The 139,606-nt window shown below is 43.1% G+C and overlaps 7 protein-coding genes across 17 annotated transcripts in view; 3 read left to right on the top strand and 4 right to left on the bottom strand.

Moving 5' to 3' along the window:
* The window catches only part of steap2 (STEAP family member 2, metalloreductase), a 7,442-nt gene extending 2,302 nt beyond the window's left edge, over positions 1-5,140 (top strand). Inside the window, exons 4-8 of one of the 2 annotated variants that reach the window (XM_056433961.1) lie at positions 912-1,331; positions 1,444-1,610; positions 2,592-3,119; positions 3,664-3,828; positions 4,541-5,140. In XM_056433961.1, the coding sequence (XP_056289936.1) occupies positions 947-1,331; positions 1,444-1,610; positions 2,592-3,119; positions 3,664-3,828; positions 4,541-4,837 (1,542 nt within the window). In that variant the 5' untranslated portion in view covers positions 912-946 and the 3' untranslated portion in view covers positions 4,838-5,140. Of the gene's footprint in view, positions 1,332-1,443; positions 1,611-2,591; positions 3,120-3,663; positions 3,829-4,540 lie in introns of both variants that reach the window. The other variant, XM_056433962.1, reaches the window with a different exon arrangement.
* A 719-nt stretch (positions 5,141-5,859) lies between these two features.
* On the bottom strand, positions 5,860-7,317 carry mos (v-mos Moloney murine sarcoma viral oncogene homolog). The gene has a single exon (XM_056434119.1). It carries the CDS (start codon positions 7,271-7,273, stop codon positions 6,257-6,259), a length of 1,017 nt encoding a protein of 338 aa, XP_056290094.1. The 5' UTR covers positions 7,274-7,317; the 3' UTR covers positions 5,860-6,256.
* A 5,366-nt stretch (positions 7,318-12,683) lies between these two features.
* Positions 12,684-17,987, bottom strand: plag1 (pleiomorphic adenoma gene 1). The gene is made up of 2 exons (XM_056434629.1): positions 17,740-17,987; positions 12,684-16,891 (listed from the first exon to the last, which is right to left on the bottom strand). The coding sequence occupies exons 1-2, from the start codon at positions 17,985-17,987 to the stop codon at positions 15,724-15,726; spliced, it is 1,416 nt and encodes a 471-aa protein (XP_056290604.1). The 3' UTR covers positions 12,684-15,723.
* Positions 17,988-23,716: 5,729 nt separating this feature from the next.
* Positions 23,717-30,100, top strand: chchd7 (coiled-coil-helix-coiled-coil-helix domain containing 7). 2 transcript variants are annotated; one of them, XM_056434557.1, is made up of 5 exons: positions 23,717-23,922; positions 24,785-24,882; positions 26,827-26,886; positions 27,889-27,987; positions 29,628-30,100. In XM_056434557.1, exons 3-5 carry the CDS (start codon positions 26,833-26,835, stop codon positions 29,730-29,732), a joined length of 258 nt encoding a protein of 85 aa, XP_056290532.1. In that variant the 5' UTR covers positions 23,717-23,922; positions 24,785-24,882; positions 26,827-26,832; the 3' UTR covers positions 29,733-30,100. The 2 variants fall into 2 exon arrangements, with proteins under 2 accessions (XP_056290532.1, XP_056290531.1); XM_056434556.1 differs by having other exon boundaries at positions 23,718-23,922; positions 24,785-24,878.
* Positions 30,101-36,042: 5,942 nt separating this feature from the next.
* On the top strand, positions 36,043-71,308 carry arhgef4 (Rho guanine nucleotide exchange factor (GEF) 4). 6 transcript variants are annotated; one of them, XM_056434151.1, is made up of 14 exons: positions 36,043-36,653; positions 41,890-42,325; positions 47,006-47,260; positions 47,454-47,583; positions 58,562-58,713; positions 63,785-63,964; positions 65,339-65,527; positions 65,732-65,911; positions 66,548-66,780; positions 67,459-67,588; positions 67,717-67,848; positions 68,299-68,542; positions 69,311-69,388; positions 70,035-71,308. In XM_056434151.1, exons 3-14 carry the CDS (start codon positions 47,114-47,116, stop codon positions 70,190-70,192), a joined length of 1,953 nt encoding a protein of 650 aa, XP_056290126.1. In that variant the 5' UTR covers positions 36,043-36,653; positions 41,890-42,325; positions 47,006-47,113; the 3' UTR covers positions 70,193-71,308. The 6 variants fall into 6 exon arrangements, with proteins under 6 accessions (XP_056290126.1, XP_056290124.1, XP_056290123.1 ...); XM_056434149.1 differs by having other exon boundaries at positions 41,890-46,020; positions 70,038-71,308; XM_056434148.1 differs by having other exon boundaries at positions 41,890-46,020.
* Positions 71,309-72,223: 915 nt separating this feature from the next.
* Positions 72,224-79,740, bottom strand: LOC130206298 (CBY1-interacting BAR domain-containing protein 2-like). Its single transcript, XM_056434205.1, has 9 exons — positions 79,659-79,740; positions 79,251-79,485; positions 79,112-79,180; positions 77,335-77,436; positions 76,237-76,242; positions 76,011-76,115; positions 75,801-75,914; positions 74,487-74,678; positions 72,224-73,200 (listed from the first exon to the last, which is right to left on the bottom strand). The coding sequence occupies exons 1-9, from the start codon at positions 79,676-79,678 to the stop codon at positions 73,003-73,005; spliced, it is 1,041 nt and encodes a 346-aa protein (XP_056290180.1). The 5' UTR covers positions 79,679-79,740; the 3' UTR covers positions 72,224-73,002.
* A 4,785-nt stretch (positions 79,741-84,525) lies between these two features.
* palmdb (palmdelphin b) lies at positions 84,526-132,202 on the bottom strand. 4 transcript variants are annotated; one of them, XM_056434239.1, is made up of 8 exons: positions 132,090-132,202; positions 123,798-123,848; positions 121,590-121,670; positions 120,821-120,951; positions 116,395-116,509; positions 90,157-92,641; positions 89,989-90,080; positions 84,526-88,275 (listed from the first exon to the last, which is right to left on the bottom strand). In XM_056434239.1, exons 2-8 carry the CDS (start codon positions 123,840-123,842, stop codon positions 88,192-88,194), a joined length of 3,033 nt encoding a protein of 1,010 aa, XP_056290214.1. In that variant the 5' UTR covers positions 123,843-123,848; positions 132,090-132,202; the 3' UTR covers positions 84,526-88,191. The 4 variants fall into 4 exon arrangements, with proteins under 4 accessions (XP_056290214.1, XP_056290215.1, XP_056290216.1 ...); XM_056434240.1 differs by lacking the exon at positions 132,090-132,202 and adding an exon at positions 128,611-128,660; XM_056434241.1 differs by lacking the exons at positions 84,526-88,275; positions 89,989-90,080; positions 90,157-92,641 and adding exons at positions 109,179-111,563; positions 112,266-112,376; positions 113,286-113,310.
* Positions 132,203-139,606: the final 7,404 nt, after the last annotated feature.

Below are 139,606 nucleotides of genomic sequence, written 5' to 3'. Positions count from 1 at the left end.
CACTGTGATGGAGGACTCCAGGTCTAACTCTAGTCCATGTCTCAATGTGATAGAGGACTCCTGGTCTAACTTTAGTCCACATCTCACTGTGATGGAGGACTCCTGGTCTAACTTTAGTCCACATCTCACTGTGATGGAGGACTCCCGGTCTAACTTTAGTCCACGTCTTAATGTGATGGAGGACTTTAGTCCATGTCTCAATGTGACGGAGGACTCCTGGTCTAACTTTAGTCCACATCTCAATGTGATGGAGGACTCCTGGTCTAACTTTAGTCCATATCTCAATGTGATGGAGGACTCCTGGTCTAACTTTAGTCCACATCTCAATGTAACGGAGGACTCCCGGTCTAACTTTAGTCCACATCTCAATGTGACGGAGGACTTTAGTCCACGTCTTAATGTGACGGAGGACTCCCGGTCTAACTTTAGTCCACATCTCAATGTGATGGAGGACTCCTGGTCTAACTTTAGTCCACATCTTAATGTGATGGAGGACTTTAGTCCACGTCTTAATGTGACGGAGGACTCCCGGTCTAACTTTAGTCCATGTCTCAATGTGATAGAGGACTTCTAGTCTAACTTTAGTCCACGTCTCAATGTGATGGAGGACTCCTGGTCTAACTTTAGTCCATATCTCAATGTGATGGAGGACTCCTGGTCTAACTTTAGTCCACATCTGAATGTGATGGAGGACTCCTGGTCTAACTTTAGTCCATGTCTCAATGTGATGGAGGACTCCTGGTCTAACTTTAGTCCATGTCTCAATGTGATGGAGGACTCCTGGTCTAACTTTAGTCCACATCTCACTGTGATGGAGGACTCCTGGTCTAACTTTAGTCCACATCTCAATGTAACGGAGGACTCCAGGTCTAACTTTAGTCCACGTCTCAATTTCCCTTCACCTCCCTCAGACCCTCTCAGCTCTCCTAACTAGCCCAGAAGCAGCATGGACTCCATCTCGATGATGGCCGGCAGCAGGAGTCCTTTATTCCTCCCGTCCTCCCACCACCTGCGACCCGCCGCGGCCTGCTTCCTGCCCAACGGCGCCAAGGGCGGCGCCGGAGACCCGGAGACTTCCCGCCGGCCGCCCCGCTCCACGGTGGCCGTCCTGGGCTCGGGCGACTTCTCCAAGTGCCTCACCGTCCGCCTCCTGCGCTGCGGCTTCCACGTGGTGGTGGGCAGCCGCCACCCCGAAGCGGCGGCGCGGTCGTTTCCTCACGTGGTCGACGTGACGCACCACGAGGACGCCGTGGCGAAGGCCGGCGTCGTGTTCCTGGCGATCCGCCGGGAGTACTACTCGGTCCTGTGGGACCTGAAGCACCTCCTGGAGGGTAACGACAAGTCGAGAATGTTTTAGAGTCCAAATGTGAAAGAGGAGGACAACTGAGGACCTGTTTACGGCCTTAACTCCAGACATCGCGGCTCTGTGTTGGTGTCCCGCAGGTAAGATCCTGGTGGACGTGAGTAACAACCGGAGGGTGAACCAGTACCCAGAGTCCAACGCCGAGTACCTAGCCGCGCTGCTGCCGGACTCCGTTGCGGTCAAAGGCTTCAACGTCATCTCGGCCTGGGCGATGCAGCAGAGCTGCCCCAAAGACGCCAGCACACGGGTACGAGCACTCGGGTTCTAGTCCTAGTCTAGGTCCATCCGGAACCGAAAATTGTTCTTCAGAGTGATGCCATAGAAGAACCACTTCTGGTTCCTCAAAGAACCTTTTAAACCAGGGTTCTTTAAAGAACCATGTCCTGAAAGAGTTCTTCAAAGGACCTATAAAGGTGTCCCAAAGAACCTTTAAAAAATGGTTCTTCAAGGCACCATTTTTGGTTCCACAAGGAAGCTTTCAAACCAGGGTTCTTTAAAGAACCATTTCCTTAAAGAGTTCTACAAAGATCCTATTAAGGTGTCTCAAAGAACCTTCAAACATGGTTCTTTAAGGCAACATTTCTGGTTCCAAAAAGAACTTTCAAACCAGGGTTCTTTAAATAAACATTTCCTTAAAGAGTTCTACAAAGATCCTATAAAGGTGTCTCAAAGAACCTTCAAACATGGTTCTTTAAGGCACCATTTCTGGTTCCACAAAGAACCTTTCAAACCAGGGTTCTTTAAAGAACCATTTCGTTAAATAGTTCTTCAAATAACCTATATTGGTGTCTCAAGGAACCTTTCAAAATGGTTCTTTAAGGCACCCTTTTTGGTTCCACAAAGAACCTTCAAACATGGTTCTTTAAGGCACCATTTTTGGTTCCTCAAAGAACCTTTCAAACATGGTTCTTTAAGGCACCATTTTTGGTTCCTCAAAGAACCTTTCAAACATAGTTCTTTAAGGCACCATCTTTGGTTCCTCAAAGAACCTTTCAAACATGGTTCTTTAAGGCACCATCTTTGGTTCCACAAAGAACCTTCAAACGTGGTTCTTTAAGGCACCATCTGTGGTTCCACAAAGAACCTTTCAAACCAGGGTTCTTCAAAGAACCTATTATGGTGCCTCAAACAAAAGCGTGGTTCTTCAGCAGGTGATGGTTCTTCGTAGAAGGAGGACAGTGTATTTCCAGGTGCAGATGTCCTCACGGTTCTCCCTGGGTGTCTTCAGGTGTTCATCTGCAGCGACTCGGTGGAGGCTCGACATCAGATCATGGAGTTAGCCCGCCGGCTCCACTTCCTGCCGGTGGACATGGGCACGCTGTCCTCCTCGCGGGACATCGAGAACATTCCCATCCAGTTGTTTCCTGGCTGGAAGGGCCCCGTCCTCGCCGCCGTCGCCCTCTCCATCTTCTTCTTCGCCTACTCTTTCGTGCGCGATGTCGTCCACCCGTACGTGAAGCACAAGCAGAGCGACTTCTACAAGATCCCCATCGAGCTGGTGAACCGGACTCTGCCCACGGTCGCCATCACTCTCTTGGCCCTGGTGTACCTGGCGGGCCAGCTGGCCGCCGCCCACCAGCTCTACTACGGGACCAAATACAGACACTTCCCCCACTGGCTGGAGGGCTGGCTGCAGAGCCGCAAACAACTGGGCCTCCTCAGCTTCTTCCTGGCCGCTGTCCACGTGGTCTACAGCCTGTGTCTGCCCATGAGGAGGTCTGAGAGGTACCTGCTGCTCAACACGGCGTACCAGCAGGTCAGTGGGGCGTCACGTCCTCGGTTGACCTATGGCGTTACATCATCGGTTGACCTATGGCGTTACATCATCGGTTGACTGATGGCGTTACATCATCGGTCGACTGAGTGATGACGTTACATCATTGGTTGATTGATGACATTACATAATTGGTTGATTGATGACATCACATCATTGGTTGATTGATGACCACACATCATTGGTTGATTGATGACGTCACATCATTGGTTGACTCACATCACTCTCTGAAGGATATCCATTTGATGGCAAATAATACCTGAAAGATCAAAAATCTAAATAATGGGTCCATAATATCCACTCATGGATACATTCAAGGGAATTGAAATGCAAATACACGTTAGTGCCTGCAAATATATATATATATATATATAAATAATTTATCCATAATCAAATTCTGTACACACACACTCAATAGTCATAAGTTCTGCTCACGTCCACGAGGGTCCATCCACACGTCTGTGATCACTGCATTGACCCTGCAGTGAAAGATGGCGATAGTGTTGAATCCCTTTGTGTTTGTCAGGTTCAGGCCAACGTAGAGAACGCGTGGAACGAGGAGGAGGTGTGGAGGGTGGAGATGTACGTCTCCTTCGGGATCATGAGCCTGGGGCTGCTGTCGCTGCTGGCCATCACCTCCATCCCCTCTGTGCACAGCACGCTCAACTGGAGGGAGTTCAGCTTCATACAGGTACACACAGAGACACACATACACACACTCAGAGACACACACACACATACAGAGACCACTACATACTCAAAGAAACTTTAAAGAGTTCCAGGCTTGTAAAGAGAATTTTTTTCTTTGGTTTCTGTTCATATTTCTGGGATGGATTGGGATAATCCAAAGAGGGAAAGTCACAATGTACACTACCGTTCAAATGTTTGAGGTCACTTAGAAATGTCTTTATTTTTCAAAGTAAAGCTGTTTTTTTCAATGAAGCTAACATTAAATGAATCATAAATCCACTCTCTTCATAGTAGATGACTATTCTCTGGTATCTAATGAAGTCTCTACAGAGGTGTGTAGAGGCCCATCTCCAGTGTTCTAATGGAACATTGTGTTATCGCCTTAGAAGACTAGCGGAGGGGTAGAAAACCCTTAAAAAAACTTTTTATGCGAGCGCAGCTGAAAACAGTTATGCTGGTGAGAGAAGCTATAAAACTGGTCTTGAAGAACATTCATATTTACAATAAAAATCATTACTTATAACTTTCTCAATGTCTTGACTATATTTTATATTCATTTAGCAATTTATTTGATAAATAAAAGTGAGTTTTCATGGAAAACACCAAATTGTCTGTGTGACCCCAAACCTTTGAACGGTAGTGTACCTGTCGCTCTGTGTCGTCTCTTTGCCGTATGTCCCTTCCTGTCTGTCACTTCCTGTCTCCGCTCTCAGTCCACGCTGGGCTACATCGCGCTGCTCATCGCCACCGCCCACGGCCTGCTGTTCGGCTGGAAGCGGGCCTTCGAGGAGGGCGCCTACCGCTTCTACCTGCCGCCGGGCTTCGTGGTGGCGTTGGCGCTGCCCGTGTGCGTCATCCTGGGCAAGGTCCTGATGCTGCTGCCCTGCGTGGCCCGGAAGCTCCACGGGATCCGCCGCGGCCTGGACACCGGCCGGCGCCACCGCGGCCAGCGCCTGGAGCCCATGGGCTCGGCCGCCCACGTGTCCCCGGAGAGAGTGACCGTCATGTGAGCCGCGCCCCGATTGGATACTCACATGACGGATAAGCTCCCTGAGTGGATGAGCTCCTGTTACTGAACAGTTGTGGGTGAATTGTGTATTTATTAGCCGTTGACGTTCACTATAACTACACACTGTGTGCGACTATCGTGTCTTGTTTGTCCATTTAAAAATTGTAAGAATTAAATATTCCAAATGTTTGGAAGACAAATGTCAAAAATACTTCAGAACCTCTGAACTGTGTAATTTAATTGTAATTAAACATTTAATGCAATAGTGTTCTGTCCATTGAATTAAAGCTTCACTTTAATTACATGTTTAATGTGTCATTTCATTTGTGTAAAAAGAAGTCAAAATCTAAATAATTGTGGCCCTGACTAAGTTTTTTTATTTTATTAAACCTTTATTTAACCAGGTGAGATTAAAAATCTCTTTTTCAAGGCAGCAACATAAGAAACAAGACGAGTGAGAAGAAACTAAATGTTAAGACAGACAAGTTCATTTAAAGAAACAGTAACATTTTGGGAAACCTGCCTCCATTTCTTTGTGACCAGGGACTTCCACAGCGTGAGGAAGAGGAAGTGAAGAGTTCCCTTCTGAGGAGGAGGAACACCAACAGTGACCCGAGTGTGACCCTGAATTACAATATTTCTACAGATGGTCCATAGAACAGTGAGAATTATGCCGTGATAGGTTGCTCTCCATGATATCTAGGTATCGTATCAGTATTATGATAGTGACGGGAGATGTTTTAACAAACAAAGTTAGTCTAGAATAGTATTTGTTCACGCTGACCTAAAATCCCCTGAGCATTGAATCAGCAATGGAGTCTCACACACGAAGTAACATAAGTTACATGGATTCAAATGTTTTACACATTAGGTGCATTTATTAACAGAAATTAATCACATGACCATCGTGACGTAAGGAAGGTAGAGACACCTGTGGTGGTTTCCTCCTCCCAGTGAGGGTTCACACACCTGAGCCCTCAGACAAGGTGATGATGATGTGAGGAAGAGTCGAGAAGCACCACATAGTATATTAAAATAATTTTAATGAAACCCCATCACACATAAACATCTCACGATACATCAACTGATGCGCCAAGGCGCGTCATCAAGGACTACATCCACTTAAAAACATGAGTACGGAACAATAATATAAATAATGCAGCTCACGTTCACCAACATGGCATCTACAGAGTAGTTTTTCTTTTACATCGTTCAAGAGAACGGGGGACGCATTGGACCGGAACCAAGACGCACAGCAACGTGCGTAATGCTGGGTTTTTATCACCAGTTGGTTCTACAGCGTGGCCCAGCAGAACCTCACTCAGTCACTCAAGGTGAGGAAAGTGCAGAGCAGAACCTTCCCTAAAAAAAAAAAAAAAAACTTTTTAAAAGTCCATCCTTTAGTCCCGGAGCCGTGGAGTCACCGCGGCGCGCGCAGCGTCTCCAGGAGCGGCAGCAGCTCCTCGGCCGCGGGTCTGCAGCGGCCCTCCGCGCTCCAGCAGCGGCCAAGCGCGCTCCGGCACACCGGGCCCCGCTCCGACCGGAACACCGGGTGATCCAGAACGGACGGCCGCAGGTTGTGCGCCACCACCGCGTAGAGCACGTGCTGCCGGTCCCCGGTGTACGGCTGCTCTCTGGTCATCAGCTGCCACAGGGTGATGCCGAACGAGTACACGTCCGCCTTGGGGGACAGCGCCTCGCCCTTCAGCAGCTCCGGCGCGCGGTGCGTGTACGTGCCGCCCACGTGGCTCACGCGCGGGCTGATGGCGCTCACCTCGCAGCCGCGGTCCAGTTTCAGGGAACAGCCGAAATCCGCTATTTTGCACACGTCCCCGCTGGACAGCAGCACGTTGGCCGGCTTGATGTCCAGGTGCACGACGCAGTGCGCGTGGAGGAAGCGCAACCCGCGCGCGATGTCCGCGGCGTACCGGAGCCACCGGTCCTCCCCGAGCGGCTGCGCGCTGTCCGAAATTATCTGCTGCAGGTTCTCATCCCCCACGAACTCCATCAGGACGGTTCCGATGCTGCTCTCGTCCCCGAAGTCCGGCGGCACGCAGGTGGTCGCCGCGATGACGCGCACCACGTTCGGGTGGCGCAGGTGCGCCGCGTTCAGCTCGGCCCAGAAGCTCTGGCGCGACGCCAGCTTGTTCTTGGTGCACTTCTTGACCCGCTTCAGGGCCACGGTCTCCCCGAGGTACTGGGCCTTGTACACGGAGCCGAACCCTCCGGAGCCCACGGGCAGCAGCGCGCGTATCTCCTTCCAGTAGATCACGGTGGACCAGAGCCGGCTGGCGGTCTTGCCGTGGAGCCTCTGGACCGGGACCTGGAGCTGGGTCCCGAGGGAGTGCTTGGTGAGCGGGCTGCTGCAGGTCCCGATGTCCAGGCACGGGAACATGTCCTTGGGCAGCAGGCGGGTCGCGGGGATGGGAGACGGCATCGTGAGGGACCGGGAGGGAGCCGGTCTGCTGCGGACTGAGCCGGGACTCGGTCTGCTCCGAGCTTTTCAGCACTCAAACACACACACTGGCCACAGCGACCCCTGGTGGCGGGGAGTGCACACTGCGTCCTGTTTGGGTTCAACGGGTTCGCCCCGGTGGTTCAACTCAGTTTAGGGGGCGGGGCCACATGTATCCTGTGGTATTAAAGCACAATCATATTTGTGTGTTTCTCAACACACACAAAAAAGTAAACTACTGCACGTGTGCATTCCACGGGATGCATATTTATCAGCTCAGACGTCTCTGTGTTCAGTCAGCTGTTTTCTGTTGTTCTGTTTCCTTATTCAAGTCAGTTTATTTTATTATTTTATATATCACAAATTATAAACTCCCCTCAGAAGGATTTACAATGTGTGCACATTCGGCATCCCGGTCCCAGGACCTCACATCGGATCAGGAACAACTCCCAAGAAATACAAAAAACTCCCAAAAAAGTAGAAAAAAAACTTGCGGGGAGAGAAAAAAGGGAAGAAACCTTCAGGAGAGCTTGGAGAGCATCGACTTTACAGCGTTATTATGATCATATGGACCTCGTCCGATCATTAGAATGTCAAAATGGACTTGTTGGATCATCTGAGGGACAACAATCTGAACACATCAAGGCCCCGGACAACAGGAAGGAGGATTAGTTTGAGCTGGAATACCCAGAGCGTTGGTCACATGACCTGACCCACGTGTAACCCTTCATGTTGGGATAGCCCCGCCCCTCTGTACATGTGACCAGTGGAGTAGAGATGGTTGAAGTGGGTTTGTGAATGACTTCAACGCCTGAGCCCAGCAGCATCAGATGATCAGTCCGTCAGTCTGCCCCAGGGCAGCTGTGGCTACTGATGTAGCTCACCACCACCGGGATGACTGTGTGTGTGTATGACTACTGGACTCTGGACTCTGTAAGCGACTTCGGGTATTTAGAGAAGCGCTATATAAAATTGAAGGTTATTATTATCATTATTATTATTATGATGAGCAAGTCTTCCTCTTTTCACTCCACATCTCTATCTCTCATGTTCAGACAGGAAAAACCAAAGAGGACTAGCCTATAGGGACGAGGCTGAGAGCCGGATCGAAGACGAGCTGAGGACTAGCCTATAGGGACGAGGCTGAGAGCCGGATCGAAGACGAGCTGAGGACTAGCCTAAAGGGACGAGGCTAAGAGCCGGATCGAAGACGAGCTGAGCACTTCATGTCTAGAAGTGAAATAATGTCTTATCGTGGTTATGAGAGGAAACATGAAGTAAATGAACAGATTGTGTAGCCGGACACATGCTATGCCCCTTCTCCCTGTCCAGAGTTCTCCTGAAGCTCCCATATTTACCTCGGGATGTTTTTATATGAATTAGCACCAACTTTAATGGACATTTGTGTCCCATGTTTCAGACTCCTGTCATTTCAGATCCTTCCCCAGCATCAGGTCTCATCCCCCACACCTGCTGCCCCATGCCCATCTCACCTGCAGCACTTCCCCTCATCAGTGCCTCACTATTTAAGCTTTAAGCCGCCCCCCCCCCCCCCCCCACACACACACACACAGAGGAACACAGAGAGGAAAGAGCCTCAAAAGAAGACACAACTTTATGATTTCTGACACATTTTGATGAATGACCAAACAGAGCTGCAAGTTGGATCCTTCTCTTCCATTTATTGAGCTTTTCATGGTGTAGAAACACTGGAGTTGACGCCTGCAGTTCTTTTCTCTCATAGCAGCAAGGTATGTAAAATCAAAACAGGTTATAATAAATAATCTGCCTCTTTGGATGATGCCAATGTTTTTAAAAAACAACAGATAAATGCGGCAGCATTCATTTTTATTTTACAACCTGTAAAAACATATACATATATATTTACTTATATATATACATATGTTTGTGAATAACTTTGCCTATATTTATAATAAAAAATAAAAAAATACAACAGTAGTTTGTAAAATAGATCTTAAAAGTAAAATATTGAGAATTAGCAACGAGTCACAGGATGGCATTATGAATAAAAATGCAAACGTATAACAAATCCAACATGGCTGGAATGCTGTTCGTTTTCCGGACTTCCTCATTGGAGCGGCGTGGAGTCATCGGCGTCGGCGCTGACCTTCTTCTCATCTTCATCTTCAGAACAATCTCCCGCCGGGCCTCCAATATCCCCGATATCGCAGCGCACACGGGGGTGGGGGAAGGGTCAGGGGGGAGCATGTGATATTACAAAAAAGTCACAGTACAAATCAAATATATGTCGCTATATATAGTACAACCGTGCCGACTGTTCAGCTAAACTGGATACTTTTTTGTTTTGTACAAACGATACATTTAAGAACTAGAAAAAAAGAGGTCTGTTGCACCTTGAGGAGCTTTAGAAGTATGTTAGCAGCTTTTTCCCAATACCAAAACATAGATTGCAGTATTGCAGTGTTTCTTACATACACATTCAATAAAGTTCACCGGTACCACTGAAGCTTATAAAGAAGATTGACATTGAATTGCTGAAGGTCTGTGCCTCTCACTGAAGAGCGCCACGGCTCACATTGGAATTAGAACGATGGAAATGTGGTTCTACTTTTTCTACTGTGGAAATGTGTTTTTCTCCCTCGACTGTAATCCAGTTTATTGCTTTTATTCTCTCCATATTAAATGCTGGATTCTGTCGTATAAGTTATACATCAAGTTGATTATGTCTGCAGTTACAGGGTTCATACACACGGTGACCAATGGGTGTCCAGGACTTTAAACCAAATTTCCATGACCAGACATTTTGTTTATATCTCGGTGTATACACGAGTATAAACCTTAAATGACACAAATGAATGATAGTTTGATTAAAAGAATAAATATTGATATAAATGTTTACTCTTTTAACCAAACTGTGTGAATTAATATATGAATATAACACATTTCCATTACTTTTCCAAAACTTTTTATATTTAATTTTTTTCCAGGACTTTTCCAAGCCTGGAAATAACCATTTATAAATTCCATGACTTTTCCAGGTTTTCCATGACCGTACGAACCCTGAGTTATCTGATTGGACAATGTGTTGAATAGTCAAAGAAGGCCCTTTGAAAAACCGGTGTTTAAACAAAAGTGTTAAAAACAATGAACCTTAAGAGTGTTAAAGGTCCATTGTTTAATAAAAAGACCCCTCAATGAGAAACACAGAACACTTGTGCAAGTAAAGCAAAAATGACACTTTGATAGGAAAACACTGTCAAAATTGTACCTGTAAAAATAAAACATTTTATATTGTATTTACATGTTATTGTTCTCTAAAAGAGCTAAATATATCATCTATACATTTGTAATAAAGGTTTTTAAACAAAAAAAAGTATTAGAAGAAATAAAAGCATTACATTTACAAAAAAGTGCTATAATAACCACAAAAAAAGGCTTGCTAATAATATCTCTTGTAAAAACCACAAACTTTCGCGAGGTACAAAATAACAAACTTCTATAAATGCTTTTGAAATATCACACATTCAACGACATTTCACATAACCCAGAAACATATTGTGTCCTTTCATGTCTCGTGGAGGGAAACGGGGGAACTTAACACTTCTATTAATTTTTTTCAGAGCACAAACAACAATATGACTATGTGAGGTAAATGATAATACTATTGGGTTATATATATATATATATTTATATGCATCAGGGACGCACCATCTGACAACTGCTGTAGAGGAAAGGTGAAGGAGCAGGCGGTGCAGTTCACATTTCTGCCACAAGGGGTGCAATTCAATAACTCTTGAAAGTATAAAAGAGTCGGTGTCAAAAAATGGTGTCTGTTCTCCGGATGAAATGTGTCATCTTTCTTTTTAATAAAATAATAAAAAGTTATTTTTTACGTGTTCACTTAATCACAAGTTCAATCCACATGATTTATTTTAAAAGTCCAATGATACGCAGAATGCCAAATAAAAAATAAAATAAAATAACTAATAGGTGCGCGTTTGACCTCAGTTTTTAATCGTCATTTTTATTTTAAACCAGGAACTATTGAAACGTAAAGAATACGTCTGAGTGGATCTGATCCTGATGAGTTTGGTGTTTAGAGCGACTTAAACATTTAAATTGATATATTTAAAGTGATTGTCAGCACTATTATTTGTATTAATAATATATGTAATAATATAATAATTAATATTATTATTGAGAAAAAAGACTACAGTAAAAACTCATGACTAGCAACAGATGATGAACCAAAGACGGCCCAGCGTGTGTCCTCACTATTCTGTGTCCTCACTATCTCGTGTGTCCTCAGTATCCTCTGTGTCCTCACTAGCATGTGTCCTCACTATCCTGTGGGTCCTCACTATCCCATGTGTCCTCACTATCCTGCATATCCTCACTGTCCCATGTGTCCTCACTATCCCGTGTGTCCTCACTATCTACATGTCCTCACTATCCCATGTGTCCTCACTGTCCCATGTGTCCTCACTATCCCGTGTGTCCTCACTATCCCATGTGTCCTCACTATCTACGTGTCCTCACTATCCTGTGTGTCCTCACTATCCTATGTGTCCTCACTATCCTGAATATCCTCACGATCCCATGTGTCCTCACTGTCCCATGTGTCCTCACTATCTACGTGTCCTCACTATCCCATGTATCCTCACTATCCTATGTGTCCTCACTATCCTGAATATCCTCACTATCCTGAATATCCTCACTATCCTGTGCCCTCACTATCCTCTGTGTCCTCACTATCCTGTGTCCTCACTATCCTGTGTCTTCAATGTCCCATGTGTCCTCACTATCTACGTGTCCTCACTATCCTGTGTCCTCACTATCCTCTGTGTCCTCACTATCCTTTGTCCTCACTATCCCATGTGTCCTCAGTATCCTGTGTGTCCTCACTATCCTGTGTCCTCACTAGCATGTGTGCTCACTAGCATGTGTGCTCACTATCCTGTGTGTCCTCAGTATCCTGAATATCCTCACTATCCCATGTGTCCTCACTATCCTGTGTGTCCTCACTATCCTGAATATCCTCACTATCCCATGTGTCCTCACTGTCCCATGTGTCCTCACTATCTACGTGTCCTCACTATCCCGTGTGTCCTCACTATCCTGAATATCCTCACTATCCTGTGTCCTCACTATCCTGTGTCCTCACTATCCTCTGTGTCCTCACTATCCTGTGTCCTCACTATCCCATGTGTCCTCAGTATCCTGTGTGTCCTCACTATCCTGTGTCCTCACTAGCATGTGTGCTCACTATCCTGTGTGTCCTCAGTATCCCATGTGTCCTCAGTATCCTGTGTGTCCTCACTATCCTGTGTCCTCACTAGCATGTGTGCTCACTATCCTGTGTGTCCTCAGTATCCCATGTGTCCTCACTATCTACGTGTCCTGTGTCCTCACTATCTACGTGTCCCTGTGGCTCATTTAAGGTGGATAGTGTTGACTTTGTGTTTTTAATGGTCATTTAAATATCGGAGGAAATGCAGCAGACGTGTGAAATGCAGCGGACGTGTGAAATGCAGCAGACGTGTGAAATGCAGCGGACGTGTGAAATGCAGCAGACGTGTGAAATGCAGCAGACGTGTGAAATGCAGCGGACGTGTGAAATGCAGCAGACGTGTGAAATGCAGCAGACGTGTGAAATGCAGCGGACGTGTGAAATGCAGCGGACGTGTGAAATGCAGCGGACGTGTCCGACATGGACATGTTGACAAAATATGACGAGCATTTTGATTGCTGCCATTATTTGTGCCATTTCTTTTCATATTTGATGTGTATCCTGTTGAGCAGCCTGTGCTGACTGACTGTTGTCTTGTATGACTGCACCAGTACAATGGCAGACTGGCAGAAGAAAGCGTGCCTTCTGATTGGCCCAGGTTTGTTGCTCGCTATATTTCTATCAAGTATAGCAACAACAAAAAACAGAAAGACTTTTATCGAGGTAGGCATTTGTCCCTTTTTACCATTTTTCACATCTCAGTTAAAATGGTAAACCAATTGAACTATGTAGAGCGCTGTCCTCGAGCTAACGCTAACTAACGCTAGCTAACGCTAACTAACGCTAGCGTTGATAAACCTACATCAGCGGATTCTTTAAAGGGCAAAAAAGAGAAAAGCCATTTCAGCGTTGTGGTAAAGCAACACGTAAGAATGCCAGAGGTAGACGTCATGTCAGCTGTGACATAACGGTGGTTGTCTATGTTTTATAGTCGCCAAACTAATCCGTTTATTTACCAGCCCGTGTTTCATTCGGAGACACTATGGTTCTTGCGTTTAGCTGCTAGCAATCAACAAGGATACATAGCAAGGACAGGAAGACGGTGATGTGCAAGAGAGGAGAGGAAGTGGAGGTCGCAAAACTAAAAACCAAAGAGCAGCAGCTGAATGTCGTGTAGACAAACGTGTACTTCGGCGTTGGGTTTACTGCCTAGCTAACGCGTGTACTAGCTAACGCATTGTTCGGGAATTGATCGTAAAGTATTCTCCATCGAGTACAGATGGCTCGTTAAGGTAATCCTTTCACTTTTAAGAGTATTTTTTTTTAACATTATTTGAGCTATGTGCTAGCAAAGAAATGCACACTGTCCATAATAACTTAGCATGTATCTTAAATGTGAATCGAGTCCTGCTGCATCATTTATTTTAACAGTCTGAGTAGTTTCTCTCCTGATCGGTCGTCTGGAATAGACCCGAGAGGCGTATACAGAGAGCAGGTTTATAAACTGATTTAATTCCCTGGTAAATATCTATTTTTTATTATTTTTAGCTCCTTTTGATAGACTCAGTGCTGTATTCTGCAGTTTAATTATGATACACTTAAGATGCGTGTGTTATGAAATAAAGAACATGTGGATTTGGAAGCATTATACCGAGGTCTGAGTTTATATTCAATAAATACAGCAGCTATTTGTTATAGTCGCTGTTAATCTGACCGGAATCTATTTTCCCTTTTGAATGCACATATTGGTCGGGTGCCTTGTGAAACTTTAAATAAAATATTATGTTAAAATTGGAGTACATCGTCTTAGATTGTTTCTACTGGGCGAAGAGAGGTTTTTCAAAGTAAAAGAGGCGGTTCATTCAAACATAAATGAAACTATGCAGACTCAAGTTTCAATCCTCCTACCCTTCCCAGTCAGTTTTAAAGATCTCCATTTGCTTTTTTATGACCTGTTGTGATATACTAAACACAACGATGCAATGGGACTGAATATGAACACTTAAAGTCACATATCTTTCGGATGTAAAATCGTCTTTCTGCATTCAATCGACAACTTCTAAACTGATAGACGGATAATTCACAACGTAATCTACTCTAATCTAAGGAGTTAAAATAATCCACTGGGAGGTAGACGGGCTCGTCAGCATCGTCTCATCCAAATGCCTTGGTGGAGGGGATGCTGTGTGTCTGGAAGCTGTGGGTTGGGCAGTTTGGGAGTTTTTTTGTGTGTTATCCCCTGACACCAAACCAAAGACGTGAACCTTGAATGAAAAAGTCCCCACTGTTGCATAATTAAGCTCAAACTTGACCAACCAATGGAATGTTTCACCCTGATAATGTCGCTCAGTACCTCGTCTATAATCATGTGGATGAACTTCTGCTTTCGGGATCGATCAAAAGAAACCAGATCGATGTTTTTCACTACTTCCACTTTCTGAAAGAAATTCCGTAAAAGCCCATTTGACAAATTCCTATTGAATTTTCTTAATTTCCGGAAGCTGTTTGTCTCCTGCAATGTCACTGCGTATCGTAAAAGACCTTGACATGTGTAATCCAGCAGCGTGAACATGATAAATTGATTTCCATACAGATTAGAAATGAATGAAATGCAATAGCTGCCTGGAACATCGAATTAATCCAAAATCTGGTAGATTGTTATTTTGTTTGAAATGGATGTAAATGGGTGAAAAACATCCCCGAACTCCTGGTCCTACCACACAGAATAAAGACATCAAACAATATAGATAGATATATCCATTGAACTTCTGCTTCCTTGGGACTATCTACTCAAAGCCTGGGGGGTCGAGGAAAGAAAATAACGTCTCTGCAATCTAATGACTGAGTATTCATCTCTACGGAACTGCTCCACTAATTCCCGTTTAAAGCGACACAGCTCTCGCCGTTAAGCCACGTTCACATTATTGCGGAAAAACTGGTTTGATTAAAGGTGTTGAGAGAACTTTTGATCCTGCGTCTCTTTGAAAAGGAAAATTTCTCTTGATAATCGGAAACGCCGATGGCAAGAAATTGAGAAATTGGGCATATCCACAAAAGAGGATCGATTTTCTCTCATAAAGTGAACACGATGTGGAGAAGACGCCAACTCACCGATAAAAAGCTCACTCGGTGAAAAGAAACCATGCCAACCGCCGCAATGAGAAAGCCGATTGAGTGTGTGTGTGTGTGTGTGTGTGTGCCGGGCGGCGTACATACTGGGTCACTGAAAGGCTTGGTGGAAGCGGGGCAGTGTGGTGGGCGTGCTCAGGTTGGATATGAAGGAGGAGGGGAGCCTTTGAAGCGGACCCCCCCCCGCCGCCGCCGCCTCCGGGCCTTCCGGAGGACGGAGGGGCAGCTGGACCAGAGGCGCGGCGGGCTCCTCGCCGGGCGGATAGGCCGCGCCCTGCTGCGCCCCGCTGCCGCCGGCCGGGCTGTACGGCGGCCCGTTGAGGGGCAGGAAGTTGAAAAGCTGTGAGAAGTCCATCAGAGAGGAGGAAGATGCCAGGAAGTCGCCCGCGGCGGCGGCCGCAGTCGCCTGATTGGACATCTTGACCTCCTCCAAGCCCACTTGAGGCTCCAGCTCCAGTTTGGAGGCGGAGACTTGTGGCTCCTGGGCGGCGGAGGACGAGGGCATGGCGCTCTGCAGCTCCATCAGGTAGGACTCCAGCTCTCCCTTCAGGTTGTGCTCCCGCTCCTGCGCGGCGGCGGCGGCGGCGTATGAGGTAAAGGTGGAACCCAGCGGGTACTTGAAGGAGAACGGGTGCGTGGCCGCGGGGAAGGGCTCCGCCTCCAGGCCGGGGCCGGCGTACATGCCGAGCTGGTGCGGCGCCTCGCCTTTGACGCCCCCGGACGCCGAGTCGTAGCCGCCGCCGGGCTCCAGCGAATCGGCGGGCTCGGTCTTGACCCTCAGCAGCTCGCGGGCGTGGCTCTTCTTCACGTGCCGCGTCAGGTGGTCCTTCCTGCCGAAGCGCTGGGCGCAGTACTGGCACAGGAAGTCCTTGCGTCCCGTGTGCACCACCATGTGGCGCCGCACGTCCTTGCGGGTGTAGAAGCGGCGCTCGCAGTGCTCGCAGCGGTGCTTCTTCTCTTTGGTGCCGCCGGAGGACTTGCCGGCGTGCGTCTTCAGGTGCTCCAGGAGGACGCCGGTGCTGGGGAACGGCTGCAGGCACACCTGGCAGGTGAGGTCCCCGCTGTTGGCGGCGTGCAGGGCGAGGTGGCGCTTGAAGCCCAGCTTGGTGTTGTAGGTCTTGCCGCACTCCTGGCAGCCGAACGCCTCCTTGTAGGGGTCGTGCGTGTGCAGGTGGTTCTTCAGGTGGTCCTTGCGGTGGAACATCTTCTCGCAGTACGAACACTTGTGGTTTTTCTCCGGCGAGTGAGTCGCCATATGCCTTGGAACACAAGACACACGCCATGAGCTCAAGAACATCATACTTGTGGTTTTACTTGTGGTATTACTTGTGGTATTATTCATGGTATTACTTGTGGTATTACTCATGGTATTACTTGTGGTATTATTCATGGTATTACTTGTGGTATTACTCCTGGTATTACTTGTGGTTTTACTTGTGGTATTATTCATGGTATTACTTGTGGTTTTACTTGTGGTATTACTTGTGGTATTACTTGTGGTATTATTCATGGTATTACTTGTGGTATTACTTGTGGTATTATTCATGGTATTACTTGTGGTATTACTCATGGTATTACTTGTGGTATTATTCATGGTATTACTTGTGGTTTTACTCATGGTATTACTTGTGGTATTATTCATGGTATTACTTGTGGTATTACTCATGGTATTACTTGTGGTTTTACTTGTGGTATTACTTGTGGTATTATTCATGGTATTACTTGTGGTATTACTTGTGGTATTACTTGTGGTATTACTTGTGGTATTATTCATGGTATTACTCGTGGTATTACTTGTGGTATTACTGATGGTATTTTTGTAGTCTGACTTTCTGTATTCTTGTTGTTCTGACTTTGTTCTCTTGGTTGAATTCACTGATTGTCTCTTTTGGGGGAATCGATGACATAGAGAGTCATTTTTATTCTTAAATACTTATTAATGGAGAGAAAATGTGGCTCCAGCAGAAAGGGGCACTTTTCTCATCCAGGGCAAAAGGGGAGGAGCCTGCGCGCCACGAGGGGCCTACCTGCCAGTAGACACGCTTTACAACGACATGCACACAACACACACTCGTGGACGTGTGGAGGTCACTCCTCAGGCTCGTACCGTAGCAGCTTGTACTTGGAGACGAAGGCCTTGGTGCAGTCGGGCTGGGAGCAGCGGTACGGTCTCTCCCCCGAGTGCGAGTACGAGTGCACCTTCAGCTTCTCCAGGCTGTTGAACGCCTTCTGGCACTCCTGGCACGGGAAGTTCTTCTTGGGCTTCCCCTCCGCTCTCCTGCGCCTCCCCGCCGACGCGGCGAGCTTGGTTCTCTCCAGGACGTGGTCGCGGTGGCCCTGGGTTCCTGTGGCCATGGCACTCTAAGGACGACCCGCTACATGGACTGGGGCGCGGTGCCCGACTGGTACTGATGCAATCGTTCTATCCAGTTTCATGTGCTCAACACCGCCCGGAGTCAGGGGCCTGAGAGAGAGAGAGAGAGAGAGAGAGAGAGAGAGAACGTCACGTCCACGGTACAGGTTCAGTTTGACGGCGGTACAAAGGAGACTCAAAAGTCATAAATCAAAGGATATGCCCCTCCTCTCCAAACCAGTCGGACTTAACCCGACTCTCTTTGGGTTTCACCGAGCCGGAGAGAAGGCCGGTGATCCTGTCTGACTGGTAACATGAAGCTGGCTTGAGTCGACATGGTCATGTGACCGAAGAGCAAAAGAATCCGAAACAGCAGCCGGGATCAGAGCTCAGATCAAACCTACTGGGAATTTGATTGAAGCGAAAAAGTGATATTCAATGAGGTGAAATATGTCCAACATGGAGGTAAACTATGACATCATAGCATAGACTGTTATTCACTAGTGATGTAAACTATGACATCATAGCATAGACTGTTATTCACTAGAGATGTAAACTATGACATCATAGCATAGACTGTTATTCACTAGTGATGTAAACTATGACGTCATAGCATAGACTGTTATTCACTAGTGATGTAAACTATGACATCATAGCATAGACTGTTATTCACTAGAGATGTAAACTATGACATCATAGCATAGACTGTTATTCACTAGTGATGTAAACTATGACGTCATAGCATAGACTGTTATTCACTAGAGATGTAAACTATGACATCATAGCATAGACTGTTATTCACTAGTGATGTAAACTATGACGTCATAGCATAGACTGTTATTCACTAGAGATGTAAACTATGACGTCATAGCATAGACTGTTATTCACTAGTGATGTAAACTATGACATCATAGCATAGACTGTTATTCACTAGAGATGTAAACTATGACATCATAACATAGACTGTTATTCACTAGTGATGTAAACTATGACGTCATAGCATAGACTGTTATTCACTAGTGATGTAAACTATGACATCATAGCATAGACTGTTATTCACAAGAGATGTAAACTATGACATCATAGCATAGACTGTTATTCACTAGTGATGTAAACTATGACGTCATAGCATAGACTGTTATTCACTAGAGATGTAAACTATGACATCATAGCATAGACTGTTATTCACTAGAGATGTAAACTATGACATCATAGCATAGACTGTTATTCACTAGTGATGTAAACTATGACGTCATAGCATAGACTGTTATTCACTAGTGATGTCAACTATGACGTCATAGCATAGACTGTTATTCACTAGTGAGGTAAACTATGATGTCATAGCATTGACTGTTATTCACTGGTGATGTAAACTATGACGTCATACCATAGACTGTTATTCACTAGTGATGTAAACTATGACATCATAACATAGACTGTTATTCACTAGTGAGGTAAACTATGACGTCATAGCATAGACTGTTATTCACTAGTGATGTAAACTATGACATCATAGCATAGACTGTTATTCACTCGTGAGGTAAACTATGATGTCATAGCATTGACTGTTATTCACTAGTGATGTAAACTATGACATCATAGCATAGACTGTTATTCACTCGTGATGTAAACTATGACATCATCGCATAGACTGTTATTCACTAGTGAGGTAAACTATGACATCATAACATAGACTGTTATTCACTAGTGAGGTAAACTATGACATCATAACATAGACTGTTATTCACTAGTGAGGTAAACTATGACATCATAACATAGACTGTTATTCACTAGTGAGGTAAACTACAGGCATCAGCTAAATATGGTGTAATAGTGTGTGTGAAACTTAAAGAGATAAACTCTACATCCAGGAGTCTACAGGGGGAAAAAATAGTGAGTGAGACTTCTTCAGCAAACTGCAGATTACATTTCCTGAAGTCTCAAAATAAAGAAGTACTCCAGTAGATCTCGTGGAAGCTCTAAACGTTAGTGAGCAGCAGGCAGTGTGCGGCCATGTCTGCATAGCAACAGGGAGGCTGCGACATGCTATAGATGGACGTCAGTGGAATTAAAGGAAAGTACCGAGACTCCAAACTACAGAGAACAATGGTAGGAGATTTACATATTTTTTGGGGGGCCATTTTTTCCCCCACTGACTGAAATAAAGAGGCATTTAAAAAGAAATTGGAGGCACTTTTTAAACTTTGTTCAAACATAGTAAATATACTTATTTAGGCTTACAGGATATGAGAAATTGTCATAAAAATGTCAATAATAAGATTATCTGGCAGTAGTCTAATAGATTCTGGACCGAGTCAGAGGCTACGATGTTTTTGACAAGTTCATTAAATTATCAGAATTATTAGAGGAAGTTCTGGGGGAAAAGATATTAATATAACATGATTGTACACAGTAATATACTGTGTTGTTGAAGTATAGCTCATCCTGTATAAAAATGTTTTTTACCATTTGGTAAACTGCTGCATTGGAATTAATATAGATATGTACATTTAACATACAAGGAAGAAAGGCACATGCACATGCAGGTATTAATAACATATATATATGTATGTATGTATATATATATATAGAATAGGTCGCCGAACTGATATCTTGGATTTTTTGTGTATTTTTTATCTGTGATTCATACAAATAAAATAGCGTATTAAATTGAAGTTTCCAACAGAAAGGTTTATGGAATGTAGTTCTGGCCCTTTTAAAATGAAAATGCAAATAGATGAAATTGTGCTAACTAAACAACAACGAAACACAAATAGAAAACATCGCACATTCTCTTATTATATATTCTTGAAAATTACCATAAAACAAAAAATTACCACACGGAGAATTATCAGTCTGCAAAACTTGACAAGATCTGCTCTTATTCTTATTATTCTTATTATATATATATATATATATAAATATATATATATATATAATATATATATTTAAAAAAACATAGATATATTTTAAATATATGAATGTATCCACTGCCTCATTATGAGTGTGGACATTTTTATTTTTATTTAATTAAAAATGTTCTGAAACATGAAAGCATGACTGTTAGAATACTCAACCAAATGCTTTTGATTTAATTATGATTTAATTATGATTTATCAATAGAGATCAAAACATATCAAATATTTGTTCAGATTTCCAACAATACTATTGAGACTAAACTTCCTCGTGCTCAATACGACCAAGAGGAAGTTGCTTTTGCTGCTGATCTCAGGACAGGAAGTACAAGTGCTTCAGATACATTTATATGAAAATAACATGGGAGGAGGAGGAGGAGGAGGAGGAGGAGGAGGAACAGGAGGAGGAGGAGGAGAGCAGGCTTCATAACAACAGGTGCAACATATTTGAATGTGCCACTATCAACTCTTTAAATGTTATTGAACATATGGAATCACTTCATTTGTCATTATTCTTGTTAAGAATGTTCATTTTTTATGAAACATGGCCAGCATTTGTAAAAAAAAGAAGGTAGAAACGTTTCATTTCCTGGTTGATGAACATGTGAGCAGGACTCTCATCTCACATCCTTTTCCTGTCAACAGTATTACCTCCATCTGTTCTCACAACATTAAAGATATAGAACTAAAGACATATTGAGTCCAAATGTAAAGCAGCACTCAAGTCTCAGGTGAAGCTCACACGTCCTGCAGGATGGAGTCCAGCTGCCGCTCTGGGACCAGGTCTCTGGGACCAGGTCTCTGGGACCAGGTCTCTGGGGCCAGGTCTCTGGGACCAGGTCTCTGGGGCCAGGTCTCTGGGACCAGGTCTCTGGGACCAGGTCTCTGGGACCAGGTCTCTGGGGCCAGGTCTCTGGGGCCAGGTCTCTGGGACCAGGTCTCGTGTGTTCAGTCTCTGGGACCAGGTCTCTGGGACCAGGTCTCTGGGGCCAGGTCTCTGGGGCCAGGTCTCTGGGACCAGGTCTCTGGGGCCAGGTCTCTGGGACCAGGTCTCGTGTGTTCAGTCTCTGGGACCAGGTCTCTGGGACCAGGTCTCTGGGACCAGGTCTCTGGGGCCAGGTCTCTGGGACCAGGTCTCGTGTGTTCAGTCTCTGGGACCAGGTCTCTGGGACCAGGTCTCTGGGGCCAGGTCTCTGGGGCCAGGTCTCTGGGACCAGGTCTCGTGTGTTCAGTGCACCCTGCACAGCCTCCAAGTGAGCTTCACTTTTAGTCTTTAAAGATGCGCGCGACTCAACCAACCTGCACAATCAGTGTGCAGCACTTCTCCCTCCATGTCGCTACTTTATTGACAAGCAACAGCCGTTTCTTGTTGTGCAGGCACGCACCGGGTCCTATATCCGAGCTGCACCGGGATCACACATGCACCGGGTCCTATACCCGACCTGCACCGGGATCACCGGGTCCTACCCAACCTGCACCGGGATCACACATGCAACGGGTCCTATAGCAAACCTGCACCGGGATCACGCATGCACCGGGTCTTATACACGACCTGCACCGGGATCACCGGGTCCTATACCCAACTTGCACCGGGATCACACAGGCACCGGGTCTTATACACGACTTGCACCGGGATCACGCATTCAGCAGGTATCACGCATGCACCGGGTCCTATACCCGACCTGCACCGGGATCACGCATGCAGCGGGTGGACCGGGGGGAGACCCTGAAGCATGGCAGCACGTCATCAGCGTCTTCGCGGGTGCACATCGTGTTAGGAAAGGAGATGAGTGGATCGATAAGGACTTGTTGCCATGCTGATGAAGAAGCGTGTGTGTGCGGGGCAAAGTTACATGAACGCAAAGAGCAGGAAAAGTACTGCGGAATCCTAGTGCGCCTGTTCATCGCACTGCCGGCGTTATTATAATATATATATTATTATAATACATATATTATAATATATGTATTTATAAAGTTGTACAGATCCTCCTCACTTAGTTAGTCTACATAAATATATATATATACATACTAAGTGAGGAGGCTCTGTACAACTTTACTCAACTTTCCCTTTCTACTGGTTCCTGCAGTCTTTAAAGTTCGCGGACACGTACCGTGACACTAATATCACCAGTGACTGAATGTATTGTTATTTAAAGTAAAGCGTGTGCCTTCCGTTGTTTTCTCTGGGGTCCCAAACTGGGTACTGATTAACACAAACTTTTTTCCCCAGCTCACCCCTCTCTCATAATTTAAATAACCCCGATATTTTAATTCAAGAACTGAGTAACCGTTGACTTAATTTACACCAAACTTACCCCGGTCGCTTTAACATCCTTTCTGTTGGGTTTTTCTTGACTTTCAACTATTTTCCGAATTTTTAATAATTTTTTTCTCATATTTTTTGCTAGACGCGGCGGGCCTGAAAATTGTTTGCTTTCCTCTCTTTCGAGCAGCCATTGTGTGTATGCGCTGCGATGCAACCGCACTATGTTGTAGCCACGCCCACTCAAAGTCCCGCCCGCTCGGCGGTTTATTTTCAATCGTTAACGTCGCTGCCGCTTCCACTTCGTGTCACACACAGTGCCATTCTGTACAACTAAGTTGTATGACTTGCTACGCGGACTGTCAAGCGTTTACATTTCGTTTAGCACAACTTAAAACGATAGGGGGACAAACATCTCGGCTGAGTAATCCAATTGGCTCTCCACACTGTCACTCAACGGTGTTAGCTTTCAGACGATCCTATTGGCTGACGCTGCCGTCAGTCACGAGTGACGCGGTGGCTGATTTTCCTGGTGCGCTGTTGCAACAGGAGGGAGCGTGGAGCGGAGAGCCGCCCGACGGAGAGCCTTCTGCCGCAGCTCCATTAGCTCCACATGTACGCGGGACTATTGTTGTCCGGTAGCCGCCCGACGCCTCCCGGAGCAGCCAATGGGACATGGCGACCTTCTGAAGAGACGTTAGCAGCATTTCTGTCGCCATTCTCCCCCCCGGTGTGTGGATATTAGCCTGTTGGTGAAAGGTAGGTCCTCCACTGTGTCTCCATTCGGCAACACGAGTGAAGGTCAACGGGCTCCACATAGTGGAGGACACGGGCTCCGTTTAACCACTAAGCTGACTTTATTTTTGATATTAATTATATATATTTAATTTGTATTCGCATGGTACCCTTAAAACACAATTTGGTTAGTGTTAGTCAGAGCAAAGGCGTCAAAATAAACTTGTATTTTGAATGTGGCTGTGTGTGGCAGCTGGCTATAACTTCAAGTTATAGTCACTTTTATGTTGTAAGATGTTTCATTATATTACAAAATATTCATTTTTAATAGACTGGAATAATAACGTTGACAGATATAGTGGTTATTGCCCGATATTAGCTTCAGTATCCGCCTTTATGTTGATTGACAAGTGAGAAGAAACTGCGTTAAAGACAAAACCAAGATATGTTTGAGGTAATAAAAGAGTAATGTTAAATAAAGATACATGCATATATAAATATATTTTTAAACGTATATGTTACATGACATAATTCAGAAGTGTGTTACTATATATATATTACGAGTCTCACTTGAGGAGAAGTATTGTTCTCGGCTGGAAACACGAGTAGATTATTTTACATTTTTAAAAGGGCTGTGACTCATATTTACTCAAATAATTTCGCCAAAAAACAAAGAAGTCTCGTGTCGCTATTTTTATAAGAGACGGACTCGCAGGAAGATGCATTTTCTCTCTTCCGGTTGTCAACCGGAAGTAGCGCGGTTCAACATGTCAGTCTTTACACAAGTCTCCAAAAGATAAATACGATATGTTTTTGACATTGTAATAAAAAAGACTCATTTACGAGGACTTCTTTTGAATTGTCTCCCTGTTTTCAACGTCAACAGACAACATTCAGCGGAACGTTTCCTGTTTACGAGGCGGAGGAGTGTTGTCCGGTGCAGTGTTGGCCGGTGCTCTGGGCGCTGCTGCCCCCTAGTGGTAGGTGAGCGCTACTGCGGGGACACAGTGGGACAGACACATTGGCACTTGTAACTCAAGATTCAAGATGTGTGTGTGTGTGTGAGTTCACAATCCTGATGACTCTGTTCTTGCAGCGTGACTACTTGGGCTGACTTGGGCTGCAACTAACGATTATTTTGATTATCGATTAATCGGTTGATTATTTTATCGATTAATCGGATAAAAAAACTTTAATTTTCAACCCTTTATTCAAAACAGGGTCCATACGGTCATGGAAAACCTGGAAAAGTCATGGCATTTTTAAATGGCTATTAGCAGGCCTAGAAAGGTAATTGAAAAAAATAAAATCCCAAAATATTTGGAAAAGTAATGCAAATTTGTTTTATTCAAATTTTTATTTACACAGTATATATACGGTATGCTTTGGAATTCTCATTGTTAGTTTAAATACTACATCTTCTCACTTTGTCACGTATAGACAGTTTTCACAACATGTTTAATCATAGAAATGTGGTTTAAAGTCATGGAAAGGTCCTGGAGACCCACTGGTCACCATGGTGATGAACCTGTTCACTGGTCAGCATGGTGATGAACCTGTTCACTGGTCACCATGGTGATGAACCTGTTCACTGGTCACCATGGTGATGAACCGTCACAAACAGACTGACAGCTCTCCTCTCCTGAGCAGTGGTCCCCATGTGGCCCCGCCCCCTGAACAATATCAGAGACGCGTTACGATTTATTATTGTTTTCACCCGGCCCGCTGCCGTTGAGATTGCAGTGAGACGGGGAAAAAATGTGAAGTGGTGCTCTTCACAATAAAACATCTTTGATGAGACGTGTCGCGTCTCGGCCAATCAGCGTTCAGATGTCCACAGCGTTTGGGAAGTTAGGTTAGCTTGAATGTTAGCCCGCTACATCTGCTGCTGTCACGCTGCACGGTGCAGCGATACTAACAAAGTACCCGTACGTTAAAAACGATGTGATTTAGCATATTTTTAGTATCGATACTTCATTAAAAGAGCGATCAGAGCGCACGCGCTGCTCCGCTCCGTTAAATGGTGTCTGCACGCGCAGCGCTCACAGCGTCGTGGCTTATCTCTGTTGCCTTTCTCCGTGGAAAAATATTTTCCGCTGTCCGCCACGGAATAAATAACCACGTTTTCTACGTTATACTCTTGTGGAAATGCCACACACGTGGTGACATGTAGCGCCCTGGTGTCTGGGTTCATAACGTCACCCGGAGGCGCACTTAGCTCCGTGAATGTCTCCGACTACGTGAAGGACTTCCGCATCCAGCGCCACGTGAGCAGCAGCAGCCAATTAGATTCATCAACAGAGGAGCAGCTCAGCGCTGATTGGCTCTCACAACGCAGCGTTCAGTCTCTCCTCTCCTTCCGCTCCGCTCTGGTTTCTCCTGCGCCGCTCTGCGCTCAACTCAACTTTGTTTATACTCCGCGACTTATTGAGCGCCGTAATAATCGCGCGACACAACGAATCGATAATGAAATTCGTTGCCAACTATTTTAATAATCGATTTTATCGATTCGTTGTTGCAGCCCTACTTGTAACTTGTAAATATATTGAACTTGTTCTTCTCTTTTTATAAATAATTTAGAAAGGACGAGTGTACATTTCTGATAATTAATTTGAAAATTAATTAATCAATCCTAAATTAAATTAAATGCGTTCGTTCTCCTTATAATCAACAGTTATCAATTCACTGGCCTCAATAGTTTCTATGAATTGGTTTCAGTCTCAATCTTCCAAAAAAAATATATGACGTGTTTAGAATGCTAAACATTATAATATATGGTTCTGAGGGTTCACCTACTTTTAAAGTTTAATAAATGTAAAATTAGCTGAACTAATCATCACAGTATACTGTCGGTCATCACAGTTCCACGGGATAATGTACGTGTGAACCAAGACTGAGCCTGTTTTTATATGTCTTATCTTTACGCAGGTCCGGATGGATAAAAATGTTCGGAAATTTCGGAACCAGGACAGCAACCCATGCATCGAGGTGAGCTCACCGGTGCTCTGCAGCCCTCGTTGTGTTGAGTATGTGGCTTTGCTCATGTCGTCCCAATTATCCCCCGAAACTAAACTCCTTCTTACCCGGGTTCTTAACATCACCCGGAGGAGATCCGTGGGTTTCATTGAGCTGTATTCACTGGCAGGCCGTATGAACTCAAAGTAAACTGATTTTTCTGTGATATACACTACCGTTCAAAAGTTTGGGGTCACTTAGAAATGTCCGTATTTTTCAAACTAAAGCACTGTTTTTCAATGAAGAGAACATTAAATGAATCATAAATACTCTCTCTACATAGTTAATGTGTAAATGACTATTCTCTGGTGTCTAAGAAAGTCTCTCCAGAGGTGTGTAGAGGCCCATCTCCATGTTCTAATGGTACATTGTGTTATCGCCTTAGAAGACTAGCGGAGGGGTAGAAAACCTTGAAACCCTTTTTATGTGAGCGCAGCTGAAAACGGTTATGCTGCTGAGAGAAGCTCTAAAACTGGCCTTTGAGACATAAGAAGAACAACATTAATATTTACAATAACAATCATTATTTATAACCTCCTCAATGTCTTGACTAGATTTTCTATTCATTTGATGAATAAGTGAATTTTCATGGAAAACACCAACTTGTCTGGGTGACCCCAAACTATTAAACAGTTATGTATAATAATAAATGAATAAAAGGGATGCATAAATAACAACTCAATAATGCAGATTTGTAAAAAGTCTGACTATGTTTTGTTAGTTCTGTCCAAGCAAACAACAACGTGTTTTCTCGATGGAGCGATCGACGCTAGGCCGAGCTAACGATGTAGCATCTCCATCAAACCGTGTCATCGAGGCGTAAACACGGCAGCGTGGTTATTGTTTGTAGCGTATGGTTCATACACAAACATGTAGACACCGTAGAGCTCTGGGTGACGGCAGCGACCGGCTTTAAAGAGACGGCGCCACCAAACGTTTAATTCTGTCCTGTCGTTGTAAATTCTTCTCTTTCAGGAGAGCGACGGCTCCCAGAAGTGTTTGGGTGCCAACAACTACGACAACAGCATGTGCACGGCGTATTTCCTGAGATACAAGAAGTGTCGGAAGTACTGGGTGAGTGTGTGTGTGTGTGTGTGTGGGGGGGGGGGTGAGTGTGTGTGTGTGTGTGTGTGTGTGTGTCTTCTGTGTGGGGGATAACAAACATTTACGGCGTTTCTCAATCAGCGTACTTGTGCGTACTTCCCTCTCCTTGTGTCCTCGTGCCTCGTCATCAGTCGCAGCCCGAGTACATGTTCCAATTCAAAGTTCGCTTCTCGCAAAGCACGGTCAAAACGCCCGGATGTGACTTGATCCTCCCACTTTACCCAGGATGCATCAGAGGAGACTTGTGCGTACTCTGGCCAGCATATATCCCAGAATGCATTTCACCAGCAACCGGAAACAGTAGCGGAGGAGAAAATAAACAACTGACAGTTGACTTTTTATAAATACTGTTGTTGAGTCATGGAATGTAATTTTAGGATGTTTTGTTTATTTGACAGTAAAAAATAATTTACAGTGAATATTTAGAGTAAACCCAGGAGCAAGAACAGCTGATGTGGTGACGTCATCAAGTCAGCTGCTGTTCCAATCGCAGAAAGACCGTCATCCGGAGTCTGGACTCCCAAGACCAAACTCCAAAAGAACACAAGTCTGTACTCGTGTACTTTGAATTGAGAAACGCCATTAGTGTCCATCCTACTCTCTGTTTGGGAAGATGGGGCAGTACTGCCCCCTGCTGGTTGCACAGAGTAATACAGTTTAATAAAATGCGAAAAGAGTCAATTATTTGATGTCTTTCTGAATTCACCAAAAGGTTTAAAATATATATACAGGACTGTCTCAGAAAATTAGAATATTGTGATAAAGTTCTTTATTTTCAATAAAAAAAAAAAAAAAAATGTGCATTTCTGGATTCATTACAAATCAACTGGAAATATTGCAAGCCTTTTATTCTTTTAATATTGCTGATTATGAGCTTAAGAAAACTCAAATATCCTATCTCTAAATATTAGAATATCATGAAAAAGTATACTAGTAGGGTATTAAACAAATCACTTGAATCGTCTAATTAACTCGAAACACCTGGAAACACATTTTCAAATGTTTGATTTTGTTTTGCTGTTATAAATCTTTTTAAATATTCAAATTTTATGAGATAGGATTTTAGAGTTTTAAGCTGTAAGCCATTATCAGCAATATTAAAAGAATAAAACTTGCAATATTTCAGTTGATTTGTAATGAATCCAGAATGCATTTTTTTTTAATTTTACACAGAAAATAAAGAACTATATATATATAACCTGATTTGAAGCAACAGAATCAAGATATCTTGACTTTTAAACTACGTTAATAAGAACAACCAGTCGGCTTGTGACGAGGGCAGAGCTGCAACGTTCAAGAAGCTCGAGTCTGAACTGAACGCTGTCACATTAATGTGAAGGTCAGATTCAATATGCAGAGACATGACATTAAATGCACGTCTTGTAATCTATGAATTAACATTTGTTAGGGACACAGAAAATCAAATCAGTTTAATTCTGAGTTGTGGAGGAAATTCTGAGTCCATCAAATCTGTTTTTCTTTGGCTGCAGGTTTTCTTACATGCCAACTCGACGGAACACAACCACATCTCTTGATAGAGTGTCTACTAATAATGGATCATAAGAGTTGGTCGTACGCAGCTGAGCATTTTGTGTGTTTCCTCTTTGCAGCACAGCATCATGCTCCAGAGGAGGCGAGACGGCGTGACCCCCGACATGCCCGCCGCTGCAGAGAGGCAGGAGATCCTCGCTGCGGTGGGAGGGAAACCGTACTGAGAGGCAGCGGCAGGACGTTTAGGCCACGCCCCCACAGCCCGGTGACGCCAATGCAACGCTTAGGACACGCCCCCACACACACTGGTGATACCACTGGGACTCGAGGCCCCGACCTGTCCTCAGACTCGGGTCTCTGAGTGGTCCATTATGAAAAGAAAAGGATGTTATTATTGTTTATTGAGGTTTATGAACGCTACATAAAATGAGCTGAGAGCTTTTTGTTTTGAAGGAAAACGTCTAACAGCTGAGAATAGAATAGCCGGAGCAAGTGGAGCTCAGCTGTATGTTAACCACATCTGTGACCTCTACAGCGACCTGTGACCTCTGTCGTCCGTCTAGCCTTAATAAAATATCAGTATTGTATCGATGTCAATGTTTCCCTAATTGATTTTACTCAGTGTTTGTCTATATTTCTTGAAGGGTTGTGAGTCTAAATGTATTTCAGTATTCTTCTCCTCATCGGTGATGTGTGTGGTCCTAAATGTCTGAGATCTCGGAGGAGCCTCACCACAGGAACTCAATTAATCGCATCATTCACATTTTTTGAGATCCGATGATATGAAAACACCCGGGCTATGATGTCTGAAGTCGGATCAATAATCAGATGATTGATAATTCTTGATTCCATTTGCTGTTTTTTTAGGAATTCTCCATTCTGGTGCTTATGAGTTCATTAATGACCACACGTACTTTAAAGAGCATTATTTATGGTTTACTTTAAGGGATTTATTGGTAGAAATGTATTCTTTATAACATTTTATACAATAAATGTTATCAATTGTGTATAATCTTCAAACTATAGGAACCACCAGTAGCTCTGCAGTGAGTGAGTGCAGCTCTCTAGTGGGCAATATTCAATTTATTTTGTAGAGCCCAAAATGACAAACTCCCCTCCGATGGCTTTACAGTCTGTACACATATCCCTGACCTTTGACCTCACATCGGATCAGGAACAACTCTTTTCATGGGGAAAAAAGGTAAGAACCCTTCAGGAGAGCAACAGAGGAGGATCCCTCTCCAGGATGGACTGAAGAAGAGATGTCATGTGACCAGGAGGCACAAAGGAGGAGTCAGGGGTCAGGACCCTGGACTCAGGACCGGCTCCAGACACATCCAGGTCCAATGGACCCTACGAGACGGGAAGTCACAAAGACTCCGGGGAGGAAGTAGAGTTAGTAAAATGTGATGGAGAGAAGTAAATTCATCCATATATCTATAGTTTTAGTGAGAACACGAGCTGAAGCATTCTGGATCAACTGGAGGGACTAAAGAGACTTATAGAGCAGCCTGATAAAAAAGAGTTGACTTAAGAGACTTATAGAGCAGCCTGATAATAAAGAGTTGACTTAAGAGACTTATAGAGCAGCCTGATAATAAAGAGTTGACTTCAGAGACTTATAGAGCAGCCTGATAATAAGGAGTTGACTTCAGAGACTTATAGAGCAGCCTGATAATAAGGAGTTGACTTCAGAGACTTATAGAGCAGCCTGATAATAAAGAGTTGACTTAAGAGACTTATAGAGCAGCCTGATAATAAAGAGTTGACTTCAGAGACTTATAGAGCAGCCTGATAATAAGGAGTTGACTTCAGAGACTTATAGAGCGGCCTGATAATAAGGAGTTGACTTAATAGACTTATAGAGCAGCCTGAGAATAAGGAGTTGACTTCAGAGACTTATAGAGCAGCCTGATAATAAAGAGTTGACTTAAGAGACTTATAGAGCAGCCTGATAATAAGGAGTTGACTTAAGAGACTTATTAGAGCAGCCTGATAATAAAGAGTTGACTTAAGAGACTTATTAGAGCAGCCTGATAATAAGGAGTTGACTTAAGAGACTTATTAGAGCAGCCTGATAATAAGGAGTTGCAGTAATCTAGTCTAGAAGTAACAAACACATGAACCAGTTTTTCTGCATCTTTTTGAAACAAGATGTGCCTCATTTTTTAAATGGTATGTAGATGAAACAAGTTAAAGGACTAGTCCTGATCAAAGATGTGTTCAGAAACTATATAATTCGATAATTGTCTATCCTGAGGACACATTGACACGCCAACTAGGAATCAACTAGTTTTATCATCATGATGACTTTCAATTTTCCAAATTGCAATTTCAAAATAATAGTTTTCTGAAATTCTTGAAAAACACAGTTCACCAGACCTGGCTCCACCAATAAAAAGCTGCTTCTAAGCCTCTAAACCTTCACGAGTCTTTATTGATCAGCCCTACTAGAAAAAAAGGTTATAACACAAGTATGACTCATATTAATGAAGAAGAGGAAGAGCAATCAGTCCACTGTCTACTGGCTCTCTCTTCTGTGCGCGCTCCCGCGAAGGTGCACGTTTTCATGGGACAGGCAGAACTCGGGACACTTGCGCAGCCCCGCGACCACAGGAGGGAGACCATCACCCCACAGCCCCCACGCCACGAGGGAGACCCCCGCCTCCAGCAGGTACCCCGGGCCGCCAGGAACCGGGACACTCTCACCGGGACCGGAGCCCGCGGCCACGTGTTAATGACGCGCACGCGCACACGTTAAACCTGATCTATCCACCTGGTTAACGACTAGCAAGCATGTTACGAAAAATGATACTTTTAAGTTACTTGTAGCCTACTTATAGTTGTGCAGTTGGACAGATAGGTTAGTCGCAGATAAGACTTATGGATACTTATTGATTATCAAATGATTCCTCTTGAAGGTTCAGGAGCTGATCAAGTGTTTCTGTTAACTCCTAAATGTGTGTTTTTTCCTCTATTTATTTTAAATGGTGGTCATCTGTGCATGAGATGTGTGTGTGTTGCGGTCCACAGACCTGCTGACCCTCCACAACCTTCTCATGGATCCATATGTTGACCTCTGCTGTTCACTCGGGTAAGCTAACGGCTCCATTCATAAAGAAGAAGCTTAAAGATGATGCAATGGTTCAAAATAAACTCACTTAAATTAACCAACGGGTTCACAGCTGCTGATGATCATGCTCTCTCTCTCTTTTATCGACAAATCAAAACTGTCACTTCCCCAAAAAAAGAGCTTGTAAATGATTTGAGTAGAGTATCAGTTCTGACCACCAGCCCATCTCCTCCAATCATGATCATAAAATGAAGATTTTCCAACCAGCTGATCTAATAACCTTTCAGACGGCTCCACCATTTTATTTTTTACAATTTCAATTTCAACTCTGTTTATTTTGTAGAGCCTAAAATCGCAAATCACAAACTCCCCTCAGAGGGCTTTTACAGTCTGTACACATAAAAACACCCCTGACCTTTGACCTTTGACCCTCACATCGGATCAGGAACAACTCTTAAAATATAGAGAATGGGTCCACTTTGAAATACCGATCTTACACTGACTTACACTCCTTTACAAATTACTACCGCACATGTCTTTTTGAAAATAGTTCCCATCAAATTCAAATTAAACAAAACCAATATTCAACAAAACGAGTTGTACAAATAATAATATGCAACCAAACTTATTATAAATGACATAAATAATATTGATGGCAGTTAAAGGGACATTTTACTCAAGTACATTTTTCTTTCAACAAAAAATGAAAAGAAAACTATTTCAAGAAAAGATGGAAAACATTGCTAAAATTGCAAAAAATTGCTAAAATAATGAGTACAGTAGTCCTCCCATTCACATGTATTGCAACCTCCGAAATGACGAATGCGGCCCGCCACGTTATTTTATGTGGCCCCTGACGGCTTGAAAGAAACATGATCACCCTATTTTGAAAGAAATCTGAGAAAAATATCCTGTGCTTTTATTTTGAAGGTTTCAAATTATATGGATGTATGTTATAATATTAGAGACATTTTCTGATGTAGAATGTTTCTACACTCAAATAAACAATAATCAAATGCAAAGAGAGTTATTTAACAGCATGTTCGACAGTAGTTTATACAACCGGCCCTTTAAGAGGGCGGCCATGATGCTGATGTGGCCCACGGGGGAAATGAGTTTGACGTCCCTGCTGTCGACCAATCCCTCTGGTTGATTTCAGATTCATAAACGGCTCATAAAAGAACCGCCTGGATACATCTCTAACGTCTGACTCCTCCCCTTCCCTCAGACTTCCTGCGTGGATAGCGTCCGTGCTCCACGCGGCCAAGCGCCTGAAGAGCGACCGCGCCCGGCGCAGGAAGGCCTACCGGCTCCTGCAGAGGAAGCTGGTCAGTGCTCCATGTAGCAACGTGTCACATGACGCTGAAGGTCATGTGACATGTTGTTGTGTCCTTGTCGGGTCTGACATGAGAAAAGACCATCTCCTGCCCTTATGATGGGTGTGAGGTAACATGGACACACAACCAGCTGGGGGATTACATTTATGGCTAAATTGTCCATATTTTAGACTTAATTAAATAACTATTTCACAATAAGGGCCAGTACAAAGCAGGATTAAAAACTAGAGCTCAGGGTGGATTGATACCGACTCTTTGTGACCCATCTTCAACCTTTTAATGGTTTTATTATTTTATTGTTTGCCTATTTGTGTTGCACAACATGTTCGAATGCTAATGTGCTAATAAATATGCTCATGTCCTTATGTGCTAATGTCCTAATAAGATGCTAATGTACGAATGTGTTAATGTGCTAAAGTGCTAATGTGCTAATAATATGCTTATGTACTAAAGTGCTAATGTAATAATAATATGCTTATGTACTAAAGTGCTAATATGCTAATAATATGATAATGTACTAATGTGTAATTTGAGTTCACACACTGCATCCATGTTGGATACGTGATACTAAATCATTGAGACTGAGTGAACATTGAGATAATTTAAAGTCTTGCTATTGGTGGAAGGCTTGAAGGCTGTCTGCTCATTGGCCGGTATGTGTGTATTGCTGCTGTAATGTGTGTGTGTTTGCTGCCCTCTGCTGGCATATTTGCCAGAAGCGGTGAAGGGGATTTTTGTTTTATCCAACTGGGAGACTGTGTGTCAGTGCAGGTCCGTCTTTAAATCCGGGGGGTTGTCGGTTCAATCCCCGCCCTAGTCGATGGGTCCTTGAGCAAGACTCTTGACCCTGAGTTGCTCCCTGTAGCTGTGAGCACGGTGTATGAATGTAACGTGACTGTACGTCGATAGATAAATAGATAATAAGCGTCAGCTAAATGAGATGTGATGTAATGGCTCTGCCCTAGCTGCAGTGCACGTCAACCACCACAAGGTGGCACACGACTCACTGGTCAAATCACCAAGGCGGGAGGAAAGAGATTCTGGCGTCTTCCATGCATGTTGTGGTTTCCTCCAAAGCCCAAACCTTTGAGTCCTGGATCCCAGGACCGTGAGAGAGAAGTAGAACAATGAACTAGAAGTCTGAACAAGTCTTCTGACTCGCGGTAGACGAGATTTATAGTTGGTCCAAAGCAATCACTCCAAAGTCATGAAGGCAGGATCGCTTTCGATGCTTCTCGTCAACACCGCCAACGGCCATTGGAGGAGCTGGTTCACCTTCAGGAGAGGGATTGATTCTGGTAAACCCAGAACCCTCTGGGGGGGGATTAGATCCCATCTGGAGGACTCGGCTGGGGAAGTCCATACTACCTTTACCTGGATAGAAAACGATCAAAGCCTTCAGGATTAGTGTTACACTTACAGCCACAAGCACACTAACACTCACGTGACATCCATACACCGTGGACACGGCTACAGGGAGCAGCTCAGGGTTGAGTGTCTTGCTCAAGGACACATCGCCTGGGGCGGGGATCGACCCGCCGACTCCCTGATTGAAAGACGGACCTTCTCACCACTGACCCACCGTCTTCCTCCTCCTCTCTTCATCTCCTCTCACTTCCCGTCTAGGTGTTCCACGGGGTCGGCGTGAAGGAGGGGGATCGGGTCCGGCCCACGTACGTGTACCCCGTGGAGGTGAAGATGTTGGTGCGCTCCGTGTTCCCGGAGGACGTCTGCGACTACCCCGACCCGAGCCACGACCAGGCCGGTACCAGCACGTCTCGCGACCCGTCGGGGCTCGGCAGCAAACCCCCGCGGTTGATCGCGCGGTGCCGGTGTAACCGTGCCGGTGTCGTTGCAGGTGGTGCGCCTCACCGTGGAGGATCTGCACGTGAGATGACCCGGGGCGTCGGTGACCGTGTGATCGGCGTTGGGGTCTCCTCTCGTTCTGAGGCCGTCCTCTTGGTTCTTGGTTCTAGTTCAGAACCATCCGCAGAGATCCGTCTCCATTAAACACGGTTGCAGCGACATGCAGTGTGGAGTGTTTGTAACCGGGCTGGTGTGTGTGCACTAGCGAGGGCGACTGTGGCGCCGTGGTCGTCCTTCACTCGGAGGGTCGGTGGTTCGATCCCCGGCTCCGCTAGTTCATGTCGATGTGCCCTTGGGCAAGGCATTAAAATCACACACACAAAAATCTAAAAAATTCCTCACAAATCCCACTCCACTTAATTCTGTGATTTATAAAAAATATAAAAATAAATGTAATCATTTGCTAAGGATACCTGAGAAAATGCACCTTTCCAATAAATTCAAACTCATCAGACTCTAGCTCCACCTGGAACATTTCAATCAACTTCTTAACTAAAAGTCTAGTGCACCACTTCCACCTCAGTTCAAGGATGGTAAACAGATGTGTAATGACTCTGATGTGATTGTAAATTAACTTTAAATAACTGAGAGGAAAGAACAAAATGTGCTTCTGTTTCCCCGTGTGAGATCAGAGGGATTATAATCTGCCTCGAGTCAAGTGGCAGAATAAATAACACCAACTAGGATTGCTGGACAGCCTCTCCGTCCCTCCTCCTCCTCCTCCTCCTCCTCCTCCTCCTCTCTCATGCAGGCTTCCTTTATGTGGTTGGATGCATACATCCGTTCTGTTGTGGAGGAACTGAACAGTTTTTTGTTGTTTTCCTGCGTCTCCAACACCGGAAACCACCAGAAGTGTCTTCAGCTTCGAGGTGAGATCGTTTCTCTCGATGCTAAATGCTCGTGGCTGCAGGAGATAATACTTTAAAAGCTGTTTTTAAGAAATCTGATGTATAAATTCATGAAATAATCCTGGTTTTATCAAACATAAAGTTTATATCTCCCAGTGCCAGCATCGATACAGCTCTATATATGTATAAAGCCTTCGTAGCTCTGTGTATTTTACTTATTTTATTCTATTTAATGTTCTGTACTATCCGGACCTGGAGTCGGATGTTTAGGTTTGATTGATTGATTTTGAGGCAGCAGGACTAATCCAGGTCCAGAGTCTTTAGTATGGGAGCTTGTTGCGTAACAACCTCCCTCATTAGTTCCACTTTGTCTTTGTTCAACTGTAATTTAATTTAATCCCTAAAGACGTGTGTTCTGCTCTTCTTCACGCCACAGTCTCAGAGAAAAGGAATAGCTGTTGGGCTCTGAAGCCTTCTTAGTCCTCTTTGGGTTGCTGAGTTCTACACTCAGACCCATCGTGTACCGCCCGGGGTTAGGGAGGGGAAAGTAGTAGTTCTGCTTGTACTTGAAGTATTTTTTTCAACCCTGTACATTTCCATTTGAAAGGCTTCTTTTTATATGTTAACTGTTTTTTGTTCTTCTAAATTGACTCTAAAGAGGAAACCTTAGTCTCGGATGGAGAAGAGTGATTTCTGTTGTGGCAATCAGAGCTGCAGAGAAGTGAGAATGCTTCGTGACTGGATGGAGACATATCATTAATAAACACTCGTTTGTGATACAACTGAAAAAAGGCAAAGGAAGAGTTTATGTTTATGTTCATTTTAAGTTTATGTTTATTAAGGATCCCCATTAGTCTACACTAGTCCAATCAATCGCTTAGTCTGAGGTCGGGTGGCGGTGGCAGCAGACCCAGCAGGCTGACCCAGACTCTGACCCGCAACCCTGTCCAGCTCACTGTGGGGGGTCCAGAGTTCTTTGAATCAGTGTGTGACAGGACCACCGACCCAAAGCCAAGATGCTCCAAGAGTTCTGAATCTCTCCTGAACCCCCGTGGTGGCGTTCTCCCTCCTTGACTTCTATACTATATAGAGGAAGTCTAGCTCCCTATAGTCGCCCCCTATATAGATGAAGTCTAGCTCCCTATAGTCGCCCCTATAGAGATGAAGTCTAGCTCCCTATAGTCGCCCCCTATATAGATGAAGTCTAGCTCCCTATAGTCACCCCCTATATAGATGAAGTCTAGCTCCCTATAGTCACCCCCTATATAGATGAAGTCTAGCTCCCTATAGTCACCCACTATATAGATGGCACTTAGATAGCACTTAGATAGCACTTACTTATGGTACTTTTGTAGTTCGACTATGTTGAGGAAATGTTACTTCCTGTATTCTTGTTGTTCTTAGTTTGTACTCTAGGTTGAAATGCACTTATTGTAAGTCGCTTTGGATAAAAGCGTCTGCTAAATGACATGTAATGTAATGTAATGTAATGAAGTCTAGCTCCCTATAGTTGCCCCCTATATCGATGAAGTCTAGCTCCCTATAGTCGCCCCCTATATAGATGAAGTCTAGCTCCCTATAGTTGCCCCCTATATCGATGAAGTCTAGCTCCCTATAGTTGCCCCCTATATCGATGAAGTCTAGCTCCCTATAGTCGCCCCCTATATAGATGAAGTCTAGCTCCCTATAGTCACCCCCTATATAGATGAAGTCTAGCTCCCTATAGTCGCCCCCTATATAGATGAAGTCTAGCTCCCTATAGTCACCCCCTATATAGATGAAGTCTAGCTCCCTATATAGATGAAGTCTAGCCCCCTATAGTCACCCCCTATATAGATGAAGTCTAGCTCCCTATAGTCACCCCCTATATAGATGAAGTCTAGCTCCCTATAGTTCCCCCCTATATAGATGAAGTCTAGCTCCCTATAGTCGCCCCCTATATAGATGAAGTCTAGCTACCTATAGTTCCCCCCTATATAGATGAAGTCTAGCTCCCTATAGTCGCCCCCTATATAGATGAAGTCTAGCTCCCTATAGTCACCCCCTATATAGATGAAATCTAGCTCCCTATAGTCGCCCCCTATATAGATGAAGTCTAGCTCCCTATAGTCACCCCCTATATAGATGAAATCTAGCTCCCTATAGTCGCCCCCTATATAGATGAAGTCTAGCTCCCTATAGTCACCCCCTATATAGATGAAGTCTAGCTCCCTATAGTTCCCCCCTATATAGATGAAGTCTAGCTCCCTATAGTTGCCCCCTATATAGATGAAGTCTAGCTCCTCATCTTCAGGAAGCTGCTGGCTTGAGGAGGTCACGGTTCATTTCACACAATACGTCAGTGTGTACTTGTATTAAATGTCTATACAGTAAATATAGCGTGATGCTAGTAACCTCATGGACTTGTGGTAGAATGTGTGTTTGTTGTGTCCGTGGTGGAGGAGGAGAAGCTGCCACAGTCATGAAGTGATGGGCTCCTTCTCTCCCACACTTTGCTATTGGTATTCTAACCGAGACCTCTGAGGCCCGCTCTCACTCCCTTTGTGTCATGTTTCCATGGTTTCCTCTGGAGGGAAGACGGGCTGGGGTGCCTGAAAAGAGTGTGTGTGTGTGTGTGTGTGTGTGCTTCTTCGATGTGTTTACACATTCACCAACAGGAAACGTTTGAGGTGACATTTGATGCTTTGAATGCACAAATAATGTCCAATATTTTAAGAAGAAAAAGAAATAAAGGCTCATCTTCAGTCGTTTCCTGATGGTTTCAAGACACATTTTTGATTTTGAGGCTGTACAAAATAAACTGAATTGAGCTGAACATCAGTGGAGTTGTGAGAGTTGTGCTTGTCATCGGGTGGAGTAGAGGTCGGGTTGAGAAGCAGGTGTTGCGAGGTCACATCACGAGGTGGGCGTGGCCTCGGTGGCGTGCATGTGTGCATCCACACGGTGGATGTGTGAGTGTCACTGCAGGCACAATGGCCGGCTGTCCTCCGTCACATCGGTGTGGCTGCAGCGCCCACGTCCACATTCCCTCCACATGGTGTGGGTGGCGTCGTCGGGAGGAAACTCTGACTCCACGGGCGAGAGAAAAGAGAGAGACGAGGGAGAGGAGGAGGAGAAGCTAGAGCAGAGACGCGACCACAGACAGGTATCGTGTGTTTTCCAAAGTTTCTGATTTCAATCTGAATTTGTTGTGCGAGTCAGCGGTGAGTGGGTCTCCTGTCTGATGGGGACTCGCATTATTTTTTTAATTTCTTCAAATTTGTCATGAATGTCCACGTGAACTGGTGATAACGGGGTCGTCACAGGTCACTGAACCCTCACACGACGTCTGTTCATAACTCAACAATATACATGCTTTAAGAGCGTATAAGGCTCGCAGTCACTTCTCATAAATCACTTCTTAAAAATAATTTTTATAGAAGTGCTTTTCAGTGATGTCGTCCTTTTATGCCATTCTTTGGTTCCCCGAATTTAGTTTGCTGTTGTTGTTTATTTTATATTTGTATTTTACCATTCCATTTGGTTTGCCTTGATTTTCTGTAGAGCACTTTGTAAACTGTTTTTAAAAGGTGCTCTATAAATAAAGTTATTATTATAATATTATTATTATTTATTTTTTATTAGTATTATTATATTTAAGTTGCGTAACAGTGAAGTTGCCAGATATGGTACAATTGTGGTATCATAACAACAGTACAGAAGTGGTTGGTGGATGGATGAACTTTAAGAAATAATGAAGATGAAGTCAAAACAATCTTCTTCTGATGATGTCAAGAATAATCCAAACGATATGTTTATGTTTGTCTCCTGTTGAGCTCATTATATTTAAAGATGTTTTATACATCTCGGTTTGTAAATGAGTTGTTGAGGTAAGACATCTAATACTGTCTTTACTCACTATTTTAGATGTTAGGAGACATCGGAATTTTACCGTAATACAACGTACCATCATAACAATGCTTGGTAGTCAATATTTAGTCAAGTTGAATCCCAGTGGGATATTTCCAGACCCTTCGTTGGCCGAGGCTTCTGGGACTTTGAGTCCTGAAGGTCGTTGTCGGGTCGTTGGTGACGTGGGACGAGGTTCACAGTCTTTGCTCTGTGGAAAAATGCTTTTGCTAAAAAGTTGTGCCGAAGCTGCGAGGCTCCATCTTACTAACGGCGATATGTTTGTATTTTCTAAATGTCCTTCTTCTGTTTCCTGGCTGAGCAGCAGTCGACGGAAAGTACCACAACGCGTGGATGTTTAATGGCTTTTAAAGAGAAACCCCATGAAACGCCTCTATCAGTGACTCTTAACCACAGAGGGCCGCAAACAGCCATCAGTTTGACCCCCGAGGGCCGAGAGACTGCACCGGGTCTCAATGGAAGACACCAGAGTAGTCCTGTTGTCCAGTTGCAATACAGCTTCCCACCACTTGGTGGCAGTAATGCGTCAGTCAGTTTGTTTCACAAGCTCCAATAGCCAGAAAAAAGACACTCAAGATAAAGTGAGGTATGAAGAGCAACTTCCGGTTCTGCCAAGCAAACATGAACATTTTTTTAATCAACATTTTGATTTCTCCATTTTTTTGAGTCCCTCCTTTTTTCTCTCTCGTAAAATATATGTATTAGTTATTTTTGTGTCAATAAGCCTTTAAATGTGTTCTTGTATTAGCTTGATTTGTTCCATCAATTGTTCCCCTGTTGGGCGTCTCGTTGTTGTTGTTGTTGTTGTGCAGGTTTGAATACACATGATGGACACATGTCTTTGTGATGATCACATTGCGTCATGTTGTTGCTTGTTGGACTGTAAGTGGATTTAATTTACAGTTTAATTTATGCTTATATATATATACATATATATATATGTTTATATATATGTATATATATATATATATATACATATATACACAGATATATATATATATATATATATATATATATACACACACATATATATATTTTAAAAACTGCATTCATTTAAAACTACAAATGGTCATTAAAATAGCCAATTTGCATTTGTCTAAATGGAGGTAAAAACAATTCATAAAAAAAAAAAAAGCAACTATATATATATATATATTATATATACATATATATACATTGTAACATTTAAATATTGTACATCTTTGAACTTGATTTGGTTGACTAACTGAGGGTTAAATCCAATACATATTGCCTTGTAAATGATGCTGTTAGTAGCTTTGAGAGTCTTACTAGCATTGTGTTCAACCCCCTGTTGATCTCACAGTCTTCTTCTTCACTTCTTCCACAGCCCCAGGAAGCCCTTCAACACTCCCCACCTCTGACGGCTCAGAGGAAGGGGGTTTGGGATCTTTCCCACTGGAATGGCAGAAGAGAGGAAAAGGAGAGGGTGAAACATGTGCTAAATATTTTGACTCTCAACTCTTGGCACAGCGACACTCCATCAGATTTGAGTCTGGAGGACTCTCCGGATGCCTTGCTATAGGTCTTGAGAGGACATGCAGCACCTTCCACACTGGGCAGAGAAGAAACAGATGGAGAGAGTCAGTGACAGTCAAGGACAACCTCAGAGAAGCCAATGAGACACTTGTTGGACGAAAAAGCCCAGAGAAGCATGTAGACCCTAAGATTCCCTCAAAGTCGGTCCAACTACGAAGGAACTTCAACGAGACTCGCCCCATGAGTTGTCCAGTGTGCAGGCTGTTTCCAAAGACACTCAAGTCAAGGTTAGCACACATCCAAACAGTTTACATGCACAAAGCCAACCCAACACAGACACCTTTGACAATAAATTAAATGATCCATCGGACACTCAGGAAGTGAAATTGCGTGCACAAGCTGAAAAAAAATCAATCCCATCAGAATGAATGAATCGACAGACTCAGAATCTCACACAATACGTCTAAATACCACCGAGGTCGAGATAGAGAAGACAGACGTAGAAATATGTAACGTTCAGGACCCAGAGAATCTTGAATTACTCATAACTTACTCTGTAAAAGAAAACACAAGCTTGCATGGATGCGATAGCGACCGTAATGATCGGAAAGACCACAGGCGTATAATCAATGAAGACAAAGTCATACAGGCGAAGGACAAAAGGGACTTGTACCCAAGTGTGAGGACACATTGTAATGAAAATCATCACAAAGTAGTGAGTACCTGGAAAGACAACACATTCATAGCTGATACACATTTAATTGACCTATTAAATGCACAAATACCTGCCAGTATTGGAATGAGAGAACATTTGAAATCGGAGTCAAATTGCACAGACCCGAAGTTAAAGACAGATATCGTTGTAGGAAGTCCAAACATCACAAAGGCACATCATGCAAATAGAAACAGAGACGCACTAGATGCAGTCGGTATACTGTCACACAAGTTGGATATTAGCTGTTCACAAACTCTGAGTCAAGACGGCTCCAACCAAGGCCTGACGGAGACTCTCCCTCAGGTTTCTACTATAGATAGAAAGCCCGAGGGTGAGGAACGGGTGTCGGGTGTCTTCTTCCAGGAGGAGCAGTTTGGGCGTGTTTGTACTTCCTCCATTACATTTTCCACAAAGACCACAGACTCTTTTCCATTGGGTCCCTGCTGTACCGGGCTGACTGTGAGTCCAAAGGGGTCTACACTATCCTCACCGGTCCGGTTGTCTGACTCAGACAGGGAGGAGCTCACCGACGGGCAACCGGATCAAAAACGACCTCAGGTAGCAAGGTCACAATCCTGGCAAGTTGCAGCTCTGACCCATGATATAACACCTACTCACTTAGATCAGGGGGGTGCTGTGATTAGAACACCACTCAATTCTATGGATATGCTTTTGGAGGGGGCCCAGTCAGGTTCTGTAGAACGAGGAACTGATTCAACTCAAATCCAGTCTGACTCTGGTGATGATTCTGAGGAACGTCTGCTTCATCACCTCAAATGCTCAAATAATCTGCTTGTTTTTTCTGGCAAACAAAAAGCAGAGGATACATCCACTCTATTGTCAGAGAGCTGTATAGAAGAGAGGAGGAGGGAAGGGTCCCCCTGCTGCTCTCTTTTTTGGCAAAACAAGCAGCAGGGGGTGGAGAGTAGTCGTGTTCATCATGACCAGAAGTCCATTCAGGACAGTAGCAGAGAAAACCCAGACATAGCTCAAAAAGCCATTTCCCAGAAAAACAAAAAAACTGATGTCAGCAAAATTTCTAGTCATTGTAAGCAAGTTCAGCTCGTACTAAAAATCCCTGAACTGCCTTGTGGCCTGAACGCCTCTTTGTCAAATGGGACCAGTGACCCCTCGGAAGATATAGATAAGTCCCAGGAAAATTCGGAGGGGATCCCGTCTACACTGAATCAACAACCCAACTGGATTAGTGAGGACGCTGAATCCGTTCCTGGGAAAAACCTTGATAGCTACAGCCATTTAAGCCTGGCTCATTCCCATGAGCTCGAAAAACTCCAGCGAAAAAACAATAATGAGGATAACAACGTCGTGATTCTAAAGTTCAAGTGCTCTAATTCAGAAAGAAATGAGGGCCTTCAACCCTTCGTGTTATGTTCAGAGAGCAGAGGGCTATTAATGAACAGTACCTTCAGAAAAGGACTCTATTGTAGCCAACTAGGGGCTCACAGCTTACTGAACAGAAGAAGACGCAGCCTATACAAATCACTTGAGGAATATATGGCTGAGGAGTGTAGAGTTCACACACAGGTCCGATTGCCAGCTCCACAGCACGAGGTGAGGGTAGTAAGGTACTCAGACCCCGATGTCAGCCTCAACCTGCTTGCTGTCAGTAGTTTAGAGCCAATTTTGGAGGCTGAGCGTTCACCAGAAAAGCATGGCACAACAGAGGATGTTTTCAAAATAGAAAAACAGAAAGAATATGATGTTATAAGGCCCCCTGAGAGAGTTGTGGATCTTGCTTTCCTTTCAGGGGACACGTCCAGTCCCAAGAGACCACACCACCTGCCTGAGCAGGAAGAAGCGTCTTTTGAGTTAGAACCCGAGGCGAACCCTTCAACACCTGTTCTATGTGGTAGTGGAAAAGAGTACTGTAGTCCTATGAGTGTTACCTATGGTGCTGTGCCACACACCTCAGCTATCAGCAACTGCAATGAGTTACAGAATCCTCACTTTGCTATTCCAGCCAGAAATGCCGACCTTGAAAATATGACCAAGAGATGCAAAACAAAAAGCAACCAGACAGGAATTAAAGACTCTAAGATGTCTGTCTTTGCTAAAATGCCTTATTTTAGGAAAGCAAAGAGCTCAAAGGATTCCAAAGGTGAGGAGGTACCCCAGGAGTCATCCGATGGGGGAGGTGAGGGCCTTCTGTCTGAGCAAGTGGCAAAGAAGGACAACTCAGATGTTGAGTCTTTTCTCAAAAAGGACATCCTCAACCAAACAGTCCACCAAACATTTTCCTCATTGGATTACAAAATAGAAGAAGAAGACTACGACTTATCCTCCTCTACTCATGTCCGTCAGCTCGTCGGCCAAAGGAGTAGTGGGGAGGATAACGAAGGGCAATGCCCAGGGAACCCCTTCCTCAAGGAAGTCAAGTCACCTGATGAACAAACCGACAAGAGGAGCAAGAGCATTGACAGTTTAAACATCTGCATGCGCTTTGCACAAGCACACAAGTCCCTTTCCAGCCTGTTTGAGTCCCGTTTCATGTACAAGGATAACGAGGAGCGGGCCACCAAACAATCCTGGAGGAAGACAAAAAAGGCTCCGGAGGCTGAGCCGCTGAAAAGAACTCTTTCAGCTGGGGAATATACAAACTCAGCTTCTGGGCGTGGCTGTCGAGAGATACCGTCTTCTCCACGCCTGGGCAGTTCAGGGTTACCGTCCTCCCTCAGAGCTCTTCCCCACACTGATCCCATCGCCAAGCGGGGAGTTCCACAGGGGAGTAGCAAGGAAAACCCCCATGGGTGTAAATCTGAGGGCCAGAGAAGAAAATGTTCCCCAAGTCAATCTACCCCACTCTGTGCGTCTGGCCTACCTCCCTTTCTAGATGACACCGCAGTCCCACAGCCCAATCACACCAGCCCTGTTTCACCTTTAAGATGCCACTCACTATCCACCCTTTCTTATCCGTTTTCGCCAACCTGGGTCAAGGCACACCCAGCGGCCAGGGAGGGCTTGACGAAGAGCCCCCTACGACCAATGAGCCCTAAACCTAACAGTCCGATGCCAGCCGGTCAGCGTACACATTTTTACTACCCTCTCTCACCAAAGGCCTGTTCAGTCTGTCCTATTGTTCTGGGCCAGTCGATCAGCATGGAGGGATTAACAGAACCCCCCGAGAGACCCAGGACCCTAAAACCCTCAACTAGCCCTCTAGGCCTCAGCCCTCTGGAAGCAACCGAAGGCAGTATCAGCTACTCACACATCAGCCTGTATGCCATTGGCTCTATCAACACATTAGAGGTAAGAAGAAAAACTCAGAGCATATGTTTTTGTAATATTTAAAAATAAATGTGTAACATTTGTTACGTCAATTACAATCTTAATCATGAGTAACCATCTTTTCATGGGGTGATAGCCAACACCAGTGCATCTCTTGCTCTGCAGACGAGGCTGTTGAGCGTCTGGCTGTCAGAGTGGTTCAGTGACTGGATTGTGACAGAGAACAAGTCCCTCTTTCATTGTGGCTCTCTATAAACTGGATGAAGAGGAGGAGGAGAAAAAGAGTCAACTCTTTCTCACTTTCAGCCCCCAGACGTTTGGTAGATTTCCATTTTCTGAGTTAGCTGGTTACCAAAGTCCCACTTCACTGGCAGGGCCTCTGATGGTTTTGTAAAACATCACCAGAGTAGGATCATTTGAGGATCCTGACATGTTATATTAAATCTCTCTTTCAGGGTTGACCAAGAGGGGCCTCGGTCAATAATGACCCTAAAGAAGACTGTTTCTGAATGTTTCAACCATATCTTTATTCTCTGCTGCCTATCTATCTATCTACCTATCTACATATCTAACTACCTACTTACATACCTACCTACCTATCTACCTACCTATCTACTTATCTACTTATCTACCTACCTATCTATCTACCTACCTATCTACTTATCTACCTATTTCCTTACCTACCTACCTACCTACCTATCAACCTATCTACCTACCTATCTACTTATCTACTTATCTACCTACCTATCTATCTACCTACCTATCTACTTATCTACCTATTTCCTTACCTACCTATCTACCTATCTACCTACCTATCTACCTACCTATCTACCTATCTACCAACCTACCTGTCTACCTACCTACCTATCTACTTGTCTACCTACCTACCTATCTACTTATCTATCTACCTACCTACCTATCATGCCTACACGTCTCACTATATGAATCAATAGCTTCTGTCTGTCCGGGGAGAGGTACCCTAACCAGTAAACTGTGTACTCCAAAGGGTCCACAGCAGCGTGGTCGGACTGTCAGCCTGCCCGGATCAAGAAGGCCGTTGGAGGATGAGGGGGCGGCCTCCGAGGGTCTCGGCGGGCCGAGGACCGCCTGCTGGATGGATGTGGCCTTCGATGGCATCGGTCAGCAGCGAAGACGATGTTTCTCAGATGACGTCTGGTTTGAAGAGCAAAAGAAAAACAAACGCAAACTGTCCAGAGCCATCAGGGGGAGCGTGGGACAACTCAGCACACTGACACCTGAGGTGAGACGTGGCCCCAGCATCTTCTACACCTCCATTGATTCATTGCCATTCTTCTAATATTCACTTATTTGTGTTCTACTAAGTTAAATTGATTGAGTGTTGTTTGTCTTCGGGTTCATGTTGAGTTCATCATAAGCACACAGTCTGTGATAATATTCGTGACTTGAAAGAATGATCTTTTAACCCTATCCAGACTGATGCAGGAGTCATCTTGGGGCCCGTTGAGGCGTTCCAGGGGAGGCCCCTCAAAGCCCACTGCTTCTCTCAGAGCACCCCCATTGGTCTTGACTGCCCGGGCTGGAGAAGACGCGTCTCCTACTCCTGTAAGTACCCACTCTGGTTTAATCTTTTTAGACATTTTTGAAACTTCAGATTCACCGCATTTGAATCTGTGACTAGAGATTCAAAATCCTGTTTTTATGTCGATGCACTCACAACAGCCGTTGTGATTTTGGGTTGTTTGCTCGTCCGTTGCCTTCTTGTGTGTGTTTCAACGTCTAATAGGATACAATGAGCATGTGGACAGACGTGGAGGGAGGCATTCAACTGCGAGGCAGCAGTTCTTGTTTAATTCCACTGACACTAATGCTATGTTCACGGTACGAGCAACAAAGCTGGAAACGGGCAAACTAAAACATGATTGGGTGAAGTTCCATTGGAGTGCTCAACCTCAACTCAGGTAGTTATGGTTTATTTGGTGTTGGAGCTTTTATTTTGTGGGCGGAGCTATCCAGCAGTGTAATTGGCCGACAGTAGACCAATCCAACGCCTTCTTTAACCCACCGACCTCTCCTCTCCCACCGGCTCTCACAGTGTCTATAAGGAACAACAATGGATTTACATTGTTAGTTAAAATCCTGGTGAGTCTCATACAGATTAACTGTCCACTGAGAGCTCGTTCCTGTGTCTGCATGGTATTAAAAACAAAAGAGAATCGAGATGTACCTGTCCCAGTTAGTCTACTCCTCGACTTTTATGATTGGAGCTTTATGTCCCCACAGGGAGCAGCTGTTTAAATGCTTTCAATATTCATTGAATATCATATTGTTCATGATGAGAATAAGTCATTTTTTACATCACGATGCTCTAATTTTGTCTCCTACTCTCCCAAATGAAGTGCCATCACGCTGCTGTGAACATCATGACGTTTATTTAAATGAGTTTAAAGTGTAATTACAATACAGAGATGCAAATATGTTCCAAACGATGCTTAAATGTGGCGCGGCGGTGATTCTGTGTTTCAACACAACATTTAAAAACTATTTTGACAGTTAGTGGTTCGGATGAAAATATTCCAGCCTCTCAAATGTGAGCGTTAGCTGATGGTCTGAGTGTGACAGTAAACTTATATCTTCACGAGTTGCCACCAGTTTGAGGAAATGTGGTTTCTTGCTTTGGAGAAATCTGTAAATCTGCAGATTAGTAAATACTTGGAAGAGAATTTATAATAAAATATTCATCCGTTGCAGGTGTGTATTGAACTTGTCTCTCAGTGTTTGGTGACGTCACTGTTCACTGTGGCCTGCAGTACACCATTCTCAACCATAGAGGGCAGCAAACAGCCTCTTGTAAAAAATATATGTATACATATATGTTTTGATTTTTATAATCCTTTATTAGTCTCACAGTGGGGAAATTTACAAACATCATATTACATATTTTTATTTATATTTATCTTGTGGTTTTGCATTTGAACCCAGCCTTCTGTAATTTGTGATTTTGGGCGACACAAAAGGAAATTAATTGAATTGAATTGAGAAAAAAAAGAGTAATTAAGGAGCTGTGATGCGCCCAGGGAGCAACTGTGGGTTCAGTGTGTTGCTCAAGGACACTTCAACAGGAAAACTATTATTCCACTAATACACGCTTTATCTATTTATGGTATACTCTGGTATTATTAAAATGTGGATTGTACTCTACTGGGTTAGTATCCATTACATATAAGAATCAATCACTGATTCCATGAATAGAAAACATTGATTGCTGAAACCAAAATATAGTGTATTACATGTGGAACATTATCCACAGAGACAATATGGCAGAACATGTAGAAGCCTTATGTAAATATCTGCTCTTGTAGCTCGATGTGGATCTGACACACACACAGTGGGCAGTGTGTGTGTGTGTGTGTGTGTTTGTTGTTGTCATGAGGAAGGTGGAGGGAGGGGGGCTGTTCAAATCCTCTGGATGAGCAGGCTACTGCACCATTAGGGAGCCAAGAGAGAGAGAGAGAGAGAGAGAGAGAGAGAGGGAGAGAGAGAGAGAGAGAGAGAGAGAGAGAGAAAGAGAGAGGGAGGGAGAGAGGGAGAGAGAGAGAGAGAGAGAGAGAGGCTGTCTCTGCATGCGATCCACAGCAGGGAGGTGAAGGAAGTGAGAGCTGCTCCAGCTCTGCTGTGCTGTGAATGGAAGAAGGAAGCAGCGAGTTGACAGCTGGAGCTACCTCAGCGAATAGTGCCGCAGATATCACCGAGGAGACTTCCTCCTCCTCCTCCTCCTCCTTCCTCTACTCCTCCATCTCGGCGCTCTTACCCTGGGAATAAGCACCTGCTCGAGCCGTCTCTCTTCCCCTCTTCCATTTCCACCACTTACTTCCAACACTCTCCACTTCCATTTCGCCTTCTCCTCTCGGCTGTGGGTGTTGCATCCGCATCCGGATGCGGACCCAGCAGGGCTCGTCGGTGGTGGTGGGGGGGGGCGTGCCCCTGCCCGGGGGCAGCTGTGGCAGCGGCGGCAGCAGCTCGGGGCTGTCGCCCGAGTCCGACTCGGACGGAGGGAGTCCCACGGTCGGAAGGGTGGACGTCATGGTGGACGGAGAGCTCCTCGGGGTGGGCGGACGTACGGGTGGAGGAGGCAGAGGAGGAGGTGGAGGTAGTTTGGGGGGAACTCTGAGGGGAGTCCTGTCTCGCTATTGGAGCTTGGAGAGTCTGTATTCGATCACAGGTGAGTGCCTTCCACATGCGATGCATGATCGGAAGTCTCTTTCTCATGCACATGGATATGCTGTACGAGTGTTGTGCAGGGTTGGTTATGATGTACACAGTGTGTGTGTGTGTGTGTGTGTGTGTGTGTGTGCACGCCACAGGGTTGATGTGTTTGGGTGGGTTCGGCTCTCTCGCTTTCTAGTCAAGCACAAAAGAGACAGAAGAAAATGACATTCTTACAGCCCGCTTTCTTTCAGTGTGTATGTGCTACACTCATCACTGTGTGTGGTGCATTCAAGGTCCTCAGGTAGCGTGAAGCATCAGGAGTCAGGACTTGGTATCATTTGAAGTTTTTTCAAAGTCATTGCTGACATTGAGTGCATGATTTTGGGGCATTTCTGTCAGGTTATTTATAACAACACATAAATAACGAGAGCAAGAGAGACATAGAGAGAGAGAGAGAGAGAGAGAGAAAAGACAAACGTTGTTGGACCGGTGGTCTTTTATTGTGTCCCAAGAAACACAACTGTACTTTCTCATTGTACTGTAATATTATTGTCCATATGACTTGTATATTTGTTGTCTAGCACAACATAGCACAATATAGCACAATATAGCACAACATAGCACAATATAGCACATTATAGTATAATATAGCACAATATAGCACAATATAGCACAACATAGCACAATATAGCACATTATAGCACAACATAGCACAACATAGCACACTATAGTATAATAAAGCACAGTATAGCACATGTCCTTGGAGTCCGTAGCCTGCAGCTCCACATTACATTTGTACATTACATGTCATTTAGCAGACGCTTTTATCCAAAGCGACTTACAATAAGTGCATTTCAACCTAGAGTACAAACTAAGAACAACAAGAATACAGGAAGTAACATTTCCTCAGCATAGTCGAACTACAAAAGTACCATAAGTAAGAGCTATTTAAGAGCCACTGAAGTGCTAATCTGTGTTTTAATCCAGATATAGTCGGAAAAGGTGTGTTTTCAGTCTCAGGCGGAAGATGTAGAGACTTTCCGCTGTCCTGATGTCAGTGGGGAGCTGGTTCCACCAATCAGGAGCCAGGACAGCAAACAGTCTGGATGTAGAGTGATTAGCTCGAGGTGCAGGAGGCACAAGTCGATTGGCTGTTGCCGAGCGGAGCGAACGTGCCGGGGTGTACGGTGTGACCACATCCCGGATGTAGACGGGGCCCGATCCGTTCAGAGCACGGTACGCCAGAACCAGTGTTTTGAAGCGGATGCTGCTCCACCGGTAACCATGGAGAGAGCGGAGGAGCGGAGTGGTGTGGGTGAATTTCGGGAGGCTGAAGACCAGTCGAGCTGCTGCATTCTGGACGAGCTGCAGAGGTCGGATGGCCTTAGCAGGTAGACCAGCCAGGAGGGAGCTGCAGTAGTCAAGGCGTGAAATGACCAGAGCCTGGACCAGAACCTGGACCAGAACCTGGACCAGAGCCTGGACCAGAACCTGGACCAGAACCTGTGCCGCCTTCTGAGTAAGAAGAGGACGTATTCTCCTGATGTTGTGTAAAGTTGTCCACCTTGGAGACTGCATTGTTCCTTTGTAGCGAAGGACTCAGGTCAGATTTTAAGTATTGGTGGACAGGTGACCCCCAGAGAGCAGCTCCAGCACCTTTCAACACCACCTTAGAATACTCATGGTGTAGAGCAACAACACCTGGAGCGGATGTCTCATCAGAACAACAACACATAGGTTCATCGTTTAGGAAGCAGCTTCTTGTTGCCATGCCAATAGTAAATGTGGCCTGTGAGGTAAAACTGCCTCCATCAGCTCTGATTGGCCACGATCCAAAGACTTTGCTCGATGACTCAGTCCCCATGTCAAGACTGGAGGACCTGATGGTCGTGATGAATGTATCTACGGCTGTCTGCGGTGTGTCGCTCTGCCTCTGACCGGTGGGAAGAGCTGTGTGGGGGGGAGACTTCGACTGATGGAGATCAGAAGAGAAGTTGAATGTGATTTGGTTGAAGGAGGTTCCATCTTTTAGAGGAGCGAGTTCATTAAAAGACCTGTCAGTGAGAGCTGCAGAGTGAGGGCGGAGAAGGCTTGTGTAGAAACACAAGGTGGATAACTCCTTCTGTCAAAGGTGTGTCACAGGTACAGTGGACACGGTCTACGGTTTCATTTGGACACCCTCACCCCTGCAGTTGGTTCCCCCCTCGACCCCCCAGGTTCTGTCTGGCTTTGTCCAGGCCACTGGGCGTCTCCTCCCCGACCTGAGCTCGGGGGTCCACCCCGACCTGAGCCCGGGGGTCCACCCCGACCTGAGCCCGGGGGTCCACCCTGTGCTGGGTGTGTTCAGCCCGACCTCTGTTGTGTGTCTCATCGATCCTTTTATATAATAGAGATCTCGCTGCTATCGGGTGATGTAATAACGTACAAGATTACGCCCGCCATCTTTCTTTTTCATTCTTTTATCCACCTTATACACACACACACACACACACCCTCATCACGTGTTTGTTTGTTGAGTTTAGGTTAATATGCTATAGTATGTGTGTGTTGGTTTATAATACTGTTGACTTTGGTTGGTATTGTTAGAAATAAATGAACTTGGTTGAACTTTGAAGAACAGTTTTCTGTGATTACTGTGTGTGTGTGTGTGTGTGTGTGTGTGTTGCGTGATGTATTGTGGTCGTTATAGTCGCTGCTCGTATTTTTACCTCTTTGATCTAATTGTTAAATATAATACTTTGACCATTGACATTTTAAGTGAACACCAGTTTTGAGACTTAATTTATAATTTGGTTATTGGTTCCAGGGTGGTGCCCCGTTATTATTAATAAATGTTAATAATTGTTTTGATATTAATAATTATATTAATGCCAATGATTTAGTTTTAAAACATGCTCCTGCCAGATCCCAACACTTTGTTGTTAGATTCTGAACCCTGAGGAAATAGACTCAGGGTTCAGAATTTCCTCAGCACTATTTTATTTGTTTTATTTATTTCATTTATTGTATCTATTTTATTTATTTAATTTTATTATTCATTCATCTCATTTATTTGATTTACTTCTTTTTTTATTTTTATGTGTGTTTATTTATTCATTTATTAATTATTTTAATTGTATTTATTGTATTTTATTTATTTATTTCATTTATTTCTTTTATTTATTTTAATTTAATTTCAATTTATTTAACTAGGAAAAGCCTATATGAGATTTTAAAAATCTCCTTTAGAAGAGATTTCTCTGGCCAAGATCAGCAGGAGACACATAAAACAGACAAGAACAACAGAAAGAAGAGAAACTCTTCCTCAGAATGACTCCTCCTCTCTTGGCCGTCACCGCCGCGCTTCTCCTTCCCGGCGTCGCCGCATCACGGCTCACCGCTCCGGGCCCCAGACCGCCATCGCTCACGTCTCCTCCCGGCACTCACAATATAATGATGCTTCATGTGTGAGCTCATGTGTGTGAATATGTGACCGGCCCATGCTCGTGTTAACTCCTTCCTCACACACACACACACACACACACACACACACACACACACACACACACACACACACACACACTGACATCCTCATCTGTGGAGGAAGAAAGAGAGGGTGGGGGTGTCTGAAAGCATCCATCACACGGCGTCCCAGCGCTGTGTGGCACTGCCGCTCAGCTCGAGGCGTCTTGGTTTCCACCTCTCCAGCTGAGATGATGCAACCGGGGAAGTTTTCTCTCTTCAACTGTTTCTCATCCGATCCATCAAAGTGTGTTTCCTGGTCTCCACGGAGACGCCAAGAGACTTTATATGCCGGCACGCCAATGAAAGTCACCGATACGTGTAAAACTGACGAAACGTTGGGACGGTGATGATCAGACCAAATCATTTGGTTTATACTTTTCAAATATCAGCAAATTTTGGGTCCGTTTGGCCAATTAATGTGTTTGATGAAAAGAAGGCGTAGTGTTGTCCTTGTGCACGCAATGCATTCTGGGAGACTCTTCTCCTGGAGGACTTGTGTTGCCGTGGAAACCTTCATTCATGGTTCTCGTGAGTCACTCAGACGTTTCAGATCAATGTTTCATTTCATGTTTGGAAAGTGAATCATGACGCTTGTCTCATGAGTAGAAGAATGGAGAACGTCTGAGTGTCATCTATTCATCCATTCATTCATCCATTCAGTCACTCATCCATTCATTCATCTATTCATCCATTCATTCATCTGTTCATTCACTCATCCATTCATTCATCTATTCATCCATTCATTCATCTATTCATCCATTCATTCATCTATTCATTCACTCATCCATTCATTCATCTATTCATTCACTCATCCATTCATTCATCCATTCATTCATCTATTCATCCATTCATTCATCTAGTCATTCACTCATCCATTCATCCATTCATTCACTCATCCATTCATTCATCTATTCATCCATTCATTCATCTATTCATCCATTCATTCATTCATCTATTCATTCACTCATCCATTCATCTATTCATCCATTCATTCATCTATTCATTCACTCATCCATTCATCTATTCATCCATTCATTCATCTATTCATTCACTCATCCATTCATTCATCCATTCATTCATCTATTCATCCATTCATTCATCTATTCATTCACTCATCCATTCATCCATTCATTCACTCATCCATTCATTAATCTATTCACTCATTCATTCACTCATTCATTCACTCATTCATTTATCCATTCACTCATTCATTCATTTAATCGTCTATTCATTCACTCATTCATTCATCTATTCATCCATTCATTCACTCATCCATTCATTCATCTATTCACTCATTCATTTATCCATTCATCTATTCATTCACCCATCTATTCATTCATTCATCCATTCATTCACTCATCCATTCATTCACTCATTCACTCATTCCTTCATCTGTTCATTCATTTATCCATTCACTCATTCATTCATATATTCATCTATTCATTCACTCATCCATTCATTCATCTATTCACTCATTCATTCACTCATTAATTTATCCATTCATCTATTCATTCACCCATTCATTCATCTATTCATTCACTCATTCATCCACTCATTCACTCATTCATTCATCCATTCATTCACTCATTCCTTCATCTATTCATTCACCCATTCATTCATCTATTCATCCACTCATTCACTCATTCATTCATCCATTCATTCACTCATTCCTTCATCTGTTCATTCATTCATCCATTCACTCATTCATTCTTCTATTCATTCTTCTATTCATTCACTCATTCAGGCTCCATCAGCAACACAAGTTAAACATTCATCATTGTGGGGACTGATAATACTCTTCTTCTTCTTTTTCCTTCTCCTCCCTTTTCCTCCTTCTTCTTCCTTCCCTTTATTTTTCCTCCTTCTTCTTCTTCTTCTTCTTCTTCTTCTTCTTCTTCTTCTTCTTCTTCTTCTTCTTCTTCTTCTTGTTAGACATCACAGCAATGTCTACCTTTCCCACTTCCCTCCTCTTTTCCATTCCGGCCTCCCCCATGGAGGTGTTTGTGTGTGTGTGTGTGTGTGTGTGTGTGTGTCAAATTCCATGTAGTGGCAGTAGTGTGTGTGTGTGTGTGTGAGAGTCCTTGTCCTGTCTGGATTTCAAAAGCTGCCCATGTAAGGCAGTGAGCTGGAGGAACAACTCCTCTCAGCCGGGCACTTCATGGCACTTTAACCCCCCCCCCCCCCCCTATCATCCCCCCGCTCCACTAGCTCAGGGTCCTCTCTCCTCTGGGCTGTAAACTTCCCCTCATCGTCTTGGATGTGCGGCTTTGAGAGACAGTATTTTAGATTTGTGTACGAGGGGCCTTTTCTATTCTTCTTTTTTTATTAAGCGACTGTTAGGTCGTAATAGTTTATTCTGATGTTGCACATGTACAGAGGGAGTCTTATGCAATACATATAGAAAGATATTGTATTAGGAAATATTAGGGAGAATATTGATATTGTTGTTAATGTGTTATAAAGCATAGGGGTAATGTTTACTCTATGTAAATGTCTCGTCTAGCGACTTTACCAGAAGTGATGTTTTGACCCGGGGGTCGTGACCTTTGACCTCTCCATTTTGATAGCGGGACTTTGAGCCAACAGGAAGGTGTTAGAGGCTGAACTACCTTTTGAGAGGAGCTGATTGGCTGATTCTGGGACTAAGACTCTGAACTGGGGAAAGATCGTTCTCTTTGGTGTTGACCCGGGTCCTTCAGGCTGGTTCCTGTTGAGCCCGGATCACCACGGGAACCACGATCCTGAGCCTTGATTGTTTGTTTGGGTCGATAGGAGCAAAACACGTTATATTTGGTGAGATACTATAGTTCTGGTCCTAACTGTGGAGTCATGTTGTCGTACAGAGTGATGTCATCGTGTGAGTCCTGTGCCGGTGGCGTCGCTCCACAGCTCAGACTCTGCTCCTGAATTAAGGCCAATCGATACCTGGAGCGCCTCCATCTTCACAGCATCGCCTCTGGCCAGAGGGTCCTGCACTGCCCCCTAGAGGCCGGAGCCCGAAGCCTCCACAGACCCGACCATGTCCTCACGTCATGTGATACGGCGTGTGGGACGCCGTTCGAGGTCACCGTGCCTCCCAAACGGCCTCTTATTGGGCCGCTGAGGCTGGAGATCCTGGTGATCTGTTACCACGGATAGGTCGCCATGGCAACGCTTATGACGAGGTGTGACAGCAGGTTTTATTTTTAGCTCCTGGTCCAGGTAGAGGATGCGTCTGTGATGGGAGGGAAGACAAAGCCTCCTTTGTTCTTTGAATGCTTCAGGATGATGTGACTATAAATGTCTTATGAACACATGAAAGCTCAACGCTTTTATGTTGAAGATGTTTTTTAATAATTTGGATAGGAAAAACAATGCGTCACACTGGTTGAGAGGAATTAAAATGGCATGTGTTGGTCATCCGTGAGGATAATTTGTAATTTTGGGCTGTGCAAAATATATTTTAATGTATTTAAAGAAACTTAAGAAGCTTAAATTGTTCATGCCAATGTAGAAATGACACTGTAGTGACCTTGTTGCTTATGAACTCAAGGTCCTGTGGTTGCTTGGAGGTTTAGTTTCGGCGTGTGCAATAAGACAGAAGCAAAGTCCAGTGAGTCATGTAAAAGACTATTTATTTATAAAAAAACTAAAACATACGTGCCTCGCCCAAATCCCATTTGTTTGTTCCCAAAAAAATGAAAGAAATCCAAACACAATGCCCCTTAGTGCTCCTCCTGGTTATATTGGCCTCTGTGTTAATTGACAGTGGCCCTGCGCCCCCTAGTGGTGGGAGGTCCACACAACTAAAACAAACAAAATGGCTCTGACAACGCTGAGCTCCACAGGGTGGAACACACCGGAACATCCCAAATATGTGAGATCAGGAGGCAAGAGGAGCCGAGAAGAAGCTTTATCGGACACGTGTGGCACGTACATGGAATTTGGTTTCATGTAGCTCTCTTCGTATGTACATATAATATACAAATATACAACAAATACAAGACAACAGAGTAGAACACATTTAACTCATTTATATAGAATATTATATATATATATAAATGCCTCTGCCTCTCTGTATTCATTTATATAGAATACTCTATATATATATATATATATTTATAGAATATTATATATAGAATTTTCTATATATATATAGAATATTCTATATATAGAATATATATATATGCCTCTGCCTATCTGTATTCATTTATTTATATATATATATATATATCGAATATTATATATATATATATGCCTCTGCCTCTTTATTCATTTATTTATATATATATATATAGAATATTATATATAGAATATTCTATATATATATAGAATATTCTATATATAGAATATATATATATGCCTCTGCCTCTCTGTATTCATTTATATAGAATACTCTATATATATATATATATTTATAGAATATTATATATAGAATATTCTATATATATATAGAATATTCTATATATAGAATATATATATATGCCTCTGCCTCTCTGTATTCATTTATATATATATATATATATATATATATATATATATATATATATATATATGACTGCATTGCACTAACAACTCATTGACTGGTTCGTAATGGTGTTGGCCATGAGGTACAAACTATGTTTATTAGGGTTTTTCTGGGTGATGCAACATTCAGCGGGTCACAGTGAACATCATCGCTGTAAGAAACAAACTTCATGGAGGGTCAAGGTCAAGGTCGCAGCCTGATAGCTCTGAGGTCATATAGAACGATGATGATGTAATACTTCTTATTTAATGGTAAGGAGCTAAAATGTCTTCGCAGCACTAATTATATATAATCACCACACTGTCTGATGTGTTTCCCCCTCCCCCGTCACTTCCTGTCCCTTCCCGTCACTTCCTGTCTCAGCGCTGGTCGTCCCCGACGGGGCGTCAGAGAAGGCGGGGCTTGCGGGCGAGCTGGGCAGCGAGGAGGATCTGCTCTACGAAGAGTTTCGCGGTTCCGTGCATCACTTCGGGAACCCGGGAGGAGGCGGAGGAGAGCAGCTGGCCATCAACGAGGTAGGCGGCGTGGAGGCGGGGCCTAATGTCACCGTGGTGATGTGAGCACCGTGACGGGCAAAACTAAATTTTAAAAAATGGTTAAGACGTCGTTACGCCAATTTCTACTCCAGTAGCAGTTGGCACGATAGGCGTGGAAGTGTAGCACCCTAGGGCGTTGCACCCTAGGGCGTTGCACTCTAGGGCGTAGCACATTGGATAAAGAACTACAGGCAAAAAATATAAATGTAAAGTTATAAATAAATATATTTGTAGGAACAAATGAGCCCAGAGCTCAGACACACAGAGGGGGCGTGTCACGGCGTATTAAGTGGTAGTTGTGGTCTGTTAATGGGATTTTATGGAGAAATAAACCCTAAATTAATAATAAAAATTTCGTCTTTACGTCTGCACAGGCGAAGCCGTCCTGGATATCAGGATGTAAAGATCGTGTTAAATCATAGATGATATGAGTCCATCATGCATCAACGCCATGAAGGACACGCCCCCCAGAAAGACCCACACTTTATATTATTCATATTATTCATGGATAAAACAACACGAGTGGAACCTCATCATGAGACATGTCGGGGTTACGTCTCTTTCCCAAGGACACGTCGACATTTATTCATATATTTATATCAACGTAACAGCATCTATACCTGTTTGTTTGTTTTATTCAGACTTATTTGTTCATTTATTTGATATTCTACTATCACATTTTTTATGCATCCTTTATTTGAAAGATGAAATAAAATCTACGGTGTGTGTGAATGCAGCAAACGGCACTCAACCTTAATTAAACCTGCACGGCAACACACACACACACACACATTATTTCCCTTGAGACCCACCCATTATTCTGCATGGCCTCCACCGAACCCCCCCCCCCTCTCCCCCTCCTCCTCCTCCTCCCGGGTTGCTATGGTCCCTGCCTCAACTATTCCGGTATCCAGGATACACGTCTGACACACTCTCCATCCTGATTGGCTGCCAGCATATGCAAGGGTGGGCACACACGGAGAAAGAAAAAAAAAGGAAGGAAGGGAGGGAGGGAGAGAAGAAGAAGAAGAAGAAGAAAAAAAGAGAAGAGGGCAGAATCCTGCTTGCTATACAGATGGATGGTTGAGGCCGCACAGCTCCGGTGCAGAGCAACCCTGAAACGGGAGGAATAAAAGAGGACAACGGATGAACAGATGGACAGATGGATTGAGAGGTAGAGACATCTGAGAGAGAAAGAGAGAGAAGCCGGAATAATAAGACGGAGGAGAAGACGAAGAGGCACGAGAGATGCAGCATCCCATCCACCTTTCATCCTGACAGCCGAGGGGAAGAAAGGAACGAGAGGCTGAAACCGGCGGAGGAGAGAAGGAAGAAAAGAGAGGGGGAAGAGCTTGAGAGGAAAGGAGTGAAGGAGGTGTGTCGGAGGTTGCTAGCACACGAGCATAGCTTCACCACGCTGACGCGGATCGGTACCCAGCCTCGACTCTGCGGGCCGGTGGGTGGGGCGGGGGTGGGGGGGTGACGCCAGGCATCGGCACGGTGGCAGGGGAAGCGGAGGAGGAGGCGGCCGAGCGGAGGAGGAGAGCGGCGGCGCCGGAGGAGGACGACGACGGAGGAGACGGTCGAGGACCAGGGGGAGGTGGGGGAGGAAGAGGAGGAGGAAGAGGAGGAGGAGGAGGGGGCGACGCGGTGTGGTATGGAGGCTCGGCGCTGAGGAAGAGGAGGCGACGCCGGGGGAGGGGCAGCGGCGCTGAGGAGGAGGAGGAGGAGGAGGAGGCGGCGGCGGCCAGCAGGCGGCTGACGGCGCGCGGCTCCGGCTTCTTCACCACCGTGCTGCGCTGCAACCTGCCGCCGGAGACGCAGAAAGGTGGTGGTGTTCCTCATCATGATGCTGCTCATCGTCATCAACGTGGTGCTGATGTTCCTGCTGGCCTTCCAGTAGAACACACACACACACACACACACAGAGACCGACACACACACACACACACACACTTGAGGGGCCGAGGACCAGAGGACTGATGGGGGTCCAACGTGGGAGAAACAGAACTCAGGTACCAGACAAGGAGAATGTTGTGTGTGTGAGAATGGATGATTTTTGTATACTTATTGTCTTAATGAAACTTTTTACTTTTGATGTTTACTGTGTGAGAGAGACGGAGCGAGTTCACCCGAGTGAGAGAAGAGTCATCACCTCGGACCTCCAGGAATAAGTGTTCCTGCAGATGGTTTTGATTCGGCCTCTCTCTGTTTTTCTATTCTGTAATTTGACCGTTTCTCGACTAATTCTATGACAACAACAATTCTGTCTGACTTCCCCACCGTCTGTGGCTCTCAGCGAGAAAGATGTCAATATTTAAGAAGATAGAGTTACATTAAAGACTAAAGCTCAGCTGGACTATGTAGTTTTGAACTAACATCACTCAAAATCTAGGAAATAGTTAATTTTTCAGGACTATTTTGAGCAGCAGGAAGAAGTTTTATACACACCGTACTTTCATTAATACATTGTTATTATTATTAGTATCTCTATTTAAAAGGGATTATTATTATTATCTTTATTTAAAAGGGATTATTATTATTATCTTTATTTAAAAGGGATTATTATTATCTTTATTGAAATGGACCATGTACAGTTAAAACAAATGTCACCATTTGATGCTCTGGACCAGATTGTAGCTACACAGCTAATTAGCATATGTAGTCCCTTGACAGACCATAATAAACATAAACAATAACAGACAGTTGTGGGTTCTGCAGATAGAATGTGTTAACTAACAGAAATACAGAATATTGCCGTCATAACCATGAACATACGTACGACTCGTTTCAACATCAATGAATAGACCCTATCAATAATTGAATGCCATATAAAACATTAATATGATATTAATGTTTTACATCGAGTACCACGCCCTCAAATATTTTATTACCAACTATCATTTGATTGTTTCGTGTCCCGTCTTTCCTCTGGAGGTTTACTTGATCTGATTGACCGCCCAGTGTTCTGTATCTCTCTTGAAACATTCACTAAAACCTTTGACACAGGAATTTAAAGACATCTTGTTTCCCGAAGCATCTATAAAAGAAAGAAATGGCCTCTTTGGTTTAATTAATCCCATGGCATGTGAACAGTGTTTTCATCACGGGCCGTAATTACGACTCAATTAACCAATAATCACTTGGTGCTGATCACGATACCGCATGACCAGTAGTGAGGGTGATAAACAAGTCAACGTCCACTTATAGTTTGGTACGTGACGCCGACAGCGGACCCCTCGACTATCGTCCCGCTTCAGTCACTTCACACAACATCGTTTTCTCTGAGCGTGTAAGATGGACGCATGTATTTGTAGAAAGTCTAAAAAGGTCTAAAAAGAGCGTCTGTTGAGAGTGACTAAGATCAGAACTAAGCCCAACCTCTTTGGTGTGGCCCTTAAAAAAGAAGTAATATCACATATATGTATATAACAATATCCAGTTGGGACCTCTCATAATCAGTTAAGTCTGCAGCATCCAGCAGGTCTGTGTGTGTCTGTGTGTGTGCGTGCGTGTGTGTGTGTGCGTGCGTTTGTGTTTGTGTATCAGCTATTACTGTTCACTATCACAACATTGATGAGTAGTTTGTGTTCTTCGTGTCGTGAAGAGACGTTTCTCGAGAGAAGGGCAAGCTGGTGTCGGTGTGTTGCCTAGCAACAGCCGTATCGTCATGATTTATCACTCGAAGACGTTTAGCAGATGGAAAAACAACACTATGGAGGTTGTGTGAAAAACGTCCAGACTTTTCCTACTACTCAGAGAAGGGGGGGGGGGGGGGCACCATCTTGGATGTTCTCTATTGGCCATAGAAGGTCTTCTAGGTACCTTACCTAGAGGGTGTGAAGTTCTTCTAGGTACCTTACCTAGAAGATGGGAAGGTCTTCTAGGTACCTTACTTAGAGGGTGTGAAGGTCTTCTAGGTACCTTACCTAGAAGATGGTAAGGTCTTCTAGGTACCTTACCTACACAATGGGAAGGTCTTCTAGGTACCTGACATAGAAGATGGTAAGGTCTTCTAGGTACCTTACCTACACAATGGGAAGGTCTTCTAGGTACCTTACCTAGAAGATGTGAAGGTCTTCTAGGTACCTTACCTAGAAGGTGTGAAGGTCTTCTAGGAACCTTACATAGAAGATGGTAAGGTCTTCTATGTACCTTACCTACAAGATGGGAAGGTCTTCTAGGTACCTTACCTAGAGGGTGTGAAGGTCTTCTAGGTACCTTACCTAGAGGGTGTGAAGGTCTTCTAGGAACCTTACATAGAAGATGGGAAGGTCTTCTATGTACCTTACCTACAAGATGGGAAGGTCTTCTAGGTACCTTACCTAGAGGGTGTGAAGGTCTACTAGGTACCTTACCTAGAGGGTGTGAAGGTCTTCTAAGTACCTTATGTACAAGATGGGAAGGTCTTCTAGGTACCTTACCTATAGGGTGTGAAGGTCTTCTAGGTACCTTACCTAGAGGGTGTGAAGGTCTTCTAAGAACCTTACATAGAAGATGGTAAGGTCTTCTAGGTACCTTACCTACAAGATGGGAAGGTCTTCTAGGTACCTTACCTAGAGGGTGTGAAGGTCTTCTAGGTACCTTACCTAGAGGGTGTGAAGGTCTTCTAGGAACCTTACATAGAAGATGGTAAGGTCTTCTAGGTACCTTACCTACAAGATGGGAAGGTCTTCTAGGTACCTTACCTTGAGGGTGTGAAGGTCTACTAGGTACCTTACCTAGAGGGTGTGAAGGTCTTCTAAGTACCTTATGTACAAGATGGGAAGGTCTTCTAGGTACCTTACCTATAGGGTGTGAAGGTCTCCTCGGTACTTGCCAATGGACATCTATTCTGTCTCACCTACCTTCACAGACTTGGTCAACCTGTGGGAAACAATGGCTGAAGAAGATAACTGGTTAACCTCAGCGATGTGAACGCTGCACTGAACTTGTTGAATGTTACCTACTCGTCACTTTCGTGGCTGGTTGTCGACCCCTCGATATTCACGGCTTGACTCAAAGGGCCGCGTGTTGCAGCCGTGACCCTTCTGTGCTGGTTCCTTTGCAGCTGATCAGCGACGGCAGCGTGGTGTACGCCGAGGCCCTCTGGGACCACGTCACCATGGACGACCAGGAGCTGGGCTTCAAGGCCGGTGACGTCATCGAAGTAGTGGACGCCACCAACAAGGAGTGGTGGTGGGGTCGCTTCATGGACAGCGAGGGCTGGTTCCCCGCCAGCTTTGTACGGGTGAGACAAATTATTTACATATATATTTATATTAGGGCTGTGAAACGATTAACATTTTTAATCGAGTTAATCACAGGTTTTTGTGGATTAATCATGATTAATCACATATTACCGATATTCTCGGTATATTTTGTGAGAACATAGAGATTTATGACAAAAGACGGATATATACATTTATACATTCTTCTATACAATGGTGCTGCAACTCAGCAGTTATTTAGCAGTTTTCTTCCATATGGAACATTAATACATCTTCATCCTAAACAGAATGTTTCACCCTCCTGTTACCTTTCGGGTCAATTTGACCCAATTCAATGTTTAATGTCGGTGTTCTTTGGGGTCAATTTGACCCCAGGCTGTTTTTCACTGTGTCAAACATATCAGAAATATCAACTTTTTTATTTATTTAAAGGGCTATTTAGGTAGTCAACAAACAAACATAAAGTACCTCACACTTAAACTTGGGAAGCAATATTAATTCTAATAATTTTCTGGAGGTTTTAATTGCTGGGGTCAAATTGACCCCGAGGGTAAAATATGTTAGTAAATATAAAGGTAACAGGAGGGTTAAACAGAACATTTTCATCTTGTTTGTCAACCATTAACTCCACCATGATACAATCTAAAGGCCTCTAGTCTTCCTCTAGCAGCTGCTGAGGCAAACTGACTGTGTGGGTTTTCTTCATGAACTGGGCCGTGATGAAAGGGACGGCGGGGACACCGCTGCAAAGCTGAAACCTCACCGGCCCGGACAGGTGGACAGATTGACAAGTGACTTTTTTTTGCTCGGTCCCGATGCGCGCACGGAGCTCTGTGGCGCGCGAGACGGAGATCGATAAGTGTTAACGCAACGCGAAGAGACAGAAATGACATGCTGCTGTGGAGATACGATCAACAACAGACGTTTAGTTTAATAAAAGAACAAAGACGTGCTCTAGAGAACATGTCAGGGGCGGGCCAATCTTTTAATGTCATGCGATCTACCGACACTACGCCGCGATCGACTGGCAGGTCGCGATCGACGTGTTGAGACCCTGATCTACAGGAAGTAAAAGTCGTCACAAGGTTTCCGGAGGTGAACCTGCGGAAGGATCATTACCGATGAACAGACCGTCTGCATGAGAGCGGACAGAGTTCAGATTGAAGTGGTGTATTGGAAGCTCATTTTGCAAGTGACTTTTTTTTCGTCCCGACGACCAACAACAGACGGATTGGAAGCTCATTCTGCGCATGCGTTAAATGCGTTAAAAAAAAAAAACTAGTTAAACCTGTAATTGAATTAACTGAGTTAACGCGTTATTTTTCACAGCACTAATTTATATAAACCCCAAAAGTCTTCCTGAGGGGTTTAATGGTCACCTGTGTGCTCCTCAGTTGCGGGTGAACCAGTATGAGCCCATGGAGGAGTATCTGGCCCATCTGGAGGAGGCTGAGGCTGGAAGGGAGAACCGGGCCGGTCTGGGACCTGGTCTACCCTGCAAAGAACAGATGAGGACCAACGTCATCAACGAGATCATGAGCACGGAGAGGGACTACATCAAGCACCTGAAGGACATCTGCGAGGTCAGGAGTAGATCAAGTTTAATGTAATGCTTACAATAAACCCAACTCTTTACCATAACCCTAGAACATTCTCTCTTCTGATTGGATGTCCTGTCTCAGGGTCTTGGTAAGGGCTTACTAGCAGCGTATGCTTATATGGGTTATTGTGTATGTATGTATTCACATGTTCAGCATGATCTGATAGTTCTTCTCCGTTCCCTTTAGGGTTACATCAAACAGTGCCGCAAGAGGACCGACATGTTCACCGAAGAGCAGCTTCACACCATCTTTGGCAATATTGAAGAGATCTACCGATTCCAGAGGAAGTTACTGAAAGGCCTGGAGAAGAAATTCAACCGAGAGCAGCCTTACCTCAGCGAGATCGGCTGCTGCTTCCTCGAACACGTAAGCTCAGTCAGAGCCAGGTATAGCGTAGGTATAGGCCCGGGGTCGGCAGCGGCTCTTCATCCCCGAAGCTTCATAGACAAGCATTTAGCCATTTGAACAACTTTTAGTTCGATCCTGAGTCCTTTTTTTAAAGCCTGTATAACCTCCAGCAGGATAAAATTCTTTGTTGCTTTAATTCTGTTAAGGATTGTCTTCAACCCCAAGTGCACGACAACAGAAAGTGTTAATGTTTAGCCAAAAAACAGGGCGTAGTTTATTTGAAAAAACCAAGGGAGCGGAAAGTTGATGTTACTAACACACTATTACATAGTAGTTACCACTGAAGCAGAGTGCTACTATCATCAAGTCTTTTCAGTGTGATCTGCGTAGCTTGATCTCAAAGACATAACGCTAAGGAGTTTCTGTCTAAGTGCATAAACTCTATGATTGGTGGTGCAATTGGGTACAAAGCTCACGGCACTAAATTGGTCAGAAAATGTTGCTTCGTTTTCCAAGACCATCAAACTCATAGTTGAATAGTTTGTGAACAAGCTTCTTACAGGAATGTGAGTGCATACCTTTTTTTTTTGCCGTGTACCCAAGTATTCTACCTTTCCTCTGACCCATTATTATCTCGCTGTTCTTTATGTTCAGCAAACAGATTTCCAGATTTATTCCGAGTATTGCAACAACCACCCCAACGCTTGCGTCCAGCTCTCTAAACTGGTGAAGGTCAACAAGTACGTGTTCTTCTTCGAAGCCTGCCGACTCCTCCAGAAGATGATCGACATCTCCTTGGACGGCTTCCTGCTGACTCCAGTTCAGAAGATCTGCAAGTACCCGCTGCAGCTAGCCGAGCTGCTGAAATACACCAACCCACAGCACAGGTGACATGGACTTTAGAGATGCATATGAATATGACAGATGCATGCATACCATTGGTCGATAACCATCATTTTCTTACATTGGAAACCGTAGTTTAACACCAAAATCATAAGTCAAGCTCAGCGGGCTCACTATATTTGACTTTTTAGTATCTTGTCCCATCCCAGTACATGTTTCCCAAATTACGGCCTCATTAAAGCAAATACCTTTAGTTATTTGATCTTTCCTTAGTGTCCAAAAATTCCATGAAAACACTAAAAGTCTCTGAATACTTTCAGATTTCGATACTCTACCGGTGACTTTCTTCCCCCCGAGAAAAATATATAGTTTCATTTTAATTTCAATGCTCAGTACTATACTAAGACAGCTGCAAACTGTGGTCTTTAGTCTCTTTACTTAAAAAGGAAGACATGGTCCATTTGTTGGGGACTATTTTCCGTGACGGATTAATCCGCATTTGGTGCTTTAGTGTTATCAGATAGTTTTTGGTAGATACAAATAAACTAGTGTGTGTTTGTGTTCATGCTGATGAAGGATTAAGAGCGTGACTCGTTGATGTGTTTTTAATGATCATATGGCATATGAAATAAGATACACATAATACACATTAGTAGGATACGTTCATGGTTGGCTTTCGGTCTTTTCATTATAAAACTTCACCATGTCACTCTGTACATTAGGGACTACAAAGACGTGGAGGCGGCCTTAAATGCCATGAAGAATGTGGCGAAGCTGATCAATGAGAGGAAACGGCGTCTTGAGAACATTGACAAGATTGCCCAATGGCAGAGCTCCATCGAGGACTGGGAGGTGTGGCCAGAAGCATATTTGTTCTGAAATATTCCCTCTACTTCATTCTGTTCAATGCAACCGCAACAGGGCTGGGTAGCAAGTAACATCTGTGTGTGTGTGTGTGTGTGTGTGTTGGGCCCATGCAGGGAGAAGACGTCCTTAGCAGAAGCTCTGATCTGATCTTTTCGGGAGAGTTGAGCAAGCTGTCCCAGCCTCAGGCCAAGAGCCAACAGAGAATGTTTTTCCTCTTCGATCACCAGATGGTTTACTGCAAAAAGGTGCCTCGGAATTTTGTCCGACTTTACGCTGATGACTCAAGACAGAAGTTGGGGACACGTGGACTTGTGGTATCTCTCTGATATAGGATTGTAAGCTGACTAGAGAGACGCACTCTGACATCTCAGGCTTCTCAGCTTGTGGTTGGGGAACTCCAAGGGGTCACACGATTGATGGGATAGGGAATTATGAATACTTGTACTGTATTCTCTGTTTGCCATCTTCCATTTGTTTTACACCATTTCCCCTTTGAATAGCTGTGTTGGTGTCACGAGTGGGTATAGCTGTCTTTACGTTAAATGAGCGACAAATAAACATGATATTAACGATATCCATTGTAGTGCACTTAAAACCCCTGCATGTGGGCTCTTGTTGGTTCTGTGGATTGCTTGGGTATTGGACTTTTTAATTGGATTCTTCTCAGGCTTACTGTGCCATCGTTCTCATTGCAGGACCTCCTGCGGCGGGACATGCTGTACTACAAGGGTCGCATGGACATGGATTACATGGAGGTGATAGACGTGGAGGATGGCAAAGAGAAGGACTTCAACATCAGCGCGAAAAACGCTCTGAAGCTTCGGGCGCCGGCCGGTGACGGAGTCCACCTCCTGTTTGCCAAGAAGCCGGAGCAGAAACAACGCTGGCTGAGAGCCTTCGCCGACGAGAGGATCCAGGTCCAGCATGACCTGGAGACAGGTCGGATATATAATAATACACACACATGTGATCTTCTAGCCAACCTCTCAGCCAATGCCTCATGTTCTGCCACAGACTTGTGATATATTTACTTTCCGTTTATTTGTATAGCCCATTTTCACAAATCACAAATGTGTCTCAGAGGTCTTTACAATCTGAACACATAGACATCCCTGACCTTTGACCTCACATCGGATCAGGAACAACTCCCAAACAACCCTTCTGGTGAAACAAGTGAAGAACCCTTGAGGAGAGAACAGAGGAGGATCCCTCTCCAGGATGGACAGGTGTCATAGATGTCATGTGACCAGAAGGAATCATTACACACATTAAAACACAGTAACAACACAATGAAGATGACAGAGTGGATGAAGAGTTGGTAGTCGGCATATTCCACGATCCATCAGGCAGACGGAGGTAGAGAGGAGGAGTGGGCGGAGTCTCAACAGGGCCATGGCGTAGTTGGTAGTCAGCATATTATAGCATACTTGACCTTAACCTTCTCACTCTGTGGCGCCTCAGGAAGTGTTGGGCTGTCAGCAGGAAATGGATTTTATCTGATGCTGACCCAAAAAATAGAACGGAATGTGAGGCTGGTGTCCTCAGTTGTTGAATTATGACGACTGATGTTGATGTTTTATGTCCATTATGTCCTATTTAGAAAGCGTCATAGGTCAAAAGATGTTGTATGCTCTACATATTCTGATGATACTGGGCTAAATAAATAAACCTGACTTCTTAGTGATACTCTTGTTGTTCTCCTTTCAGGATTCTCTCTTACAGAGCTCCAAAAGAAACAGGCGATGCTAAATGCCTGCAAAAGCCATCCGGCTGGGAAACCCAAAGGTATGCAACACGTGTTCTTCCTCTCCGCCGCGGCTCGCATATGGGTCACCTCACTATGAACAACATATCAGCACTGATCCATCACGCCGACAGCAGCACGTTCTACCTGTAGCCTTCACGCCTTTCAAAATCACTTCAGGACTCACAGCAAAGGGTTGAGAAGGTCCGCACCGGGGAGGGGGCGAGCTAACGGATGTAGCTAACGGATGTAGCTAACGGATGTAGCTAACGTCAGAGCCGTGCATTCAACCCACTGAGAACTGCCTCCAACCTCGCAAATGAACTACGCTTGTTGTATTTACCGTTATCATTCAGGGAGGGAGAGGAATAGCCAAACATGAGACGGAGAGAAGGAAGCCGTCGCTAGCTGCTAAGCTAAAGTATGGTGGCTAAACTTAGCAGAAGTAAACAATGTGAAAATAAGACTGTTGGATTTTAGAGATAAGTCGCTAAAAGAAGTGTTTAAATACTCGGATCTAGAGAATATCACACAATCAGCTTGGTTTATCCGGAGCTTAGAAAAATACGCGATCAGAAGACGTGAGGCGCTACGCTCACCGGAAGAGAGATGATGCGTTCAATGTAAATATAAAAACACGCTCCCCTCTCTTTCTGTGACGCCATGTCCTCTTCACCTCCTCCTCAGCAGTGACCCGACCGTACTGCGACTTCCTCCTGCGCCAGAAGCACCCGGCCCTCCCCGCCGCTCCGCCCCGGCAGCAGGTCTTCATGCTGGCCGAGCCCAAGCGCAAGACGTCCACCTTCTGGCACAACATCGGCCGATTGACACCCTTCAAGAAGTGAAGAGAACGGAAGACGTGGAGCAACCAGAGGAGAAGAAAGAGAGGAGCTCTCGGCTCGTGCCTGATCGACCCTTTTTAGTCATCTCGTTTCTTTCCTACGTGTAACATTGCCCTAATTGACACATACTGATTTATTGTATAGATGACGATGATTATCACGAGGAGGTCGTTTCGTGAAAGCACTTTATCGGTTGGTTAACAATCACACTTCAGAATGGAAAGGTCCTGGAGACGCCGAGTCAAACAGGAAGTGGATTCTTGCTTGACGACTAGTACTACTACTCAAACTACTCCTACTACCACCACTACTACACCCTCAAGCAAGCGCAGTTGGTATTAATCCTTCTGCTGTCAAAGAGCGCAGGACTCCTGATCATGCTGCTTCCGTGAAGACGTTGGCCGTCTTACACAATTGTGTCATTTATTTCCACCGTTGAAAAAAATGTTTTATGATTTCACAGATGCCAAGGGATCACCGTGTCGGCCACTTTGTTTTATTTAGTTTGTTTTCATGTATGTTTATGAGGGGAAAAAAGGGACAAACGGGGGGGGGGGGGGGGGTAGTATACTGATCTTTTCTCTGTGCAAATATATAATCGGGATTCTTTCCTGTTTTGTGAAATGCACATGTCAGGATTTTGGTTTTCTGTACGTCTCTGGCGCCTCTGTGTGTAAAACACTCGACACACGTCATCAAACGCAAGAAGAAAAATTCAACCGGCGACACATTCCTCGAGTCCGATCCTCGACTCCTTCTACCATGTCAATGAAATTAAACAACCTGTTCTTTCTTTTTTCTTCTTTTTTAAAGTGCCATTTGAAGTGGGCCGTGAATGACTTACAACGGCGTGCATGGATGTGATGAAGAAAATGACTGTGAAAATGTTTTCTTTTTTTAATCTCTTGAAGAACCCATAGCTATATTTAACCAAATTCAGGATCTGAGGTTTCATGACAGCATCACACACCAATGTTATGTGATCTCTCCGTGCTCCCGGTCTCCAGTATCATCTGATCTCAGATCAGTGACATCCACCCTGTAAGTGCTCGTTTCCCCTGTTATCTTCAAATGATTTGAGCCTCTGACTACATGGAATATTAAACATTCCTAAGCTTACCAATGTGACCGTCAGTTGCAGTGATTATTATCAAATTCCTCCACAAGTATTGGTCTGTATCGTGACAACAGGAGGTTTAACTTGCAGGTTAAACACGACTTCTTATGACATTAGAATAAGGTCTTAAATGTAGGCCCCAAAACTTCTAAAAACTTGTATTCTTAATGTTTTTTGGGGTATTTTTTCCTTTACAGAAAACCATATCCTCTATTTTTTTCATGTATTCGTAGTCAACTGGTGGACTGTTGAAACTTCCTTAAATGTATTAATTAATCACTCCCAGCCTGTCTTTTGTTGATTATACAGACATTCTTTAACATCTATGGCTCTTTCTATTCACAGTAAAATAATTACTTTGTACAATATCTGCACATGGTTAAGTGTGTGTGTGTGTGTGGGGGGGGGGGGGGTGGCATTGTGCTGCTGATGATTGCTGCTGATTGCAGTCTGTGATGAAGATGCAAACTTGATGTTCAAGCATCAAACAGAGAGACCCGGAGTCCCCCGGCCCTCGAGGTACGTATCCTCTGTCCGTGGATTACTTCAGTCGTTGGAGTTTGAAGAAATAGTTTGATAACTTTCACTTTCAGATCAGTTCCCCTGTGAGAGGGGAAACTATTGTAAATATAATGCTCTCTTACACTAAAAACATGTTTGATTTTATTTAGACTGTAGCTCAAAGACTTGAAATAGACTTACCTCATCAAACTTGAGATTGGCTGTAACTTTATTAATATTATTAATAGCAATACATGTTATTTGTATAGCACCTTAAAGGGTACTGAAGGCATTTTACATGGTGAAGACCAACAATAGAACCAACAGGAAAACAAGAAAGATCACAAGAGAGTGAAATTAAATAAAAAAACTAGTATCACAGGCTAAATGCAGATTTAAATAAATGGGATTTAAGTTATATTTTGAAAGGGGCGAGCGATGGAGGATGTCTGAGGTGATGGGGGAGAGAGAGTTTCCTCATCAGAATCCTGCATACCAACTTATTGACTGTAATACGGCTGTTTCCTGGTTCCTGGAGTTTTTCAAATTACTCTTTTTTTTAAAAGTAGGATACCCAAAAAGCCTTTTCCTCAACATGCATGACGTCTTTTCAGGGTTAAGGAAGGAGATGCCACTCAATCATAAATCTGATGCAAGCGTTTTATTTTAAGTTTGAAAAGGAACATTTTACCATCTGCATCATAAAAGTCATACATTATTGGGCTGATATCAATAGTGGCTAAGACACGCGGCTCAAATGAGTTCCTAAAATGCATCACGAGTCATGTTGGATGAGGCTGTCGTACACATTTTATGTACAGATTTAATGCAGAAAGTAATATTTCCGATATTCTACTGCCTTATCACGACTAAAGCAGTTCATCCTCTTCTCAAGGTCTCCAGGGACCCATATTCCAAATATATATATATATATATATAGATCATATACATGACAATATATGAATGGATTCCCATCAGTATCAGTTTTATATGCAAACATATCCATCGATGAATTGCATACTAATGAGTGTTAAATGTTGGAACAATGCTTATGAATGATGAATTAAATGTTTACGCATACTCATTAGTGCTAAATAGCATGTAGTTATCATGAAGTGCTCCCAGACGTTCTGATTGGACGTCGACTTTACAGTTTATAGTAAATATGACATGACGACACGGCTACACGCCGTGTTCACTTCTGCCGTCGGCGCATGTCGGCATATTGAGCCGCGTAGGACTGCCTGCTGGAGTGATGACCTTCTTCTGTCTCTGATTCAGAAATATCCTCTTCTTCCTCTTCTTCTTCTTCCTCCTCTTCTTTCTCCTCCAGCTCCTCCTCCTCCTCCTCTTCCTCCTCCATCCCTTTCTGGTGTTGTAAGGTGGTGCGAGACTGCAAAAAATGGACGGAGCAGGACTGAAGTTTCGTATCCACAACCTGACGTCGGTGACGATGCTTTGGCTAACATCTAGAATACACTGAGCTCCTCTCTCCTCTATGATACACTGAGCTCCTCTCTCCTCTAGGATACACTGAGCTCCTCTCTCCTCTAGGATACACTGAGCTCCTCTCTCCTCTAGGATACACTGAGCTCCTCTCTCCTCTAGGATACACTGAGCACCTCTCTCCTCTAGGATACACTGAGCTCCTCTCCTCTAGGATACACTGAGCTCCTCTCTCCTCTAGGATACACTGAGCACCTCTCTCTAGGATACACTGAGCTCCTCTCTCCTCTAGGATACACTGAGCTCCTCTCCTCTAGGATACACTGAGCTCCTATCTCCTCTAGGATACACTGAGCACCTATCTCCTCTAGAATACACTGAGCTCCTATCTCCTCTAGGATACACTGAGCTCCTCTCTCCTCTAGGATACACTGAGCACTTATCTCCTCTAGAATACACTGAGCTCCTCTCTCCTCTAGGATACACTGAGCTCCTCTCTCCTCTAGGATACACTGAGCACCTCTCTCCTCTAGGATACACTGAGCTCCTATCTCCTCTAGGATACACTGAGCACCTATCTCCTCTAGAATACACTGAGCTCCTCTCTCCTCTAGGATACACTGAGCACCTCTCTAGGATACACTGAGCACCTCTCTCTAGGATACACTGAGCACCTCTCTCCTCTAGGATACACTGAGCACCTCTCTCCTCTAGGATACACTGAGCTCCTCTCTCCTCTAGGATACACTGAGCTCCTCTCTCCTCTAGGATACACTGAGCACCTCTCTCCTCTAGGATACACTGAGCTCCTCTCTCCTCTAGGATACACTGAGCTCCTCTCTCCTCTAGGATACACTGAGCACCTCTCTCTAGGATACACTGAGCTCCTCTCTCCTCTAGGATACACTGAGCACCTCTCTCCTCTAGGATACACTGAGCACCTCTCTCCTCTAGGATACACTGAGCTCCTCTCTCCTCTAGGATACACTGAGCACCTCTCTCCTCTAGGATACACTGAGCTCCTCTCTCCTCTAGGATACACTGAGCACCTCTCTCCTCTAGGATACACTGAGCACCTCTCTCCTCTAGGATACACTGAGCTCTTATCTCTTCTAGGATACACTGAGCACCTGTCTCCTCTAGGATACACTGAGCTCCTATCTCCTCTTCCCTCTCTCCTTATGGATGTTTTAGGATACACTTTCCCTATGGTAACAGCGACGTAAGGCTCACCCTCCGGACCGTGTCAGGATACTGGCTGTGATGTTTCCTGTGGATTTGACCGGTGGTCGAGAGGCTTTGGCTTTTGGGGGAGGCCAGAGAAGTACTCGGGTAGCGGCTCATGAGGGGAGAAGAGTAGCCGGTCAGAGGGGGGTCCAGAAGCCCAGCCAGAGAATCAGACATCTTGATCCGTCCACTGAACAGCTGTGGAGTCATAAAGACAGGACGTGGTAAATGGAAAGTACTCGTATCACTCTTTCCATTCCCTTTCAGACTTCACAGGAAACAGCCCAGGATTAAGGGTCTGGCCTCAGGACACGTCGACGTGGACTAGCGGATCGCCACTGAGCCACAGTCGCTTTAGGAAAGAGGTGTTTCACGGCATTTAACCCTAAACAGGGAAGAGGTGTTTAATAATATTTAATCCTTAACAGGAAATAGGTGTTTAATAATATTTAATCCTTAACAGGAAATAAGTGTTTAATAATATTTCATCGTAAACAGGAAATAGGTGTTTAATAATATTTAATCCTGAACAGGAAATAGGTGTTTAATCCTAAACAGGAGAGGTGTTTAATAGATTCAAGCTACATTTTTGCTAAATTAAGTAATTATAATTAATCTGATATTCTACTACATTGGCCTGAAATAGCTACATTAGTTAATAGTGTTGGTTTATTTATTGAAATATTTGCTTGACCATTCAAATCCTGGTTGGAAATATTCAGTAAATCTTTTGGTAAAAAGTCAACGAGACCTCAGCAAAGTATTTAGTGCATATGTTGATCACATCTCTACATTGGCCAGGAGGATCAATAAGTGATATTTGTCATGTGGTTTGTACAGATCGAGGTCAAACTAACCACTAACTACAATTTCAGATCAAGAAAATCCGACGTTGAGGACATTTGTTGAGGGGTCACGAACTATCTTCTTGTTTAAAGAAATTTAATGAATATCCATTATCAGGACACATTTTATGGCTGAATTCTGCATAAATATAAAATATCTAGAACAAGTCAAAGGAGCTAGCGTAAATGAATATGAATGCAAGGTGCAGTTAGGGTATGGGTGTGCTAGACTACTCTCTTAAAAATAATGTTGAATTATTTGAATATATTATATATAAATATTGATTGAACATTAAGAATTATTGCTTGTACAGTACTTAAACTGATACGCTGCACACTTCATGTGTACACCTCATAACCATTACCACATCAGTACCACATTGTAGTCTCATGTGTTACCCGCGGAAGCTAACGCAAGCTAGCTAGTCGTCTGAGCTAACGAAATAACGTTTTTTTTCGAGGCGTGGCGCTATACCTCCAGATCCTTGTGCGTGTCCATGGCCTCCAGGTTGTGGTACGTGTGGGCGAAGATCTCCAGGGCTTTGGCGTGGAAGAGCATCTCCACTGTGATGAAGTCGGTGAAAATCCTCTGCAAGAAACAGACAACGCAGTGGTTGTTGTCAGCGGGACATTTTATTGGTTGACCGGCTGGAGGACGTTTGTGAAGAGGAAGCGTGAGACGGACTTTGATGTCCTCCAGTTTCTGTCTCTGGAAGTCTCTCATGGTCTCTTCCAGTTGTCTGATGCTGCGCTGGGCGTTGCTGGAAGCCTTCTGAGCGTTTACTTCTGCCTGGACGTTAACACACAGCGCAGAACACAGAGCTTCATTCCACAGTCACACCTGCTTGAAGGATCGTTGACGTGACGACATTCATGAGATGATCGTAAAATCATAAAAACATGTACGTTACCTGAGACTGAAGGATATGGTCAAGAAAATGTAAAACTGTATGATGATGGAAAGACGTGGCAGTGAATGTAATAAGATATTTTATTCTATATTCTATATTACATATTTGAGTTGCTTGCTTCTGATCCACCTCCTGATCTATGTGTGATAAAAAACCTTAAATATATTATATTTAAAAATATAATAAAATATTTTTCTAATAAACAAACAAATATTGTAAAAATAAATAAAATATTTGCTAGTAAACTGAACAATTTATTATTTTGCTAATAAACTGAAAAATGCATACGACGCCTCAATATCTTAATATTTCAATGTTACAATGTATTTTTTACAAACTTATTCAGTAATATATCAACATATTTACTAATAGTTATATAGTATATTTAAAAAACAACCTATTTTTTAGGTTTTTGCTTGAAATAACATACCCCAACTATAAAGGGTTATATCTCTGTATCCCCAAATTGTCATTTTGTCTTTATGTGTTTGAACTCATTAAACTACCTGTATACCTACATACATGAGGATTGATGATGTAATAAATGCCCTTCACAGAGTCAAATCAATCTGTATTGCTGTTTTTCTATTCATTGGCTTCTCTTATGCGGTTAATGAAGGTGTTTTATTCCCAAGATAAGTGGATATTTCTGTCCTGAACCTGAAGTTCCTCTCCAAATGGTCTCAAAAGGACAAAAGAATAATTTCCACCTCCTTTAATCTGGATATGGGAGCAGTGTGTGATGAACTGGAAGACACTAACAACAACAGAGGAAACACCTGCTGAGTTTCGGAAGTCTTTAGAATAGGACAGCACTGTAGGGATGTATTCAGATGGTTTCTTGCACGTTAGATCCCTTATCTCTTATATTACATGAGATATTCAGATATAAGACAGGATTTCTGTTCAAGATGCTTCAAGTATCACATGTATCTCTGGAAACGTAGGTCTCCTGTAGATATTTACCCAACCTTCTGCGTACCTTGCTATGTTTGTCCTGCTTGACCATGTGGTTGGTCTACGAGGTTTAATGAGTCATTCAACAAGTTCCCACTGAATGTGTGTGGGGTGAGAAGAGTCACACGTCGTGAAGGATACAATGCTCTGTCGGTCTGCCGGGTTCCTCAGTCGGATTTTTTCCAGTTTCCGCAACTCCTTCAGCTCTCTGTTGACGTCCGTGCTGAACTTCTTAAGATCTGCCTGAATATGTAGACACACTGTCAGCTCATAGAACACACAACGCTCTCAATAAACAGCAATGGTTTGATCAAATGTATGGACTGACCTACGACCTTATAGCCTACCATTGCCGAGAGGTACCTACCTCTGAGAGCTCCTGGCAGAGTCACTAAGGACTGGTTTCGAGTCACGAAGTTAAGACCAAGAACCATTCCAGAAACTTTACTGAGTGACAACTTTGAAGCCAAGCTGGCTCACCCAAGACTATAGGCCCTCTCCTCAAGCCAGGCCTGGAGGATGTGGGATCAAGTGCCTCCCCAAAGCAAAGACGTGGACATTGTTGTCCTCTCCCCCCAAACTACGACACTATTTATCTACCAAGGGGAATGTAGAGAGAGATTGTACCACTGCATAACCTCCGGGGTGGCGGTGGATGCTTGGGGTCAACATGGCGTGTGACTGACATTAGACACCACTGTTTGGTTCTCTTTCCTACTGACGGTTTTCATTGCTCTCTGCATCACTTTTAAACTTCCTACGGTTCCTAAACCTAGAAACATGGCTCCAGTATCCTCTTGTAACGGATGATGAAGACGTGGCGCTGTTGTGCTGATTTGAGCCGGACTGATAAACCGACCAGGACCCTGTAGGTCTAGACCAGGGGTGTCAAACTCATTTTCACCATAACTGAAACACTCTATAAACTACTCCCGAACATGTTGTTAAATAACTCCCTTTGCATTTAATTCCTGTTTATTTGAGTACATAAGAAAATGTCTCTAATATTATAACATCAATCCATTTAATTTGAAACCTTCAAAATAAAAGCACAGGATATTTCTTTTGAAATGTCTTTAAGAAAGGGTGATCCTATGTCGTTCAAGTCGTCAGGGGTCACATAAAATGATGTGGTGGGCCGAATTCGGCCAGCGGGCCTTGTGTTTGACAGTTCTTCTGGAAATTGCCTTTAACAAGATTTAATAATATTTAAGGACTCAATAATTGGGTATTTTCTACATCAATTATTATTTTATAGAGTGTAACAATCCAACACTCTTCATTCCTCTAGACTACACATGAGTCGTCAGAACCTCTTGTAGGGTAACGCAAGCTGACAACCCATCATGCAACACTCTGGGAATGAGTTGCAGAGACGGAGAGGAGCTCAAAAATTAACTGTCAGAGAATCATTTCAACTGCTTTGCAAGAGTCGTACAGCATATGAGCATGTGATGGGTGGACGAGATCATCTGGTGTTTTATGCTCTGCTGAAGTATTTCCGGTCTCACGTAAGAGAAAAAATGCTTCAAGGAATTCTTGTTAGACTATTGAATGTTCAAGACCGATTCCCATCCAGGTAGAAGTCTCTGATGTTCATGTCCCTGCCTGTCTGTGCACTGTATCTCAACTTATATTTATATTTGTTATTATCACGCCGTGTTCATTGTCGTTAATGTCATTGTCTATTGTTGCACCACCAGCCATGACACATTCCTTGTATGTGTAAATATACAAGGCAATAAAAAGGTTCTGATTCTGATTCCATCAAGAGTCTAAACGTGTTGAAACTTTAACAATGTGTCCCCAAAGAACAAGTGTTGAAAACAGGGAGACACCTTAAAATCAGAGTTGTCGATTCGGGTCAATATTGTTGCCGATATTAGTTTCTTGCAGGTACATCAATGTTGGAACTCACCCTTTTGCTTTTCACGATGTCTCCGTAGGTTTTCAGTGGAGCAACCACTCTCGTCTCCAGTCGTTCGACCTGCAATGACAAGGCGTCCACAAACGAATAGAGACCATTGACGTCCATCACTTCAGGGTCCCTTACTGACCTGAGCCTGCCTGTAGTCCTGCACCATGGCCAGGTCTTCAGCCATGTTCTTCAGGCCGATCTGGAGCTCTGGGTCCTCTCTGCTGGAGAAGTCGAAGAGCTGAGCCACCAGCTGGTCCGCCTTGTCTCTGAGCTTGGCCGTCTTCCTGGTGTAGGAGGCCAGCAGGGAGCAGATCTCCCCCAGGTACTGCTCGGCGTGTTTCACCGTCTGCTCCATGCTTTTCACCTGGACATCCCTGCTACGACGAAATCAAGAGACGTCAATGTATCTTTCGCTGTTTCACATTGGGAATAAAGTCGCTTGGTACCATTCCAGCCGAAGCCCCTCGGCGTGGATGGAGCCGTTGGAACCGTCTTCATCGTATTGTCTCTTTTCATCATGTGAAACATAAAATCCGGGGACGCCTACCTGGAGAAGAGGTTGTTCATGTTTGTCCTGGCGTCCTCCCCGGCGACCCCTCTGCTCTGTTGTTTGCCTTGGCCGATTCCCACCTGCACCAGGTAACAGAAGACTGTTCCCATGGAAACCACTACAACAGAGGGCGTGTGACCGCTGTGTGTTGGGGCTGTAAGTGAAGCTCTCCGCCACATGATGGGAGCAGAGGGCTATCATGGACATTTACTGGACCTTAGAATTAATAAGAAGTCTCTCCGTCTTGCCCTACAAAGGATTATGTGGTTCATATTACAAAGGAGAAGAAAAATCACCATGTCATTTCATTCTCTGTATACGGTACACAAGAAGATGGACTGTGGTTCACTAACCCTAACCCTCCAATCAGAGCATCGGAGGTTCGATCCCCGGCTCCACTAGCCCTAGTCGATGACCCTTGACCCCACATGGCTCCCGTAGCTGTGCCTCAGTGTGTGAACGTTAGTGAGTCCTGATGGGCAGGTGACATCTTGCTTGGTAGCTCCTCCCATTAGTGTATGAATACGTGTGATGATGACAAGTAGTGTTAAGAGCTTTGAGTATATAAGTATAGAACATTTACCACTACCATTTACAAGAGTCTGCAACACAGTTTGGTTTCATACTCTTAGCTGTACTGCCAGTGTATTGGGAGCACGTTGCTTCTTTAATAAGATAAGATAATACTTTATGTGTTAACCCTAACCCTAAAATCTGAGGGTTGTGTGGTTATCAAGGACTCTGGAGAAGTATAGACTTGACGGTATTGATAGAGCATAAGAAGTCACGGTTTATGGGGACAAATGTTTGAATTTCTGGTTTGTTTGTTTTGTTTTTGTTTGTTTTATATATATATTTATATATAAGTAAGTAAGTAAGTAATTTTTTTTCCATAAGTACATACATAACGTGTACATACTGACAGACATTAACAACAGAAAAAATTTACGATCTTTGGAACAAGTTTTCAAGTAATCATAGGTCAGGGCCAATGTTCCCTCTAATTTTTCATGTGTCTGGGCATACACACAAGCTCCCTGAGCACACTGAGGACCACTGTGAGCAACATCAGATGTGCACGCTGTGGCCACACACCAGTATCACACCTGTTCAAAACCTTGGATCATAGCAAGTTACATGGCTTATTAAAAGAATCAAATTACAGCAGCAATTTTCATTAGTTTACTTTTAATATAAGCGATTTGGCCCACTTAAAATGAAAAAGACAAAAATCTTGTTGTTCATGAGATGTATAGTATGTTATATATGCGAGAGTCCTGCTTTGGCCTGGCTATGGTCCAGTTATGGCCTGGCTGGGTGTTCTGTTCTGGAAGAAATGAGACATATACACCTTTCAGACATAACATTTTGTTCACATTAAAACATTCACATTTTGCTCAATGACATGTGCTGTCGCTCTTTGTCTGTAAAATATCTAATTACAGTTTTTTTATGAGCATTTCTACTCCTCATAAATTATCTAGTAGTAACAGCATTTAATGATAAATATCCATAAATAAAAAATCTTAATAAATGTCACTAGAATATGCACACATTTTGACTTAAATGTTATCTTATTTTTCACGTCTGTCCTTCTCACTTCTCCAATGGTTGTACACTTTGTCCAGGTTGATGCTTCGTCTGCTTCTTGCTTTGACTTTATGCGCATCAGCTGGTCCAAATGTGCCACTTCAAGGACTCACATATTGATGCATTCATTTTGATGGCAAGTAAAATATTGTCAATGAGAACTTTAACTTGCTTGGGGTCAGATTTTGTTTTGTGTGACAGCTCGTTGCTTTTCTCTCGGTCTTCTGCGCCAACCCCCTGTCCCACCTTGAGTCTTCGTACAATTCCAACAGCTTTCAAATGACTTTTCTGCTGAATGTGACGCTTGAGGTAGTCCAACTCCCATTCAGTCCACAACGTTACCGCTGAAAGCTCATTTGCTACTTTGGCTTCGCTGCATGTTTTGCAGAGTAGACCTTTCTCACTCGAAAAAGAAAAAATCTCCCCCAGTTTCACCGCTTGTTCTTCTATTTGCACATACTCCGACAGCCATTCCATCCTAAAAGAACCGCATTTCTTTTTTACTTTGGCTTGGTGAGTGGATGTGTCGCTGGCGCTGCCCGTTCGTTTCGCCATGATAAGGGGTTGCATCTCATAACCCCGCCGTATTGTTGTTAGCTAGCTAACCTGCATGGTGCGTATGGGCAGGGCACTATCAATGCTATGATTGGCTGCGTAGCGTAAGTAAACCGTATCGTATCATTGGCTGGACACCTGTCACTCACTGTGTTACATTGAAAAATGGTACACAAAACACATTATTGATCAAATTAATTAGATTAGATTAGGTCTAATATTAGATATGAATTAATACGTTTATGGTGAATTTTATTTTATGCGCTGCATAGATTTTCTTGTGCGCTGAGAATGTGCGAGCAGTGCGCGATTGCACAGGCGCGCAGCTTAGAGGGAACATTCAGGGCACTTATAAGATAGATAGTTCAGCCTTAACCCTTTCGGTCAGCCACATGTATCTTTCTTCTTTTTTAAATTCCTGTTGGTTGTATAGGTCGGACAACTAAAAAGTTCTTGTTACACAAAAATATTAAATCATCTATCAAACTGTTATTTAAATAAAACTAGCTTGTATAATTTCTACTTACGTGTTGTTTACACCTCTTATTTAAATGTATCTTATTTTCTCCTCTTGCATCTCTATTTATTTGTACTTATTTCTGTCTTTCGGCTGCTGTAACACCTGAATTTCAATTAAGTATAATTGTTTTTTTAATGTCACTCCGCCCACATACAACATGTAGAAGCCACATAGAAGACATTTAATTAATTCAAAACATGTAACTGTATCTAACTGGGACTATTTGGGTGAAGAAAAAAGCATCCATGAGTTAAAAACATGTGAAAAATAACAGGTTACATACCTAAATCTAACTATTACATAATGTTGATGTTTCCCTAATTGCTTCCAAGCTGTTTTTTTGTTGCCAGATGAGCAAAGTGGAGCTGGTCCTGTTTTTTGGATCCGCAGGCGTTCTAATGTTCAACGGAAATTGCAGCAGTCGCTTGTATCAACAATGTTTTTTACGTTTGAAAACCATAAAACCGTTAAATATTTAATGAAATTCCACTTTACTAGACACAGGAGACGATGTCAGCGTCACACGACATTCGGCTGATACTGTAGGAGATGTTCAGGTCGCTGCAACTCGGAATAAAAGCAACACAGTGATGAAGAGCCTTCAAACAACAGGATGGGAATATGACAGAACAGCTCTATTTTAAATAGATAACATGGATAACATTGAGATGCAACTTATTAGACAATATAAGTTGATTTTCAAATTCACAGCAGAAATACACATTTTATTCCTTTTTATTTAAAAGAAAAGATTAATAAGAAAAAATGATGTCTTAAAATCGTCTAACTATTTTATTTGGTAGACTTTCTATCCATCCACCTTTAACTCCTTAAAAAACAAATCTATTTTTAGGCCTCTGCTAGAAAAATGCCTATAGCCATACTAAAAAGGGTATATATCTGCAATGTTAATGTTATAATAATACTAAAGGGAACACTTGTGAGATTTGTCCAGATGTGTAGACATCAGTATATATTAAACTAGAACGGGCACTCGGTAGAGCGCATACCTTCGCATATCACAAGATTGGGCATTGAATTATGAACATTTTGGCATTAGTTGCATGCCAATTGGACAAAAATGTATCGTGCTATGGTAAAAAAAAGATTTTGACGTTTCCATGACCTTGACCTTGACCTTTGACCCGATTGATCCCAAAATCTAATCAAATGGTCCCCGGATAATAACCAATCATCCCACCAAATTCCATGTGATTCAAGAAGATTTGACCTGTTCATGACCTTTGACCTTGACCTTTGACCCGATCGATCCCAAAATCTAATCAACTGGTCCCCGGATAATAAACAATCATCCCACCAAATTGCATGCGATTCGGTTGAATACTTTTTGAATTCTGCGAAAGATTTTGACCTGTTCATGACCTTTGACCTTGACCTTTGACCCGATCGATCCCAAAATCTAATCAACTGGTCCCCGGATAATAAACAATCATCCCACCAAATTTCATGCGATTCGGTTCAATACTTTTTGAGTTCTGCGAATGATTTTGACCTGTTCATGACCTTTGACCTTGACCTTTGACCCGATCGATCCCAAAATCTAATCAACTGGTCCCCGGATAATAAACAATCATCCCACCAAATTGCATGCGATTCGGTTCAATACTTTTTGAGTTTTGCGAATAACACGCATACAAATAAATAAATAAATAAATACACGGCGATCAAAACATAACCTTCCGGCATTTTCAATGCGAAGGTAATGAAGATGCCACACAGCAAAAATGAAATTATTTCAGGTTCACCTCAATGAAAAAGCACTTTCCGGATGATTATCTCTGGAAAGATGCCGCTGCAGGTTTAAACTCTCCCTAAAGCACACTATGTGCACAGCCTCCCTGCGAAGTTTGACTTATATAGGCCAACATAATTAATCACAATTTTACCTGACAGCTTTTGCATGTAAGCAAAGCTGCCAGGCTCGACGCGACTCACTGGCCTGGTGGTTATCTCGTCTCTTTATTGCACAACTCTACTTCTTCCCCGGAGTCTTCGTGCCTTCTCGCCTCACAGGGTCCATTGGACCTGGACCTGGACCTGGACCTGGACCTGGCTGGGTCTGAAGACGGTCCTGGCTCCTGACTCCTTGCAACTGCCAAATGTGTTATCTTTGAAGACGAGTAATCTCTTCACCGGCCGAGCACGCTCACGTACCCAAACAAATAAAGAGAGCCAACGTTCTTCTTATAGATCTTTTATTGTTGCACTAATCTCTTCAATACTTGCACAAGGAATACAAAGTTAAAAGCCTCTGCATATTAAGTCACACAGAGCCTATAGCAGCGACTTTTCACGGAATGTTTAAACACGTGAGACTTGTAAGTTATAATTAAACAATGAAGCGTACAAACGTGACACGGAAAACAATGTTGTTTAAGGTCAGTTGTCTCTAAAGTCAAGAAAGTAAAGCGCTCTAGAAGCTGCTTGTCAGAGGAGCTGGAAATATCAAGGCAAAATCCCTTTTGAAAATATCTCGTATGTGGTCTTTTTTACAATAAGGGAGAGCCACAAAGCAAGCACGAAAGATCCATTCCACCCTTTTACCTCCAGATAAAAAAAATTAAGTCAGAATTTAATTTAACATGAACAAGAGGTTCCCGTACAGTAAAGTTACTGCAGCTTCAACATTCATTTTATTCATTTCTATTGTATAAAGAGTAAATAATTGAATACTTACATTTATGAAAAACCCATTATCATTTGGAATTTCAAAAGCACTGAACAAATGGACTTCTACTTTCCACATCCATGTATGCAGTGCCATTGGTTCTCTAGTTGTGAGCACTGTTACAGCACTGCTCTCACACACCTGTCCTCACAGGCCATACGGAATAATGTAGTTCAGGCTAAACTCCTGAAGTAACTACAACAACATGTGTATCTATATTTAATCCTCATTCTCACTACTACATCTAGACATTCCATTTCTTCAATTTGCGAATGAATATATATTTTTTCCAGAAAAAAGGTATCATAATAATATGTTCTGTATATTGTGCTGATGTACGCCTGTCCGGCTCATCTTTAAATATTACTTTGCAGAAAAAAAGCACAGTACGGAAACACAATTCATATACACTGAGCAACGTAGCAGTTTTGCTTCATCAAGACCGACAATAACATCAACGTGTCTTTTCATATCTGAAAGCTTTAGCAAACTCAACAATACAATTGTTTAACATTCAGAACTCTGAGCAAAAAAAACAACTTTATTTCTGTCAGTAAATGTTCATCTTTTATAGAAAGGACAAAGTGCAGTTTCTTTTGAGTTTATGCAAACACAACACTCCCGTGATATGTATTTAATGTACTTAATACCATAACGATGCTTTGTAATGTTCCGTTGAAGCTAAATTGAGGTGAGTCTCTATCGGTCTGTTTCCTCAGGAATACTTGGGTTGTAAAGTATATCCTCCATCACATTGTGGTTTATCTTACCTTATGGCTGTACTAATCATTATTAATATTTCCAATGGCTCCAATGACGATGATGAGTATGAAATGTATTGCTCGTAGTGGTAAATCCTCAGATAATTACCACCAAGTCTTTAGTGTCCCTCAGCTCATTGTTTTACCTCGCTGCTCTTTAACTCTTCAGTTTCTGCCTGGTTTCCAACACCAGGCGACTGTTTCCAATGAAAACACATGGATGAACCCATTGTACACTACCTGCCCAGCAGCAGACAGAATAAGATATACATATTTAGATACTAGCTAACAGAAGACAAATATATTTATAATGAGTTGATGGAGACCAGACAAGTGGTAGAAGTACTCCATGCTGATGCTCTTGCTGCTGGATGTGTAAATAGGTCATTTTTAACACATCCACGTGATTATTTGGCAATATTGTATTTATACCTTGTTTCTGTTTGGCCAAAGCACAAAAGAAATTAATTCATGCGATTCTATTATCAACCTAATCTTAGCCAAGTCATCTTTGTGGCATCAAATCATCGTGTTAAACGAAAACCCGTCTACAACCTTCGAGGGCACCGCAACAGAAAACACTACTCCAAGGAAATAACTGAATTCAACTCGATATACAGCAATACAGGCAGCATTAAATTAGCAACCAGAAAAGGTGCATTTAGAAGAGTGAAGATCTCCTCCCGGTGTGTCGGTAACAGCCATCGCTGTATCTAGACACCAATGATGGCGATGGTAAAACAAAACTTTGGGCAATGAACGCAGGTAATCGGCTCAACGTCGTAGACCCTCGGCAACGCTGTGAGCCTGAGTAGCCTGGTGGTTACGTTAGTTGTTAGCAGTTAGCCAAATACACCAAAAAAGTGAACCCACTAACAAGAAATGCTGTGACTCTACATAGCCAATGGTAAAACTAGGGTGACCAGACGTCCTCTTTCCCCCGGACATGTCCTCTTTTTGAGACCTAAAAAATGCGTCTGGTAGGGATTCCAAAAACGTCCGAGATTTTGCTTCGTCGGATATTTGTGTTTCTCTGGGTCTTTCACAAACTAGTTTTTACCCCTTACAAGTTTTGGAAATGGTATCTCCCTTACGTTCCACCTTCTTGCGCGAGCTCTGACTGTAGAGACGAAGTGTTCTCTTTTTCACAAACTCAAATCTGGTCACCCTAGGTAAAACCCACTTCATGCGGCGATGTATGCAAGCAAACAGCCTTCATGGTGCCTTCACGCCACAAGCGTTGACAACTTTTTGCGAGTGCATATGGCACGAAAGATTCACCTCATTGAAATATGTAAATTTTCGTGAAGCTATGGAGCGAAAGCCAATCGGCATTAAGATGCTCCATCCGTCAACACCGACGTCCAAATGTTGTTGAATCAGACTACCGGTCATGCTGTGGTGGTGCTGGAAGCGGCAGTCATTCAGACTCACGGAGGAGTCGGTGAAATCCACCGAGCTGTTTACGGCTAACGGGTAATGTTCGAAACACAGACACGAGAGCTTCTAATGGTGCGTTGTTTTATAAAAGTGAGAGGTATGGTAGTTACGCAGTAAAAAGGGGTCTTGCGCAACCATGAGAGGTCCTTCAGCATGCAGCCCAAAATATTATTCAGTCTGGTGAAGCAGAATATGTGATGAGCTCACGCTCATTCACGGATGACTTATTATTTATCGCATGATTAAGGAGATGATAAACCTACACTTGATAGCCTTCTGATTAGTCTGGCTCATACTGTCAACACCTCCAATTAGTTCCAGCTGAACTTGACCAATAACTCTTTTAATGTACATATGGCATGTGAGTACTATCTCTAGTAAATAAGGCCAATTCTTCCTTTGCAGTTGTTGTACTTCTGGATTGGACCTTCTTCTTTTTCTTTTTTTTAAGTTCTTCAATAGGCAAGTTAATATCCACAAGAAGGCATGCATCTTTCAACACGTTAGCGCTCCACTTGCCACATTTCTGAATATTGTCATTGTTTATTCATAATTTGTTCTAAATGGAAACTATGGCACTGTTCTTGTCAATATTTTAATAAACATTGTTTTACTACGCCAACGAGCTGCAGCCAAGTAAGAGCTGAAACCAGCAGCCTTCCAGCTGTAAGATTCAAAAGTAATGAGTCAGAACTGTCGTGATATTTGAGAATATTGCACAGCCTCTGGCCAGAATCAAGTGTTATTTATGTCCATGGTACTGCATGAAATAGTTGTTTTATGGGTTCTCTTTGCCCTTTGTCAAAAGTAATGTGGCCACAAACATTGTCATTGTCTTTTCTCGATTTGACCAAAGCATCACAGAAGCATTTATGTCACAAGATGAAACAAAACAATTGCAACACTGCATTTAACTTGAATGATAATAACATTGAATTGATGTCTTTATCTGGCAAACCGTTCCCGTGGTCCTCTTCAGTCATTCTTTGTGAACTCGCCCGCCTCCCAGCGCACAGCCATGGCACTCTTGCGTCTTTCTCCCACGTAGACCTCTGGAAACTGAGAAAGAGAGCTGATTTTGTACCTGCTTTCAAAGCACATCCTCCACCTCCTCCACCTCCTTCACATCCACCTCCTCTCACAGGTCATTATACTGAAGGTGGGATAAGTAAATCAGTGTCATTGTTATGTTAAAGGCATGGTAACGTTGCTGGTAATAGTTAGTTAAAAATGCAATACAATTATACAATTTGACAAAATTCCGTCTTGTATAATAACTCAATAGACGGAAACCATTTTAAATGATAAAGACTCAACCCAGTCACCAGAAAAGGTTTTGGCATTGTACGATTTTGCAAACAGCAGAATCCTGTACCACGTCACGTGTTTTACAAAGTACGAATTGTACCACGTCACTTATCGTACCGCGTCACTTATCGTACCGCGTCTCTTATCGTACCACGTCACTTATCGTACCAGGTCACTTATCGTATCACGTCACTTATCGTACCGCGTCTCTTATCGTACCACATCAATTATTGTACCACGTCACTTGTTTTACTAAATCACTTATCGTACAACGTCACTTATCGTACCGCATCTCTTATCGTACCACATCAATTATTGTACCACGTCACTTGTTTTACTACGTCACTTGTTTTACTAAATCACTTATCGTACAACGTCACTTATCGTACCGCGTCACTTATCGTACCGCGTCACTTATCGTACCGCATCACTTATCGTACCGCGTCACTTATCGTACCGCGTCTCTTATCGTACCACATCAATTATTGTACCACGTCACTTGTTTTACTACGTCACTTGTTTTACTAAATCACTTATCGTACCACATGACTTATTGTACCACGTCACTTGTTGTACCACGTCACTTGTTTTACTACGTCACTTGTTTTCCTACGTCACTTATCGTACCGCGTCACTTATCGTACCACGTCACTTATCGTACCACGTCACTTATTGTACCACGTCACTTCTTGTACCACGTCACTTCTTGTACCACTTCACTTATTGTATCACATCACTTGTTTTACTACGTCACTTATCGTACCACATGACTTATCGTACCACATGACTTATCGTACCGCGTCACTTATCGTACCACGTCACTTATCGTACCATGTCACTTATCGTACCACGTCACTTATTGTACCACGTCACTTATTGTACCACGTCACTTCTTGTACCACGTCACTTATTGTATCACATCACTTGTTTTACCACGTCACTTATCGTACCACATGACTTATCGTACCGCGTCACTTATCGTACGTCACTTGTTTTCCTATGTCACTTATCGTACCACATGACTTATCGTACCACGTCACTTGTTTTACTACGTCACTTATCGTACCGCGTCACTTATCGTACCACGTCACTTGTTTTACTACGTCACTTATCGTACCGCGTCACTTATCGTACCACGTCACTTGTTTTCCTATGTCACTTATCGTACCACATGACTTATCGTACCACACCAATTATTGTACCACGTCACTTGTTGTACCACATGACTTATTGTACCACGTCACTTGTTTTCCTACGTCACTTATTATACTACGTCACTTATCGGACTACGTCACTTATCGTACCGCGTCACTTATTATGCCAAAAACATCTGCATTCAAGGCTACTGTGGTTTGCAGATTTTTCATTGGGTCAAACCATAAAGCATATTTAAATTGCACATTGAAAATTGCATTTGTAAAACGAGATTTCCTAAAAAGTAAACGTTTGAGAGCGAGAGCTTACTCTGTGGTCGCAGGATAAAGCCGAGCGGTCCATCCTGAAGGCCATTTTCATTGGTGAGGATGGAGAGGACTTGCACTTCTCTGGTACATCAGCTAACGACAAAGAACAAGAGGATCGTTAGCTTAAATGTATATGCACAAAGAGGAAAACAGAAAATATTTTTCACACCTGAATTGTCAAACGACAATGTGTCCATGTGATTTGACGATATCCTTTCATCATTGAACCTATCTTTGACGTGCAGATTGGCCCTCTCTTTCCTCAGCTCATCCTCCCTCTTCTTCACCATCTTAATCTCTTCATCCACCAGTGACACTGTACTTCTTGAACGCAGCTTGAAAAAGGGATTCTTCAGGAACATCTTTTCCTGGGGCTGCTCGCAGGGTTTGTTCAGCGAGAACTCGGAGGCACTGCGAATAATCAGATTGGACGTCTCCAGGATGATGAGGTTGGGGCTGCTGTCCTCGGAGCACCACTCGCCACACTGACCTACCACATTATCTTTTCCACGTCTCGGGCTAGAGGTGAAATCATTGCCGGGGTCGAGAATGATAACGTTGTGTGCCGATACTTCACATATTAGCGGTTGTTTAGTGGGTGAAGAGGTGATGATGAATGATGGTGTCAGTGGACTGCTTATTGATCGAGGCATACTTCGCGATGGAGCACAATCCGTTGATTTGCCCATCCTGGAGAGGCCCCTCTCCCTCTTGAAGTTTTCCTCTCTCGCCATTGATATGCGAATCTCCCGTTCTACTGGGGTTTCGGGGTCATCGTAAGGTGATCTGTAACTGGAATCATCCAAGCCAGAATCTTCTGAGCAAGGGCTGAATTGGGTGTGAGGATAATTGCCAACCAGAGTCAAATTCTCCAGCTCGTGTGCTTTCTTTTGAGTTCTTTCGATGTTGCGCACCGGTGTGTACATGAAGCTGTGGCTGCCGTGGAAGCTTGGCTGCTTGGCTGTAGGTAAGACCATTTTGTTCATGGTTTGCTCCTCCATTTCCCGCCACTGTTTACGAGCCAGCTGGAAGTCTACATGTTCTGTGCTCACATTCTTGCTCTTGGTCTCTTGTATCACACAGAAGTCTTTAGGTAGCTTCTTGATCAAATCTTCATGTATTTGCTTTTGGAGGTTGGACTCCCTGCCATTTTCACTCTCATCTTCAGAGATTTTGGACAAACCTTGTAGACCTAAAGGGTTATATTTAACCTCTTGAGGAGGGATAGGGAAGGCAATTATGTCTTCAGGTTGTTCAAGAACTTCTTCCGCTTGGGGAACATCGAAACTGACCTCTTCAAACTTGTTATTGTCTTCTTCTTCAAAGTCTGTCACCTCAACTTTCTGCACAAAGAGTTCCTGGGCACTCAGCTGAAGACTGTCCAAATAAGAGTCATCATCTTCTCTATTTATAGAAGAAGAGAATATTGATCTCCATTTTTCATCTGTCTCACTGTCTGAGGAAGCTGCTCCAATCTCAACTTCCAGGCATTCGTCCAGTTCTTCAGGCTCAAGGTCATGGCAGGATTCATTGGAAACATCTGACATTGCCTCTTCTTTAACATACTGATCTAATATTGACTTATCTGTAATGGGTGGGTCAAAAAGAATTGCATGGTTCTCGGGGTCTTCCTCTGTATCTATTGCCACATTTTGATAACTATCATCTTCAAGACAAAGCTCATTATCCTGAGGGTCTTGGTATAACTCTTCTTCTGGGTATTCCTCAGGGTAAGGGTACTGGGGTGGTTCGGGGTCTTGTTCTGACTCAGGGTATTCCTCAGGGTAAGGGTACTGGGGTGGTTCGGGGTCTTGTTCTGACTCAGGGTATTGGTCAGGGGAAGGGTACTGGGGTGGTTCGGGGTCTTGTTCTGACTCAGGGTATTGGTCAGGGGAAGGGTACTGGAGTGGTTCGGGGTCTTGTTCTGACTCAGGGTATTGGTCAGGGGAAGGGTACTGGAGTGGTTCGGGGTCTTGTTCTGACTCAGGGTATTGCCCCAGCTCAAGATATTCCTCTTCCTCCTGGTCTTGCTCATGGTATTGCTTTGGTTCAGAGTCTTGCTCGGGTTCAGGGTCTTGTTCTGGCTCAGAGTATTGATCTGGTTCAGGATCTTGTTCCGGATCTGGTTCAGGGTACTGCTTTGGCTCAGGGAATTCTTCTCGCTCAGAATCTTCTTCTGATATCTTCTGCTTCTTACGATGTTCTTCATTCTCACAAACACTGTCTGCACTAGAGAGAGTGTCTGACACAGATGAGGCGATGGACTCATTCCTGTTGAGCTCTTCACGCCCCGATTCTAATATCAAAGCTTCCTTTGGATCCTGACAAGGCATTTCAGGGCAAACACTGGTCTCAGAGCAGTCAGGCATGTCAATCTCCATTGTGCCGCTTGGCATTTCAGGTAATATTTCGCCGAGCGTCACTGTTTTCCCTTGGGAATTTGATGAATCTGTCTCTAAACAAATGTGCTCGTCGTCTTCACCGGAATTCTCCCCCTGCACAGGTGAATCACCCGCAGTGACCTCCGCTTCACAGTCCATCGCAAGCTCTTCAGTGGTTTCCATGGTGACGGAGAAAGAGCTGTGATTCTCAGCTGCGCTGCAACCTCCGTTCGAATCTCTTCCATCCGCCTCACAATCCACCATGGTTGCTTTCTGAGAAGAGAGAGAGAGAGAATAAGTAAAATAGAGACTTTCATTCTAGCATAGCTCAGTTGCTAATATAGAGCATGTTCACAGGAGTGATACTTCACCCTGTTATTATTTGCAGTATCCTTAACCTTGTTTTCCTCTACTGTCTTTCTGTATTTAATTTTAGAATGTGCCTGTGTAGCATTCTCCCAAATAATAAGCAAATACATTATAATTTAAGAGCTAGAAGCTGATGAAATGCATCTAGCCACTAAATGGCAAGCCAGGACTAATATTTTTGACATTTGTTCAATATTGCACTTCATGTAAACTCAGCACATTGGAGCAATCCATCCACCATTACTGGATTATATATGAATCTATTGTGAAGCAAATACAGAAGAAACAATACTGTGAGGCAAACAATTAAGACCCTGAATTGTCAGACTGGTCCGATAATAATTTAAGCCAAACAGAAGTCATCAGAATGATCATAATCCGCAACATAGATACGAACACTGGACCAGCTCAATAACACTCCAATAAGACTTTGGCAAATCATACTGAACAATTTCTAAAGTGCACTAAGCACAGTTGTCCATGGATGACACTGAGATGTGTTGTGCCCATGTCAGAAAAACACTGATGTATTTGGGGACGGATGGCAGGGATAACATGTGTTGTAAAAGAGGGTGGGGGTGGGTGGGGTGGGGGGGTATCTGTTCTTTCTGCTTGCCGTTGCCGTGCTGAGTGAATGTTTCCTGAAGGGGAGAACGAGAGGAAGCACATCGATAGCAGCTGAATCAGCTGGCAATAAATCTGTTCTTATGCAAGACTGCAGGGTTGAGTCTTCCTCCCACACACTGCTGGATGTCCCTGCAAGATGATTGGCTGAGCCCCACACTCTGTGTTCACAATTGCACACACATACTCAGAGACATTTACAATGACTATTGTTGTCACTGTGAGAACCATCACTTTCTACATTTATACTATATTGTATTTATTTATGACTTTACAGCTATTGCTTACATCGCAAGACGACATGTTACATGTGTACATTGTATTTCTCTACGTCCGGACTTGTGATGGTTGAGGCTAAAATGACAGTCCTGACCCTCACCACGCCTGCAGATTATGTCAACGGACGCTCCCCAGATGTGTGCTCAGCGTGGCACAAACACATCTGTGTCGCGTCATGTAGCATTTTATATTTACACGTTCTTTACATCTTCTCCTAAACGCTTAGTCCGATTCAAACAAAACCTTCTGTGCTTCATTATTGGTTAAATTTCATCAATATTCATAAAAAGAGTGTTGATGTCTCCTTGGGTTTCGAAGATATGGACCAATGAACTTCTAAGGGGTGTGGCCTAATATGTAAAGAAATATAACTTCCAAATCACTTGGCATATCGTCACCAAATTTCTATCCTATGTCCACATGGAATCCCTAAATGTACCCTAGTTCTTTCATAATATTTAAACATTAGAGGACATTGCAATTAATCCATCAATATCTGCATTGTTTTTCCTTTTTTTAAAATTTGTTTGGAGAGTTGTAAAATAAATAATTCCTCCTAGAGATTAAACCCGATTCATTCCAAAAGTCGGGAAGTATGATCTTGAGACATTAGCAGTCAAATCCTATCAACTGATTTTTTAAATAAAATGTGCGACCGAGGAAGTCGGCGTCCAGCCAGTAACCCCGATGTTCCGGGAGGAACGAGGACCCGCATATCGCTGCTTTTATATTCTATATACAGTATATGTGTATATAATTTACATATATATATAATTATATATAATATGTATGTAATATATATATATAATATAAAAGCATATATATAAAGCATATATATAATATTAAAGCATACATATTCATATATATATGCTTTAATATTATATATATAAAGCATATAATATTAAAGCATTTATATATATATATATATATATATGGTATATATGATGAAACATGACTCAGCATCTCAATATATTTTCATCCCAAATGTATTCAGAAATACATTTGGGTTGATTCATAAACTTGTTTTCCTGCTCAAGAGACCAGAAAAACTATTTTTTTCCCAATTCTTTCCATTCGCAGCTGCTCAGTCACACTTCACGAAGACAATAACACGTGCGTGCGACTGACTCAGCGCCATGGTAACCATCAACAGGCCTGACACTTAGTGCACTGCTCAGCTGTCGCCGCTTCCACCGCCCCCTCACTAACGGCAGACCGCTCAGTGTGAGGGGGAGCGCAGCCGCGTTCTGTTTTCTGTGTGGGGAAAAGTGGGAAATACAAAAGTTCTGAGTCCACCTCATTTAACTGGAACATCTCGTCCATACTTTCACCTCCCTGGATGAAAACATGGCGCTCGTGTTCTGTTTTCATCAGAAGGTGGAAGCCTATTAACCTTTCAGAGTGAAAATATGTCTCTCGACGACATGATCAATAAACCTCCAGCGCTCCAACACAACGTTACGCAACACTACTTCATGTGGTTCACTCCAACTGTCGAGGGCAGGGCTATTTAATTAAAATTCAGCCACAGTAGGTATTAATTGTTTGTTTCAATTTAGCGTTGAATGCTGCTGCCTCCAACGAGGGAACCGATTACGATTAAAACCAGACATGATAATGTGTGTGTTGGTCTGTTAGGGTTGTGTGTGTCCACGTCTGTGAATGTGGATACTGAAATAGTTTGTGAATGTCAACGCTCTGTTCTCAAAGTGATGTACAGGTGTTCTGCATTGTTCCTGAGGTATGATATTCTGAACTAATGTCATATACTCAGAGAAATGCAAATATAGATGCAGGGTGTGTATACAAAGTTACAAGTAAAAGATAATTAAGGGGGTGCCAGGGTTGCTTTTGGGGGGGGGGGGGGGGGCGGTATATGTATTTATGTTTATATGTGTATGTATGGGTGTATATGTGTATGTGCATCTGTATATATGTGTAAATATATAATTGTGTCCTGTTTTATATGTGTATATATATATATGTATATATATATGTATATATATATGTATATATATTTATATATATACATACATATATATATATACATACACATATATGCATATATACAGGACTGTCTCAGAAAATTAGAATATTGTGATAAAGTTCTTTATTTTCTGTAATGCAATTAAAAAAACAAAAATGTCATGCATTCTGGATTCATTACAAATCAACTGAAATATTGCAAGCCTTTTATTCTTTTAATATTGCTGATTATGGCTTACAGCTTAAGAAAACTCTAAAATCCTATCTCATAAAATTTTAATATTTCCTCAGACCAAGTAAAAAAAAAGATTTATAACAGCTGAGTGTTTGTCAAGGCTCAGGAAACCCTTGCAGGTGTTTCGAGTTAATTAGACAATTCAAGTGATTTGTTTAATACCCTACTAGTATACTTTTTCATGATATTCTAATATTTAGAGATAGGATATTTGAGTTTTCTTAAGCTGTAAGCCATAATCAGCAATAAATCAGAATAAAAGGCTTGCAATATTTCAGTTGATTTGTAATGAATCCAGAATGCATGACATTTTTGTTTTTTTAATTGCATTACAGAAAATAAAGAACTTCATCACAATATTCTAATTTTCTGAGACAGTCCTGTATATATATGTGTATATACTGTATATGTATATATATTTATATATATACATATATACACATATATAAATATATATACATATATATATGCATATATATATATAAATATATGTATATATATATTTTTATGTTTATGTCTAACATTTTTGTATTTGTTTTATGTTAGTATGTCTAAAAGAATAACATAATTAAGTGACAAAAAATAAAATAATGATTTCATATGTGCTGTTTGTTTCACTTCTCATTAAACATGTCTGACTAACTATTACACTGTGTCTGCAGGAGATATCCACAGTGACGACAAATCGATGTTGTTATCTCAGCTGGAGAGACGCGCAGCACTGAATATGTCTGCTGCTTCATTCTTCGCTCTTTTTGTTTTTAAGTATCATAACTTCATTCATTATTTTAGAAAAAAAACCTTTCACAGGGAAAAAAGTGAAGAGGCAACAGAGGAGGATCCCTCTCCATGAAAGACAGAAGCAATGGATGTCATGTGACCAGATGAACAGAGTTACAGAGTTATGACACATTCAATGAATATGACAGAAATTATGAATAATTGGTCGTAGACATGGACCACCATCCAGACCTCCACGATCCATGAAACAGGAGGAAGAAGGGAGGAGGGGCATCAGCGGGGCCGTGGAGGCATCGCGAAAGAGGCCGGACCAATGAGGCCAGGCCTTTGAGGCAGGAGGCACGGACAAGGAGGCAGGGCCCTTGGGAAGGAGGCCAGGGGCTGGATGCAGGAAACAGGGGCAAGGAGGCAGGACGCAGGACTGGTAACATGCCATGGAGCAAAGGCTCACCGTCACCATGGAGCGGGTCATCCATACAGAACTAATATCCAAGGAACAACTTCCAATAACAGACGGATTGAAACAAACTTCTCACTGTTCTCACATGGTGCGGCTTTGTTAGAGTGGAAACAACGTATGTGTTTCATGGTGTGCCTTTCATACTTTATAAATGATGTACTCCCCATTTGTAAGTGAAGTAATATATATTACAAACCAATTATTAAGGACGTATAGATGATTAATGAAATCATGTATAAAGTTGTGAGTAAATGATCAACCAGTCAATGTAAATTACTCACTCACTAATGGTTAGAGGCTATGTTAACATGTGCTTTATACTTTATATTAATAGTGCAATTCATGATTAATTCTGGTAGTTATTAGTGGTTAGTATAATCTCAGGATTAAGAGGTTCTAAGGCTAGGGATGCAGATGATCTAGACATCAACTTTTTAAAAACAAATATTGACGGTCTAATAAAACCAATTACTATGCTTGTAAATCAATCAATCAGCATGAGGGAAGTCCCATCATCCTGGAAAATGGCCACGGTAATACCGATTTTTAAATCTGGGGATAAGGAAATAATGTCCAACTACAGACCTATCTGCATCCTCCCCTGTGTCTCTAAGGTAGCTGAGAAATGGGTGTCAAAACTAATCACCAAACATTTAGACAAAGGTTTTGTTCCTCTCCACCCAATGCAGTTTGGTTTTTGTGCTCAACACTCCACTGAGACAGCTAACTGTGTCTTTGTGGAAAAGGTTAAATGCATGTTGGACACAAGCCCGTATGTGGGTGCTGTATTCCTAGACCTCAGGAAAGCTTTTGACACTGTTGACCACCAAGTGCTCCTGACAAAGCTGACTTATTTCAACTTTTCAGCAGACTCAATACAGTGGCTTGAGTCATATTTATCAAACAGAAAACAGAGTGTTTTGGTCAACGGTGCCAAATCCCCATACCTTGTCAACCCTGTAGGGGTTCCACAAGGTTCCATTCTTGGACCATTACTGTTTTCACTGTACATAAATGACTTACCTAATGTATGTCCTGAGTTAAATGTACAAATGTATGCCGATGATGCGGTCATCTTTGTACAGGGAAAAAATACTGAAATGATCTCATTGTGTCTCTCAAATGCTTTGGACAAGGTCCAACACTGGCTGAACAACATTTGCTTACAGTTAAATGCAAAAAAAACTGTATGCATGATGTTCAGTAAACAACCAGTCGTAATCGAAGGATCAAATGTGTTTTTAAACGGAGCAGAACTACAATTAGTCCCCCACTTCAAGTATCTTGGGGTCATACTAGACTCAAACTTGAATTTAAAAAAACATATTTAAAAAATCTCCAACACCATAAAATTCAATCTGAAAAATTTTAAACAAATTATACCCTTCTTAACCATCAATGCTGCAAAGTCATACCTCCACTGTATGATCTTTTCCCACATTGAATACTGTTTTACAAATTGGTCGTTTGCCTGTGCCACAAACCTGAAACCAATACAACAGCTGTACAAGAGGGCTATCAAGGTGTTTGACAGAAAGCCTAATTCATACCACCACTGTATTATCCTTGAGAAACACCATTTCCTGAGTTTTGACAATTTAAAGTCTTTTAAAAGTATGGGTTTTATTTATAAATGTTTACATGGACTGGCTCCCCTCCCTTAGGGAGTTCATCCACAGAAAAAACACTGGACGCTCCACCAGGTCAGAAACCAGAGGAGACTGTGAAGTCCCCCATAGACGGACCACTTTTGGCCAAAATGTCCTCTCCGTTAAAGGAAGCTCATTGTGGAATAGCCTCCCAACTCAGATACGGGATTGTGCCACCCTCAACAGCTTTAAAGGTCAACTAAAAGAATGGTTGAGAAACACACAGACGTGCAATCACCGCTAAATGCACTTTAGCATAGGGGTATTCTCCTCTTGCACTTTATGTAGCACTTTTATCTTATCTTGTATTGCACTTTACATGTCACTGCTGCTATATTGTACTGCCATGTGGTAAATACTCATGTATGCTGCTCTTGCTCTTTTTGCATATCATGTATTTAATATTTTTACAAATGTCATGTTATTATATATTGTACGTCAGGGACTACGGATGGAAATTAGCTCAAAGCTATAATCTGGCATATTTACACTGAAAACATAACCTGTCTAAAGTGTTCATTAATGTGCATTGTCCCTCTTCAAATAAAACGATTAACATAACATAACATAACATATAGTTAGACTTAGAACGGCCGGCAGCGCCTTGTTCCATCGAGAGTCACATGGGGCGACATCAGGATGCTAAATTGTATTTAAAGACTGATAATAATGAATAATTTGGTGCGTTCAGCCTCCATCGTTACACGGCCGGCTTTCCTCTGAATGGATTTCATAACCGTGGAAAAGATCACAGACACATTTGCAAAAGCTTAAATCTAACGGATCAGACCAATGAGCCAAGTTCAGTAAGATGGATACAGATGCTTTGAGAGTGTGTGTGTTTCTGTAAAAGCCTTGAACACACCACCCCTCTCCACACTGAGAGTTCTCGTGAATCATCGCAGCCGACTGCAGCTCACTGCAAACAGACACCGTCGCTTTCTATCAGAGTCTGTGTTTAAGACGAGAGCATTTCTGAAACGTTAAATTAGTCATGAATTAAATATTAAACAATAAGGCCGTCTTCAATTTGTTTCTTCCGCAGTGTGACGAGCTCCGTCATCCACAAACACACGGCCGCTTATTGAGACTCTGTCCTTTAGTCTGAAATACACATCGCAATAATGGAAAATGCACAAAGAGATTCACAAATGCAAACACAAAGATGCATAACTGCAAACACAAAGATTCATAAATGCAAACACACAGATTCACAAATGCAAACACACAGATTCACAAATGCAAACACACAGATTCACAAATGCAAATACACTGATTCATGAATGCAAAGATTCACAAATGCAAAGATTCACAAATGCAAACACACAGATTCACAAATGCAAAGATTCACAAATGCAAACACACAGATTCACAAATGCAAACACACTGATTCATCAATGCAAAGATTCACAAATGCAAAGATTCACAAATGCAAAGATTCACAAATGCAAACACAAAGATTCACAAATGCAAAGATTCACAAACGCAAACACACAGATTCACAAACACAACTATTCAAATATGCAAAGATTCAGAAATGCAAACACAAAGACTCACAAATGCACGCAGAACAATTCACAGACACATTCCAATGCACACATGAATAAATGACTGTGTGTTTGTGTGTGGATACACACGTGTGTGTTCGTGGGTTTTGAGACTCCTCGGTCGTGGCTCAATTCACAAATGCGTTTGTTTTTCAACATGGACCAACCTGTAGCCAATCAGATGCCTCCCTCTCATATATTTGTGAATCTGTGTCTTTGCATTTGTGAGTCTCTCTGTGTGCGTTTGTATTCATTGAGCCTGATCTGACCTCGTACTGGACCACCACATGTGACTAAAGCTGAGACGAAACAAAAAAGTTAAAACAAATGCAATATCTCCTGCATGAGTCATGCATGTTAAAAAACTACAGCGACGAGTTATTTGAGAAGATTTGACTCTGAGAGACGAGAGAGGAATTCACAAAGTCTTGAGTTGAATCCTCACATCGATACAGAAATATGGAATAACTAACGTCTGACTACCCGGATACAAGTGATCGGTTCTGATGCTCAACTGTCATCTCTTCTCTCGAAGCTCTTTATGTCGTCATCCAACCGCTCAGTGCCACCTGCCCGTCAGAATATATTCAATCATTCATACGGTGATGTCACAGCTCAGCCTTTGGGGTGAAGCGTATTGCCCAATGACTCATGGGCATGGGAGCAGAGGAGCCGGGGATCGAACCTCCGACCTGACGCTCCAGCAGTGACAAGACGTTGGGACACTTTTCTAAATCAGCATCAAAGATCACAAAGGTTGTGGTGGTTACATAATACCTGCAACAATATAACAAACCTGTAGAAATGATCTGCACACCTGCACACATCTCACCAAAACTACCTGGATACCACGACTGAGATGACATAACACGTCCAGCAGAACGTGTGTCCACTCAGGACACGCGCAGTCCAACATCGCTGCTTATTCTCACCCCCGACACACACACACACACACACACAGAAAGAGAGAGCCACTGCAGCGAGTCGATTTATGGAATATTATCACACCGATAACTCGGCTCTGCGTGGAGGCTTCAGCATCCCTCCATCCACACATCAATCACATTCAGCAGATCTATGCTCTGACACACAGCGACATCTTTGCAAACTTGTGTGTGTGTGTGTGTGTGTGTGTGTGTGTGTGATTCATATACCTACCTGAGACAGTGTGGTGGGCTTACGGAGAGGGCTCTGTTCTGTTTCTGAGTGCAGCCTCACTCTGGCAACTCTGCCTAGCTGCTCCCGCCTCTGATTGGACGGCTGGCGGAAGGGGGGAGTGTACCGAGAGCCAATGAGTGAGCTTCTTTCCTGATGAACCCACACTCAGAAACAGAGGAGCTCAACTTGTGTGGGTACACACACACACACACACACACACACACAAACACACACTCACACACACATACACACTATCCCGGAGCAGGATTGTTAACTGGTGATGACAATATGTCGTCTCCACAATCTCTTTCCACCGTCCAGCGGGAGAGAAATATAAATGTTAGTGCAGGTTTTAGTTTTTTTTTAATGCAACCGAAGCCAATAAAAACATTCAAAGCAACAATATAATAAAATAAAGCACATTAAATATCATGTTTTAACCTTTTCAGTATGGAGGACTCAAAATGACTTAAGTATAAATAAATAAATAAATAAATGCATGAATAAATACAAGAATAAATGAATAAATGCTTAAATAAATGTATAAATAAATAAATAAATACAAGAATAAATGTATAAATACAGAAATAAATACAGCAATTCATATATATAAGTTATAACTCAACAGGACATCATTAAATAAATGTATTTCTACATTTCTGTATTTCTTCATTTATTTATATCTCTATTTATGTGTCCACACGTATTTCTTCATTTATTTATGTGTGACATTTACGTGTCCGTATATTCAAATGAGCTGGGCGGTCCGAACCTCATTGTTGAACAGGATTGGTCAAGTCGGAGAGCAAGACAGAAGCAATCGATCCCTAGCACTTGGATCTGTAGACGAACAGCGTTTATTATGCATTCTTGTCTGTACATTCTAAATACTACTGTTGTTGAGTCACGGAATGTAATTTAAGGATGTTTTCAGCCGAGAAGTTAGTTGTTTAAGCATCAAATCTGTGGTCGGTTTATCGAGATTCAGCCTAATAAGGATATACGACGGAGATTTGAGGTCCTGCTCGCGGGACCAGTGAGCTCCGGGCGGTCAGCGCGCTGTGTGGCCGCCGAGAGCAGCCTGATCTCAGCAGGACTTTTTGAAATGCTCCGCTGGCTCTGACGTCTCCGTAGCGGCTAACCATGAGATATAATTAGGTTTTTGAGGATCTAAAGAGCACAACGAGTTTATTATTTACTAAAAGATAACGTTACGTCAATTTGACTGAGGGTTAAGATTCATAACTTCATATTGTAGCGACCCTGGGTCAGGAAAGCTACGAGACGTTGTATATTTATTATCGTTTATTCGTAGCCTACGCCAAACAACAGTGAACACCGCAACACATTCTACTCCACTGTAAAGTATTTTACAGTGAATAATTTGAGTAAATTCATGCGCAAGAACAGTTGATGTGGTGACGTCACAAGACCAGAAAGACCGTCCTGCGTCCTCGAGAGTCTGGACTCCCAAAACCAGACCCCAAAGACCAGACTCCAAAAGAACACGAGTCTGTACTCAGTGTTCTTGGAATTGATAAACGGCTGAAGTCAAAAAGCTGTCTAGGATAACTTCTGCTAATGGTTAGCTGAGCGAGTCAACTTCAGCGTCATGTGCCAGGCAGAAGTAGTAGAGCACAACACACCAGGTGCATCACACTCCTGTGACCAATCATGCTTTAGACAGAGGTTCGGACCGCCCCAGCTCATTTGAATATACGGACACGTAAATGTCATACATAAATAAATGAAGAAATACGTGTGGACACATAAATAGAGATATAAATAAATGAAGAAATACAGAAATGTAGAAATACATTTATTTAATGATGTCCTGTTGAGTTATAACTTATATTTATTAATTTCTGTATTTATTTCTGTATTTATACATTTATTCTTGTATTTATTTATTTATTTCTACATTTATTTAAGCATTTATTTATTTATTCTTGTATTTATTCATGCATTCATTTATTTATTTATTTATACTTAAGTCATTTTGAGTCCTCCATATTTCAGCACCAAGCTTTTTTTAGGTCTCTGCTCCGAAAAGTGCATCCCCAAACTAAAAAGGCTGTATCTCTGCAACCACTAGGGGGCTATTTTAATCATTTTTACATTTTTACCTTTATAATTTTTTTCTTCTTTTGTTCAGATGTGTACACATCAGTCTATATGCTACTGGGTAAGAGTAAATGAAGATGGAACACAGAAAATATATAACAATTCCAGGTCCGAATTGAAAAAAAAGCACTTCCAGGATGATTATATGTTTGGAATGAGGCGGTTGAAAGGTTTAAAACTCTCACAAATCATATTAAAATATGTTAACATTCTCCCTGCAAAGTTTGACTTTGAAAAAGTGAAGCAGAACAAAGTGAGAGAGGTTTGAGTCCAGAGAATTTAGGCGAGGTCTCCAAAACGGCCATTTTGGCAGCCATTTTGGATTTTAATTTTCTTATCTACCAAACCATATATTTATATTAGCTAAGATCGGTCAAGCATTTTAAATGTGTTTTACATCAATCAATAAATAAGCTGAGACAAAGAAAAGGGAAACACACCTGTGTGTCTGTGGCTGCAGCACTAATGAGCTCAGCCAATCAGTGCACACTCTGCCTGCGCCCTGATGTCCTCCACAAGCGCTCCAGCATAACAGCCGTGCTGGTTGTTTATATTCAGAATAATTGCTTTCGGGGGAGTTTTATTGCTGACTTAGAGGATTTTGGAGCTTGCCACTTTTTGAATTTTTTTTCGAGCTGCACTAATTCTGAATAAAGTTTCATGAGAAAAGAGTTTGCAACTGGGCTGCGTTGGATCTTTAGGGATATTTAAAAAAACGGACTCTTGCTCTTACCTCCAACGTTACATATCCAAGTGTAACAGAGTGAATGATTCCACTTCCCATCACAATGAGCACTGTTATTACTAATCCATATGATTTATATATTGTTTCTTCTTATCTTGTCGGTCTTATTCCCTCTTTGTCGATATCATTTACGATGAGTTATCAGGTTCACACTGAGACTAGCGTGTTGGGACATTAGCGCCCTCTGCTGGGCCCCGGATGAATCTTCGCATCCTGCAGTACGTTCTTTATCTCCATGCTCGGTTGATCGGTAACGAGCCGTCAGAATGTCTAATAACTTTGTTTTCTTTCTTAGAAATGATTATTTAAGGATATATGTTGAAGATGATACGTTTACATCGACGTGATTTACTTTTCATCACCTTTTTCAAACAATAAAGACAATAAACCAACCTGTCATCAATGCATGGCGTAACACTAATTCTGCAGCTTTAATATCATAAATGTTATAGTTACGTCCATTAATTTCAGCGTAATCTTTAATTACTTTGTTTACTTATGTAGAAATGATTATTTAAGGTTATGTGTTCAAAATGATAAGTTTATGAAACTCAAAAGCACCGACTCTGACGCAGTCACGCCACTTCAGACGGAACCAGAACATGAAACACAAACACCTGCAAGACCTCAAGGAGGGCACATCCAATGACTCCCATGGTCTTGTTAGATCTTAGTCCTGATGAAGGACTCCTCTCTGTACTGGTCTTGTTAGACCTTAGTGCTGATAGAGGACTCATCTCTGTACTGGTCTTGTTAGACCTTAGTGCTGATAAAGGACTCATCTCTGTACTGGTCTTGTTAGACCTTAGTCCTGATAAAGGACTCATCTCTGTACTGGTCTTGTTAGACCTTAGTGCTGATAGAGGACTCATCTCTGTACTGGTCTTGTTGGACCTTAGTGCTGATAAAGGACTCATCTCTGTACTGGTCTAGTTAGACCTTAGTCCTGATAAAGGACTCATCTCTGTACTGGTCTTGTTAGACCTTAGTGCTGATAGAGGACTCATCTCTGTACTGGTCTTGTTAGACCTTAGTCCTGATAGAGGACTCATCTCTGTACTGGTCTTGTTAGACCTTAGTGCTGATAGAGGACTCATCTCTGTACTGGTCTTGTTAGACCTTAGTGCTGATAGAGGACTCATCTCTGTACTGGTCTTGTTGGACCTTAGTGCTGATAAAGGACTCATCTCTGTACTGGTCTTGTTAGACCTTAGTGCTGATAAAGGACTCATCTCTGTACTGGTCTTGTTAGACCTTAGTCCTGATAAAGGACTCATCTCTGTACTGGTCTTGTTAGACCTTAGTGCTGATAGAGGACTCATCTCTGTACTGGTCTTGTTAGACCTTAATGCTGATAAAGGACTCATCTCTGTACTGGTCTTGTTAGACCTTAGTCCTGATAGAGGACTCATCTCTGTACTGGTCTTGTTAGACCTTAGTCCTGATAGAGGACTCATCTCTGTACTGGTCTAGTTAGACCTTAGTGCTGATAAAGGACTCATCTCTGTACTGGTCTTGTTAGACCTTAGTGCTGATAGAGGACTCATCTCTGTACTGGTCTTGTTAGACCTTAGTCCTGATAGAGGACTCATCTCTGTACTGGTCTTGTTAGACCTTAGTCCTGATAGAGGACTCATCTCTGTACTGGTCTTGTTAGACCTTAGTGCTGATAGAGGACTCATCTCTGTACTGGTCTTGTTAGACCTTAATGCTGATAAAGGACTCATCTCTGTACTGGTCTTGTTAGACCTTAGTCCTGATAGAGGACTCGTCTCTGTACTGGTCTTGTTAGACCTTAGTCCTGATAGAGGACTCATCTCTGTACTGGTCTAGTTAGACCTTAGTGCTGATAAAGGACTCATCTCTGTACTGGTCTTGTTAGACCTTAGTGCTGATAGAGGACTCATCTCTGTACTGGTCTTGTTAGACCTTAGTCCTGATAGAGGACTCATCTCTGTACTGGTCTAGTTAGACCTTAGTGCTGATAAAGGACTCATCTCTGTACTGGTCTTGTTAGACCTTAGTGCTGATAGAGGACTCATCTCTGTACTGGTCTTGTTAGACCTTAGTGCTGATAGAGGACTCATCTCTGTACTGGTCTTGTTAGACCTTAGTGCTGATAAAGGACTCATCTCTGTCCTGGTCTTGTCAGTATTGTTCATTTCAGCTTTAAAGGACTCACAGCGTGTAAAATAAATGTCCTCCTCCACACTAGTTAAGGACACATTATAAAACTAACCAACATGAGAACCTGTCATCATCTTAAATACCAGTTCAACAAAACTGCATTGCTAGGCAACAGCATGGGTCCTCGTGTACTTCCTCTCAGGCCACATTTACACATAGCCGGGTATTTACAGAAACAAATATTTCTGCCACTCCGTTTTCAAAAATAACGTCATACACACAAGGTCGTTTTCAAAAAAGTTTCTGTTTATATGAACCCGCATAAATACGCCCCCGGGCGCCGTCATAACTATGCCAAACCTGTAGTCGGCAGTGTAACGAGAAGGATGAAGACATGCAAACCAATCAGAATTCTCAAAACCAACAACAACTACGAAAAACACGATCAACTTCCTTTTCCTTTCGAGAGTAAATATGGCGCGAGGTTCAATTGTATGGACAGACAGCGAAGTGGAGCTGCTGCTTCGAGTCGCCTTAGATTATAAGGCAAATAAAGCACTCGATAATGTGGATTGGGAATCATGCCAAACTAAATATAGGGATATGTTGGCATTGTTCTTAGAACAGTACCCGTCCGAGACCTCCGAGGAGTATCCTCATTTCAAGGACTGTAAACATAGGACGCTCACATGACGTGAAGCATTTTTAGTCGCATACTGTGACGTTTGACAACCTAAAACTCCGTTTGACTTAGTTCACACGCAAACACAAAAACTGAGTTTTCAGAAATCTCCACTTTGGCCGGAGTTTTTAGAAATGATCGTTTTCCGTGATAAAACCTCCGTTTTTGTGTAAATGAAAGGCCAAAACGCATGAAATTATGTGTTTTCCCATCGTGTAAACGGGGTCTCAGTCTCAAAGTCTTTACATGCACCGCAACAAGAGATAAAACCGGCACACATTTAGAACGTTTACTTATTTATGAAAATGGTAAATCAACCCTCATATATACAGGACTGTCTCAGAAAATTAGAATATTGTGATGAAGTTCTTTATTTTCTGCAATGCAATTAAAAAAACAAAAATGTCATGCATTCTGGATTCATTACAAATCAACTGAAATATTGCAAGCCTTTTATTCTTTTAATATTGCTGATTATGGCTTACAGCTTAAGAAAACTCAAATATCCTATCTCTAAATATTAGAATATCATGAAAAAGTATACCAGTAGGGTATTAAACAAATCACTTGAATTGTCTAATTAACTCGAAACACCTGCAAGGGTTTCCTGAGCCTTGACAAACACTCAGCTGTTATAAATCTTTTTTTTTACTTGGTCTGAGGAAATATTAAAATTTTATGAGATAGGATTTTAGAGTTTTCTTAAGCTGTAAGCCATAATCAGCAATATTAAAAGAATAAAAGGCTTGCAATATTTCAGTTGATTTGTAATGAATCCAGAATGCATGACATTTTTGTTTTTTTAATTGCATTACAGAAAATAAAGAACTTCATCACAATATTCTAATTTTCTGAGACAGTCCTGTATATACGATCTGGAAACAAGGCACATGTATTCCTAACCAATGGAAGGACGGATACAGCGTGAATGTAACGGTGTGGAGAAGCAGTACGGCAGCTCGCTGGTTACCGGTGGATCCCCGCATCCGTTCTTATGAAAAAAATGTAAACAACTATTAACAATTCTAACTTTTTTTTTTTTTTTTCATTCAAATTGATATATATATATTTTCTATGGTGTACCTAGTACAGGAAGTACAGATAGGACACACACAACAAAGAACAAAAACAAAACGCATTTAAATTATTAGAATTATGGGGCGTTGGTTGCCTCTCCTCGTGATATCAGGGGCAACATTATATTCCTTAAGGGCAGTTTTTCCCTTTGCCCCGGTCTGTGTGTCCGCCGCTGGTTCAAATGAAGGAACTGTCCTCGTTCACCTGGTGTTTCACTCAAAGATAGAGGAAAGCAACAAAACCACATTTTGGCCCAAACAGTGAGCATCACTATATTCCAGGCAGAAGACACAACAGGCGAAGAGAGACCCACTCTGTGAGACCGCCGCGCCGTGGGGACGGAAACCAGAGGAAGGAGAGGCCATGAAGGGGAAACCAGTCTGAGGAAAATCAGGCATTATGCGGAGAACGATCTAGCCCAAAATCTCTAATTATCCCCAGAGGGTTTTAAAAGCTGTACGCAGACGACACCTCTTCATATGCATGTTCAGGTTTTTTTCCATTGTTATTTAAAGTTCTGGTTTTGGTCCCAGATTTTTGTTGGTCGTGAGCAAAACATTCTAAAATATCATATAATAATTCGTCGTATTCCCCTTCTTGTAAGTCACAGGTGTGAAACAAAAGGCCCGCGGGCCAAATCCGTTCCCCTGCATCATTTTACGTGGCCCCTGACGGCTTGAAAGACACGCGATCACCTTTTCCGAAAGAAATTGAAGAAAAATGTCCCGTGCTTTTATTTTGAAGGTTTCAAATTGAATGGATTAATGTTGTAATATTAGAGACATTTTCTTATGTACAGTATTTCTACACTCAAATAAAGAATAATCAAATGCAAAGAGAGTTATTTAACCATATGTTCGAGTTTATAAAGTGTTTCCGGCCCTTTAAGACGGCGGCCATGATGCTGATGTGGCCCACGGTGAAAATTAGTTTGACACCCCTGCTGTAAGTAGTCAAATAAACACTTTAGGGACCGCTGCCAAAGAACAATACTTTCACCATTGTTGATAGAGAAATATTTTTAATTAAAGAAGATGTAGCAGCACACAAAACAGTTAGTTTACAGGCATGATTTACACCGTACATAAGAAAAGGTTGAAACAAATGGCCGTTTCAGGGCGCATTGACATCCCTCTGTGTGACAATTACACATTTTACACTCAAACATGTGGCACTAAATTGAAAGAACACTCGGCTTAAAAATCACAGGATGCTATCTTAAGATTTCCCTTTATTAGGGTCAACGACTAAACGAGGACAAACGGGCCAAAAGGAACGTCCACGTACACATCTGTTATCGCTCAGTAGGCATCAAGATAAAGATGATACTTTGATTTATGCGGCATAACTATCCCTCGCAAAGTGCTGCAGTGGCACCAAAATCCATTTATTAATAATGTATGTATCTTTATAATATCAGACGTGATGACTTGTTATTAAGTCGGGAAGCCATTGATCATAAATTGAACTATAATGTTTGCGTGCCACGAGTTCCGTACCTTCTAATACGCCGAATGCAGACTGTATTACATCACTGGTGATGATATGTGTGTTAGTCACGTCGATCTGTCCTTTACAGGCGACTTCCTGACGCAGTAAAGCGACAAAGCATTTTATCCTGCAGGAGGTTATACGGCCTTTAAATAAACGAGTCATCGTCGATCTAAAAGATGTTCAAATGGCTAAATGTTTGTCTATGAAGCATAAATAAATGTTCTGTTTACCAGGACCGAATATCATTGGAACAACGAAGCTTCTACCACAGCTGGTCCACCTGCAGACATTGGAACATCTTATGACGTCCGGCTTGTTTGATCCAAGTGGCCTAAAACTTCTAGCTAACCTAACTTACGGGAACTTACTGCCACTGACTGTGGGTCAGTGCTTAGCAAGTACGTCTTCCAATCAGGGGGTCGGCTTGAGCGAGACACTGAACCCTGAAGTGCTCCCTGTCCCTGTGTCCAGGGGGATGAATGTAACATGGAAAGTGTCTTTAAGTACCTTAAGAAGCGCTATATAAATTAAATTGATTATTAATTGAACTAATTGCCCCGGAGGGGGTAATAAAGCGACAGGATTGGACTCTCCTCAAACCTATAAAACCCAAGGACATGGTAAAAGAAAGAGGGAATTGTTTAATAAATCCTGACATTTCCTCAGTTTCTCAGGAAATAGTGAACTTCCATCTCATCTTCCGGTTGAACAGAGCTTCATTTCCTCCACATTGACGCCGCCTGTGTTTTCAGACTCCGTATCCACCTTCCGTCCCTGCAGGTGGCGGCCGTGCCTCTCAGGGTTATAGGTGAACGTTGGCTTGTGGAGCCCTGACTCCTCCCACTTTGTGTCTCCAAGAGCGTGTCTGCAGCCTGCCACCGTGGCTGTACCCGCTTCAGGTTGGAATACTTGACTCTCGTACCCCTCTGGGTGGTACGAGACGCACGCTTCCCTGTCACTTCCACGATGCGCTTCGTCGTCGTCGTAGATGATCACCAGCTCGGCCTGAAAGTCATCTCCATCCTCGGCGTTTTCGTAGCCCATGAAGATCATGGTGACGGATTCTGATTCAAGGTCCTCTGGGAGGCTGTTGAGATTCAAAGAGGCGATACCCTCCGAACAGAAGGGCGAACGTCTGATGGCGTCGCCGGATCGCTCCGTCGAAGCTTCGGGATCGACCCCAGGCTTGTGGCCGGCTGGCGGAGGACTGCGGCCATCTGAACCCGTGTAGGACGCTTGTTTGGGAGCCGGTCTGTCTTCAGTCCGAGCTTTGACCGAGACGAGAGCCGCCGCCGCCGTGTTCGGACTCCCCGCATCCGTCTTTCTGTTGGCGAGTCCTTGTGGAGTTGTAGCACCAACGTGAGACCGGAACATTCCATGGACGTCCCCCTTTGATTCTCCTGGAATGTGGGTATAGGGACGCTTGGTTTCTTCTCTTTGTCTTGGGACTCTCGACGTGGAGTCCCGTTGGGCGGGGCTCCGGCTGGGTGGGGATTTGCTTGTCGTCCGTGTTTCCAGGTCTCGGCTGCAACGGCTTTCCTCTCTGAGAACGAAGGGGCTGGTGCTGGGTGTGGGCGTTTGTCTCGGTGTCCTGGGCGTCTCAGGCCTGCTAGTCGCCGTGTAGGGTAAAGAGTAGACGGGCTGGTGGTACTGCACTTCGGTGGGTACGTTCTTGTCTGTGGCTTGATGCAGCAGCTCTTCTACCTCCGTGGACGTCATGGCTCCAACCGCTTCGTGGCCTCCGTCTTGGTGCAGGGCGTATATCGACTTGCGCCCGTCGTCAAACACCTTGGACCCCCTCTCGTGAATGTTATCCGGGGTGATGGTGGTCGTCGAGACGACCTGTTTTTTTCCCGTTCTCTTGTCGTGCTCCACACTGATCTCCATCGCAAACGTAGCTGGAATAAAGAAAAAGACTTTTAGGTGAAGCTGTGGATGAAGCCTAGAAAATAAACAGCACATTTTCTAAGTGCTGTCTCGCATATATTGTGATGCTCGCCCACACTACATGAGGAGAAATAAACATATTTAAATAAAGAGTGATGTGCGTCACGGATACATTTAAAAAGAAGACGCACTTAATGTCCTGCTGTCGCTGCAGGAAGATAAGACTCTAAAAATAAGAGATGTAAGGCTTATTTTTTGTTTCATTAATGATGCAATATCACACCGACCCGCATGTGTGTGACTCAGAGTCCGACCAGAGCTAAAAGGCTTCCAGCTCTCACTCCTCAGGAACAACACAATCGGCCTCAAAGGGAAGTTTTACAGAGAAACTAGAATCAGGCGCCAAACTTGATGAAAAAAGCAAAATACGTAATTATGTTTACCAAATTTACAAGGTATACGGAAGTGTGCTTCCCACCCAGGGCACACTATTCTTTTATACTACCTTGTATACCTTAAATTTAACGTGGGACTCAGTTTAATGTCGGTTTGGACTCGTGAAGGCTGCAGATCGTCACTGTGCTCGGGTCTTTTTCCTGAATCTAATCTATATTTCCATGCAGTGAAGACCGACCTGGTGGGTGTGTGCATGACGATGGAGCCGAGAGGCTCAGAAGGTGTTTTATTTGAGCGTAAGCAGATGATGCGTCCACCTTTCTTTGGCTCTTCGCTAACAGACTGGAGCACGGGAGGGTTCTTCGTGGGCGTCGGTGGGACGAACGATGGGATGTCCAGGAGCGACGAAGAGGAGCGGCGCAGCTCATCTGAGGAGGGAAAGTCGACCCGTGAAACATCAGAAGACACTGGACACGCTGGGAGAGGCCGTTGTCGGGAGTTACGGTGTTAAACATTGTTATGATGTGGATTATGTCCTAGTTATGTGAATATCAAAAGATAATCTTCATTCCTTTCAAAGCGCATTAGTACATAATGCTTTAAAGGAACAATTTGAGATGTCTGAGTCATATTTAAGCCCAATGACTGCCCCTCACTGAGATACATGTCGTGTATTTTGTACACGAAAACACAAATTGGTGTTTCTAAAGCTTATTTATTGATAAGATAACTAGATAATCCAACGTTAGTCTTGATATAATGGTCTGGATGACTTCCTGTTAGCATGCTCCCGCGCTTCGGCACATTATTTCATCTTAAAAACACATTATTATAATGATTTGAAAAACATGAAAATCATTATATGTTATTTCAAGAAAGTAAAACCCTTGATATATATCTATATATTTATATATATATGTATGTATATATATATATATATGTATATACAAACATATATTTGTATCTATAAAGCTCGCTATATATGTATATATACATATATATACTACATATATTTATATATTCATATATGTATATATATACTGTATGTGTATATATATATATATACTACATATATGTATATATTCATATATGTATGTATATATTGTACATATATATACATATATGTATATATATTTGTACATAAAATTAAGCAACCAGCCATTAATTGTGTGTCTGAATGATACACAATGAAGATTAAAGGTTAGCATATAAATGTAAGAGTAAAGTATTTAAATCACTTACATTGATTATTGTTAATTAATAACACATAATCTCAGATCTTTGAATAATGCATGTTAATAAAGTCTCACACACCAAAATGCTCCGCGTGTGTTTACCTGGCTGGAAGTCGGCGTTGAGCTCCTACAGGTGAGGACAGAGGAGTCGAGGTCAAAGTGGAGAAGCAGGAGGTCAACATCACAGCAGTGCTACACAGTAACGCTGCGTCAGCACTTCAGAACCAGAACCTTGTATTGACGAGTATGTTTTCACATACAAGGAGTGTGTCATCATGGCGGGTGGTGCAACAATAGACAATAACATGAACAACCATCAACAACAGTCAACACGGTGCGAGAACTAAGAATATACATATAAGATAAAGTGCACAGACAGGCAGGTGTCAGGACTTTAACCAGTGTGAGTCACTTTAAAGTGAGTTCTGTGGATTTAAGTTTTTAAGTGAAGAATTAAGTGATGTGCAGGAGAGAGACCAGATGGAAATTGTCCTGGTGATGATAGAGTCAGTCAGTGGGGGACCCGGGCTCTGTTAAGGGGACCCGGGCTCTATTCATGAGGGTCAGTGGGGAACCGGGCTCTGTTCAGGGGACCAGGGCTCTATTCATGAGGGTCAGTGGGGAACCGGGCTCTGTTAATGAGGGTCAGTGGGGGACCCGGGCTCTGTTAAGGGGACCCGGGCTCTATTCATGAGGGTCAGTGGGGAACCGGGCTCTGTTCATGAGGGTCAGTGGGGGACCCAGGCTCTGTTAAGGGGACCCGGGCTCTGTTCATGAGGGTCAGTGGGGAACCGGGCTCTGTTAAGGGGATCCGGGCTCTGTTCATGAGGGTCAGTGGGACCCGGGCTCTGTTCATGAGGGTCAGTGGGGAACCGGGCTCTGTTCATGAGGGTCAGTGGGGAACCGGGCTCTGTTAAGGGGATCCGGGCTCTGTTCATGAGGGTCAGTGGGACCGGGCTCTGTTCATGAGGGTCAGTGGGGAACCGGGCTCTGTTCATGAGGGTCAGTGGGGAACCGGGCTCTGTTAAGGGGATCCGGGCTCTGTTCATGAGGGTCAGTGGGGAACCGGGCTCTATTCATGAGGGTCAGTGGGGAACCGGGCTCTGTTCATGAGGGTCAGTGGGGGACCCAGGCTCTGTTAAGGGGACCCGGGCTCTGTTCATGAGGGTCAGTGGGACCCGGGCTCTGTTCATGAGGGTCAGTGGGGGACCCAGGCTCTGTTAAGGGGACCCGGGCTCTGTTCATGAGGGTCAGTGGGACCCGGGCTCTGTTCATGAGGGTCAGTGGGGGACTCTGTTAATGAGGGTCAGTGGGGAACCGGGCTCTGTTCATGAGGGTCAGTGGGACCCGGGCTCTGTTCATGAGGGTCAGTGGTGGACTCTGTTCATGAGGGTCAGTGGGGGACCCGGGCTCTGTTAAGGGGACCAGGGCTCTATTCATGAGGGTCAGTGCCTCAAGAAGAACTCTGCTGAGCCTTTCCGTGATGAGGCTCATCCCCACCAGAGATGAGCCTCACTCAACCTTTTACCGTGCCTCTTCGTACGAGTCCTCCCCCCCCCCCCCACTCCTTTCATCACAGACAGCAACCGGAGAGAGAGCGATGCTCATTACTCCACCCGATCCATTTAGCGTCCACCTAATTCACAGACAGCACACACACGCAGGCCTCAGAGAAACACGATGTGCAGTGAGCGGTTGGGACGTGGCTACAGCCTGGAGTTGTTGTTTTTTTTACAGGTCGCTGAATCGATTACATCATATCCGTATTTTAATAATAGTATGATGGAAACCAGAGGTAACTGGACTGTGTTTCATAATAATTATGCACTAACACGACACACAGTTACACTGGTGGATGTAGAATAATCAAACTATATCGGCCAATCAAATACACACACGTTTTATATTCCAAAATATGATCGTGGGGATAAAAAGATGAAATTATTAAACTCTGTGAAGCAGTTTTAAAGCTTCAATCTGACTTTCATGCAAACGGTTCAGCACATGCACAGCTAGAGTTATTCAGCCTGGACCACAGAGGATTAAAATGTTACTTTGACATTATTCATTGTGAAACACTCTCTACTAAAAAATATATGTATACAATGTTAACTCTGAGCTGTTTATTCATTGTGACAACATTTCAAATGTCACACTAACAACAGGGATGCAAGAGGGAGCGTATCCGTCCACAGGAACAGCAATGAAACAGCCTTTAAGTGCAACTCAATGAAGCCCCGCCACATTCTCAGCTTGGTGGCAGTTTTCAACAATAAAACAGACTTTAAGTAACACTCTCATCCCAACGTGTCACACACTCAGACTCACACTGGGGCCAGAGCAGTAAACATGTGCTTTGAGTTCATTTAAACAAAAAACAAACGACAGAGATGCACTGATTGTAATGTTTTAGTTTTTTTATTTTAATTTAATTTAATTTTTACTGACTACTCCGGAGAAAATATTTGACTTTGTTGTTGTCATCTATAGTGTTTTTTGAATTTTTTAAAAATGTCATATTCAAATTATTAGAAAACAAATTACTTAATTCCATATTTTGTCAAGTCAATGCAAATTCTTAAAAAATAAAATAAATATAAATATAATAAATATTTGTTTATAAAATTAAATCTTGTCATTAGTAGTTTTAATGATGTATTGTTTAGTCTATAATATCGGTTTTATATTTCAGTGAAATCATTTTTCTTCAAACAACTGGAAATTGTTCCCACGCAGCTTATTTTTCGGACTTGCAGTTGCATCAATTGTGCTTTATGTCTTTATTAAATATAGGGTTATTAAACTCTCAGCTAAAGAGAAAACACAAATATCATCACCATTGATGACAGAAGACATTTGAATGATGTCATCTTGTTGTTCTTCCTCTGCAGTGCTATCATGGTTCTCCACCTTCTACTCATCTCTGTGAACCGACTCCTCATCATCGCACAACGGTCGCGGACAACAAGCATTTATTCACATTCACATTTCCAGATCTTCTCAAAATCCAGTTTAAAATGTGTAGTACATGTCGATGCCCTGGCTGCGTATAACACCTACTTACCCAAGCCGTGACCTCACAGCAGATTACATGTGTGAAAAGCGTGAGAATGTTTGATGTTGTGACTCATCGCCTCCAGGTATCAAAGGTAATCAGTAAGCAGCACACAGCAGAGCGAGAGCCAGTCCAGAAGGTGTATTGGGGTCCTACCTTGATAATGTCCTCAGTCGTCCTCTCCACCTCTTTTAAACGTTTCAGAACGACTTCTTCATTGGCGGAGATGTTGAGCTCTTGGTTCTCCAAGGCCTCGACCTCCTCCTCTATTCTGTGAAAGAGAGATATGAACCCGGTTGAGGACTGAAACGGGCACTAGAGACAATCTCGCTTCAGGGATTTTCTTCTCGGAGAAATTCTGAATAATGAGTAGTAGGCATGGACCACGATCCAGACCTCCACATTCCATGGAACAGAAAGACGAAGTAAGCCGTCTAATGATGAGTCCGAACTAATAATTGCCCTCAATGCTCCTGTGTCCTCTATCCACTGTAATGAAAACATAATTGCCTCATTCCCCCTGTGTAAACGGATATTCCCTCTGTAATCATCTTACCCATTTTAATATTACATTCTGGCACTATCACCGCTATTCCTACCTTATATGCTGCGTCTGTGAATAGCTGAACATAACAGTTGTAGTGTGTGTTTGTATTGTATGTAAAGTAACAGTATGGCAGCTGGGGCTAATACACCAGAAGGGACAGGTGAAGATGATGGAGCTGATGAGATGGGTGTGACTAAAAACAGAATGAGATGAGGAGGTGAGTGTTGGAGAAGGCTTGTGACCGGATACCTTTGGGTTTTTGATGGGGTACTGCGAGGGGTAAGGGTGGTAAAGGGGGCAAGGTGAGTAAAGGGGGTAAGGAGGGTAAAGGGGGTAAGGGTGGTAAGGTGGGTAAAGGGGGTAAAGGGGGTAAGGGGGTGAAGGGGGCAAGGTGGGTAAAGGGGGTAAGGAGGGTAAATGGGGTAAGGTGGGGTAAAGGGGGCAAGGTGGGTAAGGAGGGTAAAGGGTGTAAGGGGGCAAGGTGGGTAAGGAGGGTAAAGGCGACAAGGTGGGTAAAGGGGTAAAGCGGGTAAAGGGGGCAAGGTGGGTAAAGGGGGTAAGGAGGGTAAAGGGGGCAAGGTGGGTAAAGGGGGTAAGGAGGGTAAATGGGGTAAGGTGGGTAAAGGGGGTAAGGGGGTAAAGGGGGCAAGGTGGGTAAGGAGGGTAAAGGGGGCAAGGTGGGTAAAGGGGGTAAGGAGGGTAAAGGGGGTAAAGGGGGCAAGGTGGGTAAAGGGGTAAGGAGGGTAAAGGGGCAAGGTGGGTAAAGGGGTAAGGAGGTAAATGGGGTAAGGTGGGTAAAGGGGTAAGGGGGTAAAGGGGCAAGGTGGGTAAGGAGGGTAAAGGGGTAAGGGGCAAGGTGGGTAAGGAGGGTAAAGGGGTAAAGGGGCAAGGTGGGTAAAGGGGTAAGGAGGGGTAAAGGGGCAAGGTGGGTAAAGGGGTAAGGAGGGTAAAGGGGCAAGGTGGGTAAAGGGGTACGGAGGTAAGGGGTAAGGTGGGTAAAGGGGTAAGGGTGCTAAAGGGGGCAAGGTGGGTAAAGGGGGTAAGGGTGGTAAAGGGGGTAAGGTGGGGTAAAGGGGGCAAGGTGGGGTAAAGGGGGCAAGGGGGGGGTAAAGGGGGTAAGGTGGGTAAAGGGGTAAGGGGTAAGGGGGGTAAAGGGGTAAGGGGTAAGGGTGAAGGGGGCAAGGTGGGTAAAGGGGGTAAGGTGGGTAAGGAGGGTAAAGGGGGTAAAGGGGGTGAGGTGGGTAAGGAGAGTAAAGGGGGTAAAGTGGGTAAAGGGGGCAAGGGGGGGTAAGGAGGGTAAAGTGGGTGAAGTGGGTAAAGGGGGCAAGGTGGGTAAAGGGGTGGGGTAAATGGGGCAAGGGGTAAGGAGGGTAAGGAGGGTAAAGGGGGTGAGGTGGGTAAAGGGGGTAAGGGTGGTAAAGGGGGTAAGGTGGGTAAAGGGGTAAAGGGTAAGGGGGTAAAGGGGTAAGTGGGTAAAGCGGGTAAAGGGGGTAAGGTGGGTAAAGGGGGTAAGGTGGGTAAAGGGGTAAGGTGGGTAAAGCGGGTAAAGGGGGTAAGGTGGGTAAAGGGGGTAAGGTGGGTAAGTAAGGGTGGGAAAGGGGGTAAGGTGGTTAAAGGGGGTACAGGGGGTAAGGTGGTTAAAGGGGGTAAAGGGGGTACGGGTGGTAAAGGGGGTAAGGGTGGTAAGGTGGGTAAAGGGGGTAAGGTGGGTAAAGCGGGTAAGGGTGGTAAGGTGGGTAAAGGGGGTAAGGTGGGAAAGAGGGTAAGGTGGTAAAGGGGTAAGGGGTAAAGGGGTAAGGTGGTTAAAGGGGGTTAAGGAGGGTAAAGGGGGTAAAGGGGTAAAGGGGGTAAGGTGGTTAAAGGGGGTTAAGGAGGGTAAAGGGGGTTAGGGGTGCCGGACCATCCGGTCTCTGTACAACTGCAGGAGGAGCTGTGTTCGTATTCTCAGCAGGGGGGGGGGGGGGGGGGGACTTTCATGGACAGGGTATCTAGGCGCAGGCGGGGGGGGGGGTAGTGAAGGTCAGGTTTGGGGGTCTCGGATCGTGACCTCAAGCATTCACTGGGGAGTGTGAAGCAGCAGGGACGAGTTAGCCCCTCCAGATCTGAGGCCACGGTGTTTCCTGATGAGGAGTGCCTCTTACCAAAGATGCAACGTCCTCATTCAGTCAACCGATGATGTAACTGTGTGGTTTTGTGGCCTAATTTGTGCAGTTTATTGTGAAGACACCATTCCTGCAACAAAGGGAAACCTACAGTCTCAGTCGGGTCCAGCACTGATGCTAGAGGGACACGTAGAGTGTCATATTTTGAAGCTTTAGAGCACTGACCCTGTCATGACCCTAAACACAACGTGTCAACAGCACTTCTGCACTCCCAAATCTATGATTTCCTTTGGCTTGCGGTGCGATACAATGGCTCTATTGTTGTCTGAGTGGCAACTACAGCACTTATCCACTGTGCATGTGAACACGATGGACATAATCGAAAGGAATAAGAATGGCTATGTCACGGCATTATGTCAAAGTCTGCAACACAACACCAGGGAAGCATTGCCCGTCAACTTTTAGTTTATTTGAGCACCAAACAGAGTCTCCCTCCTCTAGTCCCTCCAAAGTCCTGGTCCCTATCCTGTGGTCCATTCGTCAAGTGCATCTTGATCCACAACGGAACCAGGTCTTTCTAAAGATCTCAAAGAAACCAGGTATTTCTAAAGATATTAATGGAACCAGGTCTTTCTAAAGATCTCAAAGGAACCAGGTCTTTCTAAAGATCTCAATGGAACCAGGTCTTTCTAAAGATTTCAATGGAACCAGGTCTTTCTAAAGATCTCAAAGGAACCAGGTCTTTCTAAAGATCTCAATGGAACCAGGTCTTTCTGAAGATGGGGGCTCCAATCTCTCATTGACGGGTTCGCCTGAGTTTTCCTTTGACTGGACACAAGATATGGTCTAAGATAAGATAAAATATGTACTTTATTCATTTTACTTTTTCGGGTCCTACTTCTAAAACCAAACCTACATCTTTGTAAAAGAAACAAAACATACAGCAAGTTTCTATAAGGAAGATACATTTCAAATAAGTTTAAATTAGGTATTAATTATAACTGTTGCCCATTTCAAAGGAGAGAAACTATTTGCGTCTGCAGCCACTCATTCTCTGGACTGGGATCATAACCTATCACCATCGTCATTGTGAAGCCGATGTGATCGTCGTCCCGTTGTGTGGGAGCTCCGGTGTGTTTACCTGTGGATGTTAGTCCTGTTGTGTGGGGGCTCCGGTGTGTTTACCTGTGGATGTTAGTCCCGTTGTGTGGGGGCTCCGGTGTGTTTACCTGTGGATGTTAGTCCTGTTGTGTGAGGGCTCCGGTGTGTTTACCTGTGGATGTTAGTCCTGTTGTGTGGGGGTTCCGGTGTGTTTACCTGTGGATGTTAGTCTAGTTGTGTGGGGGCTCCGGTGTGTTTACCTGTGGATGTTAGTCCCGTTGTGTGGGGGCTCCGGTATGTTTACCTGTGGATGTTAGTCCCGTTGTGTGGGAGCTCCGGTGTGTTTACCTGTGGATGTTAGTCCCGTTGTGTGGGGGCTCCGGTATGTTTACCTGTGGATGTTAGTCCTGTTGTGTGGGGGCTCCGGTGTGTTTACCTGTGGATGTTAGTCCTGTTGTGTGGGGGCTCCGGTGTGTTTACCTGTGGATGTTAGTCCCGTTGTGTGGGGGCTCCGGTGTGTTTACCTGTGGATGTTAGTCCTGTTGTGTGGGGGCTCCGGTGTGTTTACCTGTGGATGTTAGTCCTGTTGTGTGGGGGCTCCGGTGTGTTTACCTGTGGATGTTAGTCCCGTTGTGTGGGGGCTCCGGTGTGTTTACCTGTGGATGTTAGTCCTGTTGTGTGGGGGCTCCGGTGTGTTTACCTGTGGATGTTAGTCTAGTTGTGTGGGGGCTCCGGTGTGTTTACCTGTGGATGTTAGTCCCGTTGTGTGGGGGCTCCGGTGTGTTTACCTGTGGATGTTAGTCCTGTTGTGTGGGGGCTCCGGTGTGTTTACCTGTGGATGTTGCTCTGCAGCTCTTCGCTCTGCTGCTGCTCATCCTGAGCCTGGAGCCTCGTGGCTTCCTGTTCCTCCTCTGACTTCTGACCCAGACCGTCCATCAGCCACGTCTCCCTCAGGCTTTTCTTCTGTCGATCAAACACAGCGACGCAGGCGCATCACATGTCAACCGCCCGCTGGTATTTAGAGTCCTCGTCCAAGTTCATGTCGCCACCTCGTCATCCCCACTCCTCCACTAGAGGCCCTCATGGTTTTCATCCCTCAGTACGTACATTGTTCAATAAGAGCAGAGTCTTTCTAAAGATGTCAATGGAACCAAGACTTTCTAAAGACCACTATAGAACCAGGTCTTTCTAAAAATCACTATAGAACCAGGTCTTTCTAAAAATCACTATAGAACCAGGACTTTCTAAAGACCACAATATAACTAGGTCTTTCTAAAGATCTCATTGGAACCAGGTGTTTCTGAAGACCACTATAGAACCAGGTGTTTCTAATAGAGTTATCCAGCTGGGATCATTGTATTCATTCAAATATACACCTTTTACCACGTATCACCAATTTAAAGTTGGCACATCTGAGTTCATTTGGGACTCCGGACACAATCAGCGTAACAACGAATGCAATTATCAGTATTAATAAGCCGTGATGTGATGCGAGTCATTTCACAGGAGCAGGTGTAACTGACTCGGGAACAGAGTGTGTTGTGACTGTGCAGACACACACGTCACATGACACAAGAGAAGATGAAGAGAAAACAAAGTACCTTCATGTACTGCAGTTTTAATTTCTCCTCTTCAATCTGTCTCCTTTTCTTGGCGATGTTCTCCTGGATTCTTCTTTTGTCCTTTTGGAGGATAAATTAAACACATTATATAAACGTTTGTGTTGTGTGTACATTTAGGAACATGAAAACAATATTCATGTTATGCTGTCACTTCAACCTCCAGCTGACTGCAATAAATAACTTCACCGTAACACAATCTCAAGACTCGACCCCCTACCTGCTGCGTGTGTGTGTGTGTCTGTGTGTGTGTGTGTGTGTGTATCCACCTGTTCACTACAAAACCACTCGAACCTCCTCTCCTGCATGAATATAATTTAAAAAGAAGAATATAAAAAATGTGGTGTTAAATTATAAGCTTATGAAAAAACATGGAAATAATGTAAATATGAAATATCTATATTATGTATCCTAGTATGTAGAACAGTGCTAATATAATTGCACTTAAATATTTAATATATGTATATGTATGTGTATATATACTAGAACCTCCCCTCCTGCATGAATATAATTAAAAAAGAAGAATATAAAAAATGTGGTGTTAAACTATAATCTAATGAAAAAACATGGAAATAATGTAAATATGAAATATCTATATAATGTATCCTAGTACAATATATTACAGCAGTGCAAAAATATTGCACTTAAATATTTAATATATGTATGTGTATATATACTAGAACCTCCCCTCCTGCATGAATATAATTAAAAAAGAAGAATATAAAAAATGTGGTGTTAAACTATAATCTAATGAGAAAACATGGAAAGAATGCCAATATGAAATATCTATATTATGTATCCTAGTACAATGTAGAGCAACAGTGCAAATATGATTGCACTTAAATATTTAATATATGTATGTGTATGTGTATATATACTAGAACCTCCGCTCCTGCATGACTATAATTAATGTCATTTAGAGAGTGATTATTAGCTGCACATTTAGAGTCATAATTGAGAGATGTGTGTGTTCCTGGACCCCAGCAGGCTAAAGTTAGCTGAGGCTGGTGGGCCACTGAGCCCCAGTGAAAGGGGATCTCCCTGATGACATGCGCTGGTATATATAGTCCTCTGTGTCTGTCTGTCACGCAGCGACTCTGCTACACAATCAGGGTTTGAGCTTTCAGATGTGAGCGTCTGGGGAACCGACTGGAGGTTATATAACGGCTGAGTTAGAGAACGCAAGCAGCACATGTTCAGAGTTCTTTTGTTCTCACTTTGAGAACAACTGGGAGGGCGAGAGAGGCCCCACGATGATGTCATGGAGCTGCAGATGGAGAGAGCTTTTCTAGTGTTCTGACCACTCAAAGCACCTCAACACCACATTCATTGCACCTTAATGCTTCATTCAGCTGTGAGCATGGGGGGGGGGGGGGGGGGCTCACAGTGGATTGTTATGTAAAGTGTTCCCCGACGAATGAGAAAGAAAATTTCCCAAAATAAAGTCAGCAAAAGCAGCTCTCACGATGCGCCTCAGAGACCAACCTCTATCTATAGCTCTCAGAGACCACACTCTATCTTCCTCTAGCTCTAAGAGACCACACTCTATCTTTCTATAGCTCTAAGAGACCACACTCGATCTTCCTCTAGCTCTAAGAAACCACACTCTATCTATAGCTCTAAGAGACCATACTCTATCTTTCTATAGCTCTAAGAGACCACACTCTATCTATAGCTCTAAGAGACCATACTCTATCTTTCTATAGCTCTAAGAGACCACACTCTATCTTTCTATAGCTCTAAGAGACCATACTCTATCTTTCTATAGCTCTAAGAGACCACACTCTATCTATAGCTCTAAGAGACCACACTCTATCTATAGCTCTAAGAGACCACACACTATCTTTCTACATCTCTAAAAGACCACACTCTATCTTCCTCTAGCTCTAAGAGACCACACTCTATCTTCCTCTAGCTCTAAGAGACCACACTCTATCTTTCTATAGCTCTAAGAGACCACAATCTATCTTTCTACATCTCTAAGAGACCACACTCTATCTTTCTATAGCTATAAGAGACCACACTCTATCTTCCTATAGCTCTAAGAGACCACACTCTATCTTTCTACAGCTATAAGAGACCACACTATCTTTCTACAGCTATAAGAGACCACACTCTATCTTTCTACAGCTATAAGAGAACACACTCTATCTTTCTATCTTCCTCCTGTCACCACCAGCAGCTCCTCACCGTGATGGCCTGGAGCCTCTCCCTCAGCAGCTCAGCCTCCTCCATGGTGGCCTGGGGACACACAGATGACATAACAGTTAATCAACGGGGAGGAGGAGGAGAAAGAGGAGAAAGAGGAGGAGGAGGAAGAGGAAGAGGAGGAGGAGGAATAATGCGAAAACCGCGAGACCTGTACCCCGTGACTAAGAACAAAAAGACGTGCAGTCAGATCAATGCCAGTCTCGGGTTAGTTAGCTATCGCTAGATTTCGACAACTTTGGGAGAGTTCTTTAAGTAATAATATTACTCTTAAAAACTCTCTAAGTAATAATATTACTTTTAAAACTCTCCCACAGCTGCTCGTGTCGTGCTGAGCGCTTAAGCATGTGAAATGCATTTGAAATAGGACTTCTGCTCCCTGCTGGCGCTCACAATGCAGCCCACAGTGTGTCTGCCTCTCTCGAGGCCGACTGGGAGAATCATCAGAGACCCTTCTTTCTGGGAGCTGACATGACGTCATAAACATTGCCCCACCAGACATTTCAGGCTAAAATCGCCTCTGCTCACGTTAGATGTGTTTTATAAACCGATCTGACAGGCCTCCTCACTCCTCCAATCAGCAGACATCAATCTGGACTGTTGGCAGACGCGTGCAGCGCCCCCTGCTGGTCGCCCGGTGAGCCAATATGGAGACTATGCATACCCACTGTGTCTCCAGACCCACCTTCTGGCCACACTCACAGTAATGTCAATCTTACCCCCCAGATAATGGCACGGTCCACACATATATGAGAGTGGTGTCTGTAGGATGGAGACAACACCATGAACTTTAAGTCAAGGCAAACAAAAGTGTGGTAAATGTGGAGGGGAACACGAGGATGGGGAAATGAGAGGAAGGGACGGAGCTCAAATGAGTCGCCGTGTGACCTATGGTGGGCGTGAAGGGGAGGAGGCGCGAGTGGAAGTGAAAATGAAAACATCATCTGCAGACGCAGCAACGATGAAGAGGGAAGATTGAAATAACAGAAAAGAGTGAAGCAAGATGTGTAAATAATAAATATTCATGAGGTAACTGCAGGATGTTTGTGCAGGAAGAGTTCAACAACAGGAACAGGGAGACAAAGAAACAAGTGGACAGGATGAGTCATCGTGATACTTCTGCAGGAGTAATAACGGTCGATAATGTCAAGGTTTTCTTTACGGGTTAGAATTTAAACCAAGATATAATATGTTTTAACTTTTCTTTTTGTGATCAAATCTTGTATTGTTTTTCGAGATATGCACATGCAAAGGAAAAGATGTACACATTGTCATCAAGCGTCTTTGGGTACTCAGAAAAGCGCTTTAGAAATCTGAATTATTATTATTATTATTATTATTGTACGTATACAAAGGTACTAAAAATAAAAAAATGTAAAAGAAATTTAAAAAAAAGAATATATAAATTCGGGTGTACATGCATAGATCTGCACACATATTAACATATATATGCACATACCTGCATACCCTCATACATACACATACATAAATACTGGTAATGTGCCCCCCCCCCCCCCTACCACTGTTGGCGACGCCCACCCCCCTCATACATCTCCAGATATTATCTAAGGGAATGTATTATATTATGTTCCGATTATACATATTGTTGAATTTTGTTTATGATTTTGATGCAATATGTGTTGAAGAAACGAGGCTTAAAGGATGTGTGGGCGTAAGAGAAGAGGGTAACGGGGGAGGATGTGCTACCTTTTGTTCGGCAAGCACTTCATTATCGAGAAAAAGGACATTACGACTCCTTTATTGTTTTCCATAATGATTGATGATGTTTATGAAAATGTCGTTAAACAAATATAGGGAGATTTCTTATTTGCAGATGATGGCGTATTGTGGAAAAGAGGTAGGAATGTGGAATATGTTGTGAAACAGATGCAGGAAACAATCAAAAGAGCTGTTAACACAGTGGAGGTAACAGCTGGGAGATCCCAGGATTCCAGCATGAAGGTGGGAGAAGACTCCGCGATGACTTATCCGTGTTGGCATGTGAGGCGATGGCCGCAGTTATGGCCTCGCAGAGGGTCGAGAGACCGGTAATGACATCACACGCATGTGCGGCGCTAACGAGTTTAAGACGGTGCCACTCCAGAAGCAGAGATCGCTCTGTGAGAAACGACGGGCTCTATCAGGATCCATCAGATGAGGACGGCGAGTCATTCGGTGATTAATAAAACATGATCATGAAAAGTGTGAATTCTGTGAAGAAGAAAAGGTGGACCATGTTGTATTGTTCTGTCAGAGGGGTCAGAACTGATTTTAAATCACACAATCACACATTTACATGAAGCAGCATATGTTCCCCGTGTTGACGAGAGCATTAAATACTCCCCCAGTTCCCCTTCACGGTCCATTTCAAATCGATAACCAATGTGTGATTAATTGGCTAAAATCATGCAAATGAAATATTCAAATCAACTCAGTGTCGGACTGTTCACTCTGTCACGTCACATCGTTCAAGGATTCATCACGCGATACGGATTTGAGTATTTGGGCCTCGCCCGGGAGGAGAAGTGACGCGCCCGTGTCACATGTCCGACGGGTGATTCACGGAGGCCTCAGGAATGACACGTTGAATGTAACATGACCGTGTTGAAGAGGTTTGAAGAGGAAAGACTCACACTGGGCACTCAAAGAGAGGAAGAGGAGCAGGAAGCTAGAACGAAGGACATGAGACTCTCCTGGTGCCTGCCATATCATGTGCATTGCAACTGATACCTCATAATAATAATAATAATAATAATAATAATAATAATAATAATAATAATAATAATAATAAAAAAATACATTTCCAATACTTTTTAGATGAGGATGGGGGCATTGAGATAGAGGATGGGGGCATTGAGATAGAGGTTGGGGGCATTGAGGTTGAAAGATACTTTTCGTATCTTTCAACCTCAATGCCCCCAACCTCTATCTTCGTGTCTCGGTGACTAGCAGAGACAACGTCTTCTGAAATGGACCCAGACTAGAGGAAAGTATCGGCCCGCTGACATCCACCAAAGGGCTCCTTCTTGTTACCTCTGACAGATCCTGATGGTTGCCATTGTGTTTCTGGAACAATGGAAGGCAACGTAACAAGACTTCTCCCAACGTGAGACTCCTTCCATAGTTCCAGAAGCAGCAGTGAGTGAGGTCGAAGCTCTGCAGACTGTGACCCTTCGACTACAGAAGACGAATGCTGGAAAGAAAAGGACCTTTTGCTGCCCAATATTCACATCAACTTTGAGAAGGTCCGATCAATAATGTTGTCAGACAGCTATGATTACCATTTTCAGCTGGTAAAAAGGACTTTTAGTGAATCTCACGTCACATTGATCGTGCCAAATTGCCCTCGAAGTGTATTACATCACATGTCATCTAGCTAAGGCGTGTATCCAAAGCTACTAGACTTAGAATCCTGTTCATACACCGTAGACTCAGCTATAGGGAGCAACTCAGGGTTAAGTGCCTTGCTCAAGGACCCCCTGATTTGAAGACGGGCCTGCTAACCACTGACCCACCCCCCTTCTTGATGATGGACTTTAAAAAAAAAATAGTTGTCTCTATAAGTTGCTAGTTCGGAAACAAAGACCGTGACCCAAACTCAGCCAATCATCCGAGCCCTATAAAGTACTCAGCACGTCGAATCTATTCACTCCCTCTTCAACTCACTTCCAGCATCCCTCCCCCAACCCTGTTCTCTCTCTCTCTCTCCCTCTCTCTCTCCCACAGGGCTACAGGAACAACGGGGGACTCTCTACCGCCAGAGCTTCAGAAGAGTCAGCCCACGAGTCTCCGCCCCCGCCGTTCCCTCTCACCGCCGAACGCCTACAACCCTCTTCACGACCCCCTCCACCGCTCATCCCGATCCCTTCATTCATTTATCTCTCAATAAACCATCTGTAGACTCGTATCTCTACCGGCGAGGTCTATGTTAGCGAACGGATCATTTAAAAACAAAATCAATGAGAGGAAACCAACGGCGGTCTCTTATTTCTTTGTTAGATGCTATTCACCCTTCCACAATGGACATCGCTGATACTGTGATAACAGCTTGAGGGTAAAGGAAAGACCCATTAACCATGAACACATGAAGAGTCAATGTCAGTCCACACTGTTATGGGGAGAGGAATCACAGGACCTCCTGTCATCTTCTGAGAGGCATATTTTAGTAGGCGCCTATATTTTGACATTTTCATGCTCAGCCCCCTCACACACCCACACGCATACCGACGACAATCAGCCTTCCACCCACACATGGCCCCGGCTCAGTGATTCCATGGCACAAAGGGGAGACAGTAGATGTGCATTCGCCAGCTCGGAGTCAAGAGAATACCGTTATGTAATTTGCACTGATGAAAAATGTGTCATTAAACCTATAATCAAGACCAAGAATACTATGGTGGGGCCGGTTGAGAACCAGCGCCCCAGAACATATCTGTCACACATGCCGGGCCTCCTACAATATGACCTTTGGCCTCCAGCAATACGACCTTTGTGCTCCAGCAATACGACCTTTGTGCTCCAGCAATACGACCTTTAGCCTCCAGCAATACGACCTTTGGCCTCCAGCAATAGGACCTTTGGCCTCCAGCAATACGACCTTTGTGCTCCAGCAATACGACCTTTGTGCTCCAGCAATACGACCTTTAGCCTCCAGCAATAGGACCTTTGGCCTCCAGCAATACGACCTTGGACCTCCTACAATACGACCTTGGACCTCCAGCAATACGGCCTTGGGCCTCCTGCAATACGACCTTTGGCCTCTAGCAACACGACTTTTGGCCTCTAGCAATACGACCTTGGACCTCCAGCAATACGACCTCTGGCCTCCAGCAGTACGGCCCGGGCCTCCAGCCGGCTCCTAGGTGGCATGCTGCTGGTTAGCGTGTCCACTTGTTGACACTGAGGAGGCCTGATCCCACACAGCTGAAAATAGAGGCGCTGCCGACTCACAGCTGGACCAACCTGACACTGTGTGCCTCGGACACGTGTGCTGGCAGCCGGTGGCACATTGCTCCTGTAAAAGAGCCGGTGGTAGGGAGAGAACCCATAACGCCTGTCAATCACATGTAGTCGGACATCCACACCTCGAGTATACACTATGAGGCTGAGTGTGATCTGCAGTCAACGACTGGACTCAGAAATAATCTTAATGCATGAGGCAATTTTGGATCGGCACCAGGGAGAAGAGTCCATGATGGACATTATGGGAACATATTCTTGGAGTCTGTGGGTGCCTTTACAGCAACGGTAAGGTACGTGCAGTACTCCATTTAGACAGCAGGACAGTTGTTGGCGTGCACATGCTGTTTGGCCAGCTTCCAAAGCTTCTTGTCTTGGAGACTTTCCCTTCTCTCTCCCTTTGAGAGGCTGCCTCTCGTTGCATTCACAACCACATAGATATGAGGTGATGGTTTGGGTCCAGTGATGGATGGTTACATAACTTCCTAATTGATGCATCCCACTCCCCCGTTGATCTCTCACAAGAACTCTTGGAATGGTTTTGTAATCGCAACTTCAAAATAGGCTTTCAGGTTAAAAAGTGCTAAATAAGAGCAGTCTATTTTACTGTTTCCATATGTATATATGTCAGCCTCTACGTTTACTCATGACAAGCTTAGAGATGTTCAGGCATATCTTTAAAGAACGATGCTTCTGTTTTTTTATATGCATATGGGTATGTGTAATATGCATATGGGTATGTGTAATATGCATATGGATATGTGTCATATGCATATGGGTATGTGTCATATGGGTATAGGTATGTATCATATGAATATAGATATGTGACAAATGGGTATATGTGTCATATGGGTATGTGTCATATGGGTATGTGTCATATGGATATGTGTCATATGGGTATGTGTCATATGGGTATGTGTCATATGCAAGTGCCTTTAAAAGGTGAATTTGAGAAATTGTCTAAAATCGAGAAACTGACCCCAGACCCCAGAGGGTTCCAGGCTTCCTCATCCATAGTCCTCCTGGAACAAGTCAAGGCCTTCCAGGTCTACCTCTCAATGCTCTGTCCATGACCCCTGATCCAGACACCAGTCCCAATGTTGTGACCCCAATACCACTCGGTCTGTCTGGCCATCCAGCCGAGGTGCTCCTGGTTTCTAATCCCTTAATCTGATCTCTGGTGGATTAACAGAAAACGCCTTCACAACCCGACAGTTTGGCCAGCTGAAGCCTGATTCATCCAGAACTTTCACTCAGAATCCTCTGTGGTCCATTTATTGTTTTTGACTTCAGACGTATATACATATATATATGCAAATATATATATATATGAATATATATATATATGAATATATATATATGAATATATGTATACACATATATATATATATATCAGACCCTATCGAAGCATTGTGGGTGAAAATAAATATAAACACCATTATAATATTTAACGTGTCTTCTCTACACTTAAATAAGTGTCTTAGTCATTTCAGATTCATTAATATTCATTAATAAAGGTCTGTCAACATTTAGCGAAAAAAACAACCAATGAACACTCAGTAAATCACAAAGGACCTCCCACCACACAGGTGAAGCTCATTAGCAACCTGTCAGTCAGAGAAGACAGAGAACACGGCGCGAGGACAATGTGTTTCAATATATAGAGAGCTGAGATTGTTCTGGAATGTTTGATGTACACGTGGGTATGTGTCATATGCAAAAGCCTTTAAAAGGTGAATTTACATTTTTTTGTAAAATGGAGAACATGAGCCCAGCCTCCAGAGGGTTAACGTGACATATTTGAATGTCAGTCAGTTTACCAAGGCCACTGGTTCTGCTGTTCAATGTTAAAGATGACAGGACCAATGGGGTCTCAATATATTTTTTTTTTTTACTAATCTGGATGTTTCACTGAAGAAACAATTTATCATCCACGATATTAAATACCTCACTGGCACTTTATAGGTAGAAGCCTCTTTGAAAACACAGCTCTGTGTGAAGTTTTGTCTTTAACCCTTGTGTTGCCTTAGGGTCATTTTGACCCGAATCAATATTACACCCTCCCCCCCGCCTTTGGGTCATTTTGACCCGATTCAATGTTTCACCCTCCTGTTACCTTTATATTTACTAACATATTTTACCCTTTGGGTTCAATTTGACGCCAGCAATTAAAACCTCCAGAAAATTATTAGAATTAATAATGTTTTCCAAGTTTAAGTGTGAGGCACTTTATGTTTGTTTGTTGACTACCGAAAGAACACCGACATTAAACATTGAATGAGGTCAAATTAATCCTAAAGCGGGGGGAGGGTGTAATATTGATTCGGGTCAAAATGACCCTAAGGCAACACAAGGGTTAAAAAGAAGAAGGAAAAAACTTTTAATCGCGATTTATCGCGATTAATGAATTTCAAAATGTGCGATTAATTAGTTTTTTTTTTTTAATCGATTGACAGCCCTAATATATATATATATATATATATATTTAGATTACAGTATGAGTGAAAACCAAAACTAAGACTCAAGTCATCATATCCCAGTTCACACAGGTGCACACACCTCTACAACCAGATGGACCAATCCAGAACATCTCACTCAGAGAAACACAAAGCCCACTGAGCTACAGGGAATACTCGACTATGCCACTAAATCTCTGGAACTATAAGGAATATCTTTCAGTATTTTAATCCGTCGCTCGCTCTTTGCTGCGGGCTGGACGTCCATATGAAGGAACGCGTGTGTTCAGGTCTCAGAGGTGAGCGCTCTGCTCCCTCCCCGGCTCTGACACATGCAACGAGTGGGAAGGAGAGGCCGCTCAGCCTGGCTCTCTGCACACAAGCCAGAACAACAGCCTGTAAGTGGGAGTGTATGAATGTGTGTGTGTGAGCGTGTGTTGTGTGTGTGAGTGTGTGTGTGCACATACATTAGCTCCACACACATACATGCAGTTTGCAGCTCTGCAGTTTAAAACATGTTCATTTCTACTTTTTTAAACGTGATTCCTCGAGAGCGTGACAAAATGACGACGAGTGACTTAGCTGCTGTGTGTGTGTGTGTGTGTGTGTCAGTAAAAGTGTGGTTAATGCCAGAGCTAAGAGGCTACAAGCAGCTGACAGCTTTAAGGAATTAAAGGATTACTGAATCAAAAATCCCCCGTGGCTCATTTTAGCTCCCGTCACAAGTCATCTCTGCATGACACAGCGGTCATCTCTGGACATTTTGTTGGAAGGGAAATGTTTTATTGTTTTGAACTAAAGAGCATCTCCCCGTGACAATCGTGAGCTTCACATAGACATCAAACAGAGGTGTACTCACCAGGTGTGTGTGTGTGTGTGTCCTCCAGCAGGTGATACAGCAGAGTGTGTGAGGAAGGTGGAGCTCGCTCTCGCAGCCTTCACAATATCACTGAGCCCGAGCCGGTGTCGGAAATTGTGTAGGCTGAGAGAGTCGGGCTCTCCTCCCTCCTCTCCCTCCTCCCTCTCTCTCCCTCTCCCTCCTCTCCCTCCTCCCTCTCTATCTTTATCTGCTCCCTATGAGTCTGTCACAGAGCCGGAAATACCTCTGACAAACAAATCTTTCCACAACACACGCACACACTCAATATGTCTGTGTTTGCACACACTGTACATAATTGATAAAGTATAAACCTCTAAACAATGTATTCTTTACATATCAGTGTCTCCAGTGTGCATGGACCCTGCTCCTCTGTCCACTGTGAAGGTAACACAAGCCATGAAATAAATAAGTGCCCTTCTCTTTTTAAATATTTGTTAAATATTTTTTAAATATGTTTTACATATTTTGTAAATATTTATTTGTTTTATATTTAAAACATTTTTACATTTTATTCTCAAAATATTTTCACAATGCAAGAATACATACAGTAATGAACAGGGTAATCGATTATTAAAATAATTGATAGGTGCAGCCCTATATCTCACATGTTTTTTTTTACCTCTGACATTATTAGACTGCACAACAAACTGCAGGAGATCCTGGAGATCCTGGCAAACTCAACACTTACTCAGCACTTTACTTTGTTTTCCCCCTTGTATATTTAGTTTCCTCTGTATATTTAGTATTTTAGTTTAGTATTTAGTATTTAGTATTGTTATTGTGTTTTATTTTAACGTGCACCGCTGCTGTGATCCTGAAATTTCCCCTTGTGGGACTAATAAAGGATTATCTTATCTTATCTTATCTTATCACCTCATGAAAGTTTAAATGGCTTTTTATACTGCTGCAGTATTAGCATATTGTTGCCTATTTACACCAACAGTCGTATTTTTTGCCACTTTTGGGATCTCCAATATTCACTTTCCTATCTGCTCTGGTTCAATTTTAAAAAAAGTTGTCGCATAGGAAGATGACACAGCAAACATGCATAATGTAAGAGCTCCACATAGTTACAGTCCTATGGCACCGTTAGTGTTGTCCTCCAAATGAGGCTGACCGATGTTCAAAAAGAACATATATTTCTTTCTGAAACTATATGTAATCTTTCACTGTGGGACTGTTTTGATGCTATACATTTTGCACTCCGATACAAATTCAAAGACTAAATGTAGGGCACTGAACAGTAAAGGGGACGGTTTCAAAACACCACTGAATTCCAAAATAGCAATTCTTCTGAGTGACAGTGCTCTTTGGAGGTTTTTGGTCATCCATAAAGGTCTTTGTTTTTCCATAAAGGTCTTTGGTCATCCATAAAGGTCTTTGTTCTTCCATAAAGGTCTTCGGTCATCCATAAAGGTATTTGGTCATCCATAAAGGTCTTTGGTCATCCATAAAGGTCTTTGTTCTTCCATAAAGGTCTTTGGTCATCCATAAAGGTATTTGGTCATCCATAAAGGTCTTTGGTCATCCATAAAGGTCTTTGTTCTCCCATAAAGGTCTTCAGTCATCCATAAAGGTCTTTGGTCATCCATAAAAGTCTTCGGTCATCCATAAAGGTCTTTGGTCGTCATAAAGGTCTTCGGTCATGCATAAAGGTCTTCGTCATCCATAAAGGTCTTTGGTCATCCATAAAGGTCTTTGGTCATCCATAAAGGTCTTCGGTCATGCATAAAGGTCTTCGTCATCCATAAAGGTCTTTGGTCATCCATAAAGGTCTTTGGTCATCCATAAAGGTCTTCGGTCATGCATAAAGGTCTTCGTCATCCATAAAGGTCTTTGGTTTTGCATAAAGGTCTTCGTCATCCATAAAGGTCTTTGGTCATCCATAAAGGTCTTTGGTCATCCATAAAGGTCTTTGATCATCCATAAAGGTATTTGGTCATCCATAAAGGTCTTTGGTCATCCATAAAGGTCTTTGTTCTTCCATAAAGGTCTTCAGTCATCCATAAAGGTCTTTGGTCATCCATAAAAGTCTTCGGTCATCCATAAAGGTCTTTGGTCGTCCATAAAGGTCTTCGGTCATGCATAAAGGTCTTCGTCATCCATAAAGGTCTTTGGTCATCCATAAAGGTCTTTGGTCATCCATAAAGGTCTTAGGTCATGCATTAAGGTCTTCGGTCATCCATAAAGGTCTTTGGTCGTCCATAAAGGTCTTCGGTCATGCATAAATTTGGGAGTTTTTCCTGGTCCGATGTGAGGTTTTGGGGCAGGGATGTCTATGTGTACAGATTGTAAAGCACTCCGAGACAAATTTGTAATTTGTGAAATTGGGCTATACAAATAAACTGAATTGAATTGAATTAAAGGTCTTCGTCATCCATAAAGGTCTTTGGTCATGCATAAAGGTCTTCGGTCATGCATTAAGGTCTTTGGTCATCCATAAAGGTCTTCGGTCATCAATAAAGCTCTTCCGTCATCTATAAAGGTCTTCAGCCATTCATAGAGGTCTTCGGTCATCCATAAAGGTCATTGGTCACCCATAAAGGTCTTCCGTCATCTATAAAGGTCTTCAGCCATTCATAAAAGTCTTTGGTCATCCATAAAGGTATTTGGTCTTGCATAAAGATCTTCGTCATCCATAAAGGTCTTCGTCATCTATAAAGGTCTTCGGTCATCCATAAAGGTCTTAGGTCATCCATAAAGGTCTTCGTCATCTATAAAGGTCTTCGGTCATCCATAAAGGTCTTCGTCATCTATAAAGGTCTTCGGTCATCCATAAAGGTCTTCGGTCATCCATAAAGGTCTTCGGTCCCCCTGCTAGGATGACGTCATGCTTTATAAACATAACATTTCTCGGAAACATTTCACAAATGTGAAACTGTTCTGGTACTTTTTGCACATCAAGCAACATTTAGAGGGGAAATGCTCTTTTATGACCTCAGGGGAACTTCTTGTTACAAGCAGTAGTCTATACAACCGGCCCTTTAAGAGGGCGGCCATGATGCTGATGTGGCCCACGGAGAAATGAGTTTGGCACCCCTTCGCTAAGCCCTGCTACTACTCTGTCAAACTAAACCCGCCTGAAGATGAAGACAAGCTGATGCCCAAGAGCAGCAGAGGTTAGTGACGGACCCCGGTTGGAGCCGGATGATGCTTCGCTCTGATTGGCCAGTCTGTGTTTGAGGTTTGTAACCTGAGTCATCTCTAGCCCTCATGATACTTACATGGTTCAGTTTTTAAGGTAGTAGGGAAGTGTTTGTGGGATTGAGTGACAATTAACTACTGTGTGTGTGATGGTGTGTGTGCATGTGTGTGTGTCTCTGTGTGTGTGTGTGTGTGTGTGTACGTTCATGGTAATGAAATAACATGTTATCTTTAACTGTAATGCATGGTTGCATATTATTGTCATGATTCCACCCGTCTGAAGCTAGTTTAGTAAATACCGCAGTGTCACCATCTCTTTGACCTACGATTAAAAGTTGACATAATAATATTTCCAATAAGTTCCACGTTCTTCTGGTTATTAGTATTTGAAGCTGCTCACTATTTCCATAAACAATCTGAAGAGTATATGGTTGACAATAAACTCATGCGTGCAAAATACAAATAAAATCAAGATTCCACTTGATAGAAAAATTGCTCCATAGCCCTAAAAAATAATCAAATACAGGGAAGCTTAACTTCAAATGTCTCTTTTTTTAGGATGCTAGATCTTCATAATTTACAAATAGACCCAAAGGTACATAATAATGTTTAATTGTATGGTAAAGCTGCAAATGAACAGTTAAGTCTGCAGCATCCAGCAGATCTATGTGTGTGTGTGTGTGTGTGTGTGTGTGTGTGTGTATGTGTGTGTGTGTGTGTGTGTGTGTGTGTGTGTGTGTGTGTGTGTGTGTGTGTGTGTGTGTGTGTGTGTGTGTGTGTGTGTGTGTGTGTGTGTGTGTGCAGCTGTCCATGCCCATGATGGACATGACCATACACCACTGCTGACCCACAATTAGTGCACCACTCCTCCATACTTAGCTTCAAAGAGTGTGAGCGGTGAATGCATGAGTATATATACAAATATAAATATATATACATATATATTTATATATTTCTGTCTGCATTTCTTTATCTTTGTGACTCAACAAAGGCCGACGATACGTGCGTTTAAGACTGGTGCTACTTTAACAATGGGAGGCGATGAGCTATCCAGTTGTCAGACAGCCATATATATATATTGATATATATATATATATATTGATATATATTGATGTATATATATATTTATATATATATATATATCTATATACATTTATATATCTATATATAGATATATATATGTATATTTCAATATATATATTTTCATATATATATATATATATATATATATTGCAGAAGCAATGATGCAACTTCATTGTTAGAAAATGGCGTTTTTATTCTCGAGTTCCTTTTGAAATTCAGCCCCGACCTAAGAGCTTTAATTGGAGAGGTTGCTGTTGCCATAGCAACCTTACCACACTAACAACTGTGACACGCTAAGTAGACAGAGATCTGAAATTGTTGACATTTTTTACAAAACTCTTCCTGTTTCCATCCTGTTTTTAATATTTTTTCAACTCAACACGAGCTTCTTAAGCTTTTTGTCTAAAATAAATACAAAGGACATTCATAATGAAAAGAAAAATTCAGGCCATCATGAAATTATTTGTAGAAAGAAGGTCTGTGTGCCACTCGGCTGAAGGACCGGCAGCATTATTAGAGGTCCAACATTTTGCTTTTTGCTTTTTCATCATTGAATTCACTTTAGAGAAAGAGGCAAGACATAAAACAACAGAAAACAATTATGTGAATAGATTAACATAATCATTGTGTGTGATGTCATCTGTAAACCGAGCTCATCTGCCAGGCATCTATTACGTATTATTGTAGTTATAGAACAGTCATAAGGGTTCCTGATATAAAAAATGCACTCAAAATGGGAACAAAAACTATACTTTTAATGTGTTTTTGTGGTAATATAATGTAAATCCTTTTCTTTGTGGAATATTTACTTAAACTGGCCCAATACATTGGTATTTAACAATGATGTGAATAGATAAACATAGTCATGAAAAATTAATATAATAAAGCACCTCTGTGATGTGAGAAGAAGTGTACCACTGGGTGGAGGAGGGTTACATAAATATATACTTTATACACACTTTATAGGTGTTTTTAAAAATGAGCGTTCAGTTATACGTGAAGCTCGGGTGAGAGAACAATAAAAACCCTTTCATGTGAATGAGTTGTGCTTTGCAGGGACTTAGAACACTGGTGCACAGATTCTGAAACATAAACTTGAGTTTAAACTTGAAGTTACGCTGCAGTTCCTTGTGTAGTAGACATGGACCGTGATCCAGGTTCCTACAATCCATGTTCTTGAGATTTGCTTCACGTGGGAGGTAAAGGACAAGTCCCGATCAAAGATAACGTAAAGATTCTTTACAGTGGTGTCAGGGCAAAGCCGTCTACAGAAACCACATCACCAGATCATTGATCCCTGTGGTGCTCAGAGTAAAATAACTTCAGTGTTGTTTGAGTTTAACGTCAGGAAGTTGCAGGTCCCCCATGTTTTTAAGACATACTTGAAGTGTAGTGAGCTGGTTGGTCTCCTCTGGTTTGATCCATAGATATAATTGAATATCATCTGCATAATAATGAAGGTTTATGAAGTTTTTCCTGATAATGTTGTCCAAAGGAAGCATGAATAAGGTAAATAAAAGTGGTCCGAGCACAGAACCTTGTGGAACTCCGTTAGTTGTACTTTAAAAGATTTCATGTGACCAATAAATTGATTGATAACATTAAGTCTGAATGCAGTTTGAACTTTGCTATGGCGAAGTGAATATGCAGTTTTATTTTTGAAGTAAATGTATTAAGCGGTATATATTCTGTTCAGAGGCTGCTTGGCTGTGACGCCACAGTGACTCGTGGACACTAGTAAAGGTATTCACTTATTTCTATAGTGACACCTATATTTTGCATGTTTTAGCCTTTTTGTTTAATGCCTAAAACTTTCATGTGCATTGTACTCATAAATATAGACACAAAATGTGTCTTTATTCACTTCAAGGAAACCACGAAACCACAACATCCACGATTAGCTTGTCACGATCTACTCATAACATCGATACTGGATCGGGATTTGAACCTTTTCTCGATCTGCTCGAACCGATCTTCTTGTGAAGATGAACAACCAAACTCAATCTCGAGAAACCACCCCAGGAACGAGTTAGTCATTCATAGCACAGTCCTCTAAATCATTTCATCATCATACTTCATCATCAACATACCAATGCTACTCTTGTGCAGTTAGGCACTGTTTCCATGGCAACCACTGAAGTGAAGCGGAGTGTTTGAGCTTTTCCAGTCTAAAGATAGAGAGCCCTTATAAACCCATCCTCCCTGATCATTTGAACAAAGACCGAGGAGGAACGACGGAGGACGTCGCAGACACAACATTTAAGGACTAAACTGTGTGGCAGAAGAGAGAGACATTAGTCCAGATCCTGTTTTACATGATGACCCAGATCGGCCTCTTTTCCTCACCGGCTGCACAACATATTGATATATCCATTGTCGAAATTGTTGCAGTTTTGCTTGCTTAACTTTGATGACTGTACAGGACTTCTGACTGGTGGGCCGGCCTCCTGCCATGGCCCTGCTGATGCCCCGCCCCCTACTCTCCACCTCCTTCTGTTTCATGGACTGTGGAGGTCTGGATGGTGGTCCATGTCTACTAATCATTATTCACACATTTGTCATATTCATTGAATGTGTTGTTACTCTGTAACACTGTTCATCTGGTCACATGACATCTATTGTTCATCTGGTCACATGACATCTATTGTTCACCTGGTCACATGACATCTATTGTTCATCTGGTCACATGACATCTATTGTTCATCTGGTCACATGACATCTATTGTTCATCTGGTCACATGACATCTATTGTTCATCTGGTCACATGACATCTATTGTTCATCTGGTCACATGACATCTATTGTTCATCTGGTCACATGACATCTATTGTTCATCTGGTCACATGACATCTATTGTTCATCTGGTCACATGACATCTATTGTTCATCTGGTCACATGACATATATTGTTCATCTGGTCACATGACATCTATTGTTCATCTGGTCACATGACATCTATTGTTCATCTGGTCACATGACATCTATTGTTCATCTGGTCACATGACATATATTGTTCATCTGGTCACATGACATCTATTGTTCATCTGGTCACATGACGTCTATTCTTCTGTCCATCCTGGAGAGGGATGCTCCTCTGTTGCTCTCCTGGATGTTTATTCCCTTTTTTTAATGTGAAAAGGTTTTTTCAGTTTTTCTTGGAAGATTGTTCCTGATCCAATGTGAGGTCAAAGGTCAGGGATGTCAAATGTGTACAGATTGTAAAGGAGGATAATTTGTAATTTGTGAGTGTTCCAAGCACAGAACCTTGTGG

This window comes from Pseudoliparis swirei, chromosome 16 (genome assembly GCF_029220125.1).
Source record: "Pseudoliparis swirei isolate HS2019 ecotype Mariana Trench chromosome 16, NWPU_hadal_v1, whole genome shotgun sequence".
In the NCBI taxonomy this organism is placed as follows: domain Eukaryota; kingdom Metazoa; phylum Chordata; class Actinopteri; order Perciformes; family Liparidae; genus Pseudoliparis; species Pseudoliparis swirei.
The sequence above is the reverse complement of the archived record's forward strand: the minus strand, read 5'-3'. Positions and strand labels throughout refer to the sequence as shown.

Coding starts and splice junctions, on each gene's coding strand:
- plag1 (XM_056434629.1), bottom strand. CDS start 17,987: ATGGCCACAGGAACCCAGGGCCACCGCGACCACGTCCTGGAGAGAACC. Junction 16,892..17,739: donor TCCAAGTACAAGCTGCTACG/GTACGAGCCTGA, acceptor TTGTGTTCCAAG/GCATATGGCGACTCACTCGC.
- palmdb (XM_056434239.1), bottom strand. CDS start 123,842: ATGGAGGAGGCTGAGCTGCTGAGGGAGAGGCTCCAGGCCATCACG. Junction 121,671..123,797: donor AGAGGCTCCAGGCCATCACG/GTGAGGAGCTGC, acceptor ATCCTCCAAAAG/GACAAAAGAAGAATCCAGGA. Junction 92,642..116,394: donor CGACTGAGGACATTATCAAG/GTAGGACCCCAA, acceptor CTCTCTTCTCAG/AAAGCAACCATGGTGGATTG.
- mos (XM_056434119.1), bottom strand. CDS start 7,273: ATGCCGTCTCCCATCCCCGCGACCCGCCTGCTGCCCAAGGACATGTTC.
- chchd7 (XM_056434557.1), top strand. CDS start 26,833: ATGGATAAAAATGTTCGGAAATTTCGGAACCAGGACAGCAACCCATGC. Junction 26,887..27,888: donor ACAGCAACCCATGCATCGAG/GTGAGCTCACCG, acceptor CTTCTCTTTCAG/GAGAGCGACGGCTCCCAGAA. Junction 27,988..29,627: donor AGAAGTGTCGGAAGTACTGG/GTGAGTGTGTGT, acceptor TCCTCTTTGCAG/CACAGCATCATGCTCCAGAG.
- LOC130206298 (XM_056434205.1), bottom strand. CDS start 79,678: ATGAACAACCTCTTCTCCAG. Junction 79,181..79,250: donor AGGACTACAGGCAGGCTCAG/GTCAGTAAGGGA, acceptor TTGTCATTGCAG/GTCGAACGACTGGAGACGAG. Junction 74,679..75,800: donor ACACGCACAAGGATCTGGAG/GTATAGCGCCAC, acceptor ATGACTCCACAG/CTGTTCAGTGGACGGATCAA.
- arhgef4 (XM_056434148.1), top strand. CDS start 42,463: ATGAATGAATCGACAGACTCAGAATCTCACACAATACGTCTAAATACC. Junction 68,543..69,310: donor CCAGCATGACCTGGAGACAG/GTCGGATATATA, acceptor TTCTCCTTTCAG/GATTCTCTCTTACAGAGCTC. Junction 69,389..70,034: donor TCCGGCTGGGAAACCCAAAG/GTATGCAACACG, acceptor CCTCCTCCTCAG/CAGTGACCCGACCGTACTGC.